This window comes from Patagioenas fasciata, unplaced genomic scaffold, assembly GCF_037038585.1.
Source record: "Patagioenas fasciata isolate bPatFas1 unplaced genomic scaffold, bPatFas1.hap1 Unplaced_5, whole genome shotgun sequence".
In the NCBI taxonomy this organism is placed as follows: domain Eukaryota; kingdom Metazoa; phylum Chordata; class Aves; order Columbiformes; family Columbidae; genus Patagioenas; species Patagioenas fasciata.
The window spans coordinates 1,376,932-1,520,346 of record NW_027288767.1 but is presented as its reverse complement, the minus strand read 5'-3'; the positions used below and the strand labels follow the sequence as shown (position 1 = coordinate 1,520,346).

The 143,415-nt window shown below is 53.0% G+C and overlaps 1 pseudogene; it reads left to right on the top strand.

Moving 5' to 3' along the window:
* Positions 1-58,004: 58,004 nt before the first annotated feature.
* LOC139826886 (dynein axonemal heavy chain 9-like) lies at positions 58,005-117,726 on the top strand (annotated as a pseudogene).
* The last annotated feature ends 25,689 nt before the right edge of the window (positions 117,727-143,415 follow it).

The following is a 143,415-nucleotide window of genomic DNA, read 5'->3' as shown; positions in this document are numbered from 1 at the left end:
ACCCAAACTCCTAACTCTAAGCCTAAACCCAACCCAGACGCCTAAGCCCAACCCAGACGCCTAAGCCCAACCCAGACGCCTAAGCCCAACCCTAACCCAAACTCCTAGCCTTAAGACTAACCCTAAATCCTAACTCAAACTCCTAACCCTAAGTCTAAGCCTAAACCAAACTCCTAAGCTTAAGACTAAGCCTAACCCAAACTCCTAAGCCTAACCCTAACCCAAACTCCAAAACCTAAGCCTAACCCTAACCCAAACTCCTAACCCTATGCCAACCTTAACCATATTCCTACCCTTTCCCCCTAAACCTGAAGTCTTACTGCTTACACAAACACTATTCCCTAACCCCTAACCTTAATCCTTACTCCTAACATTAACCCTAATACTAACCCTTATCACTAACCACATCCCTACCCATAAACCCTAAACCTAATCCTAATCAAACCCTAATAATAACCCTAACCCTACCCCTAACACCTATCCCTTCATCTAAACTTCTAATATTAGTCCAATCACTTACTGTAATCCTAAAGCAAGGCAGGAGACCTCTCACACACACAAAAGGAAACCCACACTAACGTGGGAGCATGGAGCACCAGGGCAAAAAATGATCATCCATGTTTCTCCTAAATCAGAGCCTGCTGGCTACTGCAAGGCTCAACTATTGCAAGAAAACGTTCACAAATAATAAACCAAATACTAACAAACGCAAAAGGCCAGTAACCAATGAACACTGAACACTTACCCCTGCGATTCCCCTCAGGCTCAGGAACAGGATTACACCAAGAGGCTTGATCAGCATGGACTGCAGGAACCAAACAGGGAGTCAAACACGGGTGGGAGCTTCCATGGCACGTTGTGATCTCCTGCTTCCTCAGTCACCTGCTGTGATGGGAGAGGGTGAGATAATGACACGAGACATATACAGAGGTGTGTGTTCCCACAGCTAGAAACAGAGCACGGGTGACCTTTTTGCTGAGACCTAGCAGGTTTTCAGGCAAATTGAACATTCATGACTTGTCTGTGTAATACCACCAAGGCACAAAAAGCTTTTGGAAAGCCTCTGAGAGGATCTTGGGTACAATCACACATGAATAACCTATTAAAACACGAGTGTTTATTCGCTCAAGCAGACAGACAGTGACAACTCACCTCTGGGACAGCCCAAGGCTCCTAACCAGGACCCAGCTGAGAAGCTCGATCAACTCTGCCAAGGCCATGTCCTGGAGTCAAGCACAGATCAGAGAGGTTTCCAGGCTCACCGAGCAACACTCCTGCATTCCAGGTAAAAGAGGACATAGACAAGAGAGAAAAAACAAAACACAACACAACATATTTAGGACAACAGTGCCCATATCTTGCAGAAAAATAGCCGTATTTGGGGAAAAAACTGGCAAAATGACAAAATATTCCAAATATTTGGGGGCTAAATTGGTCAATACAGGCAAAACAATCTGAGTATTTGGGCAAAAAGTGGCCCAAAGAGGCAAAAACATCCACACTTGGGTGCAAAGCTGTCGGCAAACATGAAAACATCCCATATTTGGGATCACAGTGCCCATATCAGGGGAAAAAATGGGCAAAAGCACCTGAGTATATCGGGTCAAGAGAGGCAGAAAAAACCAAAGCACCACTAGATTTGAGCAAAACTGGCCAAAAAGGGGTATAACATCCCCAGATTCAGGGTGAAACTGGACCAAAGAGTCGAAGTATGCCCAGATTTGGGGAAAAAAATGGCCAAAAATGGCCCAAACACCCCCAGATTTGGGTATAAACAAAACTGGAAAACCAAAGAACTCCCAGATATAGGCAGAAACGATCCCAAAGGGCACAAATGTGCCCAGGTTTAGCTCTAAAGTGGCCCAAAGTGCCAAAGCAATCCCAGCTTTGATTTGAAACGGGCCCAAAGGCTCAAAGCGCGCCCTGGGATGGGGCCGTGTGGCACGAGGCTGGGGGGCAGGGAGGGCCCCACAGGGACTCAGTGCTGGTTTCTGCCCTGTGCCAGCACTCCCAGCCCCTGCTTGCCCAGAACCTGCCCCTGAAGCAGCCGCAGCCCCTCTCCCCTCCCTGCGGGTGTCTGCCCCCTGCCCACACCCTGGTGCTGCCTGGCTCGCCCTGCCCGGCCCAGCCCGGCTGCTCTCCCGGCCCCAGCCCCAGCCCTGGCCCCACTGCTGCCCTGCTGAGCTGCTCGGGGCTGGGTGCTGCCCCTGCTCGCCCACCTGCTCCCTGCGCTCGGCTGGAGCAGCCTGGGCGTCCCGGGCTGGCAGGGACACCAGGAGGAGGAACAGGGTGAGGACCATGGCCCCCACGCTCGCCCCATGATGCTGCTGCTGCCAAGACACAGCACAGCACGTCACCGAGGGGCTCTGACCTCACAGTCACATTGGAATCACCACATCTGCACACTGCTGCATGGCCTTGTGCTACACCAGCATGGAAGGAACCGAGGTGGAGAAGGGGGCACCTATTTTGGGAGGCAGCTCTGCCTGTGGGAGTGCACAGGCTCTCACTTCTTGCTTCCCAGAAATCAATCAATCAATCAATACCAAAAGCTACATATTAATAGCAAATTAAAAAAAAAAAAAGCCAACTTCAAGGGTCTTTACTTGTAGCTATATTTGTCAGGCAGCTCTCTGGGAAGAAACCAGCTTTTCCTGCTAGTTTGACCACAGCTTCAATGCCTTTAAAGCCACCACTTCTGACCTCTGCTGCTCCAACACAGCCTCACAGCCCAGCAAAATCATAGTGCAGGCAGAAAGCTTCACCATACAGAGATGGAGACAGTCAGGAATACGTTCCTCTCAAAAGCAGACACTGCAAACCACGAGAAACCCTGCACAGAGTTGGAGAAGGGTGGAGGAAACGGTGAGGAAGAAGCAGAGAGGGGCAGAGACAGAAGAGATGAAGAGGAAGAAGGACACAGTAGGAAAGAAGGAGGGAGCAGGGAGGGACGGGAGCACAAAACAGGATGAAACGACCCCAAGGGCCCAGGACTCACCACAGTTCCTGCTCTCTGCACTGCCAGGCAAGCTGTGCAGTTCAGGCACTTCTGTCTGCCTGTCTTTCCCTCCCCTCCTATTCTGTAGCTCCAGCCGTTTGTCCATCCCGCACCTAAGAGAACACATGGGTCTCTGACAGCTCTCACAGCACGAGGCTCCCCAGACGCACCCCACACACACACACACTATACGGCCGGACAGTGATTTTCCCCACTTACACAGGCCCTGCGGTGCACGTTTGTGATCTGCTCTGCTGAGGCTGCTCACAGGGACTCTTCCTCACCCAGAGGGGCAGCTGTCTCTGGTGCAGCTGCAGCAGCAGCTGTGGGGATCCCCTGCACTTCACCCTCCAGCTGCTTCCCCTTCTCCTGCTCTCTCCAGCTCCAGCCCCAGCAGCTCCTCTCCAGCAAGTGCCCCCTGCCCCCTCCCCGCCCAGGAGAACAAGGCCAGAGCAGCCCACACACACCTGGGCCAGAGGCAGCAAGACATCTCCAGGGCCCCAGAGGGAGGAAAAAGGGCCCCAGGGCTGGGCCGGGCGCTGCTCGGCCTCGGGCAGCTCCACGGGCGCCATGGCAAAACTCACGCTGGCCGCCTGCAGAGCAACCGCCTGCTCAGCCTGGGCTGCGCCACCATTGGTCGGGAGGGCTGTCAGTCTCCTCCCCTGAGCTGATCCTGCAGCTCATTGGCTGCCTGGGCAGTGATTCTGTCCTGGTTTGAGGCTCACCCAGCCCTGAGGTGATACTCTCTCTGATTGGCTGCCTGAGGGGTTACTCCCTCCATAGTGTCCGCCTTCCCTGAGCCGCTGTTTTCTCTTATTGGCTGTCTGGGATTTCCCACTGGCTCCCCCCACCAAATGATTGGTCAGACCATTTGTCAATCATCCCTGTGCTGCACTCCCACCAGGTGTGATTGGTGCAGCCAGCACAGCCCGCCCCTGAGGGCTGCCCAGTTTGTTCAACCGTCGCCAACTGTCCTGCAGGTCTCAAAGCTCGATTGGCTGCTTACGTTTCAATCACATGACTTGCCCCGCCTCCTCAAATGTGATTGGCTGCATTTCATCCCCTGGCTGTCCACAGACTTCCGGGCGGTTGTTGCCAGGCAGCGGCTCCACCTGAAAATGAAGCTGTGGGCCCTGACCAAAGGCCGTGGGTGATGAAAGACGCGTTGGGACCCTAAACATGGGGATTTGGCCCCAAGAGGGAGGCTCTGGGCGCTCAGAAGGACGGGCAGATGCTACAGATGGCGCTTTGGACCCTGCACACGAGGGGACCCTCTTGGCTCCACCCGAGCTGGGTTTGGTGCCCGTGACCCCACGTTCCAGCTCTGCTGTGCTTTCTGACCTCATGGGCCCTCTTGTCCTGCCCACCTTCTGCTGCCAAACCCTGCTGTGGGAAACAATCCCCTTGCCAAGAGAACAGCCCCGGGCAGGATCTCTCAGCAAAGCGTATTTTATAAACGATTTGGCAAGACCAGGTGTTCTACCCAAAGACAGCACAGGGAATGGGACAAAAAGCCCCCGCTTACACATCCACCAACCCCAGCTGCACATTCCCTGCCCTGCTCCCCAGCGCTTGGCACTGCAGGGGTTACAGACTCCCCAGGGCTGGCCTCAGTTTACCTGTCTCATTCATCTAATTAACAACCCTCTCACCTTATTGATTTATTTGAAATATGGATTCCTGGCTCTTTGGTTGCCCTTCCCCCTCGATTATCTTTTTAAACACAGTGATCAGTTTGGACTGTGAGCACCTTGGTGCCACCCTCGGTGTGCACGTGGGGACAGGCACAGTGGGGCACAGAAGGTGCTAAGGAGCCATCGACTGCCCCGTTGGAGGCTCCGGATCATGGGGGATGTGCGACTGCCACAGTGGGCATTGTGACGTCACTGCTGATGTCACCAAGGGCCCCGCCCAGGCACCCCTATAAAAGCAGGGCCGTGGGTGCAGAGCGGCATCCTCTGGCAGCACAGGGCGGCGGCCACCCCACCATGGCCCGGTACCGGCGAAGCAGGAGCCGCAGCCGCAGCCGCCGCCACGGCCGGCGCCGCTACCGGAGCCGCTCTGGCCGCCGCTCTGGGCGGAGCCGACGCCGGCGGTACAGGAGCAGCCGCCGCCGCAGGGGGACATGGCGCCGCCGCCGCTGAGCCAACCCCAGCACTGGCGTCTGCGGAACCGGCAGAGCCTTGGCCACCGCCACCGCCACACCAGTGACCACCATGGCTCCACCAATAAACTGGAATGATGGCACGGGGCGTGCGAGTGTCTCTGGGGTCCCTGTGGCCAGCTGTGTGTCCCACGGGTGTGTGTCTGTGCTGGGGCACGTATCCCATGGCTGGCATGGCCAGGACAAGCACGTCTGCAGGATGGAGCTGCCCCAGCCTCCCTGCTCCTGTGCTGGCTCTGACTCGTGCCCATGACCCAGCCCGTCTGCACATCCCAGCAGTCTCTGTGACCCAGGCCATCCATGTCCCAGCCTATCTCTATGTCCCAGCCCACCTCCGTGTCCCAGTCCATCTCCATGTCTCAGCAGCCTCTGCGCCCCCAGCTGTCCTGGTTTTGGTAAAAAACAAGTTTCTCTTTTAGTGAATTTTGCCTGTCAGCCAAAGCCTTCATGTCAGCTGCATTTTCCTGGAGAACCAGACACATGTTTTGGCAAACCCAGCAATGGAATGGAAACTTATTGATAAGCACGGGTGGACATCTCGCGAGAGGGGCAACGAGAAACCGGTGAGCAACTGTGTATAACATTCCGTTCACGTGAATACTTCATATAAAAGCGGGAGATCACGAGAATCTCGTCCCTTTTCCTTCCCTTTTGCCTTTTTCCTTCCCTTCTGCTCATGGCCGACATCAGGAGAGGACCTTGCTGGTCGTCCCTGCGAACGGAGGCCAGTGAGAGACTGAATCCAGCTCCGGTTGGCTGCAGAGTCCAGTCCAGGACTTTGGGTGCTGGCTCTGCAGTTGCTCAGACTTACAAGATGGGTTTTGTATATTTGTATCATTTTCTCTGTTCTCATCAGTAGCATCAGTAAAACATCTTGAACTTTTCCAACTCTCTCCCCTCTGTGCTTCTTCCCCTCCCGATCGCCTGTGCTGAGTGGGAAGGGGGGAGAGGGAGGGGCAAAAGGGGGAAGTGGGGGGCAGAGGAGGTTGACAACACATCTGCCAGGGTTTGATTGTCACCCCGCAATCCTAACCCTCGACAGGGACAAAGGGGGACCCAGGATGTCACAATGGGCCCTGGGGACAACGGGGGGTCCTGGGATGTCACAATGAGCCCCAGTGACAAAGGGGTTCACCATGGTGCCACAATGGGCCCTGGGGACAAAGGGGGTCCCCATGGTACAACAATGGGCCCTGGGGACAAACGAGGTCCCAAGGATGTCACAATAGGCCCTGGGGAAAAAGAGGGGGTCCCCTGAATATCACAATGGGCTCTGGGGACAAGGGGGGTCCCCCGGATGTCACAATGGCCTCTGGGGACAAAGGGGGTCCCCAGGATGTAACAATGGGCCCTGGGCACAAACGGGATCCCCATGATGTCACAATGGGCCTTGGAGACAAGGGGTGTCCCGCCCTGTCACAATGGTGCCTGGGGACAAAGGGGTCCCCAGGATGTCACAATGGGCCCTGGGGACAAGGGGGGTCATGGGATGTCACAATGGGCTCTGGGGACAATAGGGGGTCCTGGGACGTCACAATGGGCCCTGGAGAAAAGGGGGGGTCCTGGGATGTCACAATAGGCCCTGGGGACAAAGGGGGTCTTCAGGATGTCACAATGGGCCCGGGGGACAAAGGGGGTCCCCAGGATGTCACAATAGGCCCTGGGGAAAAAGAGGGCTCCCCAGGATATCACAATGGGCCCTGGGGACAAAGAGGGGTCCACAGGATGTGCACAATGGGCCCTGGGGACAAAGGGGGCTCCCCAGGATATCACAATGGGCTCTGGTGACATAGGGGTCCCCTAGATGTCACAACGGGTCCTGGGGACAAGGGGGGTCCCAAGGATGTCACAATGGGCACTGGAGACAAAGGGGGGGTCCCCACAGTGCCACGATGGGCCCTGGGGACAAGGGGGTCCCCAGGATGTAACAATGTGCCCTTGGGACAATGGGGGCTCCTGCGATGTCACAATGGGCCCTGGGGACAAAGGGAGGCCCCAGGATGTCACAATGGACCCTGGGGACAAAAGGGGTCCCCGGGATGTCACAATGGGCCCAGGGGACAACTAGGCATCCTGGGACGCCACAATGGGCCCGGGGAAAAAGGGGGGTCCCCAGGTTGTTCACAATGGGCCCTGGGGACAATGGGGGTCCTGGGATGTCACAATGAACCCTAGGGACAAAGGGGGTCCCGAGGATGTCACAATGGGCCCTGGGGATAAAGGGGACTCCCCAGGATGTCACAATAGGCCCTGGGGACAAAGGGGGTCCCCAGGATGTCACAACGGGCCCTGGGTACAAGGGGGGTCCCACCCTGTCACAATGGTGCCTGGGGACAAAGGGGTCCCCAGGATGTCACAATGGGCCCTGGGGACAAGGGGGGTCATGGGATGTCACAATGGGTCCTGGGGACAAAGGGGTCCCCACGGTGTCACAATGGGCCCTGGGGACAAAGTGGAGTCCTGGTATGCCACAATGGGCCCCAGTGACAAAGGGGGTCCCCACGGTGTCACAATGGGCCCTTGAGACAACAGGGTCCCCAGGATGTCACAATGGGCCTGGGGACAAAGGGGGCTGCCCACGATGTCACAATGGACTCTGGGGACAAGAATGGGTCCTGGTATGTCACAATGGCCCCTGGGGACAAAGGGGGTCCCCAGGATGTCACAATGCGCCCTGAGGAAAATGGGGGGTCCTGGGATGTCACAATGGGCCCTGGGGACACAGGTGGTCCCCAGGATGTCACAATGGGCCCTGGGGACAAAGTGGGGTCCTAAGATGTCACAATGGGCACTGGGGACAAAGGGGGTCCCCATAGTGCCACAATGGGCCTTGGGGACAATGGGGTCTCCCGAGGATGTCACAATGGGCCTTGGGGACAAAGGGGTGTCCCCTGAATGTGCATAATGGGCCCTGGGGACAAAGGGTGGTCGCCGGGATGTCTCAGTGGGCCCTGGGGACAATGGGGTGTCCTGGGATGTCACAATGGGCCCCAGTGACAAATGGGGTCTCCACGGTGTCACAATGGGCCCTGGAGTAAAGGGGGGTCCCCAGGATGTCACAATAGTCCCTGGGGACAAAGAGGAGTCCCCTGAATGTCATAATGGGCCCTGAGGACAAGGAGGGTCTCCACGGTGTCACAATGGGCCCTGGGGACAATGGGGGGTCCTGGGATGTCACAATAGGCCCTGGGGACAAAGGGGGTCCCCATGATTTCACAATGGGCCCAGGGGACAATGGGGCATCCTGGGACGTCACAATGGGCCCTGGGGACAAAGGGGGTCCCCATGGTGTCACAATGGCCCTGGGGATAAAGGGGGACCCCAGGATGTGTATAATGGGGCCTGGGGACAATGGGGGGTCCTGGGATGTCACAATGGGCTCTGGGGACAATAGGGGGTCCTGGGATGTCACAATAGGCCCTGGGGACAAAGGGGGTCTTCAGGATGTCACAATGGGCCCGGGGGACAAAGGGGGTCCCCAGGATGTCAGAATAGGCCCTGGGGAAAAAGAGGGCTCCCCAGGATATCACAATGGGCCCTGGGGACAAAGAGGGGTCCACAGGATGTGCACAATGGGCCCTGGGGACAAAGGGGGCTCCCCAGGATATCACAATGGGCTCTGGTGACATAGGGGTCCCCAAGATGTCACAACGGGTCCTGGGGACAAGGGGGGTCCCAAGGATGTCACAATGGGCACTGGAGACAAAGGGGGGGTCCCCACGGTGCCACGATGGGCCCTGGGGACAAGGGGGTCCCCAGGATGTAACAATGTGCCCTTGGGACAATGGGGGCTCCTGCGATGTCACAATGGGCCCTGGGGACAAAGGGAGGCCCCAGGATGTCACAATGGACCCTGGGGACAAAAGGGGTCCCCGGGATGTCACAATGGGCCCAGGGGACAACGAAGCATCCTGGGACGCCACAATGGGCCCGGGGAAAAAGGGGGGTCCCCAGGTTGTTCACAATGGGCCCTGGGGACAATGGGGGTCCTGGGATGTCACAATGAACCCTAGGGACAAAGGGGGTCCCCAGGATGTCACAATGGGCCCTGGAGATAAAGGGGACTCCCCAGGATGTCACAATAGGCCCTGGGGACAAAGGGGGTCCCCAGGATGTCACAACGGGCCCTGGGTACAAGGGGGGTCCCACCCTGTCACAATGAGCACTGGGGACAAAGGGGGTCCCCAGGATGTCACAATGGGCACTGGAGACAAAGAGGGGGTCTCCACGGTGCCACAATGGGCCCTGGGGACAAGAGGGTCCCCACGGTTTCACAATGGGCCCTGGGGACAAGGGGGATCCCCGCCCTGTCACAATGGGCCCTGGGGCCAAAGGGATCCCCAGGATGTCACAATGGGCCCTGGGGACTGCGGGGGGTACTAGGATGTCACAATGGGTCTTGGGGACAAAGGGGGTACCCAGGATGTCACAATGGGCCCTGGGGACAATGGGGGGTCCCTTGAAGGTCACAATGGGCCCATGGGACAAAGAGGGTGCCCACGGTGTCACAGTGGGCCCTGGCGACAAAGGGGGATCCCCAGGATGTCACAATGGGCCCCGGGGACAAAGTAAAATCCTGGAATGTCACAATGGTCCCCAGTGACAAAGGCGCTCCCCATGGTGCCACAATGGGCCCTGGGGACAAAGTGGGTCCCCAGGATTTCACAATGAGCACTGGGGACAAAGGGGGGTCCCAGGATGTCACAATGGGCCCTGGGGACAAGGGGGGGTTCCCATGGAGTCACAATGGGTCCTGGGGACAACGAGGCGTCCTGGGACGTCACAATGGGACTTGGGGACAAAGGGGGTCTTCCACAGTCTCACAATGGGCCCTAGAGACAAGGGGAGATCCCCAGGATGACACAATAGGCCCTGGGGACAAAGAGGAGTCCCCCTGAATGTCACAATGGGCCCTGGGGACAAGGGGGGTCCCCATGGTATCACAATAAGCCCTGGGGACAAAGTGGGGTCCTGGGATGTCACAACTGGCCCCAGTGACAAAGGGTGTCCCCATGGTGCCACAATGGGCCCTGGGGACAAAGAGGGTCCCCAGGATGTCACAATGGGCTTTGGGGACAAGGCGGGGTCCCCAGGATGTCACAATGGGGTCTTGGGACAAAGGGGGTCCCCAGGATGTCACAATGGTCCCTGGGGACAATGGGGGGTCCTGGGACGTCACAATGGGCCCTGGGGACAAAGGCGGTCCCAGGGTGTCACAATAAGCCATGGGGACAAGGGGGGTCCCCAGGATGTCACAATGGGCACTGGGGACAAAGGGGGGTCCCCACGGTGCCATGATGGGCCCTGGCGACAAGGGGGTCCCCAGGATGTCACAATGGGCCCATGGGACAAAGGGGGTACCCATGGTGTCACAATGGGCCCTGGGGACAACTTGGGGTCCTGGGATGTCACAATGGGCCCCGGTGACAAAGGGGGTCCCCGTGGTGCCACAATGTGCCCCTGGGACAAAGGGGGTCCCCAGAATGTCATAATGGGCACTGGGGACAAGGGGGGTCCCCAGGATGTCACAAGTGGTCCTGGGGATAAAGGGGGTCCCCATGGTGCCACAATGTGCCCCTGGGACAAAGGGGTCCCCAGGATGTCACAATAAGCCCTGGGGACAAGGGGGGTCCCCAGGATGTCAGAATGGGCCCTGGGGACAACGCGGGGTCCTGGGATGTCACAATGGGCCACGGGGACAAAGGCGATCCCCATGGTGTCACAATGGGCCCTGGGGACAAGGGGGTCCCCAGGATGTCACAATGGGCTCATGGGATAAAGGGGGTACCCACGGTGTCACTATAGGCCCTGGGGACAACCGGGGGTCCCCACGGTGCCACGATGGGTCATGTGGACAAGGGGGTCCCCAGGATGTTCACAACGGGCCCTGAGGACAAAGGGGGTCCCCACGGTGTCACAATGGTCCCTGGGGACAACTTGGGGTCCTGGGATGTCACAATGGGCCCTGGGGACAAAGGCGGTCCCCAGGATGTCACAATAAGCCCTGGGGACAAGGGGGGTCCCCAGGATGTCACAATGGGCACTGGGGACAAAGGGGGTACCCAGGATGTCACAATAAGCCCTGGGGACAAGGGGGGTCCCCAGGATGTCACAATGGGCCCTGGGGACAAAGGCGGTCCCCAGGATGTCACAATAAGCCCTGGGGACAAGGGGGGTCCCCAGGATGTCACAATGGGCACTGGGGACAACGCGGGGTCCTGGGATGTCACAATGGGCTCATGGGATAAAGGGGGTACCCACGGTGTCACTATAGGCCCTGGGGACAACGGGGGGTCCCCACGGTGCCACGATGGGCCCTGGGGACAAGGGGGTCCCCAGGATGTTCACAATGGGGCCTGGAGACAATGGGGTGTCCCCAGGATGTCACAATGGGCCCTGGGGACAAAGAGGGTCCCCAGGATGTCACAATCGGTCCTGGGCACAAAGGGGGGTGCACATGGTGTCAAAATGGGCCCTGGGGACAAAGGGCGTCCCCAGGATGTCACAGTGGGCCCTGGGGACAAAGTGGTCCCCATGGTATCAGAATGGGCCCTGGGGACAAAGAGGGGTGCCCTGAATGTCACAATGGGCCCTGAGGACAAAGGGGGGTCCCCAGGATGTCGCAATGGGCCTTGGGGACAATGGGGGGTCCTAGGATGTCACAATGGGCCCGAGTGACAAATGGGGTCTCCATGGTGTCACAATGGGCCCTGAAGACAAAGGGGGTCCCCTGAATGTCACAATGGGCCCTGAGGACAATGGGGGTTCCTGGAACGTCACAATGGGCCCTGGGGAGAAAGGGAGGTCCCCAGGATGTCACAATGGGCCCTGGAGACAATTGGGGGTTTTGGGATGTCACGATGGGCTCTGACGACAAGGGGAGGTGCCCATGGTGTCACAATGGGTCCTCAGTGACAAGGGGGGTCCCTATAGTGTCACAATGGGCTCTGCAGACAATGGGGGGTCCTGGGATGTCACAATGGGCACCAGTGACAAAGGGGGTCCTCATGGTGCCACAATGGGCCCTGGGGAGTAAGTGGGGTCCTGGGATGTCACAATGGGTCCTGGGGACAAAGGGTGATCCTTTGATGTCACAAGGGGCCCTGGAGGCAAGGGGGTCCCCAGGATGTTACAATGGGCCCTGGGCACAAAGGGGGGTCCCCATAGTGTCACAATGGGTCCCCAGTGACAAGGGGGTCCCCACGGTACCACGATGGTCCCTGGGGACAAGAGGGGGTCCCCATGGTGTCACAATGGACCCTGGGGTCAAAGGGGGTTCCCAGGACATCACAATGGGCTCTGGGGACAATGGGGATCCTGGGACATCACAATGAGCCCTGGGGACAAGGGGGGTCCTGGGACGTCACAATGGGTCCTGGGGACAAAGCGGTTCCCCAGGATGTCACAATGGGCTCTGGGGACAATAGGGGGTCCTGGGACGTCACAATGGGCCCTGGAGAAAAGGGGGGGTCCTGGCATGTCACAATAGGCCCTGGGGACAAAGGGGGTCTTCAGGATGTCACAATGGGCCCGGGGGACAAAGGGGGTCCCCAGGATGTCAGAATAGGCCCTGGGGAAAAAGAGGGCTCCCCAGGATATCACAATGGGCCCTGGGGACAAAGAGGGGTCCACAGGATGTGCACAATGGGCCCTGGGGACAAAGGGGGCTCCCCAGGCTATCACAATGGGCTCTGGTGACATAGGGGTCCCCAAGATGTCACAACGGGTCCTGGGGACAAGGGGGGTCCCAAGGATGTCACAATGGGCACTGGAGACAAAGGGGGGGTCCCCACGGTGCCACGATGGGCCCTGGGGACAAGGGGGTCCCCAGGATGTAACAATGTGCCCTTGGGACAATGGGGGCTCCTGCGATGTCACAATGGGCCCTGGGGACAAAGGGAGGCCCCAGGCTGTCACAATGGACCCTGGGGACAAAAGGGGTCCCCGGGATGTCACAATGGGCCCAGGGGACAACGAAGCATCCTGGGACGCCACAATGGGCCCGGGGAAAAAGGGGGGTCCCCAGGTTGTTCACAATGGGCCCTGGGGACAATGGGGGTCCTGGGATGTCACAATGAACCCTAGGGACAAAGGGGGTCCCCAGGATGTCACAATGGGCCCTGGAGATAAAGGGGACTCCCCAGGATGTCACAATAGGCCCTGGGGACAAAGGGGGTCCCCAGGATGTCACAACGGGCCCTGGGTACAAGGGGGGTCCCACCCTGTCACAATGAGCACTGGGGACAAAGGGGGTCCCCAGGATGTCACAATGGGCACTGGAGACAAAGAGGGGGTCTCCACGGTGCCACAATGGGCCCTGGGGACAAGAGGGTCCCCACGGTTTCACAATGGGCCCTGGGGACAAGGGGGATCCCCGCCCTGTCACAATGGGCCCTGGGGCCAAAGGGATCCCCAGGATGTCACAATGGGCCCTGGGGACTGCAGGGGGTACTAGGATGTCACAATGGGTCTTGGGGACAAAGGGGGTACCCAGGATGTCACAATGGGCCCTGGGGACAATGGGGGGTCCCTTGAAGGTCACAATGGGCCCATGGGACAAAGAGGGTGCCCACGGTGTCACAGTGGGCCCTGGCGACAAAGGGGGATCCCCAGGATGTCACAATGGGCCCCGGGGACAAAGTAAAATCCTGGAATGTCACAATGGTCCCCAGTGACAAAGGCGCTTCCCATGGTGCCACAATGGGCCCTGGGGACAAAGTGGGTCCCCAGGATTTCACAATGAGCACTGGGGACAAAGGGGGGTCCCAGGATGTCACAATGGGCCCTGGGGACAAGGGGGGGTTCCCATGGAGTCACAATGGGTCCTGGGGACAACGAGGCGTCCTGGGACGTCACAATGGGACTTGGGGACAAAGGGGGTCTTCCACAGTCTCACAATGGGCCCTAGAGACAAGGGGAGATCCCCAGGATGACACAATAGGCCCTGGGGACAAAGAGGAGTCCCCCTGAATGTCACAATGGGCCCTGGGGACAAGGGGGGTCCCCATGGTATCACAATAAGCCCTGGGGACAAAGTGGGGTCCTGGGATGTCACAACTGGCCCCAGTGACAAAGGGTGTCCCCATGGTGCCACAATGGGCCCTGGGGACAAAGAGGGTCCCCAGGATGTCACAATGGGCTTTGGGGACAAGGCGGGGTCCCCAGGATGTCACAATGGGGTCTTGGGACAAAGGGGGTCCCCAGGATGTCACAATGGTCCCTGGGGACAATGGGGGGTCCTGGGACGTCACAATGGGCCCTGGGGACAAAAGCGGTCCCAGGGTGTCACAATAAGCCATGGGGACAAGGGGGGTCCCCAGGATGTCACAATGGGCACTGGGGACAAAGGGGGGTCCCCACGGTGCCATGATGGGCCCTGGCGACAAGGGGGTCCCCAGGATGTCACAATGGGCCCATGGGACAAAGGGGGTACCCATGGTGTCACAATGGGCCCTGGGGACAACTTGGGGTCCTGGGATGTCACAATGGGCCCCGGTGACAAAGGGGGTCCCCGTGGTGCCACAATGTGCCCCTGGGACAAAGGGGGTCCCCAGAATGTCATAATGGGCACTGGGGACAAGGGGGGTCCCCAGGATGTCACAAGTGGTCCTGGGGATAAAGGGGGTCCCCATGGTGCCACAATGTGCCCCTGGGACAAAGGGGTCCCCAGGATGTCACAATAAGCCCTGGGGACAAGGGGGGTCCCCAGGATGTCAGAATGGGCCCTGGGGACAACGCGGGGTCCTGGGATGTCACAATGGGCCACGGGGACAAAGGCGATCCCCATGGTGTCACAATGGGCCCTGGGGACAAGGGGGTCCCCAGGATGTCACAATGGGCTCATGGGATAAAGGGGGTACCCACGGTGTCACTATAGGCCCTGGGGACAACCGGGGGTCCCCACGGTGCCACGATGGGTCGTGTGGACAAGGGGGTCCCCAGGATGTTCACAACGGGCCCTGAGGACAAAGGGGGTCCCCACGGTGTCACAATGGTCCCTGGGGACAACTTGGGGTCCTGGGATGTCACAATGGGCCCTGGGGACAAAGGCGGTCCCCAGGATGTCACAATAAGCCCTGGGGACAAGGGGGGTCCCCAGGATGTCACAATGGGCACTGGGGACAAAGGGGGTACCCAGGATGTCACAATAAGCCCTGGGGACAAGGGGGGTCCCCAGGATGTCACAATGGGCCCTGGGGACAAAGGCGGTCCCCAGGATGTCACAATAAGCCCTGGGGACAAGGGGGGTCCCCAGGATGTCACAATGGGCACTGGGGACAACGCGGGGTCCTGGGATGTCACAATGGGCTCATGGGATAAAGGGGGTACCCACGGTGTCACTATAGGCCCTGGGGACAACGGGGGGTCCCCACGGTGCCACGATGGGCCCTGGGGACAAGGGGGTCCCCAGGATGTTCACAATGGGGCCTGGAGACAATGGGGTGTCCCCAGGATGTCACAATGGGCCCTGGGGACAAAGAGGGTCCCCAGGATGTCACAATCGGTCCTGGGCACAAAGGGGGGTGCACATGGTGTCAAAATGGGCCCTGGGGACAAAGGGCGTCCCCAGGATGTCACAGTGGGCCCTGGGGACAAAGTGGTCCCCATGGTATCAGAATGGGCCCTGGGGACAAAGAGGGGTGCCCTGAATGTCACAATGGGCCCTGAGGACAAAGGGGGGTCCCCAGGATGTCGCAATGGGCCTTGGGGACAATGGGGGGTCCTAGGATGTCACAATGGGCCCGAGTGACAAATGGGGTCTCCATGGTGTCACAATGGGCCCTGAAGACAAAGGGGGTCCCCTGAATGTCACAATGGGCCCTGAGGACAATGGGGGTTCCTGGAACGTCACAATGGGCCCTGGGGAGAAAGGGAGGTCCCCAGGATGTCACAATGGGCCCTGGAGACAATTGGGGGTTTTGGGATGTCACGATGGGCTCTGACGACAAGGGGAGGTGCCCATGGTGTCACAATGGGTCCTCAGTGACAAGGGGGGTCCCTATAGTGTCACAATGGGCTCTGCAGACAATGGGGGGTCCTGGGATGTCACAATGGGCACCAGTGACAAAGGGGGTCCTCATGGTGCCAAAATGGGCCCTGGGGAGTAAGTGGGGTCCTGGGATGTCACAATGGGTCCTGGGGACAAAGGGTGATCCTTTGATGTCACAAGGGGCCCTGGAGGCAAGGGGGTCCCCAGGATGTTACAATGGGCCCTGGGCACAAAGGGGGGTCCCCATAGTGTCACAATGGGTCCCCAGTGACAAGGGGGTCCCCACGGTACCACGATGGTCCCTGGGGACAAGAGGGGGTCCCCATGGTGTCACAATGGACCCTGGGGTCAAAGGGGGTTCCCAGGACATCACAATGGGCTCTGGGGACAATGGGGATCCTGGGACATCACAATGAGCCCTGGGGACAAGGGGGGTCCTGGGACGTCACAATGGGTCCTGGGGACAAAGCGGTTCCCCAGGATGTCACAATGGGCTCTGGGGACAATAGGGGGTCCTGGGACGTCACAATGGGCCCTGGAGAAAAGGGGGGGTCCTGGCATGTCACAATAGGCCCTGGGGACAAAGGGGGTCTTCAGGATGTCACAATGGGCCCGGGGGACAAAGGGGGTCCCCAGGATGTCAGAATAGGCCCTGGGGAAAAAGAGGGCTCCCCAGGATATCACAATGGGCCCTGGGGACAAAGAGGGGTCCACAGGATGTGCACAATAGGCCCTGGGGACAAAGGGGGCTCCCCAGGATATCACAATGGGCTCTGGTGACATAGGGGTCCCCAAGATGTCACAACGGGTCCTGGGGACAAGGGGGGTCCCAAGGATGTCACAATGGGCACTGGAGACAAAGGGGGGGTCCCCACGGTGCCACGATGGGCCCTGGGGACAAGGGGGTCCCCAGGATGTAACAATGTGCCCTTGGGACAATGGGGGCTCCTGCGATGTCACAATGGGCCCTGGGGACAAAGGGAGGCCCCAGGATGTCACAATGGACCCTGGGGACAAAAGGGGTCCCCGGGATGTCACAATGGGCCCAGGGGACAACGAAGCATCCTGGGACGCCACAATGGGCCCGGGGAAAAAGGGGGGTCCCCAGGTTGTTCACAATGGGCCCTGGGGACAATGGGGGTCCTGGGATGTCACAATGAACCCTAGGGACAAAGGGGGTCCCCAGGATGTCACAATGGGCCCTGGGGATAAAGGGGACTCCCCAGGATGTCACAATAGGCCCTGGGGACAAAGGGGGTCCCCAGGATGTCACAACGGGCCGTGGGTACAAGGGGGGTCCCACCCTGTCACAATGAGCACTGGGGACAAAGGGGGTCCGCAGGATGTCACAATGGGCACTGGAGACAAAGGGGGGGTCTCCACGGTGCCACAATGGGCCCTGGGGACAAGAGGGTCCCCACGGTTTCACAATGGGCCCTGGGGACAAGGGGGATCCCCGCCCTGTCACAATGGGCCCTGGGGCCAAAGGGATCCCCAGGATGTCACAATGGGCCCTGGGGACTGTGGGGGGTACTAGGATGTCACAATGGGTCTTGGGGACAAAGGGGGTACCCAGGATGTCACAATGGGCCCTGGGGACAATGGGGGGTCCCTTGAAGGTCACAATGGGCCCATGGGACAAAGAGGGTGCCCACGGTGTCACAGTGGGCCCTGGCGACAAAGGGGGATCCCCAGGATGTCACAATGGGCCCCGGGGACAAAGTAAAATCCTGGAATGTCACAATGGTCCCCAGTGACAAAGGCGCTTCCCATGGTGCCACAATGGGCCCTGGGGACAAAGTGGGTCCCCAGGATTTCACAATGAGCACTGGGGACAAAGGGGGGTCCCAGGATGTCACAATGGGCCCTGGGGACAAGGGGGGGTTCCCATGGAGTCACAATGGGTCCTGGGGACAACGAGGCGTCCTGGGACGTCACAATGGGACTTGGGGACAAAGGGGGTCTTCCACAGTCTCACAATGGGCCCTAGAGACAAGGGGAGATCCCCAGGATGACACAATAGGCCCTGGGGACAAAGAGGAGTCCCCCTGAATGTCACAATGGGCCCTGGGGACAAGGGGGGGTCCCCATGGTATCACAATAAGCCCTGGGGACAAAGTGGGGTCCTGGGATGTCACAACTGGCCCCAGTGACAAAGGGTGTCCCCATGGTGCCACAATGGGCCCTGGGGACAAAGAGGGTCCCCAGGATGTCACAATGGGCTTTGGGGACAAGGCGGGGTCCCCAGGATGTCACAATGGGGTCTTGGGACAAAGGGGGTCCCCAGGATGTCACAATGGTCCCTGGGGACAATGGGGGGTCCTGGGACATCACAATGGGCCCTGGGGACAAAGGCGGTCCCAGGGTGTCACAATAAGCCATGGGGACAAGGGGGGTCCCCAGGATGTCACAATGGGCACTGGGGACAAAGGGGGGTCCCCACGGTGCCATGATGGGCCCTGGCGACAAGGGGGTCCCCAGGATGTCACAATGGGCCCATGGGACAAAGGGGGTACCCATGGTGTCACAATGGGCCCTGGGGACAACTTGGGGTCCTGGGATGTCACAATGGGCCCCGGTGACAAAGGGGGTCCCCGTGGTGCCACAATGTGCCCCTGGGACAAAGGGGGTCCCCAGAATGTCATAATGGGCACTGGGAACAAGGGGGGTCCCCAGGATGTCACAAGTGGCCCTGGGGATAAAGGGGGTCCCCATGGTGCCACAATGTGCCCCTGGGACAAAAGGGGTCCCCAGGATGTCACAATAAGCCCTGGGGACAAGGGGGGTCCCCAGGATGTCAGAATGGGCCCTGGGGACAACGCGGGGTCCTGGGATGTCACAATGGGCCACGGGGACAAAGGCGATCCCCATGGTGTCACAATGGGCCCGGGGGACTGCGGGGGGTACTAGGATGTCACAATGGGTCTTGGGGACAAAGCGGGTACCCAGGATGTCACAATGGGCCCTGGGGACAACTTGGGGTCCTGGGATGTCACAATGGGCCCTGGTGACAAAGGGGGTCCTCATGGTGCCACAATGGGCCCTGGGGAGTAAGTGGGGTCCTGGGATGTCACAATGGGTCCTGGGGACAAAGGGTGATCCTTTGATGTCACAAGGGGCCCTGGAGGCAAGGCGGTCCCCAGGATGTTACAATGGGCCCTGGGCACAAAGGGGGGTCCCCATAGTGTCACAATGGGTCCCCAGTGACAAGGGGGTCCCCACGGTGCCACGATGGGCCCTGGGGACAAGAGGGGGTCCCCATGGTGTCACAATGGACCCTGGGGTCAAAGGGGGTTCCCAGGACATCACAATGGGCTCTGGGGACAATGGGGATCCTGGGACATCACAATGAGCCCTGGGGACAAGGGGGGGTCCTGGGACATCACAATGGGTCCTGGGGACAAAGCGGTTCCCCAGGATGTCACAATGGGCCCCGGGGACAAAGCAGGGTCCTGGGACGTCACAATGGGCCCTGGAGACAAAGGGATTCCCCAGGATGTCACAATGGGCCCTGGGGACAAAGGGGGTCCCCACAGTGTCACAATGGTCCCTGGGGACAAAGGAGATCCCCACAGTGTCACAATGGGCCCAGGGGACAAAAGGGGGACCCCAGGATGTCACAATGGGCCCAGGGGACAATGGGGGGTCCTGGGACGTTATAATGGGCCCTCGGGAAAAAGGGGGTCCACATGGTGCCACAATGGGCCCTGGGGACAACGGGGGTCCCAGGATGCCACAATGGACACTGGGGACAAGGGGGTCCCCAGGATGTCACAATGGGCCCTGGGGACAACGGTGGCTCCTGGGATGTCACAATGGGCCCTGGGGACACAGGTGGTCCCCAGGATGTCACAATGGGCCCTGGAGACAAAGTGGGGTCCTAAGATGTCACAATGGGCACTGGGGACAAAGGGGGTCCCCATGGTGCCACAATGGGCCTTGGGGACAATGGGGTCTCCCCAGGATGTCACAATGGGCCTTGGGGACAAAGGGGTGTCCCCAGAATATGCATAATGGGCCCTGAGGACAAGGAGGGTCTCCACGGTGTCACAATGGGCCCTGGGGACAATGGGGGGTCCTGGGATGTCACAATAGGCCCTGGGGACAAAGGGGGTCCCCATGATTTCACAATGGGCCCAGGGGACAATGGGGCATCCTGGGACGTCACAATGGGCCCTGGGGACAAAGGGGGTCCCCATGGTGTCACAATGGCCCTGGGGATAAAGGGGGACCCCAGGATGTGTATAATGGGGCCTGGGGACAATGGGGGGTCCTGGGATGTCACAATGGGCTCTGGGGACAATAGGGGGTCCTGGGACGTCACAATGGGCCCTGGAGAAAAGGGGGGGTCCTGGGATGTCACAATAGGCCCTGGGGACAAAGGGGGTCTTCAGGATGTCACAATGGGCCCGAGGGACAAAGGGGGTCCCCAGGATGTCACAATAGGCCCTGGGGAAAAAGAGGGCTCCCCAGGATATCACAATGGGCCCTGGGGACAAAGAGGGGTCCACAGGATGTGCACAATGGGCCCTGGGGACAAAGGGGGCTCCCCAGGATATCACAATGGGCTCTGGTGACATAGGGGTCCCCAAGATGTCACAACGGGTCCTGGGGACAAGGGGGGTCCCAAGAATGTCACAATGGGCACTGGAGACAAAGGGGGGGTCCCCACGGTGCCACGATGGGCCCTGGGGACAAGGGGGTCCCCAGGATGTAACAATGTGCCCTTGGGACAATGGGGGCTCCTGCGATGTCACAATGGGCCCTGGGGACAAAGGGAGGCCCCAGGATGTCACAATGAACCCTGGGGACAAAAGGGGTCCCCGGGATGTCACAATGGGCCCAGGGGACAACGAAGCATCCTGGGACGCCACAATGGGCCCGGGGAAAAAGGGGGGTCCCCAGGTTGTTCACAATGGACCCTGGGGACAATGGGGGTCCTGGGATGTCACAATGAACCCTAGGGACAAAGGGGGTCCCCAGGATGTCACAATGGGCCCTGGGGATAAAGGGGACTCCCCAGGATGTCACAATAGGCCCTGGGGACAAAGGGGGTCCCCAGGATGTCACAACGGGCCCTGGGTACAAGGGGGGTCCCACCCTGTCACAATGAGCACTGGGGACAAAGGGGGTCCCCAGGATGTCACAATGGGCACTGGAGACAAAGGGGGGGTCTCCACGGTGCCACAATGGGCCCTGGGGACAAGAGGGTCCCCACGGTTTCACAATGGGCCCTGGGGACAAGGGGGATCCCCGCCCTGTCACAATGGGCCCTGGGGCCAAAGGGATCCCCAGGATGTCATAATGGGCCCTGGGGACTGCGGGGGGTACTAGGATGTCACAATGGGTCTTGGGGACAAAGCGGGTACCCAGGATGTCACAATGGGCCCTGGGGACAATGGGGGGTCCCTTGAAGGTCACAATGGGCCCATGGGACAAAGAGGGTGCCCACGGTGTCACAGTGGGCCCTGGCGACAAAGGGGGATCCCCAGGATGTCACAATGGGCCCCGGGGACAATGGGGGAGTCCCTTGAAGGTCACAATGGGCCCATGGGACAAAGAGGGTGCCCACGGTGTCACAGTGGGCCCTGGCGACAAAGGGGGATCCCCAGGATGTCACAATGGGCCCCGGGGACAAAGTAAAATCCTGGAATGTCACAATGGTCCCCAGTGACAAAGGCGCTCCCCATGGTGCCACAATGGGCCCTGGGGACAAAGTGGGTCCTCAGGATTTCACAATGAGCACTGGGGACAAAGGGGGGTCCCAGGATGTCACAATGGGCCCTGGGGACAAGGGGGGGTTCCCATGGAGTCACAATGGGTCCTGGGGACAACGAGGCGTCCTGGGACGTCACAATGGGACTTGGGGACAAAGGGGGTCTTCCACAGTCTCACAATGGGCCCTAGAGACAAGGGGAGATCCCCAGGATGACACAATAGGCCCTGGGGACAAAGAGGAGTCCCCCTGAATGTCACAATGGGCCCTGGGGACAAGGGGGGTCCCCATGGTATCACAATAAGCCCTGGGGACAAAGTGGGGTCCTGGGATGTCACAACTGGCCCCAGTGACAAAGGGTGTCCCCATGGTGCCACAATGGGCCCTGGGGACAAAGAGGGTCCCCATAGTGTCACAATGGGCTTTGGGGACAAGGCGGGGTCCCCAGGATGTCACAAGGGGGTCTTGGGACAAAGGGGGTCCCCAGGATGTCACAATGGTCCCTGGGGACAATGGGGGGTCCTGGGACGTCACAATGGGACATGGGGACAAAGGCGGTCCCAGGGTGTCACAATAAGCCATGGGGACAATGGGGGTTCCCAGGACATCACAATGGGCTCTGGGGACAATGGGGATCCTGGGACATCACAATGAGCCCTGGGGACAAGGGGGGGTCCTGGGACGTCACAATGGGTCCTGGGGACAAAGCGGTTCCCCAGGATGTCACAATGGGCCCCGGGGACAAAGCAGGGTCCTGGGACGTCACAATGGGCCCTGGAGACAAAGGGATTCCCCAGGATGTCACAATGGGCCCTGGGGACAAAGGGGGTCCCCACAGTGTCACAATGGTCCCTGGGGACAAAGGAGATCCCCACAGTGTCACAATGGGCCCAGGGGACAAAAGGGGGACCCCAGGATGTCACAATGGGCCCAGGGGACAATGGGGGGTCCTGGGACGTTATAATGGGCCCTCGGGAAAAAGGGGGTCCACATGGTGCCACAATGGGCCCTGGGGACAACGGGGGTCCCAGGATGCCACAATGGACACTGGGGACAAGGGGGTCCCCAGGATGTCACAATGGGCCCTGGGGACAACGGTGGCTCCTGGGATGTCACAATGGGCCCTGGGGACACAGGTGGTCCCCAGGATGTCACAATGGGCCCTGGGGAACAAAGTGGGGTCCTAAGATGTCACAATGGGCACTGGGGACAAAGGGGGTCCCCATGGTGCCACAATGGGCCTTGGGGACAATGGGGTCTCCCCAGGATGTCACAATGGGCCTTGGGGACAAAGGGGTGTCCCCTGAATGTGCATAATGGGCCCTGGGGACAAAGGGTGGTCGCCGGGATGTCTCAGTGGGCCCTGGGGACAATGGGGTGTCCTGGGATGTCACAATGGGCCCCAGTGACAAATGGGGTCTCCACGGTGTCACAATGGGCCCTGGGGATAAAGGGGGGTCTCCAGGATGTCACAATGGGCCCAAGTGATGAGTCCCCACAGTGCCACTATGGGCCCTGGGGACAAGGGGGGTCCCCAGGATGTCACGATGGGGCCTGGAGACAGTGGGGGGTCCTGGGATGTCACAATGGGCCCTGGGGACAAAGGGGGTCCCTTAATTGTCATAATGGGCCCTGGGGACAAGGGGGGTCCCCACGGTGTCACAATGGGCCCTGGGGACAAAGTGGGGTCCTGGAATGTCACAATGGGCCCAGAGGACAAAGGGGGTCCCCATGGTGCCACAGTGGGCCCTGGGGACAAAGGGGGTCCTGAGATGTCACAATGGGCCCTGGGGAAAAGGCGGGGTCCCCACGGTGTCAGAATGGGCCCTGGGGACAATGGGGGGTCCTGGGATGTCACAATGGGCCCCAGTGACAAAGGGGGTCCCCATGGTGCGACAACGAGCTCTGGGGATAAAGGGGGTCTCCAGGATGTCACAATGGGCCCTGGGGACAAAGGAAGTCCCCAGAATGCCACAATGGGTCCTGGAAAGAAGTGGGGTTCCCACGGTGTCACAATGGGCCTTGGGGACAAAGGGGGGTCCCCAGGATGTCACAATGGGCCCCGGGGACAAAGGGGTCCCCAGGATGTCACAATGGGTACTGGGGACAAAGGCGGGGTCCCCATGGTGTCACAATGGACCCAAGTGACAGGACGAGTCCCCACGGTACCACTATGGGCCCTGGAGACCAGGGGGTTCCCCGGATTTCACAATGGGCCCTGGGGACAAGGGGGGTCCCCAGGATGTCACAATGGGCACTGGGGACAACAAGGGGTCCTGGGACATCACAATGAGCCCTGGGGAGAAAGGGGGGTCCCCACCCTGTCAGAAGGGACCCTGGGGACAAGGTGGGGTCCTGGGATGTCACAATGGGCCCTGGGGACAAAGGGGGTGTCCATGGTGCCACAATGGGCCCTGGGGACTAGGGGGGGGGGGGTCCCCTCAGTGCCACGATGGGCCCTGGGGACAAAGGGGGTCCCCAGGATGTCACAATGGCCCCTGGGGACATTAGGGGTCCCCACAGTTTCACGATCTTAACCCTTGACACCCCCCAACTACTGGGTCCTTAGGGTTACTTCCGGGTCCCTCCTGAACTGAATCCCCGCCCGAACTCCTGGGTCTGATAGAGGGCACGAACATTTTAAGGGTTAACAAAACATAATTGGGTGCCCACTAACGAGCCAACACTTTAGGGCTGAGCCACACGAGCCCTTAGTTCAGAGCTTTAGGTGAACTCATGGTAAGGAAACCAGAACCCAGCAGTGCCAGGATCAGGAGTTTTACGGCACCAGCTGTGAACTCGAGGGGACGAGAGAACCGAGATTTACAGCAAAAAGGGGGCGCCAGGCTGGGTTCAACCGACCTGGAGCTTGGGTCCCAGTCCATTCAACACAAGGAGCCAAACCTGAGGAAGCTGAAGGAGCCTTCATCCAAAGACCCCTCCTCCAGAGCACCAGGTGGCGCCGCGCAGGCGAACAGGGGGCGCCCAGGCGGAGACTACGGCAGTGATGAGCGGGAAAGGTTATGGATGTGCGCGGGCGCTCCGGGGTCGTTGGGACACGAGCACCTCGCTGTATTTAAACGCAGCTCCTGCCGCTCGGAGCGGCACACGAGGGGTGGAACCATCGCTCCCCTTGCGCCCGACGGCGAAACGAACGCAGCTGCTCTGGAGCCCTGCGGGGTGTGGAGGTTCATGGCTCCGGAGGCTGTAAAGTTGTTTCTGCGCCTCCGTTCCCCTCATGGCCCCCCCATTCCCTTCACACCGACCCTCAATCCACCCCCCACCCGACCCCCAGCTCCCCCCAAACCCCGACCCCCAGCTCCCCCCCACCGACCCCCAATTCCTCCCCAGACTGACCCCCAATGCCCCCTCACACCGACCCCCAAGGCCGCCCCCGCACACCAACCCCCCAGTTCCCCCCTCAAACACCGACCCCCAATCCCCCCCCGGACCCTAATTCCCCCTCGCACTGACCCCCAACGCCCCCCACACCAACCCCTAATGCCCCTCACATCGACCCCCAAATCCTCCCCAGACTGACCCCTCAAATCCTCCCCAGACCAACCCCCAACTTCCCCCCCCCACCGACCCCCAATTCCCCCTCACACCGACCCCCAATGTCCCCCCCCCCACACCAGACCCCAATTCCCCCCCCCACCGACCCCCAATTCCCCCCACACTGATCCCCAATGCCCCCCCACACACCGACCCCCAATTCCTCCCCAGACTGACCCCCAATGCCCCCTCACACCGACACCCAAGGCCCCCCCTGCACTGACCCCCCCACACCGACCCCCCAATTCCCCCCTCAAACACCGACCCCCAGTGCCCCCCCACTGGACCCTAATTCCCCCTCGCACCGACCCCCAATGCCCCCCCACACACTGACCCCCAGTTCCTGCCCCCCACACCAACCCCTAATGCCCCTCACATCGACCCCCAAATCCTCCCCACACTGACCCCTCAAATCCTCCCCAGACCAACCCCCAACTTCCCCCACACCGACCCCCAATTCCCCCTCACACCGACCCCCCAAGCCCCCCACACCGATCCTCAATTCCTCCCCACACCGACCCCCAATGTCCCGCTCACACCGACCCTCAGTTCCTCCCCCACACCGCCCCCCAATTCCCCCCTCACACCGACCCCAAATCCCCACCACCACACTGCCCCCCAAATCCCCCCCTCACACCGACCCCCAATGCCCCTCACGCCGACCCCAATTCCTCCCCCCACACCGACCCCCAATGCCCCTCACGCCGACCCCCAGGTCCCCTCACAACCTCCACCAAAACGGCGGCGCCTCCCTCTCCTCCCTCCCGCCTTTTCCCGCCACACACTCCCGGACGTGACGCCGGCGAGGGGGCGTGGCCGGCGGCGAGGGGGCGTGGCCGCGGCGCCGGCGGGCGGGAAGCACCGGGGCGGGAAACACCGGGTGAGGAGATCGCGTCCCGTCGGGTCCCTCGTGTCCCTTCATGTCCCATCGTGTCCCCTCGTGTCCCTCGGGTCCCCTCATCGTCCCCTCGTGTCCCTCGGGTCCCCTCGTGTCCCCTCATCTCCTCAGCACCCCCGCTGGAGCCCGCCCGTCCCTCCCCTCCAGGAGAGACCCCGGGGCTGGGGCAGATCCGCCATCAATCCCCCCACAGACTTTTTCTCTCTTTCCTCCCCCTTTTCCCTCTTTTCCCTCTTTCCCCCTTTATGCCTCTTTCCCCCCTTTTTCCCTTCCCCCCTTTTTCCCTCTTTTCCCTCTTTCCACCGTTTTTTCCTCTTTTCGCTCTTTCCCCCTTTATCCCTGTTTCCCCCCTTTTTCCCCCTTTCCCCCCTTTTTCCCTCTTCCCCCTCTTTTCTCCCTTTTCCCTCTTTCCCCCTTTATCCCTCTTTTCCCTCTTTCCGCCCTTTTCCCTCTTCCCCCCTTTTTCCCTCTTTTCCCTCTTTCCCCTTTATCCCTCTTTGCCCCCTTTTTCCCTCTTTTTCCTCTTCCCCCCCTCTTCCCCCTCTTTTCCCTCTTCCCCCTTTTTCCCTTTTCCCCCCTTTTCCCCCTTTTTCCTCTTTCCCCCCTTTTCTCCCCTTTTCCCTCTTCCCTCTTTTCCCTTCTTTCCCCCCTTTCCCTCTTCCCCCCTCTTTCCATCTTATCCCTCTTTTCCCCCTTTATCCCTGTTTCTTCCCTTTTCCCCCCCTTTCCCTCTTTCCTCGCTTTTTCCCTATTTTTCCCTCTTTCCCCCCTTTTTCCCTCTTTTCCCTCTTTCCTCGCTTTTTCCCTCTTTTTCCCTCTTTCCCCCCTTTTTCCCCCTTTTCCTTCTTTCCTTGCTTTTTCCCCCTTTTCCCTCTTTCCCCCCTTTTCCCCTCTTTTCCCTTTTTCCCCCTTTTCCCTCTTTCCCCCCTTTTTCCCCCTTTCCCCCCTTTTCCCTCTTCCCCGTTTCCCTCTCCCGTTTTCCCGTCCCTCCTCCCATTCCCATGCAGCCCAACCCCTTCCCCCCTTTTCCCCAGAGCAGTTTTCATACAGATCCCCCCTTTCCCCCCAGCCCCGAACCCCCGGGGGTTTCTCAGCATCAGCAGCCACTTCACTCCCCCCAATTTAACTCTTTGTGTCCCTTTTCCAGGCTCTTTGGGAGCCCGGGTGTCCTGGGGCCGCTCTGGTTTTTGCTCCGGGGTGTTTGGAGCCCGGTGACCATGGACCTGTTTCCCTTGGGCGACGAGCTGCGTGGCTTTGCCCAGAGCCCCGGGCTGCTCTGCGGGGAAGTGCTGGACCTGAGCCTGGAGCCCAACCTGAGCCTGGAGCCCAACCTGAGCCTGGAGCCCGACCTGAGCCTGGAGCCCGACCTGAGCCTGGAGCCCAGTCTGAGCCTGGAGCCCAGTCTGAGCCTGGAGCCCGACCTGGAGCCCAACCTGAGCCTGGAGCCCGACCTGAGCCTGGAGCCCGACCTGGAGCCCAACCTGAGCCTGGAGCCCGACCTGGAGCCCAACGTGAGCCTGGAGCCTGACCTGGAGCCCAACCTGAGCCTGGAGCCTGACCTGGAGCCCAACCTGAGCCTGGAGCCTGACCTGGAGCCCAACTTGAGCCTTGAGCTCAGTATTTGCTAATGATCAGTATTTACTAATGATGGTCAGTATTTATTAATGATGATCAGTATTTATTAATGGTGATCAGTAATTATTAATAACGGCTAGTATTTATTAGTGACGATCAGTATTTATTAATGATGGTCAGTATTTATTAATGATGGTCAGTATTTATTAATGATGATCAGTATTTATTAGTGGTGATCAGTAATTATTAATAACGGTCAGTATTTATTGATGACGATCAGAATTTATTAATGATGGTCAGTATTTATTAATGACAATCAGTATTTATTAATGATGGTCAGTATTTATTAAGGACAATCAGCATTTATTAATGATGGTCAGTATTTATTAATGATGATCAGCATTATTAATAAGGATCAATATTTATTAATGGTGATCAGTATTTGTTAATAACAATCAGTATTTATTAGTGATGGTCAGTATTTATTAATGGTGATCAGTATTTATTAATGATGGTCAGTATTTATTAAGGACGATCAGTATTTATTAATGGTGATCAGTAATTATTAATAACGGTCAGTATTTATTAATGACGATCAGTAGTTATTAATGATGGCCAGTATTTATTAAGGACAATCAGCATTTATTAATGATGGTCAGTATTTATTCATGACAATCAGCATTATTAATAAGGATTGATATTTATTAATGGTGATCAGCATTTATTAATAACGATCAGTATTTATTAGTGATGGTCAGTATTTATTAATGGCGATCAGTATGTATTAATGGTGGTCAGTATTTATTAGTAACGATCGGTATTTATTAATGACAATCAGTATTTATTAATGACGGTCAGTATTTATTAATAACGATTGGTATTTATTAATGATGATCAGTATTTATTAATGATGGCCAGTATTTATTAATGATGATCAGCATTATGAATAAGGATCAATATTTATTAATGGTGATGAGCATTTATTAATAAGGATCAGTATTTATTAATGATGGTCAGTATTTATTAATGGCGATCAGTATTTATTAATGATGGCCAGTATTTATTAATGGCTGGAAGGACCATTCAGCCAGCCAGCCACAGTCCAGGAGGTTCCTCCAGCGCATTGATGATAACTTCCTCATGCAGATGGTGGAGGAGCCGACCAGGAGAGGTGCACTGCTGGATCTCATCCTCACTAACAAAGAGGGTCTGGTCGAAGCAGTAAAGGTCGAGGGCTGCCTGGGTTGCAGTGACCACAAGATGGTGGAGTTCAGCATCTCGTGTGGCAGGAACAGAACAGCAAGTAGAATTGCAACCCTGGACTTTGGCAGGGCTAATTTCGGCCTTTTCAAGCAATTGCTGGGAGAAATCCCATGGGCAAGACTGCTTGAAGGAAAAGGGGCCCAAGAGAGCTGGATTGCATTCAGAGATTGCTTCTTCCATGCTCAGGATCAGAGCATCCCCACACGTAGGAAGTCGAGGAAGGGAGCCAGAAGGCCTGCGTGGTTCAATAGGGATCTGTTGGGTATGCTCAAGCAGAAGAGGAGAGTTTACAGGTCATGGAAGCAGGGACTGGCCACTTGGGAGGAATATAAGGCTGCTGTTAGAGGATGCAGGAAGGCAGCCAGGATAGCCAAGGCCTCCTTAGAATTACAGCTGGCGAGAGGGGTCAAGGACAGCAAGAAGAACTTTTCCAAATACACAGCAGATAAAACTAATACCAGAGGCAATGTAGGCCCACTGATGAATGAGGTGGGTGCCCTGGTGGCAGAAGACACAGAGAAGGCAGAATTGCTGAATGCCTTCTTTGTCTCTGTCTACTCCGCTGGAGGCTGTCCTGGGGAACCCTGTACCCCTGAGACCCCGGATGAAGCCAGGTCAATGGAGGAGTTTGCTTTAGTCGATGAGGACTGGGTTAGGGAACAATTAAATAGTCTGGACATCCATAAATCCCTGGGTCCAGATGGGATGCATCCGCGGGTGCTGAGGGAGCTGGCTGAAGTCATTGCTGGACCGCTCTCCATCATTTTTGCCAAGTCTCGGGAAACGGGAGAGGTGCCCGAGGATTGGAGGAAAGCAAATGTCACTGCAGGCTTCAAAAAGGGCAAGAAGGAGGACCCGGGTAATTATAGAGCGGTCAGCCTCACCTCTGTCCCTGGGAAAGTAATGGAACAGCTTATCCTTGGTGCCATCTGAAGGCACATCAGGGATAAGAGGGTCATTAGGGGCAGTCAGCATGGCTTTACCAAGGGGAAGTCATGCTTGACCAACCTCATAGCCTTTTATGAGAATGTAACAAGGTGGATGGATGATGGCAGAGCGGTGGATGTGGTCTACCTTGACTTCAGTAAAGCCTTTGACACAGTCCCTCACAGCATCCTCACAGCTAAATTGAGGAGGTGTGGTCTCGACAACAGAGTAGTGAGTTGGGTTGCAAACTGGCTTAAAGAGAGAAGCCAGAGAGTGGCGGTCAATGGTGCAGAGTCCAGTTGGAGGCCAGTATCTAGTGGAGTGCCTCAGGGGTCAGTACTGGGGCCAATATTATTCAATATATTCATTAATGATTTAGACGAGGGAATTGAGTGTACTATCAGCAAGTTTGCTGGTGACACCAAGCTGGGAGGAGTGGCTGACACTGGAAGCTGTGCTGCCATCCAGCGGGACCTGGACAGGCTGGAGAGTTGGGCGGGGGATAATCTGATGGAATTTAACAAGGGAAAGTGTAGAGTCCTGCATCTGGGCAGGAACAACCCCAGGGTCAGTATAGGTTGGGGAATGACCTATTAGAGAGCAGTGTAGGGGAAAGGGACCTGGGGGTCCTGGTGGACAACAGGATGACCATGAGCCAGCACTGTGCCCTTGTGGCCAGGAAGGCTAATGGCATCCTTGGGTGTATTACAAGGTGGGTGGTCAGTAGATCGAGAGAGGTCCTCCTTCCCCTCTACTCCGCCCTGGTGAGACCCCATCTGGAATATTGTGTCCAGTTCTGGGCCCCTCAGTTCAAGAAGGACAGGGAACTGCTGGAGAGAGTCCAGCGTAGGGCAACAAAGATGATTAAGGGAGTGGAGCATCTCCCTTATGAAGAAAGGCTGAGGGAGCTGGGGCTCTTTAGTTTGGAGAAGAGGAGACTGAGGGGTGACCTTATTAATGTTTATAAATATATAAAGGGTGAGTGCCATGAGGATGGAGTCAGGCTCTTCTCAGTGGCAAACAATGATAGGACAAGGGGCAATGGGATCAAGCTGGAACACAAGAGGTTCCACTTAAATTTGAGAAAGAACTTCTTCTCAGTGAGGGTAACAGAGCACTGGAACAGGCTGCCCAGGGAGGTTGTGGAGTCTCCTTCCCTGGAGACATTCAAAGCCCGCCTGGACACCTTCCTGTGCGACCTCACCTAGGCGTTCCTGCTCCAGCAGGGGGATTGGACTAGATGATCTTTTGAGGTCCCTTCCAATCCCAAACATACTGTGATACTGTGATACTGTGACTGGATGCCCTCCAAGTCCGCCCCACTACTCACATGCAGGAGAGACCCTCCACTTGCTTCCAGCAATGTTCCTGGAAATGCCTATGAAAGAAGAGAAAGGGGTTGGAGACAAATGGGGCTGTGGGTGGGGCACAGGTGTCCCCAGCCCCACCAAGGCCCCTGGATTCTCCCTCATCTGAGCGTGAAAATCCCTTCTGCTCCCCCCAACCTCATTCCTCCAAGTTTCACCTGGGATACCTGTTCATGGCGGACCAGGGCTTGGGTTGGAGAAAAGGATAACATGGGAATTTGGGGCCTCCAAGGAGGACGGTGGCTGGGGGGGACCCAGAGGCAGGGCACTGTTGTGAACTCGCAGAACCCAAGGGACCGGGCTGGGGGTGCTGGAGGGACAGGACTGCATGGGATGCAAGTGAGGGGTAAAGAATTCAAGGGGAGGGGACACGGGGAATTCAGGTGAGGTTGTTGGTGGGGGCAGGAGGAAGAGGACAGCAGAGGAACAAAACGCGGGGATCGGGAAAGTGTTTGGGAGGGGGTGTTCAAGGAGGGGTATCTGGGGGCACTACCGCAGGGGACAGGGTGAAAGGCAAAGGGCGGAGTGGAAAGATGGAAAGAAAGGCGTTGGCATCCATCAAAGGGAGAGCATTTGGGGACCCTCTATAGGACACAGAGGAGATCCTGAGGAGGAGATACCTGAGGGGTCTTAAAGGATGGAATGGGGAGGCCCAAAGAGGAGGGGTGTGGGGGCACCAAGACAAGAAACCGGTGGGGGCCCTCACTGGAGCCTCACCTGCGCATCCTCTGGGGTGCACAGCAGGATGGTGAAGAGCAGGGCCACGCTGAGCACTGCGACCTTCATCTTCCTCTGCGGTGCAGCGAGTCCTGGGTGATGCCAGAAAAGGTGAGGGCACCTTTATCCCTCCCAGGAGGACTCCCTGCCCCTCCCCACGCCTCCAGCCCCCAGGGCAAAGCTTGGCAGAGACACCCGCCCTGGCAACCCAGCCTTGGCACAGAGTCACCCCCGCCTTGAGCACTGATCCAGCTGCCTTCCCTGGCATCAGTGCCGCTTCCTGCATGGGGCAGCTGCACGGGGAAGGGCCCGGGCATCCACAGTGGTGAGGGGGAACAGCAGTGTGTCCCTGACAGCCAGACACCCTATGGTGATGACCCACTGCTCCAACTCGAAACCATCCTGCAACAACCCCAAAAGCCTGATCCCCCCACCTGCCAGTGCCCCTCACCTCCCAGCACCACCATCTCCCAGTGCCCCTCAACTCCCAGGCCAGTCTTTCCCTATGGAACCCCCCCTAGAGATGACACCAGCCTCAAATCTGGGGTCTCTAAGCACAATTATCTCTGAGCCCTTTCCAGCCCCTTAAATAAATGAGGGTCTGGGAGTCACTCCTCTTCTTGGGGCACCAGGGACCCCAGGATTAGGGAACTCTGGGAGGTGGGAGGACAGCTGGGGCAATGTGGACAGCTGGTGACTGGGATCCTCAGTCACTGGTGGCACTGCCAATGGGGAGCACTGGTGAATCCTGGGCTCTGGGAGAGGAGGGCTGGGCTTGGGGGAAGTGCTGGGGTGGTGTCAGTGCCCAGCTCCAGCCCACCCCATTTCCCCTGCACCGCCAGCCCCCAACTGGTCCAGTCTGCAGCCACAGCTGAGAACAGAGCAGAGGGAACATCCCCTGCCCTGGCTCTCACCTGTCCCTGTCCGGGGTCACTGTGCCCTCCCAGACAACCCGGGTCCTGCCCTGTAGAGCTGATCCCACATGGTGGGTCCCAGTGTCCCTGTCCCCAACAAGGCTCTGGCTCCAGCCCTGTCCCTTCCTGGGACTTGGCCACAGCTCACCTGTAGTGGCAGAGCCCCCCCCGCCCCAGGGGGATGGGGTTGTCCCCAGCCTGGCTGAGAGGTGAAGCCAGAGACAAAAGAGACTGAAGGAGCACCATTAGAAGGTAATAATGAGTGAGCAATCGCCGGACACATGCGTGCAGAGCGCGTGGACAGTACATGCAGCCTAGCATGTTATTGTATAGCACGAGTTACAACCAATCACATTGTTGTAAGGCGCGTGGACAGGGCAGCTTTGCTATAAAGCCAGCCCGGTCCGACAATAAAGCGAACTCTGTGAACATCATATTGGTGTGTCAGGTTCCGTGGCTCGCACGGATAAAGCAACACTTTGGTGACCCCGACGTGATCCTTCGTATCGAAGCAAGATCGCCGGAAGTGAAGACGCGAGGACGCCACCTGGGGGCGACACCAGCCCAGCGCTCAATCATAGCGGAAAGTAGGCCTACGAAGAAGCAGGTGGCATGGGAAACACGGCATCCGTGGAAGAAAAAATAATAGTGAAAAGTATTCTGCAGCTGGCTGCAAGAACAGGAAGAATTTTGGAAAAAGACGCGGTGGAGCGCCTTTTACTATTCGCCCAGCGTAAGGGCTGTGTTCGTTCGACGGACGAATTTTTTTCTCCCGGTACATGGGAGGACATAGGGACCGAACTATGGGAAGCGGTTACAAGGGGGAGCCGCGAGGCTTGCGATCTCGCCGGACCCTGGCGGGAGGTCAGGCAGCTGATGCAGGAAGTCTCAGAGGAGCCGGAGCTGTGTGCCGTCCCCTCGGAGCCGCCCGCCGAGAGCTGCCCGCCCTCCGAGAACTCCGAAGAATCAGCACCGCTGGTATGTCTCGTATCAGATCTGGAGTTCTGGGGCGGAGAGCAAATTCTACCCTCTGCGCCCGTTGAGCCATTGCCTGGCTCCGACAACGAATGGCAGCAACCGGCAAGTTTCAACAAGCCAGGACAAGTTAATCCAGCCGACGTGCCCTTGCCGGAGGAGCCGATGGAACACCAGGACGGAGCACCGCAGAATCGCCCTGACTGCCAGGAGGAGAGCCACGTGCAGAGCCTGAAGGACTTACTGAGACGGCAGGAGAGCCAGATGCAAGAAGTTCTAGAAGCTATGAAACGACTAGATGGCGGTAACAGTAAAACTTCGCGGTTAATAGCATATAAAAAGGCGTCAGATGCAATTAAGGACGGGCTGGAGGCAATTGGCAGGGAATGTGAAAAACGGGGAAAACAGGAAAGGGAGGGGGTGGAATTAGACCTCACTCCGGAGGAGCTCCGTATCAAAAGGGAGCGAATACAAAAATGGGCTAGACAATGTGTTGAAGATGGGATGTGGTCTGTAAGAGAAGCAGATGAATATTTGAGAGCGCGATATGGAAAAGGGCTGGAGACTGGGTTAGCAGATCGGTTTGCAAATATGCGTCGACTTACTGATCCACAGGGAAACACAAGGGAATTGTATAGCAGTGATAATAATGATAATTTGGGTGCTGCCCCTGTGCATCAGGGTAGAGATATTCCTCGAGATCATTCTTATAATGCAGGGCAACGTTGGCAAGGGGTAATCAGAGATGCAGCTATTGAAGGGATCATGTTACCTGGTAGTATTACAGCAATGCCAGTGCACATAGATAATAGAGGACAAAGGCAGTGATCGCCTTTTGATTGGAAAACGGTTAAGCAATTGCAAAGTGCAGTTATGCAATATGGTATGGATAATAAGCATGTGATGCAGCTAATCAATTCATTTTTCAAGGGGCAAGTACTAACTCAAACAGATATTAGGGCATTGATGGAGTTATTGCTTCCTCCAACGGGGTATTTGCTGTTCTTGGACAAGTGGCAGGGGAAAGTGGAATTGGCAGTATTAGAAAATGTTCGTTTACCAGCTGATGATCCGTTGCGGTTAGCGAGCATGGACCAGTTACTGGGTCGTGGGCAATATGCGGATGGTGCTACTCAGGCAGCACTTCATCCAAGGATTTTGCAGCAAACGCAAGGGCTTGCCTTGGCAGCAGTGAAAGAATTGCCAAATAGAGGTAACCCTGTGCCACCCTATTCTACAATAAAGCAGGATCCTGGGGAACCATATATGAAGTTTGTAGATCGTTTGAAAGAAGCTATAGATGCCTGTCCTAACTTGACTCCAGAGGCAAAAGCTGCTGTGGGGAAAGATTTGGCTATGATGAATGCAAACACCCAATGCCAACAGATACTAGCCGGTTTGGGAAAAAGTGCTTCTTTAGCAGAGATGGTGGAAGCTTGCACACGGGTACCAATTATGCAACAGGAGGTAGAAAAAGCAAAAATACATGCTCAAGCCCACGCTGCGGCCTTGGCTGCAGCACTTAAGCCTGCAATGAAAGGTCGAAGCCCTTCTTCTCGCGGCCTAGCATGTTTTACTTGTGGACAAACAGGACATATTAGAAGAAATTGCCCTCAGTATACTCGGAGAGGGGGACCTAGTAATGGCACTAGTCAGTCACCAGCCCCTCTCAATAATTTGCGCTTTGATGGCACGTGCAGTCGGTGTCATAAGTATGGACACCGAGTAGTGGAGTGTCGATCAAGATTTAAAAAAGATGGGACACCGCTGCCGGGAAACGGGAGGACCAGCGCCAGGGGCTGGGGCGCGATGACACCACAATACCAGCCGAGAGGGGGAACAGCCATGGTTGCTTGTCCGAGCTCAGGGCAGCAACCTCAGGAAGCGCAGGCGTCGATCTGGCCGTGGGAACAGATGTCACAATAACAGACCGGTCTGTACATGTAGTTCCATCTACAGTAACAGGGCCCCTAGGGTATGGATTGAGTGCACTTTTAATAGGTCGTTCTTCTGCTTCAAGACAGGGGTTGTTTGTTTTGCCAGGATTAATAGACTCTGATTATGTTGGACCCATAGGTATTATGTTGCAAGTCTTAACACCCCCTGTGACTATTAAACAGGGGACCCGTATAGCACAATTGGTACCTTTTAAAGCATGTGTTCCAAAGGCTTTAAATACAGAAAGAGGTCAGAAAGGTTTTGGTTCTACTGGAGCCCCTGTGGTTGCTTTCACGGAAAAACTGACTTTGGACAAACCATCTAGGGTAGTTTCCATTATTGGGCCTGGCAGTGAGATTAAGAGGAAAAGAATGCTTTTAGATTCAGGCGCAGATGTGACGATTATCCCTCGCACTGACTGGCCTTTGTGTTGGCCTTTAGAAGCAGTAAATACCATGGTAGTGGGGATAGGGGGGGCCACTCCCACCCACATCAGCACACATATGGTTAAGATAAGGGAGGAGGGCGAGGGCTTAGAGGCATGGGTACGACCTTATGTTCTAAACACAACAATTGCATTATTGGGAAGGGATGTGATGTCTCAGTGGGGAATAGTTATGCAGTCACCTTTTTAATAATGGCCATTGCAGCGAGCGACACCCGGCCATGTATGAAGCTGAGTTGGGAAACAAATGATCCTGTCTGGGTGGATCAATGGCCATTACCAAAAGAAAAGCTCGCACATTTAGAGGAGCTGGTTGAAGAGCAACTCAGTCTCGGACATTTGGTCCCTTCCACCAGCCCGTGGAATACACCTGTTTTTACTATCCAGAAGAAATCAGGGAAGTGGCGTTTGTTACAGGACCTCAGGGCAATTAATGCAGTAATGAAAGATATGGGGGCACTACAACCAGGTCTTCCTACCCCAACCATGCTTCCAAAAGATTGGGATATAACTGTCATTGATCTGAAGGATTGTTTTTTCACGATTCCTTTACACCCAGAGGATTGTGAAAAATTTGCCTTTACTGTTCCAGTGCTTAATCATCAAGCTCCCACAAAAAGATATCATTGGGTAGTGCTACCTCAGGGAATGAAAAATTCTCCTACTATTTGCCAATGGTATGTAGATTTGGCTTTAAAATCATTCAGGCAACAACACCCTCAGATGATCATCTATCATTATATGGATGATATCCTTTTGTGCAATAAAGAGAAAATTAGTAAGGACATAATAACTCAGTTGACAAAGCAATTAGGTCAATGGGGTCTGGTTGTGGCACCAGAAAAGGTACAGCAAACCGCACCATGGAAATATTTAGGATATGAACTAACTCAGGCCATGATTAGACCTCAGAAGCTTACTGTGAAAGCAAAGATAGCAACCCTTCACGATGCAATGAAGTTAGTAGGGGACTTACAGTGGATAAGAAATGTTGTGGGTATTACAAATACAGATTTGCAACCGCTGTTTAGTCTCCTCCGTGGGGGACGAGACCCCCAAGAACCACGGTGCCTCACACCAGAAGCACAGAAAGCGCTTGAGCAGATTGCAAGAAAAGTTTCACAGAATACTGCTCAGCGGGTAAGATCAGAATTGCCTGTTACTCTCTATGTCTATAATACCAATAAGGAAGTGGCAGGACTTTTGGCCCAGTGGAGCACGGAAGAAAAGGATCCATTGGTAATATTAGAATGGATATTTTTAAACAGCCAAAAACAAAAAACCATCATTCAGAGGTGGGAAGCCATTGCCCAAGTGATAGTGAAAGGACTAAGCAGATTTCTGACATTGTCTGGACTATATGTTGCTAAAATTGTGATCCCTATTTCCCTCAATTTGTTTGAACAGATCCTTCTCAAACATGACGATCTTGCCTCAGCTCTTGCCCGGATTCCGGTGCAGGTGGACAATCATTATCCACCACATCCTATATTTAAGACCAACCTCCCCTTAGAGCCTATGTCAATTGTTAGTGAGCATCCACTAGATGCTATAACCATTTTCACAGATGCGAGTAGTCGCTCATGCAAAGGAGGCTTTGTATGGTTTGAGAATGGTCAGTGGCATTCACAGATTGTCATAGCTGAAGGATCGGTTCAAATTTTAGAATTGCGAGCGGTGACAGCAGCATTGCAAAAATGGCATAACTCTCCAGTTAATCTGGTAACAGATTCTCTTTATGTTGTGGGAATTGTACAAAGAATACATAGAGCACTTTTGCAGCGAGTTTCCAATTCCTTATTGTTTGAAGCATTGTTAGATTTGTGGAACGTATTAGATTATAGGACAGCACCAGTATTTATCATGCATATAAAAAGCCATACTAACATCCCAGGTGGTCTAGTAGAGGGAAACAGCACCATAGACAAACTTGTGGCAGTAGCAGATATATCCCCTTTTGAACAAGCCAGACAAGCTCACGAATTCTTTCATCAATCCTCAGCAGCACTCCGAAAGCAGTTTACAATTACAAAGGAACAAGCTCGAGCCATTATCGCAGCTTGTCCTGATTGTGCCCGCATAGTCCCTCTCCAACAAAAGGGAGTAAATCCTCGGGGCTTGCAGCCAGGTCAGTTATGGCAAACTGATATTACTGAATTTGCACCATTTGGCAGACAAAAGTACATTCATGTCTCCATAGATACCTGTTCAGGACTGCTGTGGGCTACAGCCTTGACCTCAGCAAATGCAAAGGCAGTAAAACGTCATTTACTACAAGCTTTTGCTGTCATGGGTGTCCCTACACAAATCAAAACAGATAATGGTCCTGCATACCGCTCTGACAGACTTGCAGCCTTCCTCACCCAGTGGAAGGTACAACACCTGTTTGGAATCCCTTATAATTCTACTGGCCAAGCAATTATTGAGCGTGCACACCGTGCATTAAAAATCTCTTGTCTGTTTTGAAAAAACAAGGGGGAATTGGTGTGAGCCCAGAAGAGGTATTGATGAAGGCATTGTATGTGCTGAACTGGCTTAATCCTAAAAGTGAAACTGAAATGGAACCGGTTGTTATGCACCAAATCAAAAATGTCAAAGATTTTTCCGAAAATGTGCCTAAGGTTAGTGTGTTTAATCCGACAACACAACAATGGGAAGGTCCTATGTCACTAATAACCTGGGGAAGGGGATATGCTTGTGTTTCTACAGGTAACCACAAAAATTCATGGATCCCAGCAAAGTGGGTGAGACCTTGGCTAGCTAACAGAGAAGAAACCGGTTGCAGTGATGACAACCCTTAACCTCAGACATGTTATCGCTTTAAGCAATGAATGTAGCCAATGTTGAGAATACCACTTTGTAAAACAGAGCAGCAATTAATTTTTTGTTATTGGACATGTTCACAGTTATGAAGAGTTTGATTGTATGTGTTGTTTGAACTTAAAAGTTAAAAAGATAGAAGATTTGCAGAACAAGAAAATAACAGAAGATACTGGGTTTTTTGGGGTGAATGCCTTGTTTGGTTAAAAGGAATATTGAAAACAGGTTTGTTCTTGTTAATTGTAATTGTATCAGCCTTAATGTTCTTACCCTGTATTTCACACTGTATTTAAAGCATGATATGGCGTATTGTTAATATTAAATAAAAGAGGGGGAGATGTAGTGGCAGAGCCCCCCCCGCCCCAGGGGGATGGGGTTGTCGCCAGCCTGGCTGAGAGGTGAAGCCAGAGACAAAAGAGACTAAAGGAGCACCATTAGAAGGTAATAATGAGTGAGCAATCGCCGGACACATGCGTGCAGAGCGCGTGGACAGCACATGCAGCCTAGCATGTTATTGTATAGCACGAGTTACAACCAATCACGTTGTTGTAAGGCGCGTGGACAGGGCAGCTTTGCTATAAAGCCAGCCCGGTCCGACAATAAAGCGAACTCTGTGAACATCATATTGGTGTGTCAGGTTCCGTGGCTCGCACGGATAAAGCAACACCTGGGCAGTGCCAGGCGGTGTGAGCAGGACAGAGCTGAGCACACAGCGGGTGGGACGGGGTCTGTGACACGGACAGGGAGCAGACCCAGGGACAGAGACACAGCTGCAGGAGCACAGACATGGGCAGGAAGAGTTAACTGCTACCAGAAATGCTGGAGATGGGATTTAGGAACCTCTCTCACATCCCCTGCAGTGCAGACACATTTCCCAGTGCAACCCCTGGTCTCCTCTCCTCTCCATCAGAGCCTCTGCCCCGAAGCCATGGGGTCCAGGTCCTGAGTCTCCACCTCAGCAGCTGGACCTCCAGGGGAAGGGTTCCTGGAACGTGAAACACAAAAAAGGTGCTAAAAGTACTTGCTCTACAGTGTCATTTCATGAGTGGCAGCAGCACAGTCGGGTAAGGAGAAGGTTCCACAGCATGCCCGTCTGCCTTTCTGTCCTTGCTTTATTTCTCAGAAGCACTGCAGTGTCCTTCCCTGTTTCTTCACCTGTTCCTGGAGCTCTTGCTCTCTGGGGTTGGGGTGGGACATGCAGCTGAAATATTCCCATGGTATGCATGGTCTTAGGAGCAAAGCACCGTGACTCAGCCTAAGTAGATCTGCCGCTTATTCTTTTGTACTGCCAGCAGATTGTGGAAGTAGAGTATAAAACCCATCCTTATGGAGAGATCTGTGCATTTTAGGCTTACTCTAAGTAAGCGGGACCGGCGGGCAAGGACTGAACCGGACCGGACCGCACCGGACCAGCGGGAAAGGACTGAACTGAACCGGACTGCACCGGACTGGCGGGAAAGGCCTGAACTGAACCGAACCGAACCGAACCGGACCAGACCGCTGCGGGACAGTGTACGCGACTCTACGAGTCGAGCTTTTCGACCCTCGCGATCCGTGCACACGCTCGGCGAGTCCGTGTCTGGAGTTTCGGGGCTCGCGCGTGGCGTGGGGATGCGGGTTTCGTGGCGGTGTTTTTTTTTTTTTTGGTGGGGGTTTATTTCGGCAGGGGCGGCGGGGTCGTGGTGGTGTCGTCGTGCCCCCCACCCGCACCTGCCGCCGCCGTATAATTTCACTTCGTGTTCCGGCTCAGACTGCACGGCGAGCACAAACACCCCCCCTCCCCGCCCGCACCCCAAAGCGCGGTCTCTCCCGCCCTCGCCTTGCCCCCCGCCCCCTCCGGCCCACCCGCGGGAAGGGCCGGAGGGGGTCGGCAACTGCGCGCGCCGCGCATGCGCGCTCTCCCCGGCAACCGGCCCCCTGCCCCCCGCCAGGTGCCCAACGGTCAGTCGCTCGGAGTCAAGCCCGTCGGGCGGGCGGTCGCGGGGAGGCCAGCGCGGGAGCGTCTTGCCGATCGGCCGAGGAACCCCGCGCGCGGGTAGGCAGGGAGGCAGGCGGGCCGGGACGGGGAGACGGGGACGGGGACGCGGTGTCTCTATGCCTCCCCGGGGGGAGGCAAAGCCGCTGGCGGGGTCGGTTTCTTCTTCAGCCCGCGGCCGGGGCGGGCAGCGGGCCGAGGGACCGAGCGAGCGAGCCACCGAGGAAGAAGCGCGGGAGGCGGCAGCACGGGCAGGTGAGGGGGTTAGGCCTCCGACAGCGGGGCTGAGAAACCGCGGGACGCCCGCGTGCCCCCCCCCCCCGCCGTCCACCCCCCCCGCCGTCCACCCCCCCCGCCGTCCACCCCCCCCGCCGTCCACCCCCCCCGCCGTCCACCCCCCCCGCCGTCCACCCCCGTCCACCCCGGGCACGGAGCCGGCAGGGACGCCCCGGCTTCCCGGGGGGGAGGCGAACTCGCTGGCGAAAGGCCGGGGCGGGGGGTGGGGAGGAACTCTGGGCGGGGATGGGCGGCCGGGCTCGCTGCGGCGGACTGGGGCGGGCAGGCGGTGGTTGGGGCCGGGGAAGGCCGCCGCCTGTGCTCTCATTGCCCCTCCTGGTACAGTGTTATTTGGAGCACAGAGTTTAGGGGATGGACAGTGAGCAATGAACGGTTATAGAGTTGCAAAGAAAAATGACCCTATCTAAAGGACAGTCTCTCCCAGGATGTGAGTCTCTGCAGTGCAACCCTTTGCTAATTGCAAGGCAGAGAGCAGATGATTCAGTAAGTGGGGTTTATGGATCACAAATAGACATTAGTAGAAAAGATGCCCTGGGAAGGTTCAAAATATATGGAGGTACAAATGCCTGGGTAGAATGGATCAAATCTATGGTGCAAAGCCTAAACGAGCAATTGCTATGCCTGTGCGGCAGGAAGGCCTGTGGCCCAAGTGGTACCCTTCCCTCTGGGGTGGAGCGAAGATTGACAGGGGATGGAGTGCGTCTTAGCCTTATGCCAAGACTCTACGGCATGGAGAAATAAGTCGTGTCATACTCTCTCCCTCCTGTTTCCAGCTTTGCAGGGAAAAATATCAAAATTCCCCTGGCATTTTCAGGAATAATTGAAAATCATACTGCCTGTCTCTCACGACGCGGCAGGAATGATACCAAGTTCCTAGGAACATGAGTAGGTGTGCAGAGACACGGGAAGTTGGTCCTCATATGTCCTCAAATGCTTCTTGAGTGGATCTTTGGTGGTACTGTGGGAAGATGACACTTCATTCCATTTTATCCCCCACTGGGAAGGTACCTGTGACGTCGTACAATTGGAAATTCCTTTTACCCTGGCATTTGAACCCTGTGATCCATCAGGGCAACAGAAAAAGGAGTTGAGGGCTTTCCTCTGATGACAGGGTTTATTTCAATTAGATTGGGGTCCCCAGAGGAGTCCCCAAGGAACACAAAGCAAGAAGTCAAGTTAGCTGCGGGTTCTGAGTCCTTTTTGTTTTGGTAGGTAACTACAAACAAGAATGTAGACGGGATAAATAACATTTATTTATAAGTTATACTAGACAAGCAGTTAAATGAATCACCAAGCAATTAGATGCTACTAGTAGAATGGCATGGGAAAATAACATGGTCCCAGATACGATGTTGGCAGAAAAAGGTGATATATGTCTAACCACAGCTTCAGCAGAAGAATTGGCTGAGAATTCAGGTGTAGATAGTCCACTCATGGGATTGTTAGAATCTTGGTTTGGAATATTGAGAGAAATTACTTCTTTAATCGAAGTAACAGAAGCACTGATTTCTATAGCGTGCTACATCATTGCGTGTCTGCGAGGACTTGTTCAACACCTTATTGGACAGCTCTATCAAAGCAAGTGCCTTTAGGGCCACTGCCATGCTCAGATAAAATGATCCTGCTAAAAGAAGGGGGGTGGTGCTGGCAGTGTGGGACAACAGCCTGCGTGCTTCAGGGTGGGGGCAGCGGCTGGTTCTGTAGTTAACAAAACAAGAAAAAGGCCCCTCCCGTCATGGGGTTGAAGTTTCTTCTATCCAGGTTTTCATTAGTGTTGCCCCCATATCTACCAAAAATTCTACTTGTTTGTTCTTTTGGGTTTCTTCTTCCCAATGCGGGAAGCACCACCCAGGCTGGTCCCCCAGAAGGACCAAAAGGTGACTGTGAAAAACAGAGTTTTCCAGGTTGCGCCCGGGTTACCCTCCGTGGTGTTTCGCAGGCTTTCTTCACTCTAGAATGGCGAATCCAGGCATTCTGTTCTCTGATATTGGTAGCAGTCAGGGGGTCTTGAAATGGACCTTCCTATTATGGTTTCAAAGTTTTCTGCAAAAGACTTCACATACTCGTCAGTAAAATGTGGCCCTCAATCAGAGGATCTAACAGCTGGGCCTCCAAGCCTTGGTATTATTTTGTGTATCAGTGTTGTAGTCACCTCCTAAGCTTTTGCTGTCCTGGTAGGGAACGCTTCTGGCCAACCTGAAAAAACATCAGTTAATACCAACAAATATCGGTACCCCCCTTTTCCTGGGAGTTCTGAACAATCAGTTTGCCATTGTGGTCCAGGCCCATTCCCTTTCCCCATTTGACCCATTTCTAGCTTGGGCATATTTTTGGGATTAGTCTGGAGGCAAAGATCACACCGCTGTCACCTCTTCCACAGTGACAGACAAATCTCTAGCTCCTGTCTCCCTAATCAAATGTTTGCGTAGTGGTTCTAGTCCCCAAGGCCCCTTCTTCTGCTCTTCCCTTCCTAAAGGCCAAACCAGGTGGGAGAAAGCCCCACTGTGTTTGCTTTTTCAGGAGAAAAATAAGTGCTAAAAAGCCACTTTGGGGGTGCCCAGGTGGATCCAGTGGTATCCAGACCCCCCCCAGAGGGAGCATCCCCCAGCACCCCCAAGTCCTTCGCAGGGCTGCTCTCAGGCCCTCCATCCCCAGCTTGTGTTGATAGCCGTGGTTGCCCGGGGCAGCTGCGTCTCCCAGGCGAGCTGGGTCCCGCCCCGGCCCGCCCCCGGCTCCTCGCAGTGTCCCGCCCCGGCCCGCCCCCGGCTCCTCGCAGTGTCCCTTCCCCCGGGCAACGCGGCTCTTCCCCGCAAACACCCGCCGGTGCCGGCCGGATGGAGCAGGCGGTGGAGCCGGTGCCCGGCGCCGAGCGGCTGTGCCGGTGCGCGGCGCGGGGGCTGGGGGTGCCGGCGGAGCGCTGGGAGCGCTGGGCAGGCGGGGAGGCGGCGGGGCCGCTGCTGCGGAGCTTCCTGGCGGGGCCGGCGGGGCCGGCGCTGCTGCTCTGGCGGGGCCCGGCCGGGGAGCTGGAGCTGGGGCCGCCCCCGCCGCCCCCCGCCGCCCGCCGCAAGGGGCTGTTCTTCCTGCGGGCCCCCGGCGCCGGCCCCGGGGAGCTGCTCTGCGGGGACCTGCCCGCCGATGCCCTGCGGCACTTTGCCGCCCTCGTGGAGGAGGTGAGGATGAGGGGCCACGGGGGCAGGCTCAACATGAGGAGAAATTTGTTTGCTGGGAGATGGCAGAGCCTGGCCCAGGCTGCCCAGGGCGGGTGTGGAGTCTCCTTCTCTGAGACATTGAAACCCGCCTGGACCCACCTGTGTGATCTGCTCTGGGACCCTGCGTGAGCAGGGCTTGGACTGGGGGATCTGCAGAGATCCCTTCAACCTAACCAGGCTGGGATCCTGTGAGGCCTGGGCAGCCCCGGAGGTGCAGAGGGAGCCCTGGCACCCATGAGTACCGGGTGCCCCTCGCACATGGCAGCGGGGAAGGTGTCCCCTCCTACAGACAGGCTCCTTGGCCTCCCTCCCTTCTCTGCTGATGCACTTGTACCCTTAACTCTGCCCTTTGCAGTACCATGGTCGGCTTTAGAACTCATATAAACCACCTGAATGCTGATCCACATCAGCTCTGTCTATCAGTGGGGTCCTTGTGGGACTGATGTACCCACAGGTGCTGGAGGGGACATCTGCAGGTCACCTACTCCAAACCCCTGCTCAAGCAGGGCCATCCAGAGCCAGTTGCCCAGGGCCATGTCCAGGTAGCTCTTCATTATCTCTAAGGATGGAGACTTCACAACCTCTTTGAGCAACCTGGGCCAGTGCTCGATTACTCTCATAGTGAAAAAGTGTTTTGTGATGTTCAGGAGCCTCCTGTAGCTCAGTGTCGGGTTATCTCAGGTGGGCTGATGTTTTCTTAAAGAGATCGTCAAGAGGTTCGAGTGCTTTTGCTTTGCTGTGTTATTAGCCTGAACTAGACAATGTTGTTTCGGTTTATTCCTGATGGCTCCTCACCTGGAGAAGTCTCAGGAATGAGGCTGTAATGGGAAAGCAGAGGAGCTGCTGGATTTGAGAAGCTCTGATCATGATGTTTGGTATATTAAGATGGTGACTGATAGATTGGATTCCCAAGAGCAGGCTGCCAGACTGGTTATCCTGGTTTTGTGAGAAAACACATTATTTATACGGGGAGCTTTTGTTTTGATGAGCCCCGTGGTCTTGCGAAGTCTGCCCAAACAGTGGTTTTGCATCACGGCTGGCCAATAGCATTGCAAGCACCGTCTGCTATGGGTAGATGGTGGGGTAGGAACACTTTGGCAGATCCTGTTAAATCCTGTTTTCTGGATGCCTTTGGGAGCCGGGATTGTGCGTCCCAGCTGCGTGTTTGCAGGCTTTGCTCTCCCCTGTGCAGACATGCAGTATTTCTGCAGGGAGCAGATTGTGCCTGGTTTTCATCCTATTTTCCTCTCAAGCTTCGCTTGAAGGCAAAAGCAGCGGTGGTGCTGGGTCAGGCAGATGGGGTGGGTCTGCGTGAAGGTGAAAAAGGTCTTGAATTTCCTGGGGTTGGGGTCGTGTGTTCCTCTGCCCACACTTTGTCTTTATTCGGTGAGGGGTCACAGCTGGTGACCTTGTCCACTTGTTGCTTCACTCCTGCGGTGCCGAAGGGAACACACCTGCTCTGTGGGCTGGGGCTTCATCCTGAGTCCAGTTATCATTTTAACAGTCAGAAAGAAAATGAACGGCTATCATTTGCCTGGTTACAACATCACTGGCATTAGCAGTCCACATGCTTTAAGTAATAGAGACACATCTTGCTAATAATGCAGCTAAAACTGCTGAAGGTGAACTCGTCAGCACCTGCCCGTGTGTTCCCTGGGGTTGTGCTCCCCCTTCCCACGGCTCCCTGGGCACGAAGGTGGCTGGTCGGGTCTTCTTCGGGTCTACAGAGCCAGCCACAGTTCCAAAGAGTCTTCAGCATCCTGGGACAGCACCATGGAGGTGCTGAGCTGCTTTATTCCGTTTCAATTTTATGTCCATTTGCAGCTATTTTTATGCCTTTAGTCACCTCCCCCCCCTCCCCTACCCCCACCCTGAGTCCAGTAACACAAAGGGCTGTTGTTTGTCACTAGGGACAACCTGGCTTTGTTAGGCTGTTGCCACAGGCTGGTCCCAGTGCAGAGCCAGCCAGGATAGGTGACAGACACGGTGTTGCTGTCACAGCTCAAACAAGCCAAAAGCAGCTCAAATCTGGGCAAACCCCGACCAGCCCCACAACCCCATGCTGCCGGGTCAGTAAAAGTGCTGATAAAGGCAAAGCTCCTGTTTGGTGGGCTGCAGCTGGGACCTGGGGGACCCTCACCACCAGTGTATCCCAGGGGGTACCAGCAGACCTTCCCTTGCAGCACACTGAGCTCAGCCCAGCCCTGGCAGGCTCAAAGGGCAGCCTGACGGCTGTGCCCATGGGCAGGGACATGGGGACCAAGCACTGGGGACAGTTGTGAGGGCAAGGGACAGCAGCCCATGGGGCCATCTCCAGTTGCGGGCTTGAAAGGCTGGGAGAGCCTGGGGATGGGGCTGCTCACTTTGCCTACTGGCTTCCACCCTCCTTGGCTGCTTGGATTTGGGGAAAAGGGTGTTCTGCTGTATAAAGTGGGCCTGTAGAGATGCCCATTCATCATCAGCTGCCTCTATTTCACATGGGAACTGCTTGAGACAGCAATGAATATGGGTCTCCAGGCTTGGCCAAGCACAGACCTCAGAGCCTGGTGGCCCGTCCGTCTCCTGCTGCACTTTTTTCTCCATTGGTCTTCCGTGACTCCTGCTGTAGGTGATCGTGCCCATCCTAACGAACAAGAAGAACCATCAGGGCTGGCCACAAGTGGTGTCACAAGACATCGTGCGTCATGTCCACAACCTCAAAAGTACCATTTTCACAGTTGTTGGCCAAGTAGACGGCAAGACCTTGCTGCCTCTCCCAGCTGGCTCAGAGGGAATTGAGGACATTGATCTGGAAAATGAGAAATCGTGAGTACCACCCCAAAATAACAGGTTCTGGAAGGTCCAGAGAAGCAGATGCGTTTGTACATCAAGTTGTCATCGTGTCTGGGCTGCGTGCGTGCCCCTGTGGAACCCCAGGAGATGTGTGGGTGCAGTGGAATGAATCACTCCTCAGACAGGACGTGGTGCGGGTGGGATTTTGTGAGAAGTTACTGCTTCCAAGGCAGTGGGGTGACCTGTCCTCAGCTTCCCAGCCCACTTGGTGGTGTTTCTTGCTGAATTAAGTGAGTTAATGACTGCAGGGATGTAGAATATTTTGAGGGAGAATGGTATGGGGAGAGAGAATCTTGCTGGATGTGTGAGTCTCCAGGTCAGATCCTGAACCTGAATGGATCTGATGTGACAATGACTGGCTGTGCAGAGAGGTGGCGACTGGCTCTTCATTTCCACCATTCACTTTATGAACAGTGTTGTTGCCCACACTGCTGCAGACGTTCAGCCATTTTCTCCAGAGTGTAATTCCTATATTAAACCAGTGACAAAATCTTATGGGGTTTGATTGTTTTGTGGTTTTGAAATGTGAAACCCTGTAAAATCCAGCTGCCCACACGGCCATTGGAAGTAGATCCAACTGAGCAATGCACATCAACAAAGTTAATCACGTACTCTGTTTACTACAGCATGGAACGGATAGATAAATCTCTGGTGTATGCCATGGAGTCGGCCATCATAGACTGGAGCCACCAGATCCAGGAGGCACTGAAGAAAGAGTCTTCAGAGCCTCTCCTGCAAGGCAGCAATCCGAACCCGAAGGTGGAGCTGGAGTTCTGGAAGAACAGGTACCCAGAGCAGCCTGGCCAGTGCATGGTGCCCTGTGGTGCTGGTTTTGTGTAGAGGGAGAGTGCTGGTGGTGGAGCTGCTAATTCCATGAGTTGAGAAGAACAGGCCACTTGGGGTTCATGTAGGCTTCAACTAAGGAAAATTGCTCCCGCACAGAAAATCATCATGATCTGCAAAGTGCCTGGGAGGTCACTGGGCAGCTGGCTGTGTTTTAACTTAGCCCCACCACAGGGGCTACACCTCAAGGGACTTTTTTCAGAAATGCCCTTTACAGGATCCCAGGCTGGTTGGGCTGAAGGGACCTCTGCAGATGCCCCAGTCCAAGCCCTGCTCACGCAGGGTCACAGAGCAGATCACACAGGTGGGTCCACGCGGGTTCGAATGTCTCAGAGAAGGAGACTCCACACCCGCTCTGGGCACTCTTTCGTCACTGTTCACTAGGAGCCATCCACAGGAGTAATTGCTGATGGACACCTGCTGGGGGCTGTCTGGAAATGGTGCATCTCAGCTGGCTGCTGTTCATCTGTCAGGGCCAGAGGGGCTTTAGATGCTCAGGAGCCTGGGAGTGGTATTTCCTCCTGCCCTTTGAAAACCTTTGTGCTGTACTGGTTCAGGCTGACTCGGGGCAAAGCCCTGCTGGCTGGAGAGCTGTTGCTAATGCCTGCAGAAACACGATGGCTTTTTTTCAGCGATGTTCTGTCAGTAGCAGAGCTGCTGTCATGCTGAACTCAGCACTTTCTGTCCTGTAGGGTTTGTCTGTGCCTCATGCAGCTTTCTCCCATTTCCACAGTCCATGTGTAGCTGGAGGAAGCCCTGAATCAGGCCCAGGGGAAACAGATGATGTTGGGGGACAGCTGATGGCCCAGTGTAGGTGGGTAACATGGCCACCAGCATCCTGGTGTGCATCAAGAACAGTGTGGCCAGCAGGCCCAGGGCAATGACTGTCCCACTGTACTCAGCGCTGGGGAAGCCAAACCTCAAATCAGTTTTGGGCCCCTCAGGCCAAGAAAGACCTTGAGGTAGTGGAGTGAGTTGAGAGAAGGGAATAGAGCTGGTGAGGGGCTGGAGCACAAGTGTGATGGGAGTGGCTGAGGGACCTGGGGGGTTCAGCTGGAGAACAGGAGCTGAGGGGAGACCTTCTGATCTCTGCACTGCCTGAAAGGAGCTTGGAGCCAGGGGGGGTCGGGCTCTGCTCCCCAGGAACAAGCGCCAGGAGCAGAGGAAACGGCCTCAAGTTGCGCCAGGGGAGGCTGAGGTTGGATATTAGGAAACATTTCTTCCCAGAAGGGGTTGTGAAGCATTGGAACAGGCTGCCCAGGGCGGTGGTGGAGTCACCATTCCTGGAGGGGTTGAACAGTCACAGAGATGACATTCTCAGGGACACGGGGCAGTGCCAGGGGTTAGGTTATGGTTGGACTCGATGATCTTGAGGGTCTCTTCCAACCAACTGATTCTGTGATTCTGTGTCTCGGTTGCTGTAGGTGTGATGACCTGGAATGCATTTACAACCAGCTGACAACGAGGAAGGTCAGGAACATGATGGAGCTGCTGGAGAGAGTTGAGAGCAGCTACATCCCAGCCTTCAAAACCATGCTAATGGATGTTGAGGCAGGTGAGATGCTGGGGCAACTTTACCACAGTGCTGGCTTCTGGCCTTTCTTCATGGCCTGGTGTGACTGATTTCAAGCCAAATCTTTCTAGTTTGTGAATTGAGACTGGGCTGCTTGTGCTTGAGTCTAGGCTTTTGTTTCCAGGCTGGGACAAGCTCCATCGCTGGTCTGTTGAGCCAGACTCTTGCCAAAGTTCAGGGTGAATGGGTTTGGGAATTTATTCTGCTGTAATAAAGTGTTTGCATTACTCTAACAGGACTCACCTCAACTTCCACCAGCTCCTCTGGTGTTATTATGCAGGAATGGGAGTTCAGACTAAGAGGACAGATCTTGTACCTAAGACTGCTTTGTTAGAGCGCTGCTTCTCAGGCTTTGGCCACTGCAGCCCGAATTTCCTTGCTTTGCTTTGCTTAGGGGAGTTGAGCGCAGCCCAAGGAAATATTGCAAATCCCTGTCTGTAGTGAAAAACAGTGTAGTCCTGCTGGTCTGTCCCTGCAGGCCAACACAGCTGGACATCCATGTCCAACCCAGCTGCTCTCTGGCACAATGAAACCATCTAGACTGTGTTAGCTGTGCACGTGCTGGCAGAAAACACTGTTCTTCACCACTTCACGTGCAAACATTGAATCTCTTAAGGATCTGTGTCACACTCTGCATTGTGCAGTTTAAATGGGCTGGAGAAACACCCCTTATATAAGGAGCCAAGGGTTCATTGTTAAACTAATTAATACTTTCAGGGTTTAATCAAAATACAACAAATATTTGGTTTTAATCCGGCTACAGCGATACTAACCCTAATTGGATAATTTGGACTATAATTGTTAATTTCCATTACAGCGCAGTTCAGATTTGTGTGCACCTGCTTTTAAGTCTCTGCCCCTTTCCCTGGCATTGTACTGGTGTGGCTGCTGTTGGTGGATTTGCTGGGAGGGTGATGCTGATAGTGGGAGTCTCTTCTTCCTTGGTCTTGGGCCTTAGGGGTTATTTTTGCATGCATTCAAGCACTTCTGTCACTTCTTGTTGGTCCACAGGTTTAATTGCACAACGATCTGGTTTTATTAATGCTTGCGCTCTGGGGTAATTCTTCAGGGTAAAACCACACAGCTGTACAGAGCTAAGCTAAAGCTTTCGACGAGTCAGACATCAGTTGCTTTACTGTTGACAGGTTTTCTATTACAGTCAGGACTAGTGGGGCCGTCGTCATCTGCCCACTGGACAAGGAGTTGCTTGAGCCAAAACCGAGCTAAAAAGGGCTCAGGCCAAGGCTGTACAGCCTGTCGTGCTGTACAGCAAGGCCATGGCTCACAGCCATGGCAGCACTGTATTTTTGGTGCTGTTGGGCAAATTCCGTGTGACTTTTTAGCAGTTGTGGACTCAGGCTCTCCACGAAGCCCTGTCCCAGCTCCCTGTCCCCTGCCATCACATCAGCTTATTTCTGTTCTGGTTACTGCCGCAGGTGAGTGATGTTCACGAGTGAGTGACCTGCAGCACACAGGTGGCTGAGGGTGCTCAGTGCTTGTCAGGACAGTTTCTTTTCCCAGGCACTTTTCCATGTGGTGAGGCCAGCACCTAGCTGGGAACCCAGCACACCGCAGCTGGGTGGTTCTTACCGCTTCTCACGTCTCTCAACACAGCTTTGACTGAAGCTCAGGACGTTCACCTGCACCTGACAGCCCTCAAGCGCCGCTTGGAAGACGTAGAGAGGGTTGAGTTCAGCGAGGTGAAGCCTTTCCTGCTCCCCCTGCTCCACGTGGTGTGTTTGATCTGGGTCACCTCCAAGCACTACAGCATGCCCGTGCGGATAGTGGTGCTGCTCCAGGAGATCTGCAACCTTCTCATTGAGCAGGTCTGTGGCTGTGATGCCTGTGTTTGCAGTCCCCTGTGTCCCCTCTCCCCTTCTTCCTATTGTCCTTCCCTGGAAAAGTGATTCTTTAGGCAACATTTAACTTAATAAACAGGTTCAAATGTGTTCAACACAAGAAGTCCTTGTTTTCCATGATGGCAGAAGTGACCTCTCAGGTGTGATTTTGCTCTTCCAGGCCCTGGTGTACCTGTCTCCAGAAGACCTTCTGAAAGGGGACATGGAGGAGAGCCTGGGCAAGGTGCGAATGGTGCTCGGTATCCTGAACATGTTCAAAGAGGCATTTGAGGAGAGAAGGGAAAAACTGCACATGTATTATGAACCAGGCCAAGAAGTGAGGGAGTGGGACTTCAGCTCCACGATGGTGTTTGCGAGGCTGGACACCTTCCTGAAGAGACTGGAGATGGTGGAGGTGAGACTCTGGTCTTGAAAAACATTGCAAACCGTCAGGAGAACTCTGTAGCCAGGAGATCACTTGCTGGCATCTTTCCTTTCTATAGCTTCACCTGATACCAGGGAATGGGGCCACTCTTTTGCTGTTAGGTCTCCTGTTACAGCGAGTCTAAGACTGTGTTTTACTATGTCCTGCTCAGTGCATATGTAAGCTGGTCAGGTTGATAGGTGTGTTTTTTGCTCTCAGGAGTCCCGTTGGACTCCTTGCTCCTGTTGGGGCAAGAAAAGGAGGATTACTGGAGGTGTGGTTTGCACAGCTGTAAATAAAGCAATGTAATCTCCCAGGTCTCCTGGTGCCATCAGAGACAGATTTAGGTTATGGTTGGACTCAATGATCTTAAGGGTCTCTTCCAACTGAAATGGTTCTATGATTCTACGACACCCTAGAGCTGGGTCCTGCCTGTCTTGGAGAGGCCAGATGGCAGGATCCCCTTGGCTGTGCCACGTGGGCCTGGGGAGGAGCAGGGACACGTTCCTCACCAGGTTGTCCCTTCGCATCCTCATAGTCCATCAAACTGGGGTGCTGTGGCTCAGGGGTGTCCCTGTTTGCCAGATCTGTCACCTGAGGCAGGGACATTGGGGTGTCATCCCTGAGCTCCCAGTGTGGCCAAGGGCTCCTTGAGCCACAGGAGATGTTCTGCAGAGAGCAGGTCTGAGTGTGAATGTGGGAGCTCCCTATGCTCTCCTTACCACATGGCTGTGTCTGGAGACCACAGACATACAGACACCATATGTACCTGTTATACAGACACTGTATATACCTCTTATACAGATACTGTATGTACCTCTTGTACAGACCTTGCATGTACCTGTTATCTCTCACGTGGCTAACCACACACATTCATCTGCTCTCCACACACATCCCAAATGAATTTCTTTGTTGATTGTTGCTGCGTTCTCAGTGTGTAGGGTTGGATGGCCAGTGTACAGGTTGCTGGTGTTTGCAGTTTTACTGCTTTAAATGTGCCATATACTTTTATGTGTTCCTTAATTAACTATGTTGAAAACTGTCATGACTGGTGCCTATTTTAAAAGTATTCATAATGATGGTTTCCAGTAGGGTTTGATGTGAAATAAACCAAATTATGCTGGTCAGTGTAGAGAGGAATATAAATAGACACAGGAATAACTGCAGGTTATCATGAGGACAGTGTTGGTGACAGGTTTACTGGGACCCTGTAAAGGCTCTGGGGCACTGACTGCTGGGATTCCATGGATGCCATGGGCACACTGTGGATATGGGCTGCAGACAAAAGCCAGTGGGGAGGTTTTGAGCTGGGGCACTGTGCGTTTTGACCAGTGTCTGTTTCCTCCTTCCGTGGCTGTCCCACACTCCAGGGACAGTAGAAGCTGCAGTATCTGGAGTCAGAGGGAGAGCCTGCGGAGTGAGCTGTAAAACAATAATTAAAAGCATAGTGCACACCAGCCTGTTAATGAGGAAAACTGCTGCATCTCTCTCCGTCTCAATTTCCCCTCATCACTTCATTTCAAGCAACCTTGCAAGACAAAGCAAGGGACAACTGGTATTTCCACATTATTTTTTTGCCTTACTAGGTATTTGTTCAAGCGGATGTGCTGGTGTGTCGAAGTGAATATGAATGCATATGTGCATTTGTTTTCGAATTTTCATAAAAGCTGCAGTTACACTGGTGCATGGGTAGCCCATGAGCACGTGAAGAGGGAAGGATCCCTTTCCTTTGGTTCGTTGCACTGTTTCATATTACGTGTCTGTGGTAAAACCTGCTGCCCTGCTCGGGTGGCCCCAGGACAAGTGCAAGCAGAGAGTGGCCACCAGTACATTCCTGTGCACATTTCTCCTGGTCCTCTGAGACAATGGATGTTCAACCAGCCCTTACTTGGCCCTACCTAGGGAGACAGATGAGGTGGGATGGCAGCAGAGCTGCCCAGTGCTGCCACCACCACTGGGGGAGCGGGACATTTTCCCAAGAGGTGACACTGCCAGGCTGCAGAGGATGGGAAGGGAAGGGAAGGACCCGTGTGCCACCTCAGCAGAGAGGGCCAGCGGGGCAGGTGCTGCAACACCCACTTGGACACGTGGAGGTTTGACTGCGCAGGAGCTTTGGACAGTTTGGGTACCTGTAAACATTAGAAATCTGTCCTTGGTTAATACCTATAAAATTGGGATTCTTAGCTATGCTGGATGACATATAAGAGTCTCATATCCTGCTTTGGATCTGTCCTTTAAATACACTTAAAAGCGATTTTACAGTTGTCATGGTATTTCTAGTGGCTGCAGCAGGTCTCACTGGGCAGGGACGTGTTATGAGCAGCCACTGATGCTCAGGACAGGCAGATCAGGCTCCCCCCTTCCCATCCCTGCCACCCAGCCTGAGCACCAGCGCTGTGCTTGGGAAGGTCCCTCAGCAAGTGCAACTCTGTCGTGACAACTGTTGTCATCTTCTTTTGTCAACATCATGACCTGTGTCTCCCTCCGTTGACTTTGAAGGATCTCCTGGCAACTTCCTTGGACTTGATGAAGCTGGAGAAAATTGAATTCAGTGGGATTAAAGGGAAGACCCTGGGCCAGCAGGTCCTGGACATGTATGAGGAATTCCAGGAGGCATACAAGGTGTTTTCAGAGCGAACCTATGACTGTCTTGACCTGACCAACACGGTAGGTGGGACCAGTTTGCGGGAACATCAGGAACATGTGCATGTTTCCAAAGCAGCAGTTTCCTGCTATCTTCTTCCCAGCTCTTTCCTCCTTTCATTATGATCTGATCTGGTACTGGAGGGAACAGGGAGCCGCTGGCCTTTCCTGCAGAGATTTGGGACTTCTTGCACGTCTATATCTAACATATCTTGCTAGATCAGCACCTTAGATCAGTGCAGCTGGGAAACTGGGATTTCCATGAGTTATGCACAAGCTTTTGCTGTACATGGTGCTTGCTGAGGTATAAGAGCTATACCAACACCCACACCTCTTTGCTTTCCTGCTCTTGGTATTTACCATGTTTCCCCAAAAATAAGACCTACCCCAAAAACAAGCTATAGCATGATTTTTCAGGATGCTTGAAATATGAACCCTATTCAAAAAATTAGCCCTAGTTACAGTTCATAAAAAAGTCAATTTAAATAGGGTCCAGGCAGCTATACATGTAAAAAAGTAAGCATCTTTTGCAGCAAAAATTAATATAAGACTCTGTCTTAGTTTTGGAAAAACAAGGTAGTTTGCCTGATGAGGGCCAACTCAGATCATCTCTGGGATGTGTTCGCTCCTGCCTAGATGAACACATGGCATCTGGGGCTCTCAGAATTCAAGGATGCTCTATTTTATTATCAGTAGTGCTTTAATTAAAGGAATATTCCCAGCCCTCTGGGACCTGCCTGGTGTGGGGGTGGGTGGCTCGTGCTTTGCTTCCTGCAGCTCCCAGTACATCTCTGCAGGGGGTGGCACGTCCCCAGTGTTTCTTGCTGGAAAGCTGCTTGCTCCATAGCACCCCTCCTTCAGCAGGGCAGGCACAGAGGAGAGGTGACAGTGGCTCTGCAGGAGGTGGCTTGGGTTTGGTGACCCCATGGCCATTTGTGTGACTCTGAGTCATGTTTGTTCTTTCAGTGCTCTAGTTTTGCACCCTCTGCCACTGCTGGAGCCGTTTTTTTTAGCTAAAACATGGCATCTGGATCTGCTGGAGCTCAGCAGTAGCAATAGTAAAAGCTATTTCCTTGCACTTTGTCCTTTGGAAAAGAGACACATGACCTCATTTTTAGTGGTTTTGTCCAAGCTAGAACAGAAGGACTGTCACGGACTGTCAAGTTCAGTCTTTGATTTGGACTCTTTTACGTGTAGGAAAACAAATATAGATGTTACTCTTGAAGTTCAAAGGATTTATTACAATTGAAGCAAGAAAAGCAGTGCAAGAAGATGATGGAAATTACAGAAACCCAGTACTGTTGAGTTTGAAAAGGACCTCTGGAGATCACCCAGTCCACCTTCCCTGCTCAAAGCAGGCTCAGCTAGAGCAGGACTGTGACTGGTCAGGTGAAATATCTCCAAGATTACCTATGTCCAAGTGTGGAGACTCCACAGCCTCTCTGGGCAACCTGTGCGAGTGTTTTGAAACTGCCTCACTCACAGCCAGCTCACCATGGAACCACAGGCTTGTTTTGACTTGAAAGTAGGTTGGATTTGGGACTCAGCAGGTGCATCCGTGGGTTTTCTGGATGATGGTGTGGTCTTCAGGCCAAGTGGTGGGGGAGAGGGTGTGGAAATAGTCCATCTTGCCTGTAGGCTGAAGATAGTGCCATGTGGGCTGTGGAAAGGCCTCAGGACCAAAGGGTCCCTCCCAGAGAAAGGGCCAACATCTCAGCCATGGGACAGCACAGAAATGTTCTCAAGCTTCGTGAGGACTTTGCCACGTTGCGATGGCTGAAGATTGGCCAGAGGAGTGGCTTAGTTCACGGTGAATAAGAGAGGGCATCTCTGGATCGAGGAGTTACAGGTACCTTCCTAGTGCCGTCTTGCAGCCTCACAGCTTGTGTTTTGCCTTTGTGCAGGACTTTGAGCAGGATGCCTTTGGTTTCCAGCAGAAAGTAGAAGACATGGACCGTCGGCTGGGCACCATTTTCATCCAGGCTTTTGATGACGCCTCCAACTTGGACCACGCCTTCAAGGTTTGTTTATCGCTCCCTTGCTCTTCCCTAAAAGGGAAATCAGGGCACCCGGCTCGGTGAGAATCACGCTGAGGAGACCAGGCAGTGCTGGAGCCACAGGCACATGGGGCTGGTGTTTGCTGGTGGGACAGTGGGACTTGTAGCTTTTGGGCTGCTCTTGGTTTGGGATGCTCAGGCTGGTGGGTCCCTCACAAAGCTTTTGGATGCCAGGAGATATATTTGTGTCTCTCTCTGCAAGTTGGGGGAAATCATGCTTTTTCTAGGATTTCCTGGTGAGAATTGATATTGTTAGTATCAATTTGTTAATATTATTAATACATGGATCTGTTTCAGTTTTGGAAACAGGTTTTCTAGAAACAAAGCTGGTTTATTTATCAATTAATCTATCTTGCAGAAATAATAAATGGTATTTTTTTAAAAAAATCAATATAAGCATTTGTAGAAAAGCCTTTAGCAAGTGACAGTGTTTATCTTTGTAAGTTTTTTGAAAAAAATAGAAAATCTTGAAGCATTTGAAGAACAACAGTTGGAATGTGGTCCAACCCCAGAGAAAGTCTGAGAGGCCCCGTAACAAAGGGAGCAAATTTCCTTTTTCCAAAGTGCCCATCGGTGCGGACAGTATTGAAGCCTCTGGGCTGGGGAGGAAGGTCCCAGCTGATCTCTCTGCAGGAGTCGGGGTTGTAAATTTTTCCCCTCTTCTTTTCCTGCGTGTTCACCCCAACAGCTGCTGGACATGTTCGGGAGCCTTTTGGAGCGACCGGTAGTCGCTGCAGATGCTGCTGGCAAATACTCCGTCCTCATCAGCATGTTCAGCAGGGCCCTGGACCGCGCCAGGCTGATCTACTCCCGGCACATCCAGGCAGAGCTGAAGCTCGGTAGGTAGAACGTGCTGAGTAAAATGGGTTTTACAGGGAGTTTGATTGAGATTAATTTGGGGGGGAAATGATTTATTTTTCTAAGGAACCCAAAACTTTACAAATTGCAGATGTTTTCAGCCTCTGTAGCTCCTAGTGGCAATGGAAATGCCTGGGAAAGCTCTGTTCTTAGTATTAAAGCAAATAATTGGTTAGGAGTAAAAATACCCTTTTTCAAATGTGTATGCATGATATGTGACTGGGAATGGAGACACATGCTGAGCTTTTCTCCCAGCGAGGCTGTGACAGGAGGTTTCTCTCCACATTTGTGTGCTGCCTCCAACACCCCATGGGACCTGCAAACCCACTCATGTGCTCCTCAGAATGAATTTATTTTGTTTCCCTTACAATGCTTAAAATGCAAAGTATGCGAGTGGGACTTTGTAACCAAGGGTTTAATCAGCCTTTTCCAAGTTTATTATTCCCCGTGACTGTTGGCGCAGGGGGGAATGGGTGGATTTCTATCAGATTATGAGGATTCAAGTGTGTCATTTTGAACAATAACCTATTTACTTGCCTCAGAAAGATCATACTGGAACGAGACAAGTCCTGGACTGGAGAGAATCATGGAGAGAATCATTTGCTGTGAATTTGTGGTTATTGTTCTGTGGCTGTTAGATAAGACGGACAGAAGTAACTCCTGGTCAGAAATCCCTATGTCAGTGTTTGTGAGGGGCGGGGAATGTGTCCCAGGCAAGGGACACCTCACATCAGCTCAGGTTTGGACATAGTCTGGGCTTCTCGTTCGATCTCAGCTCCTTATTCAAGATCCAGAGGCACTCGCCTTGGTCACAGACCTACATCAGTGTGGCAGATGTTGGATTTAAGGAAGGAAGCTGGGAAATCAGAGCAGTTTTCTGCAAATGAGGTTCTGTTGTTGCATCTTTGGGGTTACAAGTGCAGTGTTCAGTCAAACGCTGTTCCAATGTGCCCTCCCCAGGATCCCCCCTGTGCACAAGAACATGCCGCCGGTGGCTGGAGCGCTGCGCTGGGCGCAGGAGCTGCGAGCGCGAATCCAGGTGCCGTTTGATCACTTCAGGCACATCCCACATCTGTGCGTGTCTGTTCCAGCTAAGTTGCTTTATGACCACCTTGCTATCTTCTCTGTAATCAATCTGATTTTCTTTCTGTGGTGAACATTATCCCATGGTTATAGCTGAAATAATTCTTAGTCAAAGAGGTGTGAAGTGGTTGCACTGGTGCTTTTCAGCTTCCTTGTGATCATTATTTTTTTTAAGAAACTCATTAACTGGATTTGTTTTGAAGCGATTAAGAGGCACAGTGGGCTATTCAGCTTTCAGACATAGTTCCCGGGTTGCAATTGAAAGAGGTATCAGAACCTTTCCTGCTGCAATCCCACTCAGCATGTTCTCCAGGACCTCCTCAGCTGCAAGTCCTGGTTCTGGCATCATCCAAACTGTGAATAGCAGAGAAGTGCTGGGCTGGACTCAGCTGAGATGGGTCGATGGAGCTGGGTTTGCATGTTGGGGAGCAGACGAGCATTTTGTTGGGCAGAAGAAAACTTTCTCAGCGTTAAACAAAGGAGCCATCTCCCAAGATCAAGGAAAGAAACCAATGCTGGTATATTTATCACCCAAATGCTTGTTATAACGGATGGTGTCAGGGAAGTATGGCCTCATACTCACAGCTGGCACCACATGAGACAACATTTAAGAGCTCTGTAAGCAAGGCAGTGTTGGACTTATGACAACTGAGGATGTTCTAGGGACTGCACCTGGTAGCTCACAGGAATGGCTTCACGTGTGCTGGTCAGGATTCTGTGTAAATGGATCCACTTTTTTAATGTACTTGACCAAAATAACTTGACCGTCACTGTACCATGTTTGTAACCTTCTCTCACTGTATCTTGCCATTAAGTGTCTTTAAGTGCACAGTTATTCTGCAGCAGCAAAGACATTGGTGCAATGAAACAAACTCTTGGGCTGTTCCCAGCACAGAGCCCAAGTTATCATGTCTGATTTGAACCTAAATGGCAAATTTTTGTCCACCATGAAGGACCCAGATCTGCATTTCACACTGATTTTCTGTCCTCTGTTTAGAGTAGTTAATAACATGCTCTGCAACGGTGGTGACATGATGCTGTTGAAAGGGAAAAAGGATTAAAAAGGAGAAACGAAAGTGGTTTTGCTGGGATTTACTTGGATTTGCTCAGAGGACTTGTTTACTTCCAGCAGGTTTCTCAGCACTTGCCCAGCGGTGACTGCTCAGGCGCTCCTTTTTTCCAGCTTTTGGTTAAGTTAATTCAAGTTTTGTCAATATGTCCTCCAAAATCAACAACCATCTTGAGGAAAACTTGGATATTGTAGATGAAACAGTGGGGAAAAGACAGCATGATAAGAATTCCTCTGGCCTGCTGTTCCCTGGGCTGTACAGCCCTGGCAGCGTGGCCAGGGCTCTGCCTCCCGCACTCTGGGACACCTTTGCTCTTCGGTTTGAGGGGCATGAATTGGGCACCGCCAAGAGCTTCATCTGCCGGGAGCCACACTCTGCTTCTTTCTGTGCCTCTTTGACCTCAGAAAGTGGTGGCTGGTGAGCAGAGGTTGCCCTGCTCTGTGCAAACACCGGAGCATTGAGTATGTTACGGAGACCAGTGTTCCTCCAGCAGCTCTGGGCCCTTGTTCTTCCCCCAGGACGTGGTTCTCATTTGCCAGTTGCCATGCAAACACCCGCAAAAGGGCGCACTGGGGCTTGGAGAGCTTTTGTGCAGTGAAATGGTTTTGGGCGATATGGTGGGGTTGGAATGTAAGATCCCCAGCCAGGCTCTGCCTGCAAGGTGGTGGGTGGTTTTGGGAAGGGGTAAATAGAGACTGCAGCCTCACAGGGCTAAATGTAACGCTGAGCTTGTCTGTTGTGCCACCAGCTGCTTGGACTCTGCTGAAGGAAGAAGGGTGATAGAGAAGTATGAAGAAATGATCCAGCTGCTCGACAGGTAAGTGGTGGCTCAGGCATGACTGTAACTATATGAAAAAAAGCCAAACCTTATAGAATCATAGAATTGTTTTGGTTGGAAGAGACCCTCATGTCCATCCATTAACACAACCCTGGCACTGCCCCGTGTCCCTGAGAACCTCGTCTCCACGTCTGTCCACCCCTCCAGGGATGATGACTCCACCACTGCCCTCGCAGCCTGTTCCAATGCCCGACAGCCCTTTGGGGAAGAAATGTTTCCTAATATCCAGTCTGAACCTCCCCTGGTGCAACTTGAGGCCATTTCCTTCTCCTTCTCTAAACCACCTTTCAGCACATTTGCAAGCCCAGGGCCTGAGAATGTCTCTTTCTAAGCCAGAAGGAATTTTGTGATGAGAGAGGAGGAGGAATCCTTTGCTACACACCACAGTCTTTCTGTGATATCTTGAAATGAGAAGTTTGCATGGGAGGGACAGGGGCTGTGCAGCCCAGCAGAAATGTTGGAACGAGATTCTTTTGGATGTAGGAGATGCTGTGGTAGAAAACCTGAGCTGACCAGAAGTCTCAATCCACTTGTGCCCATTCACAGTGTACTTACCGTGGCTGTAATGTGTGTATTCCACAAGTGGGAGTGGGATTCGTTGCACCTCACTTAATATCTTAATGTTTGATGCTAAAACTGAACTGATTGCTCTGAGCTTTTGAATGTTTGTCCCCAAATTTGAATCCTCTGCTAAGAATGGTACTTGGGGGATCTTTGTTTTCCTGACTTGATGCTGTCACTGGTTTTCAGGTGTTTGTCTTTGAAGCCAAGATCTTTATGGAGGTGGTGTGGGTGGGTTTTAAATATTCCTTGATGTTCTTCAGCCCTCAGAAGTGGACTTGGCTTTTATTTGGTTCTATGTCTTGGTGTGCGGGCTTGGCAGCTACGTGGTGGATGTTTTAATTTGTTTGTTTGTTTTTCGGCAGGTATCAGGAGAAGCTCTATGCAGACTGGTCCCAGACAGTCTCTGAAAAATCACAGTACAACCTTACTCAACCGCTTATCCGGCGAGATCCAGAAACCAAACTGATCACAGTTAATTTTGATCCCCAGGTAAGAACTAGCTTTCCTGTCTGCTGGAGGGCACGTCTCCAAGCTGTGCCCCACCGTGCATGGCAAGTCTGGTGGGATCGCTACTAGATCTGTTCTGCTGAGGTCCCTGGAGCATCTGTTATGGGTGACATGAATTAACCATCCCCTTTGTGGGCTCTGTCTCCTGGTAAAATATCAGGATTACAGTTTAAGCAGCGCAGATTGTAATTAAAGCCAGAAAGTCTGTGAGTAGCCAGATGTTAACTGGTGTCAACATCTCCAGAGCAGGTTGGTTTGACGCTGGTGTGGGGAGCGTAGGAGCATCATCCTACAGACGTGGGTTCGTGTTATGTTTACCTGAAATCTGAGCTTCCTGAAAGGGTATAAAAATCCCAGGAAAGGTTTGTTTTGTTACTTCAGTGTTGTGGCTGTTGGATTTCCTTAATTGTGGTGCAGGAGGCTTCCAGTAGGTCTCTGTTCCCTAGGGCTGCCCTCTCCAGCACAGGGAGGCCTGACCATCCCCCTGCCCAAAGCAGAGGCAGGGTCCAAGCCAGCAGAGTGCAGAGGTGGATTCAAAGGTGCTGGGGCCTGATGAGAGCTGGGGCCTCTCAAATGTGAAATGCCATTTGCTGCGGAGGTGCTGAATCTCAGGGGCCTGGGAAAACATCAAACACTTCCCCCTTTCCCTGGGACTTGCTGCTGTTAGAGAAAAGTGTTGAGGTTCCAGAGCTCATTCCAGCTTGGCTCTCAGACAAAGGATTTGTCCAGCTCCTTGGAATCTCCTTGCTAAGGTGGGAAGCAAATGGCCCCAGGGGATGTTTTCCACCCTTCACCCTGGTGCCAGGGTTTGGAGCCTGTGACGTGCTGAGCATGTTCTCAGCTCCAGTCTCTGAGTGCTTCTGCGCTGCTCTCAGCTTTCCGTACTGAGGACTGCCTCATGTCCTCAGGTGCCTGCTTAGCAGCCCCTTCATGCCCTTCAGAGCAGATAGGAGCACCTCATTTTGCCTAAAGGGAGGATGTGTTTGCAACCCTTCAACATTAAAGAATCTTCCAGAGCTCACCTTCCATGGAGGAGAGGGAAAGAGGGTAAGACATCCTTGACACCATGGTGGGGATGTCTCAGACATTCCAGTGCATAAAAGGGAGGGGAGTTTGGTTCTATCTCACTTGGCCTCCTGCTCCCTCAATCCCCTGCTTTTCCCTTCCTCCCATCCCATCCTCTTCCATCCACCTCCTCAAACTGCTCCCTTCACCCTTCTGCGCTCCGTCTTTCTTTCCTCTTCTTGTCATTGTGGACATAGTCACTTTAGTATTGTAGATACTCCTCACCCCTGCCATTGCCCATACAATATACTGAATTTCTGTCACCCAGCCAAAATGTGCAGTTTCAGGAGCATTTTCCCTCTCACAAGCCACTAAACTGAGCAAAGATTTTTTTTTTTTGTCTTAGAAGTGATATATTGCGTTGGAAGACCTTGCTGCTCCGTTTGTTGCAGGGACTCACTTCTACTTGGGTTTATAGTTTAATAACCCACTCAATCCCGTTCCATCACAACTCAAAGATGCTTTTGGTTGTGCCTCCTCCTGCAGGCACAGTATTGCTGAAAGACTGTATTGATGAGGATAGCTGAGAAGACCAGAGATCATCATGGCTTTTAGAGGCTGCACAGGGTTTGCTGGCTGGGTAGTTAACAGAGCTATATGTCTTTGATTGGGAAGCAAATCAGAGGCAAAGATCAATGGGAGGGAGATGGTCTGGACTAGGAGGTGTCCAGGCCCTTCTCAGAGCGTACTGCTTTGTGAATAAAACAGCAGGAACCCCCTAAGATCCCCAGAATTGATGGGAGGGTGTCTACCAGGTGAATGGGGAGGATTGTCTCACATTCAGCTCTCTGCCTTGTTTCTGCAGCTGGTGTCGGTGCTGAGGGAGCTGAGCTACCTGTCTGGCAGCCGGCTGGGAGCCATCCCACCCACGGCAGCAGAAATCTATTCCTCCAAGGAGTCATACCGGCAGCTGGCGGCCAACTTGGAGCTGATGGTGAACAGATACAACAAGGTCCTGAAGACAGTCCTGGAGGTCGAATACCCTCTCATACAGGAGCAGCTGTGGGATATTAACTTGAAGCTGAAGAAGGCAGAAGAAACACTCAACTGGAAGATGGAGGGTGAGCTAGCTCTGTGTTAGGGCAAAAGAGGCCGTACAGGATTTCACAGAATCCCAGCCTGGTGAGGGCTGAAGAGACCTCTGGAGATCTCCCAGTCCAACCCCCCTGCTCACGCAGGGTCACAGAGCAGATCACACAGGTGGGTCCAGGCGGGTTTCAATGTCTCAGAGAAGGAGACTCCACACCCGTTCTGGGCAGCCTGGGCCAGGCTCTGGCACCTCCCAGCAAACGAGTTTCTGCTCATGTTCAGATGGAGCCTCCTGTGTTTCAGTCTGTGCCCGCTGCCCCTCACCCTGGTGCTGGGCACCACTGAACAGAGTCTGGTCCATCCTCTGACAGCCACCCTGAGATATTGATCCCATTGATCAGATCCCTCTCAGCTTCTCTTCTCCAGCTCGACAGCCCCAGCTCTCTCAGCCTTTCCTCAGAAGAAAAATGCTCTAGACCCCTCAGCATCTTGGTAGCCACCGCTGGGCTCTCCCCAGTAATTCCTTGTCCTTCTTAAACTGGGGTGCCCAGAACTGGACACACCACTCAGATGGGGCCTCACGAGTGCAGAGCAGAGGGGGAGGATTCACCTCCCTCGACCTGCTGGCCACACTCCTACTCACGCAGCCCAGGTACCATCAACCTTCTTGGCCACAGGGCACATTGCTCATGGTTAACCTGCTCACTTGGGTCTCATCAGATTCCTCCCATGTCCCCAGCCTCCATCACCTGGTTCCCAGTGACAGTTCACAGCAGGGCAGGGGACTCTCCAGCAGAGCCAGCACTGGGGAGACAAAGGGCAGCCCCCAGCCTGCCTGCTCCTTCCCATCTTACCTTGATCTGCTTGGGCTGGGGACAGGATCCTGATCCCTTCAGCTTCCCTCTGGGCTTTTGGGGAAGAGAGGCTGCCCTGTAAGCAGTGATGCTGAGGAAACGGCAAGATTGGGGTTTGTGAGAGCTGGCAAGGCTGGGGTTGAAGAGTCTGCTCCCTGCCCGTGCCCGCCCAAGTGACCCACTGTGTGGTCATGTCCCTGTGTCCCCAAGGCACTGCTTTCTCCCTGAGTTGTGCAGGGACTGGGACCCCTTGGCCCAGCCATCTGGCTTGGGACAGACTTCTCCCGGTGGGGGCCAGGGCCACCTCGTTATCCTTTCCAGCCAGATGAAATACTGTGGTTAGTGGTGAGGTTTGTGCACCGTGACTTTGGGATGATTTAACCAGTGTTCTTGCTTGATCAGTTTTAACTGCAAAGCAGAATGGAGGAAGACAATTTGTTTCCTCTTGGTGAAAGCAAACTGCTCGCTGTTGGAATATATATTTCTGTCATCAGGCTTGTGGTATGAACAGGAACAAGTGTCCTCCCTTGGGAACTTGCAAAGCAGAATTCCTCATGCTGAAAAACTCTTTCTCCATTGCACAACAAAGATGAAGGGACTTTCCTGCAGATGAAGTTCCCTGAATCTAAATGCAGCCCTCGCTGGTACCTTGGGCTGTCACAGCCTGTGTTTGTGGGGCTGTGGGTCCCTGCTCTAGTGACAGTGGCAGGAACACTCAGCCTGTTGTCCTTGTTCTCTCTCTGGTAGCAGATTAAATCTGGGTACGGGAAAGGGGGAAGTGTCAGACGTCCCCACGGTGCTGGTGCTCCTGGCAGAAAACAGAGGCTGCAGCTGTACCATGGATTGTTGGGGTAGGAGGGAGCTAGAAGTGACTCTTTTGGTTGAGGTGGTAAGTCTCTTGTGTTAATGATGGGTGAGAAATACATGAAACCGTGGGGGAAAAGTCTTATGGAGAGTGCACAAGAGCTTGGCCATGCAGCTCTGAAAAAAAGTAGTCAATCATCTCATTTTTTACCAGGTGTCTGGGATCACATCTCCATGGTGATGGATGATGTCCATGACCTCGAGCAGAGGATACAGAAAGCCAAAAACAATGTTGAGGAGATCCAGACCATCGTGGGATCGTGGGCGTCGCCCATATTTGTGAGAAGAGATTGTAAAAGAGAATCGCTGCTGAGCCTGGAGGACTGTCAGGACCGCCTGGAACGGCGTTACAGCCTTGTCCGAGAGTCAGGGCAGAGGATTCATCTGCTGGTGAAGGTGAGGGGGGACCTTCTCCAGGGGTTTGTTGACTCTTCATAGGCTCTGGGTGTCTCTCCGCTCTGGTGAAAATGTCCAGAGCTGCTTCACCTTAAAATTAACTCCCTTAACTCGTTTGAAAAACTTACCTGTTGTTGATTAAGGAATACTTTGATGGGTGAGCTGGTACAGCTGAGTGTGCGGGGCTGCTGACCAGGCACCGAGTTTGGAGCAGGAGTGGGAGCCGATGCAGCCCAGTCTGGCTCCCAGTCCTGGTTCTTGTGAAGCCACTAGAGGGGAGTCGTGCATCAGGCTTTGGGATCCTGCTCAGAGGAAAAACTCCTCCGAAATATTCACCTTAAAATGGAGAGGCAGCTGGCTGTGGCTGACCTTTCTGCTTTAGGCTTGTTGTTCCTCTGTGGGAGCAGGAGGTGACGCTGTCAGTCCAGGGAGAAGCTGAGTAACAAGAAAAAAGCTGCTGTCTGAACCCTGGGTTTTTTCAGTGGCTTTGCCAGAGCTGAGAGTCCTCTTTGCAGAGCAGGAGAAAGCCCAAATCTCTGCGCCTCACCTGCCCAGAGGTTTTAGCGTGTCAGGGACAGCACCTTGGCTGGAAGGCAGATGGATTTTAGGTCCAGCCCACTCCTGAGGGTCACCATCTGGCCTTGGACTCTGGAGAGACTGGGCTGACCCTCTCTGGGACACTGAGCCCTTGTTGCTCACCTTACTTCACTGTCTGCACTCAGCCTTGGGCTTCTGACCCACTTCTGTACCCTCTGAACCCACGGCGAGGATTTTACTATGCCCACGTTGTCCTGCTGCTACAGCTGTGACAGGCTCAACCACCTCCAGCTACACCCAAAAGATGGGAACACTTCCTAAATTGACCGGAGAGAACATGGGGCTGTGGCCAAGGCAGAAGGGCTGGCACCGCTGCTCTGGTGGCTCACAGGGCAGGACCAACTGCAAAGCAGCATGAAGGTCCTGGGGAGGGAAAGGCACCGTGGCCCAAAATAGGATGTCCCCATGCCTCTGTCCTGCTGTGCTGGTCAAACCTGGAGGAACAGCAGCAAAGGGGCCAAGAGCTGGTCTGCTGTGTTTCCCTTGGGTGTTCAGGTCTTCTTTTGAGCAGGTGAGTCTTGAGGCTGCTGAGAGAAGAGCACAGAGAGTTTGGGTACGTGCACCCACAAGCACAGGCAGGACAGTGAGATGCTGGCTTGCATTGCCCTTTTGCACCAGGATGAGGCCTCTGGAGTAAAGGTTCAGTAGAACACCAGTGACAAGGGGGCATTGTCAAATACAAGGGCATGGGACGGTGAAGAGGGGGTGGTGCTTTCAAATGGGCATTCCCATAGTGTTCAGTCCTGTGAAGTTCCCCTTTCTCTTGTGTCAGCAAAATGTGGAGGTGAGTCTGCAAGGCACCAGAGCCCTGGCTTGCTCTGTTAACAGTTTAATCACTCAGCGTTGATGTGTAAAGTTGGGGAGCAGCAACTCTGGGTTGACTCAAGCCCAATTGGCAATGCCACTCTATCTTGAGGAGGCTGAGGCCAGACCTTCTTGCTCTCTGCAACTGTCTGAAAGGAGGTTGGAGCATGGAGGGGGTTGGTCTCTTCTCCCAAGTAGTAAGAGATAGGATGAGAGGAAGTGGCCTCAAGTTGCACCAAGGAAAGTTCAGATTGGATATTAGGAAAAAATAATTCACAGAGAGGATTGTGAAGCTTTGGAATAGGCTGCCCAGAGCAGTGGTGGAGTCACATCCCTGGAGGTGTTAACAAATGTACAGATGGGGTTCTTAGGGACATGGGTTAGTGGTGGAGTTAGGTTATGGTTGGATTCGATGATCTTGAGGGTCTCTTCCAACCAGAATGATTCTATGATCTCATGTGTGCCAAGCTGCCATGCCACTGGGAATGGCACCCTCTCCTGTGTCCCCAGAGATGAAATACAGCCAGCTTTGAACCCCTGGCAGCAGACTGCAAGCTGGACCTTACGTTTTTTTTGAGCCCGTGCCTGTGTTGAGAGCCCCTGGCAGGCTTAGGAGAAAGAGCCCTCAGAGGGCATAGCAAGGCCGGAACAGGATCACGGCAGAGCCTGGGAGGTGCAGGGGACGGATACCCAGGCTGGTCTTGTGGGTGTGGAAGAGGAGACGCAAGAAGGATGGGGCCATTCTGTGGCCTAGAAAACCGTGAATTTCCTGACTGTGAACTTGCCTGGAGGTAAGGAACGCAATAAGCTGAGAAGGGAGGCTGTAAGCCAACCCTTTGTCTTCTGATCCCAATCTTTAACTATTTTCACTTGGTTTATTTAAAAACCCTTTTCTGAATTTTAAAGTTCTCTTGTTTTGAGATGACCATTTGTAGGGCAGAGGTGTAAGCAGTCCACTTGGAAGGACTCATCCACCCGAGGTAACATTATACAGGCCACAAGGACTGAGGCTTCATGCATTGGGATGAGCCTTTGGCCCAGGTCTGCAAAGCACCCTTGAGCCCTTTGGCCTCAGAGAAGAGGGAGGAGAAGGTTGCAGGGCTGCTAAGTCTCTCACGCACTCCATTTTTACCTTGTGATTATTTTGAGTTGCTTCAGATGACAAAGCAGCCCTTGACAGAAGGAGAAAATTGTGGCCATGCTACCAGCAGCAACATCCGTCTGTCTGGTTTCTCACCCCCCGCAGGGCTGGTACCTGTGTGCTCATTGCCATGAGTCCTCAGCTGTGGGCAGCTCTTGTAGGACAGACTCAGCCCCGCTGTATTTCAAAGTGTCGTCTTTTTCTTCCAGGAAAACCAGAGCCTCTTACTTGCAGACCCAGCATCTGACATCTGGAAGGCCTATGTGGATGACGTGGATGAGATAGTTCTGGATGGATTCTTCACTGCCATTGAGTGCTCACTCAAGTACCTCCTCGAAAACACAGGTAACTGCTGGTTCCTCAGCTCTGGCCGTGATACCATCTTCAGTCTCACCAAAAGGAAGTTTCTGTTTTGTGCTTTGACTTGTGGTGGTCTTTCTACTCTGCCTCTTGCATTGTCTACAGCAAGTGCTGGAGGAGCCTCCAGACTCAGAGGGTAACTCTGTCCCCTGGTCACTGGAGCAAAGCCTGGCTCAAGGGAAGGGACAGAGATGACTGTGCACCATTTGCTGGGATTTGTGAACAGACAAAATTGAGGCATCATTCCAAGTCTGTTCTTGGGCATCAGCCATCTCCTGACCTCCCATGCACAAAGCATCAAGGTGACACAACCTTTCGTTTGTGGAGAGTCTCAAGAGTTGGTTCTGTGGATGAAAGACATGAAAGAAAAACCTCCATCACTGAGGAGTGAGGAGAGGGGTCACCAAAGCAGAGCTCCTGCCTAAGGCTGCCACGGAGGGTCACTCTGCTGAGAGCAGCTGTGTCCAGCTAAAGCACATCTTCAGAACGCTTCCCTCCTGGATGTGGAGGCACACTGAGCTGGAGAATTGCATCCAGTTCCTCACCATCTTGTTAAAAACAAGCACAGAATTTCACATTTGTGAAACCAGTTGGTGTTTTATTTTTTCATGCCTTTCTCCACTAAATTAAAGAGCCTCTTGGTTCCTGTTGTTTTTCTCCTCTTTAAGTACTTATGCGCTGTAATTGTTCAGCTCTCAGACTCCCTTTTGATTAGCTGAAGAGCCTGGTCTCTTTAAGGCTTCCCTCCACAGCATTTTTCCGGTCCTTAAATCACTTGTGTCTCATCTGTTCTCCAGTATCTCCTGTGGGTACCAGAACACCAGCTGGTTTGGCAGCCTCCCCTCTGCGTTGTATGCAGACACAATGTCACTGGACCCAGCGAGTGGGTGTCCCACCTGCCTGGTGTCCCTGTGGGGCATGTGTGTGTCTTGTGGTGGGATGTTAGTGGTGGCTCTAGATCACTTTTCTCCCCTTCAAAAATAACCTGGCACCTCTGTTCTTCCCTACCAGATCCCAAGGCAGGGCTTCCTCCCCTGTTTGAGGTGCAGCTGGATTTGGTGATCCCAGATTTGATATTTCAACCCTCCTTGGACCCTGGCACAAACGACGGCTTCTACGACGTGGTGGAAGGTCTTCTCAACGACATCTACCGGATCTCATCGCTGGTGCCCAGGCTGGCTGAGCACAGCGGCTTCCTCCACTACCAGGTCCGTGGCTGTGGAGCTCCCTCACGCTGTGTGGCAGTGAGGAGGTGCCACGCTGCCCCCGCATCGCTGCGAGCTCCTCTCCTCTTCTCTCCAGGCTGACATGGAGGACATGGCTGACCTGGCCGACATGCGCCATGAGCTGATGGGGCGTGTGCAGGCCGTGATGGCGGCCTGCTGTGATTACCGCAGTGCCTTCGACCACTACTCCTACCTGTACGGGGAGGACAGAAAGGAGTTCTTCCGCCAGTTCCTCCTCTACGGGCACATTCTCACTGCGGCAGAAATCGAGGCCCATGCAGAGAACGGGGTCCCTGAGTCACCTCCCACGCTGCAGCGGTTCCGAGAGCAGATTGACTCCTACGAGAAGATCTATGAGGAGGTGAATCGCATCGAGCCCATCAGCATTTTCCAGAGTTGGATGAAAGTTGATGCTCGGCCTTTCAAAGCGTCTCTGCTGAATGTGATTAAACGGTGGAGCTTGGTGTTCAAGCAGCATCTCATGGACCACGTCATGCACAGGTAGGAACCGTTCTACCTCTTCTTCCCAGAACCAAAGTGGGTTTCTCTTGTGTTGGCTGGGCTTTATCATTTCACACTGATAAGCAAAAGGCTAATACAGGAGCAAGAGGAGGGGGCACACACCCCCTGCCAGCTCCATCGCATCTCTGCTAACTTTCATCCCCTCGTCTCTGCTGGGAGCAGCTGGTCCAGCTGAGTGTGTAAAGTGCAAACAGTTCCACGAACTCGGTACCATCGACATCCTGCGAGCTGATGCTCCTACGACCTACTGTGTGGTGTTGGACAGGGTGTCTGTTTGTCTGTTCATCCTGGTCCAACTAATCTAATCTCTTCTAGGGCTCTATGCTTATTTTGTTGAATTTGCCATCAGTAAAGCTGCATTAATGCCATGAGATACTTGCTCCGTTTCTAAATGCAGTGCTCTTTTGAGTGCACTCTTTGTAAAAAAAGTAATTTGGGTTGCCTGGCATGAGCAGTCATGGGGAGGCAGTTTCAAGGTTACAAAAAGGAGGAGCTTTGGATGTAAGTTTTGAATTAACGTGTGTTCCCTGCTCTGAATAGCTGCTCAGCCGCCTGGTCTCTGCAGGATGATGTGTTAGGTGATTTATTTGAGTAGTAGCAGCTGAAGGATGCCACAGGGCTTGGATGCTTACGAAGAAATATTTACAGACATATGTACTAGTGAAGGCTGCTGCGTGTGGTGGCTGCTGTGATCTCTTGTGTTCTTTTCAGCACGATAATTCCTGTGCAAAGAGGTTTTTGCATAGGTTAGAACAGGCATTTAGGAGTTCTTATTAAGAGCTCCTGACTCAGCAGTTTAGTCTTTAATAGGTGAAGTGTTTAGGGCTATGTTTTGGTCCAGCAGCATCCACAGAATTTAAGCGGGCACTTCAAAAGTAAGCGTTTTGAGAAGGGAAGAATGGAAAGGACCAAAGATCCAGGAGCCCATCAAGCTCTGCTAACAGTGTCCAGCAGCTGGTGAGATCAAGAAGCAGGTAGGGAAACTTCCCCCAAATAGTCTCCTTGTCTCTAACCATTCATACCTGAGGACTTTGAGAGTCATGGGTTGTACCTTTGTATCTAAAGACCTGGATGGATTTTTTTTTCTCCCACAAATGTTCGGTTGCTTTTCTGAACCGCTGTGAATTTTTAACATCTGCATCCTTCTGCAGCAGAGACTTACCCTCTGAAATAAGGCAGCGTGCGAAGAAGAATCCCTGTTTGTTGTAGCGTTACAACCTGCCAGGTTCATTTGTTGAATTCTTGTATTGGAAGAGATGACATGAAAACTGTCCTTTCAAATTCACTCTCTTCAGACCACAGACCCGAGCTCACAGGTCTCCCTTATAGAATCATAGGATAGAGTCATAGAATCTGTTTGGTTGGAAGAGACCATCAAGATCACAGAGTCCAACCATAACCTAACTCTGGCACTACCCCATGTCCCTGAGAACCTCATCTATATGTCTATCCAACCCCTCCAGGGATGGTGACTCCACCACTGCCCAGGGCAGCCTGTTCCAAGGCCTGACAGCCATTTCTGTGAATAACTTTTTTCCTAATACCCAATCTGAACCTCCCCTGGAGAAATTTGAGGCCATTTTATCTTATCACTTGCTACCTGAGAGAAGAGACCAACCCCCTCCATGCTCCAGCCTCCTTTCAGACAGTTGCAGAGATCAGGTCTCCCCTCATCTCCTGTTCTCCAGGCTGAACAGCCCCAGCTCCCTCAGCTGCTCCTCGTAAGACTTGTGCTCCTCAAATGCCTTTTCTCCAACCTGTGAAGTCCCAACCCATTTATCCGTTCCTCACAGGAAGCTGTACCACATCTATGGATCCCTGTGAGCATGAACTGTGGTTCTGATGCCCTCAGCATGTTGCCATGTGATGGGCAGAGTTAGCCAGGCCTTTCCCTCTCCGTGCCAGTCCAGCTGCCTGGATGATTCCGGTAGGAACTGCTCTCATTTGGTGCTTTCCTGTTTTGTGTTCTACAGCTTGTCTGACCTGGACGAGTTCATAAAAACTGCTGACAAAGGTTTGAGCCAAAAGGTTGAAAAAGGCGATTATGATGGTTTGGTGGAGATCATGGGGCATCTCCTGGCCGTTAAGGAAAGGCACAGTGTCACCGATGCCATGTTCGAGCCCCTGAAGCAAACCGTCGAACTGCTGAAGACGTATGAGCAAGAGCTGCCGGAGGAAGTCTATAAGCAACTGGAGGTGGGTGAAAAGCTGCGGTGGACACGGCGGTTTGCCAAGTAGCCAGCGTCAAAGAGTATGAGCTTAAGAGCATTGCAGGAATATTTAAAGCCCCACTCCCTGTCATTAGAGGGCCTCAGTGGATAGTATTTTACTATTGTGGGATGTGCCTTAATAGCTCTAAATTTTGGAGTTATATTGAGATTTTTCTTTTAAAGCAGAGATTAAGCCTTTTGTTATGTATGAAAAACATAGAATTGCCTGCTCCAACTCTCAGCGATTACTCTTGAAAAAAATTAATGCATTTTCAAATACATCTGTTAATTAGTTTGAATTATAATTATTTTTAAATAAGCCAGTTCTTGGCAACTGTGGAGATGGGAAGGATAATGTTGGCAGAGGAGTCGCCTTCTCATAGGACTTCAATCCTCCACTAGGTCTATAACACCCAATCTGCTTGACCCAAAGGACATCACTGGGAGCACGTTATGAAAGTATTTCAGCACCTTTCCACATCTGGCCCTGATGAATCAATTTTTCTTTGGGGAATTCTTCTCATTTCTGGACAGGGGACCATGAGGTGAAGGTTGGAAAAGCCTGTGGGATGCCCAGCCAGCCTTGGGGAACTGGCAGCAGTCACCATGTTACGGTGGAGGAGCGTGTGGCTGCGTACTGATGGATACCCCTTAGTCACGGGGCGTTGTGTGCAGAGGGCTCTGTGTAGGACACCAGGTTTAAGGCAGAGCTTTTTGGGGAGAAGTTCCTCCCTCTGCTGCAGGCTTGGATGGGACCTGAGCGGGGTTTAGCAATCCCCCAGTTTTCTGCTGGTGCAGCCGTGATCCACGGATGGTTGTATCACCAAATCTGACACGGGTAAGGGTCCTAAAGATAACTGGATTCCTACAGACACCCTGAAAAACAGAAGAGCTGCATTAAATGGATGTTTTGGCTGCTACAGCAGCTTCAGTTCAGCATAAAAAATGGTGCTATGGGGAAGCCAGCTCTGCTGATTCCTCTGCCCAAGAGCCGCTTGCTTGGTGCCTGTTTGTGCGTGTAGATTTGAACAACTGATTTATTTTTCTGACAGAAGAAATGAGGTATGCAGGGCAGCCATTCAGATGTAGGAGATAACAAAACAGTTTCGTTCTTTCTGGCAAGTGACAGCAACACATAGTTGAATAATTCATTCACTGCTGTACACAGTAGGAAAACCAAAGTAAGTTCCTCCAGGTACCGCTCCCTCCATGGCCATGAAGATGGATGGGCTGGAGCTGATAGTTTGTATGAGAAGGACAAGGAAGCAGCTCCATGTGTGCCCTGCTATGGTCATGGATAGTGATTTCTACAGAGACTGGAACATGAAGTGCCAGAAAGAGACCCCTCAGGAGGGACTGGCCCTGCTCTGGCCGCCTCTGCTGCCTCCAGGTTATTTCGCTTCTTTGCATAGTGTTGGTGCATCTCCATTAGTCTTCTCAACTATGTGCACTGGGATGAAAAGAAGCCCAAAGTCTTTCCTGTAGGCTGGCACAGTACCTGGGGAAGTGGGAGAGCAAAGCTGTGGGACTTGAGGACAGCAGAGCCCTGGCTGGTGTCACTGTCTGGGGTGAGGATTTGGCTCGAGAAGTCTAGTGAGAAGAGAAGAAATCAAATCTCTTTCTAAATAAAATCCCAGGTGCAAAGGGTGGATTGTTAGCAGTGCTGTGCACCAGCAGCTTGGATGCAGTCCTGAGAAAGAAACTGTCTTATTTAGTACTAATATTATACAGGCAGGCTGGAGGGATTTGCCCCAGAAAGCTCTGTAGAAGTCCTTCTGGCATAATATCTTCTGCTCTAAGAGCTGGCTGGAAATTTCCCAGGCTCTGTTTCTTAATTAGCTCTGGGAAGCCGGACGATCTGATGAACTTGCATCCTCAGCCCACCCTCCTGCCTCCAGCCAGCTCTGGGTCCCGCTGGGCTCGGTGTCAGGAGAACTGTGCTCTCTCAACCACTGAGCCATCCTGGGAGCCCAGGATCTGGTCTGGGACCCTTCTTCTGAAGTTATTTAACATGTTTTTGCAATCAGAGCAGTCAGTTTTAAAGTCTCAGTCTTCATTCGTCTTCAAAATTGTGGATAACTGATAAGTTTTATCCCAAATTGTGTTTAGCTTTTGCATCACAACAAAACTTCCTTGCAGTTTTAGGCATGGAATCTGTTGCTTTTCCTGTTCTGTGATTGTCCATAAACAGATCAGTCACATCTTATATCAAATAGCAAATACTGCCTACCGTCATTTAAATTTTGCTTGCAGGAGCTGCCAGAAAAATGGAACAATATAAAGAAGCTGGCGATAGCTGTGAAGCAGCATGTGGCTCCTCTGCAGGCGGACGAAATGACAGTTGTGCGCAAGAGCTGTGCGGCGTTTGATGTTGAGCAACACAGATTCAGAGAGCGATTTCGGAAAGAAGCACCATTCAGGTACAGTGAAATTATAACATCAGAGAAGCCCTGAGGAAGAAAAGCTTCATGGGATCATCTCGGAGTGTCCTGAGGATGTGTTCTTGAACCCTTGCATACATTTCCTACCTGCTCACGGTGTTGTATCTGTTATGCCCTGGGTGTTTTGTCCCTGCAAACACTGTAAGGTGTTAGCAAGAGATTCAATCTGGATGCTGAGTGCACAATATTGCTTAAAGGGGTTGTCAGCAGTGCCATGTGGCTGCACCATCAATGGGTACTATAGATGTATCATGTCTGCTTTGTGTCTCAGAGGCACCATTTGTTTTATGTTTTCTTTAGAAGTTGTTACAATATCACTTATGAAGAATAAACGTTTCTTTCTAGGTTTGACACCAAAAAGCCTTATCAACTGCTGGATACAAAGCACATTGAGATTAAACAAATGGAGTCAGCCATGACCTCGATTTATGAATCAGCTGGTCTGTTTGAAGTCATAGTGCCAGACTATAAACAACTGAAGCAGTGCCGAAAGGAGCTGTGTCTTCTCAAAGAGCTCTGGGATATGATCTCCCTTGTGGGCACTTGCCTTGATGACTGGCAGACCACCAAATGGGCGGATATTAACGTGGAAAACATGGATCTGGAGTGTAAAAAGTTTGCAAGAGAGATTCGGAATTTGGATAAGGAGGTGAGGGCGTGGGATGCTTTCACTGGGCTGGACAGCAAGGTGAAGAACATGCTGACGGCCCTGAAAGCTGTGGCAGAACTTCAAAATCCCGCCATTAGGGAAAGGCACTGGAATCAGCTGATGCAGGTGACGGGTGTGAGGTTTGTGATGGACTCGGACACCACGCTGGCTGACCTCCTGAAGCTCAACCTCCATAACTTTGAGGATGAGGTTCGTGGCATTGTGGACAAAGCGGTACGAGAAATGAGTATGGAGAAAGTCCTGAAGGAGCTAAAAATGACTTGGAGCACCATGGAGTTTCAGTATGAGCCTCACCCCCGGACGAACATCCCGTTGCTGAAGTCAGACGAGGAACTCATAGAAACTTTAGAAGACAACCAGGTGCAGCTGCAGAATTTAATGACATCCAAATGTATTGCTTTCTTCTTGGAGGAAGTGTCCGTATGGCAGAGGAAGCTGTCCACAACAGATTCCGTCATTTCTCTCTGGTTCGAAGTGCAGCGTACGTGGTCTCACTTGGAGAGCATATTCATAGGCTCAGAAGATATACGGGCACAGCTTCCTAAGGTATGAAATCCCAAATCCTATTTTTCCTGTGTGGAAAGCGTTGAAGAAGAGCCTCCATTACACAGAAGAAGGTTGTCTCTATTGCCGTGTTCCCCCAAGCAGGACTGTTCTCTTGCTGCATTGCTTTCTTGGAGGCTCCCTTAATGCTACAGCAGTTTCCCCAGTGTTGCCCCAGGATGTTTTTGTACTGTTGGTTGTGCCTGAACCCTGCTGAGAAACTGTTTTTCCTCCCCTCCACCATTGCACAGCAGATGCAGAGTTCCTGGAGGCTGAGCAGGAGGCTGCTGGCTTCCTTCAGTGGTACAGGCATGTTCCCTCTTTCCTTGGAGGGGAGAAGACGGAGATAATTACTCAGATGGTGCAAATTGTCAAATCAGAGCTGGACCAGGCAGCTTTGCAGTATCCGCTTCCCTGCCTCCAGTGCTGGTGCAGCAGGAGAGCAGCTCTTCTCCCACTTCAGCTTCAGAAAATTGAGCAGAGTTGTCACTGATGCCCTCCTCAGGGTTGTGACCTCCTCAGGGCTGTCTTTGAGTCCAGCTTCCAGTCTTATTCCCTATTCTCTTGATTATTTAGAAAATCTTCCAAGCTTGTTCCTGGCCCCGCTGGACCACTCGCAGCCCTGTGGAGGAACCTGCCTTTCACTCACGAGTGACCCACAGTTGGCTGTGTGACCCCCGTCCCTGTTCACGAGCAGCATCGCTGACAGCACCACTGTGGGACGAACACCCACGAGGGGATGTGCGCAGCCCATTGACCCCTGGACAACACACTGTTCTGTCTCCAACCCTGCACTCTGCTCTGCTTGGACTGTTCCTCCATCTGCTTCAGAGAGCACGCTGTGCTGAGTGTCCTGGGGGCAGTTTTTGGCCCCTCACACCAAGAAAGCCCTTGTGGTGCTGGAGCAAGTTGAGAGAAGGGAATGGAGCTGGTGAGGGGCTGGAGCACAAGTGTGATGGGAGCGGCTGAGGGACCTGGGGGATTCAGCTGGAGAACAGGAGGTGAGGGGAGACCTTCTGATCTCTGAACTGCCTGAAAGGAGCTTGGAGCCAGGGGGGGTCGGGCTCTGCTCCCCAGGAACAAGCGCCAGGAGCAGAGGAAACGGCCTCAAGTTGCGCCAGGGGAGGCTGAGGTTGGATCTGGGGAACAATTTCTTCCCCAAAGGGCTGTGGGGCATTGGAACAGGCTGCCCAGGGCAGTGCTGGAGTCACCAGCCCTGGAAGATGTATAGATGAGGAACATGGTTTAGTACTAGATTTAGGTTATGGTTGGACTCAGTGATCTCAATGGTCTCCTCCAGCTAAATGATTCTATGATTCTGGGCACACCTCGCTCACTGGGCAATATATACAGGTGCTGATAACCAGTGCCCTGAGGCTGTACCATGTGCCAGCAAGCTCTTAATATCCAGGAGCTATCTAATGTCATGTATGAAATTGCATCATGATTTACATTTGCATCCTGCTGGGCAGCTGTCTGCATCTCAGTAGCTGTCTGGCAGTGGTATGAACCATAGAACCATAGGATGTCCTGACTTGGAAGGACCCATCAGGATTGTCAAGTCCAACTCCTGTCCCTGCACAGGACACCCCACAATTCACCCCGTGTGTCTGAGGACGTTGTCCAGTCTCTCCTTGAACACTGTCAGGTTGGGGCTGTGACCCCTCCCTGGGAGCCTGTTCAGTGTCCAGCACCTCTGGGTGAAGAACCTTTTCCTCATGTCCCACTGCCCTCCCTGGCACATCTTCTGCCATTCCCTGGGTTCTGTCACTGTCACAGAGCAGAGCTCAGCCCTGCCCCTCCTGCTCCTGCTGAGGAACCTGCAGCCCCATGAGCTCTGCCCTCAGTCTCCTCTGCTCCAGCTGAGCAAACCCAGGGACTTCAGCCGCTCCTCATACGGTTTCCCCTCCGAACCCTTCACCAAGTTCATGTCCCTCCTCTGGACACCCTCCAGTAGCTTTATCTCCTTTTCTCCTGTGTCCCCAGCCCTGCACACAGTGAATGCTCCAGGTGAGGCCGCCCCAGCACAGAGCAGAGCGGGACAATCCCCTCCCTGCCCGGCTGGCCGTGCTGTGCTGGATGCACCAGGACACGGGGCCCTCTTGGCTCCAGGGACACAGGTGGCTCAGTCAGCAGCTTCTCTTCCGTAAAAGAAAGACTGAAGCTCAAAGTCTCTGTAGCTGAGCACCCTCAGGATGCATCCAGGGCTGGGGGGATGTGCTGACAGGCTGTGGGATGCTCACCTGGAGCTGGATCTGTGGCGTGAGTGTAGGGAGGGCTCAACCTTCCAGATGGAGCCTTGCTCCTGGGGCTGAACACAGGGTAGCGTGGAAGTGTTACCTGGACTGCTTGGAACACTTGTTCAGTGTCCCGCCTCACTTAGGAGGCCTGACCTGGGAAGAAGGGAGGAGCAGAGATGTTTTGAACATAGCTTGCTTTATTCTTCAGTGTTTAGCTCCAGAAATTCAGAGTCCCTGTTAGATATGGAGCATAATCGTTGATGTGGGCCTCCGGTGCTGACGTGGGGTTTCCATACCCTCATTGAAGGCAAGGAAGGGCTCTCCTCTACAAGAGTCATCATACCCGTTTTGTGGATGGGTGTTGGGATTCCTGTGCTGTAGCAGGAGGGGAGGAGTGCACTCACATGAGGCTGGTAGCCTTTCCACGGTGTGGGAGCATCTCCTGCTGCTGCAGCCAGGGAAACTTGGTACTTCACCTGGACATGGGAGAGAGAGATTTATGAGGTTTTCCAAGGGGAATTAAATCCCATGAAAATGGTTGGTCCTAGACATTGCCTCCTGCATGGAGCACTTTATCCACAACCCCTTTGGGATACAGTGACAAGAAGGCAAGTGCCTGTTTGCAGACTAGTTTCAGGCAAGTCAGTGGAAGAGCCATTCTGGAATGGTGGAGGGGTCCCTGTCTGCACTGGACAGAAGGTTTTCCCCTCAACCCAAAGACAGCACCCAGAGGATGGAGACCTTTAGCACAAAATCCATGTTTTACCATGAACATGTTTGTGTTGCTTTTTAGGACTCCAAACGCTTTGAAGGGATTGATGCGGACTTTAAAGAACTGGCCTATGAAACTCAGAAAACCCCAAATGTGGTTGAGGCCACCAATAAACCAGGTCTGTCCCAACAACTGGAGGACATTCAGAGTAGGTAGGTACAACTTCAGTCCCAGGATTTTGTCAGAGACTGGGATCAGCTCTAATAAGTTGGTTTAACCTGTGCTCCAAGGCTTTCCTTCTGGACTGTGCGTTCTTTGCATTCACACATTGAGTCTTTTTATTCACGATCCATCACCCTGAAGCCCCCAAGGTGGATTCTGGCTTTGCGTATGTGCAAACTCTTATCTTGAATATTGATTTGCACACATACAAAGCTAGGCACTCAGTTGGTTTTAATAACATGTGGCCTCACTGCCACCCCAAATTTGGTGTCTTAAATATCTATTTAGCAGTCCAAGCAGGGATATCTGCAGCAGAGCTGATCCCATGTGCTTTAATTAACAAAATTATCTTTGTGTGTGTACCCTTCACAGATGGTATAACTAAACTCCCTGAGAAAGACCTTAATGTCCAGAGATGGATACAGTTCTCACCTAACATATGAGCTACTCTACCTGGAACACACCTAACAAGTTAACGTGATAGCTGTTGTGTCAGTAATAACTATCCATTTAAAATAGAGATCTAATTTTACTTCCTAAACAGATAGGGCCCGTGTTCCCCACAGAGGACTAACTGCATGTTATTTATGAACTTTGAAAGCTCAGCAGCAGTTTAACATGTAAACACTGAGAGATTCATTTTAGAACGGAGCAAACAAGTTTCTTTTCAGGCTTCACAAGCACAAAAAGCTGAGTAGGTTTGAATCAGACTTTAAAATGTGCTCATTAGAATAAAAGCAGTTTTGGAAACTTTCATCCTAGTGTGAAATCACCTGTGGCAGTTGAGAGCTTGTCTAAAACAGTAAGTCAGACTGCAAAGCCTTTCTAGCCTCTTCTTCCACCTGTGTTTCTGCTTTTTGGTGAGGATTCTCTGACTCTTTGTCTGTTTGACCCTTGGGAGTGGAGAGAGATCTATGAGTTACTATGTGCTTTGTTATCTATTTGGAAAATGCTGTAAAGGACCAGCCTGCAGGCTCAGCTCATGTCTGGCATTTCCCCATGGGAGGGGAGAATCTGCTCGATAACCCAAACTGTAGCACGACACATTAAAGGATATTCACCCGCCTGTCCTGGGCTCTATGTTTCTGCTCTTCTCCCCAGGTTGTCCGTGTGTGAGAAGGCTTTGGCTGAATATTTGGACATGAAAAGATTGGCCTTTCCCAGATTTTACTTTGTTTCTTCAGCAGATGTATTGGATATTCTTTCCAATGGCACCAACCCACAGCTGGTAAGCCTTGCACTATGTCACCTTCACATTTTCCAGCTGTCAGTAATGTCAGGGTGGAAGATGCTGTCTAGGGACTCAGCTGTAGCTTATCCTTTCTTGAGTGCCTTTTCTCCCACCCTCACTTGGATTAACAATAACTCTTTCACTGCTGGCCTTCATCTGTCGTCTCTGAAAGGCAATGCGCACACTGTATGTTGTCCCATCTGTCCCTGGTGATGCTTGCAGATGGTTCTGAAAGCACTGCACAGAGCAGAGCTATGTTCTTGATACCATAAAAACAGTGGGTTTGTTTCTGCTGGGATACAGTGAGGTTGGGGGAAACCATTTCTTGAGGATCTCAGCCAAAACTTGTTGCTGAGCTTGGTTCCCCAAGCTGGGATGCCAGCAAACAGCATCTGTTGTTGAAAGAGCCACAGACCGATCATTCAAATGTGACAGTGTTGACAACCGAGGGCTTGGAGACGTCTCTGTTTTTAGGCAGAGGAGACATCTGCTAGTCAGCCACTTCTTCCTTCCCCCATGCAAAGGTCTTTGGGATGGCCTGTTTACAGGGGAAGAGCAGAACACAGCCTGGAAGAGGTAAGACAGCTGGTGGTCAGACAGTGGCTGTGGCCAAGGCAGGACTTCCTTGGGTTGCCACCCACCCCTGCACAGCTCTGCTTGGCCTTGTTTGGGACGCATCTTTTATTCAGAGGTTGGTGCATAAAACCAGTCAAAACGTTCACAGCAAAAGGCGAGTGTTGGATGATGAACAAAGTCCTAATTCTGTCTTTTGGTAGCGAGTATTTTCACTTTCTTCAGGCTTTCCACCATTTTCAGTATTGATGTGAGCACAGGAATGGAGCAGGTTTGCATGTGTATTTGGAAATGCTGTTGTTTACCTCTAACCTTTAACGCTGCTTCTATCTGTGTCTGCTGCTGGGTGATTTCAGCCCACAGAGTATCATAAATACATAGTTGATTGATATTTAAAATGAAGAGGAAAAAAAAACCACAGGAAGCAAAGATACTGTGTTGAAATGCTCTGTTGAGTAAGAAGAAATTCCTGGTGTTTTCTGTTATTCAAAAGTATTTGCAGTAAAATCAAAGTAAATGTCAAGCAGTATCATACATAGATACACTCTCAGCCTTCCCAATGTAGTTTCAAAGTCTGATGATTCCTAAAGGAGGATTAAATACACAATGACATTATCCTCGTGAACTGGGTGCTGAACTTGTGCAGATTCAGGTGCGCTCGGGCTCTGGCAGCAGGATCGCAGCAAGTGCTGGGGTTGTGTCCGAACCCTCCAGACTGGACAGGGTCTGGGAAGGGGCAGCTGGGGATTTGTGACCAGAAGCTTCTACATGTAAGAAAAAGTTTCTACGGTTTACTTACGGTTTGAAAAGAGATAAGCTTATGGCCTCAAGATACGCTTAATGGCCTCAAGTTGTGCCAGGGGAGGTTCAGATTGGATATTGTAAAAAAATTCTTCCCAGAAAGGGCTGTGGGGCATGGGAACAGGCTGCCCAGGGCAGTGCTGGAGTCACCATCCCTGGAGGGGTTTAAAAGACATTTAGACGAGGTTCTTAGGGACATGGATTAGTGCCAGAGCTAGGGTATGGCTGGACTTGATCCTGAGGGTTTCTTCCACCCAAAATGATTCTGTGATCTGGGGGGATGCTGAGTGCCCTGTGCTTCTCAGAGTCACTTAGCACCTCCCAGGGTTTGGCCCTGCTTGTATGTGTGTGAGAAGCTGCGTCCACTTGCAGCACAGCTCATGAGAGGGAGGGTTGTAGTTCTTTGTGAGTCAGTGAGTCAGAATTAGATGGACAAATCCACCTCCACCCTTCCTTCTCTGAAAGCATCAGAGCATTGGGCATCTCACGCAGAATCCCAGAATGTCAGAGGTTGAAGGGACCTGGAAAGCTCATCCAGTGCAATCCCCCCATGGAGCAGGAACACCCAGCTGAGGTTCCACAGGAAGGGGTCCAGGGGGTTTGAATGTCTGCAGAGAAGGAGACTCCACAACCTCCCTGGGCAGCCTGGGCCAGGCTCTGACACCCTCACTGAGAAGAAGTTTCTTCTCCAATTTAAGTGAAACCTCCTGTGTTCCAGTTTGAACCCATTCCCCCTTGTCCTATCACTGATTGTCACTGAGAAGAGCCTGGCTCCATTCTCCTGACACTCCCCCTTTATATATCTGTAAACATGAATGAGTCCCCCCTCTGTCTCCTCTTCTCCAGCTCCAGAGCCCCAGCTCCCTCAGCCTTTCCTCACACGGGAGATGCTCCACTCCCTTCAGCATCTTGGTGGCTGCGCTGGACTCTCTCCAGCAGTTCCCTGTCCTTCTGGAACTGAGGGGCCACAACTGGACACAAGATTCCAGGTGTGGTCTCCCCAGGGCAGAGCAGAGGGGCAGGAGAACCTCTCTGACCTACTGACCACCCCCTTCTAACCCACCCCAGGTACCATTGGCTTCCTGGCCACAAGGGCCCAGTGCTGGCTCATGGTCACCCTGCTGTCCCCAGGACCCCCAGGTCCCTTTCCCTCATTTCTCATCTCCCCTGTGGGAGTTTTTCTACCTCTCTGCTGTAATTGAGAGAGGCAGCTCCTGTCTGGGACTGCTTTGGGAGCTTCCCCTTTCTGTGGGGACGTCAATCCTAGGAGAATCTCACCTTCATTGGCGTGGGGCGCGCAGTGATGCAGTTGTGTGTTACGCAGTGGTCTGGAAGAAGTGCTGGTGACCTGCTCAGCTCCCAGCAGGCAGATGCTGATGTTGAGAGCCCACAGCATCTCCCTGTTGGCTTTGCAGACTCAGATGGAGGTGAACAGGAAAGAACTGAATTATTCTTTTCCTTCTGGAAGAGTGCTTTTGGTGAACATGGTTGTTCTATAGGAGGTCTGGGCTGTTTATCATAGGTCTTAGGCAGAAATAAAGATCTTTCTTCTCCATGAAAGAGAATTTAGGATATTTCACTAGCACAAAATCAGTTTCTAGTAGTGGAAAAACAGGAAAGTTCATAGTGAAGAAAACTCCACGTTGTGCTGAGAATAGGATGAGGTGGAGAAATGGCTACAGACTTCTCATCACTACATGTAGGGAAATTTGGGGTAGGAGTCATGAGGTGTTTCAATGTTTTCTATGCTTTTGCTCTGTATGGAAGATTTCCCAATGGAGAAACATGATTTATTAAGGCATGTCTGTTTTCTAAATTACGTAGAAATAGGTGGAAGTATTACAAGAGACAGCAAGAGGCTTTTGTTGGCAGTATGTTGGCCACATTTGAGAAGATGTGGTGCTACCTAAATATCCAAGATATTTTGTTAACATGATTTTGCTTGTGACATGTATAGTGATCTTCATTCCGCTCGTCCTATCTCGGTTGCTTTATTTATACAACCCGTTTTGCAGGTGCAACGTCATCTTTCCAAACTCTTTGACAGCTTGGCCAGGATGAAATTCCAGCTGGACTCTGAGCAAAAGCCAACCAAGGTTGGCCTGGGAATGTACAGTAGAGAGGAGGAGTACGTCAGCTTCAGCGAGCCCTGTGACTGCAGTGGGCAGGTGAGAGGGAAGTCCTTGTCTATCAAAACTGTCCGGTGGAGTCTGCTCCCCTGCCCCTCGTGTGAGATCCCTTGCCAAGACGTCACAGAGCTTCACTGCTCTCCCCTGGTGCATGAGAAAAGCTGGAAGAGGTGGTGATTTAGTACCTCCTTACACCACAACCTTTCGTGTCACTCTGGATAGGTCCTCACTAAGGGGGGACGTGGATGTCGCAGTCCACTGTGAGAGAAAGAGCTGTGCCATTTTTCTGACTAGGTTTTTAATTTGATTTTTTCTAAGACCTTTTGAAGGTTAGTCTTAAAGCTTGCTACAAATATCCTCGGTGAGGGAGGGGATGCAGACTGAAAAGAGACTAAGCTATTCCATAGTACCTCTGCACGGGTGTGTTTGGCAGGAGAAGGCCTTTTACCTGTTTCTCAAGTCTTCATTATTTCATACCACGAGTGAAAGTATGAAATGTAAGAATCAAGCTACTGCTCAGCTTATCTATCCTGGTAGTTTCACCTTTCTGCATGGTCTATTACAGGAAGCTAAAGTACGTAATACCGGCTACTGAGCTCCCCAGCAATGGAGCTTGCTGCGTTCAGTCTGTCTTCTTGTTGAGGGCTTTGCCTGTGAAATATGAAATTCAGCAGGAATTGTGTTCCCAAGTTTGGCAGCATCTTTCTTCTGCTGCTGGCAGACTGCCCACATCCCACCAGGGATTCTGTCATGGCCTGGAGGTGGAACACACCTGACCAAATTATTCATTGACGGAGTTCATTTTGGTTCCTCCTGTAGCTAGAGTTCAAGAAAAAAATCTGTCTTCTGTTCTTGGTGTCTGGAAGTAGATGCTAATCCTACAGTACCAGAATTAGCCAAATCTACCCAGTCTGAAGGAGGCTGTGAGGTTTGGTTAACTCATAGAATGTCCTGAGCTGGAAGGGACCCACCAGGATCATGGAGTCCAAGTCCTGTCCCTGCAGTGACAACCCCACAGGTCACCCCATGTGTCTGAGGACGTTGTCCAGTCTCTCCTTGAACACTGTCAGGCTGGGGCTGTGACACCTCCCTGGGAGCCTGTTCAGTGTCCAGCACCTCTGGGTGAAGAACCTTTCCCTCATGTCCAGTCTAAAGAGAACTGAGATGCTTGCCTCATTTCCTATCTTCACTAATTACCAAAGGCACTTAAGAAGAGCAAATGTGTTACTGGGATTTAATCTCTTTTCCAGGTTGAAGTCTGGCTCAGTCATGTACTAGACAGCATGAGGGCTACTGTGAGAGATGAGATGACAGAAGCCGTCATGGCTTATGAGGAAAAACCAAGGGAACAATGGCTCTTTGACTATCCTGCCCAGGTATCTGCCACTGCTTCTTATCACCACTCAGGCTGGCTCGTGGAAAGGTAGCTCTTGGGTTCCCCATCAGTCCTGCCCTTCCCTTCTTTCAGCAGCTGTGGACAGGCATGTTTCTGGCCTCCACCTTGCTATCCAGGAGAGAGGGAGGATGAGTTGTCCTTTATCCTGGCGGTCTCCTGATGGAGTTTTCAGGCTGAGCTCCATGCTCTGGTTGGGGCTCTTGGTTGGGTGACAGAGCCCAGGGGCTTGGGCAGTGCAGTCTGTACAGCCAGAGCAGTGAGAGGTGCAGCAGGAAGGCAAAGTGGTGAGGCCTGATAAGAGTGAAGAGCCCCTCAGATGCACCTCTGACAACCTCGTGGTCTCCAACTCTTCCTCCTCTGCTGTGTCAGGCATGTGAAAGGTGCTGATTTACTTAGAACTAGCTGCTAAATGTGTCTATCACTGATATGGTGTTTTAAATGAATGTCATGGAGCAGATCCTTGTTGTACTGTCTGCTGTGACTACTGTATGAAAAAATACTTAATTTCATGTCACGGATGTTTCATCCTTGATCTCCCTGTGGATCCGACACTCTTGAACATAAGGAAGCTTTGGTATTTTCCCTGATACTGAACCAGCCTATTTCCCTAGGTGGCGCTTTGCTGCACCCAGATCTGGTGGACAACCGAGGTTGGGATTGCCTTTGCCAGGGTGGAGGAAGGCTACGAGAATGCGATGAAGGAATAGCACAAGAAGCAAGTGACCCAGCTGAACACCCTCGTTACCATGCTGATCGGGCAGCTCTCCAAGGGCGACAGACAGAAAATCATGACCATTTGCACCATCGACGTGCATGCTCGGGATGTGGTGGCAAAGATGATAGCACAGAAGGTTGGTGTTGGCAGTTCAGCACAGTTCTGTGGGTGCTGGAGAGGGGGCTTCAGGGGGCCCAACCACTGGCCATTCAGATCACTGCCGGTCTCAGTGGGAGACGTATGACTAAATTTATTTCTACAATGTTTGTAGTAAGTGTGCAGAAAGCCCCTGTAAGCCTGCAGAGCTGTGCTGTGTCATGGCCCTGCAACACCAACTTGTAGTTGCTGCAGATTCACACCAGGAGTGAGAGCGCGGCACTGCGTCCTGGTGCCAAGACATGTGCTGGTGGATGATGGTGGTGTGTTGGGAGGCTGCTGGACTCAGTCTCAGTTTTGACTTTAGAAAGTAAGAAAAAGCATTCAAGCTTTGTTCTTTGTAGCGTCCTTTGTCTGGTGTGGGGCCACAGGGACTTATGTGGGACTCCCTTCTCCTGCAACACCTCTCCCACACTACTCCCCTGTCCCTGACACCATGCCAAGTGTTTAGCCTTGCAGGTGGGTGGGAAGATGCCCTGAATGTATTGGGTTGTGGCTCTTCCCTCATCTGTGTCATCTCAGAGGCAGCCAGGCTGCTCACAGGGTTTCTGTCTTCAAGGCTCAGCTGGGCTCAGTGGTGCCTCGGTCCAGCCTGGGGTGAAGTGATGCATCTGGACCTGCCTGCTGGTTGTGCAGAGAGCGCTGGCCATGCCTGTCTTTGTCCACCTGTCCCCAGTCTGTTTCCTTGGTGCTGTCTGCAACCTCTTCCTTGTCTAGATGGCCTCTGCTCCTTCTCTCACTCTGGTTGCGTTATGAGACCTTCTTCATGACTTGCTGCTTCTTAAATCTATTCAGGAGTCTTTTTGTAAGGCTCTTTCTCTTGGCCATTAATTTTTTCCTCTCCCACCAATGTGGTCACTAATTTGGTTCCTCCCCTTTACTGGTGGGAGATGGGGAGGTGACATTTCTCACCGCATTGCAAGGAGGCGGCCTTCCTCACCACACCTGCCTTGCAGTGAGGACCAGTCATCCCCCATGAAAATTTTATAGCAGTCGCTATTTTGGCCCCCGAGCTGCATGTGTCTGGCATCCCCGGCCTTCCTGTGATGGTGTTTGTGGGTGTGTTGCAGGTGGACAATGCCCAGGCCTTCATTTGGCTGTCACAGCTCCGGCACAGATGGTCAGATGAGGAACGGCACTGCTTTGCCAACATCTGTGACGCCCAGTTCCTGTACTCCTGTGAATACCTTGGCAATACCCCTCGGCTTGTGATCACTCCGCTGACCGACAGGTAAGTCCCTGGGACACAATGTCATAGCTGGGCTTTGCCACACAGGTAGAGAGAGAGATGCCAACCAAAGATGGATTTAGTTCAGACACCTGTATCCCTCTTGTTCTGTCTCCATGTCCCAGCACTCCAGTGGTCGAGCTCTAACTCTTATCTGGTTTTTGGTGGTACCCTCTGGGGAATTTGTACATCAGATCCCTGGGTGGGATTCAGCTCACACATTAAAACACTTGTGGGTGTCTTCCTGTGCACAAGATGTCCACAGTCCATAAAGCTGGTGAGTCTAGAGAGCTTTCATCCCATCTTGAAGCAGACATCTACCTGGTTGCCTCAGTGGGGACACCTAGGGTTACTTGAGATACTCTGTGTTGTCCCACCTGGCTTCCAGCTGCCAATCCAGAAGTGTAAAAGTCTCCTATGGACCCCTTGTCATATCTCTCCACCCTATGTGACATTTCAGCAACCAAGAGCATCTCAGGTGGCTCTAGTCACCTGTGTTAGTCAGCTGCGTCAAGCCCCCAGGTATCATCAGGTTTTGTTGGCTATATTGACTACACCTCTGTGGCTTATACAGGTAGTATAGATACTCACATGTGGACACCACCCCAGTGTCCATCATCAACATGATGGAGAAACTTTGGGACTTGCTGCAGCTTTGAGTTGGGTTCACTCATAGGCCACCTGAGCAGGTTTCTGTCAGTGACAGGTCTTCCAGAAAAGCTGTCCTTTTCTCATACTGCCTGAGATGTGCCCAATATCCATGAGTTGTATGAGGATCCAGAGAGAACACAAGCTGGACATGAAGAGGTTTGGGCAGACCTTGGTGGAAGATGAGTATCTCTTGGAGAAAACAGAGCTGAGCAGAGGTGGTAATTAATGCCAAGAAGGCTTTCAGCTCAGACATGACCCCTGCTCACGTACAGCTTTTCAGAGGAGAGGCTCTGCTGAGTGCAATGCTCTAGTGCTATTGCCCTGCAGCCCACAGTTGACCTATTGGACATATTTCCTTTTTTCATTCATCATTCACTGTGACAGATGTTACATCACCCTGACCCAGTCACTGCACCTGACCATGAGCGGAGCACCTGCAGGCCCTGCGGGCACTGGCAAGACGGAGACTACGAAAGATTTGGGGCGAGCCCTGGGCATCATGGTGTACGTGTTTAACTGCTCCGAGCAGATGGACTACAAGGTATGGCTCCCACCTCGGCTGCAGTGCGGTCACATGGGGCTGGGGATGCTCAGGGCCCGAGCAAACCTGAAGGATGAGAGTAATCCAATGGTACCTGGGGTGCATTAGGAGAGGTATGACCAGCAGGTCAAGGGAGGTTGTTCCTTCCGCTCTGCTCTGCCCTGGTGATGCCACATCTGGAGTTGTGTCCAGTTCTGGGCTCCCCAGTTTAAGAAGGAATAACTGCACAGAGTCCAGCAGTGGGCTACAAAGATGCTGAGGGGTCTGGAGCTTCTTTCTTGTGAGGAGAGACTGAGAGAGCTGGAGCTGTTGAGCTGGAGAAGAGAAGCTGAGAGGGATCTGATCAATGGATCAATATCTCAGGGTGGGTGTCAGAGGATGGACCAGACTCTGTTCAGTGGTGCCCAACGCCAGGGTGAGGGACAACGGGCACAGACTGAAACACAGGAGGCTCCATCTGAACATGAGCAGAAACTTGTTTGCTGGGAGGTGCCAGAGCCTGGCCCAGGCTGCCCAGAGCGGGTGTGGAGTCTCCTTCTGTGAGACATTGAAACCCGCCTGGACCCACCTGTGTGATCTGCTCTGTGACCCTGCGTGAGCAGGGCTTGGACTGGGGGATCTGCAGAGGTCCCTTCAGCCCCACCAGGCTGGGATTCTGTGATCACCTCTCTCCAAATCCCTGCTACACTCCTTTAAGCTGAATGCCTTTTCCTTCTCCTCCCGTTCCTTCTCTAAGATTTGCACAAGGTTCTTCAGGAGGCAGAGACCCGAACTATCTTCTCTGCCTCATTATGCATTTCCCTTCCTTTCTGGAGTTAGATTTCATGTGTAATTCTTCAAAAATGTTGGTCTGTTCAGTTGAGACCAAGGCTGTGCTGATAGTTGGACCCTGGTCGTTTCTTCTCGGCGTGCTCGCGACCTGGCAGCCCCTGGCACGGGGAGGGACCTGTCCTGGTTTTCTCAGGATCCTCTCCCAGAATAAACCCAAAACATAGTGAACCTTCAGCCGCTACAGAGCACTGAATCATTAGGCTGAGTCTTGCTCTCTGCCAGTCTGGCACGGTACAGTGATTTTGGTAGCCTCGGATCATATTTCATTTAGCTTATGGGCTCTCCCAGGAAACGGGACCATCAGTAATTCAGCACAAGTGACCTTTAAATGAAACTGGTGCACAGATATATCGAGAAAGTGCAATTAGCAGATAAAGTGGCAAGCTGCGCAGAGCTATAAATATTATAATTGAGTTGTGCCTGCTGTTTCCATGCACTTTTCTAAATACCCACAATAGACTGTAAATTGCTATAAATAAACAGGCTGGGAAATAAAATCAATTTTTTGCTGGAGTTGATTCCATTTATGATTTCACTCTTGTAATCTTTGTTTTTGTTTTGTTTTTCCAGTCTTGTGGGAATATTTACAAAGGCCTTTCCCAGACGGGAGCCTGGGGCTGTTTTGATGAATTTAACAGGATCTCAGTTGAGGTCCTTTCTGTGGTTGCTGTACAGGTGAGTGGAGAAACACTCATAAATAAATACAAACAGAGCAGAGCCATTCTGCAGTCTTTGGAGCAAGGGTAAAAATGGCAATTGCATATTGCCGGTTTCAGTTCTGTGTATAGGCAGGTGTGGGATTAGATCTCAAGATTAATCACATGAATATCACAGCACTGCCAAGATGTCGCAGTTACGTGCTGCAAAGATATTTGTCACTTTTCTTGCCCCAGTTACAGCATTTGTGCCAAGACAATTCTTTGTAGCATCTTTTCCCAGACCACTACGCACCATGGCTCTGTACCTGTTCCTCCTCAGGAAAGCACTCGTGTCATTAATCTGCTGTGAGATAATTGCAGCACATCGTTTCAAGACAGAGAAGCTGCCTTGACTTGCGGCTGCTCAGTCTGCAATGTAGGGAATAATTTTCACGGAGGGGAAGAGGGGTGTTTGGGGCAGATCCGCTGGACTTCTGGGGGTTCCTTATCACCCCTGGTCAGGCACAGGTTGTGTGTCATACTCAGGAAATGGGAATACATTCAGGATTAATTTTCTTAACCTGTCTCCAAAACTATATGGCTGTGGATTTAGTTCTGGTGTCTGTAACGACAGCTCTGCCAAGTGGCTTTGGAAGGTATTCCTGGCCAACTGGCACCATTCCTTGGAGGAATGTGTGCAGCCCCGTGGTGCTCCCAAAAGCCAGTGTCAGCTGGTGACACTCGGGAGCTGGAATCTGGGGCAGATCTGCGGCCCTTGCTGACGCGCTTGCCCAGGGTACCCTGACACCGTGGGATTAAACCTGGGACAGAGCTATTGGAGCGGTGCCCAGCTGGGCATGGGTGTTTCCCCTGGCGAATGGTTTCTCATCTCCTCTGTAGTTTAGCTGCTCAGTGCATTGTGTTGGTGAGTCTCGTGTGAAGCGCAGCAGCATCCCTGGAGAAGGGCTGGAAGGGAGACTGGCCTCCCCATCGTGCCAGAAAGTCCTGTGCTCTCGTGCTTATATATATAATCTGTCACTTCGCGTCCTCCTTCCCCTCCTCTTACCAGCCCATGAGGAAACCTGGCATTATTTTATACAGGGGAAGCCTTGGGGGGCTTCAGTGCAGAAAACTGAGGTGCCAAAGTGCCCAAGTTCTTCAGGATCCAACTGTCAGCTGAGTGCGTGTTTTAGGATCCTAATACCTGATTGAGGTGCTGAATTGTTCCTGGACTCCCTTTTGGGCTCAGTGTTATAGAAAGATATAAAGCTCAGAAGTTTCTACACTTCTGTAAATGTTTCGGTCAAAGACATTGTTCTTAACCCCTCCATGAACTCCTCGTTCTTCTCATCTGTTTCACTCATAATTGGTACCTTATGTGGCATCCCAGAGAAGCCCCAGGCAGGTACAAGAGTTTATGTATCATTCCCTCTCAATTTCTCTTCCGTCAGGTCCTAGTTTAAAGTTGTCATTGAAAAAAAGTCTTTGAGGATCTTGAAATAAAAAGGGAAGCTGAACAAAAGAAGCCCAGGAATGACTCAACTGCTGATGGTTCCCTCGCTCCTGGCTGGAGCGTGGCAGCTGAAGAAAGCGGCACGGCCGTCATTCCATCATGGTGTCTCCTGGCTGCTATTAGGAGTGTTACCATGGCGATGTTTAATTGGCTGTCTTACTCATGCAGCTGATGTCGATATGGTTCCTTACAGGGAAAAATTCGATTAATTGCTTTACTTTGAGATGGCAAACAGTAGTGAGGTTAGAGCGGTGAATAGAGAGAGATTTGCCCCTCGCTGAGGTGCTGTTTGCAGAGAGGTGAACTCTTCGGAAGGAGAGGAATGAGCAGAACAAAGCTGCAATCAGGCAAATATAAAAAACAATATAATATTAGTGAGTGAAGGTGTTAGGAGAGGTTTTACAGCTTCTGCCTTCTGGTTTTGGTTTTAAATCAAACATCTGATGTCCCAAAATCTTTAAAAGTGATATCAAGTGGTCAGTTTACAACTGAGCTGAGGCCAAGCTTATTGGGAGGTGTTACCCCTTCTCTGGGCCTGGTCAGGGAACGGAGCAGGCACAGGAGGGTTTTGGGATGTCCTGAAGAGCAACGCTGTGTGGGGAGAGGTGAGATGGGTAAAGGGAATAATGGGCCCATATTGTGATAGACTTTGGGGAGTGCGTTTGGGTGTTGGCTGTGTTGTGGATACCTGTACTGCCCTGTGTCTCTCTCACACATCAGACCTCTGCTGGGCTGGCTGGTTCAGAGATGGTGGAGCCTCTGGTGGTGTTTTTGCTGTGAGATGTGCTGAGCAGTGTCCCACAGGTGATGTCAAAAGCCAAGGTGAATGCAGGCAGTGCTGGGGACATTTCCCGCTCCTGAGTTGCTCTTCCTGACCCACGTTCATCATTGTCTCATGGAGCAAAGGTGTGAAGTCTTGCAACTCCTTTGCATTTTGACTTTCCACTCTCTTCAGCTCTTTTTTCTGCTTTGCCAGAGTTTGACTGAGATGGGAAATTGATATTGCCATGCTGATGTACTCCAAACAGTGTATAAAGCTTTATGCTGCCGGTAAAAAATAAAACAGTGATTAGCCCCATTTGTCACGAGGCCAAGAGTAACGAAGGAAGCACCGTTGTCTGATGTGTTTTTCATAAGTGAACGCTGATACTATAGTACTGTCTTGATTTCTAGGTGAAGAGCGTGCAGGATGCAATACGGGAGAAGAAGAAATCCTTCCATTTTCTTGGAGAAGACATCAACTTAGTACCATCAGTAGGCATTTTCATCACCATGAACCCTGGTTACGCAGGGCGAACAGAGCTACCTGAGAATTTAAAAGCTCTCTCCAGGTGAGTCCAGGTCAGGGTTTGTGACCTGGCAGAAACTGTCTTTTGGAACATCCAGGCTCGACCTCATGTCCTTGGGGAATTCACTTGCACAGGGCATTCGCAGGTAGTTTAAGCCTTGCACAACAGGCCTGGGTCTGGGCACGCACAGGCAGGGCAAAGGAGCTCTGTCCCTTGTCGTGGGGAAGGCAGAGGGTGACCTGGCTCGTAAAAGAAGGCCTAGAAGATGAAGCTGCAAATGCGCTGCCTGTAAGACCTGTAGTCAAGAAATACTTGTTCTGCAATGCCTCCTCACCTGTCATTTTAGGCCGTGTGCGATGGTTGTGCCAGACTTTGAGCTGACCTGTGAAATTATGTTGGTGGCTGAGGGATTCATCGAGGCCCGGGTGTTAGCCAGGAAGTTCATTACTCTCTACCAACTCTGCAAAGAGCTCCTGTCCAAGCAGGTGAGCCTGATTCTGTGGCTGAGTGGTATGATGAATCTCCAAAATCAGCAGAAACATGGCACTGTGCTGCTCAGCTCCATGGCTAACGTTTCACAGCTTTTATTTAATGGCTGCATTTGCACTGGCTGCTGGGGGAGGAGAGGGTTGGTGATCATCGGAGCAATAAAATTTTCAGACTGCTTTACTGGAGCATCTGCAGGGACAAAAGCATTTGACCAGCTGCATTAATGGGAGACCTTTCAGTGAGTTTAAATGACACCATGTTTGGGGTAGTATTCAGTGACCTTTTGCTTTCCAGTCTCTTCCTGTTGATTCTCCTGCCTGCAAAGGGTTTATGGTGTCCCTCTCTGAGTTCAGCCTTAGGCTGGTTCCAGGTCTTGTTAGAGTTACTGTCAGTGCAAAGCAAATCAGATTTTTCCTTGTCATTATTTGTGTAGATCGAAGCTGGGTCCAGAGGAGACCTGAATCAGGATTCCTGATGATACAAACCTGATCTTGGCTGTGCCAGCATGAGGCTGGGTGGGATATGCTCTGTCGCAGAAACTTGGTGCTGTGCCTTGAGGGGCCTGGTGGAAGCCATGGCCTCCCACACAGAGCAGTCAGCTGTCGAGCTGTGCTCTGGAGGGTGTTAACAGGACAGAAATATGAACAGTTGTTTGTTGGCTTGAGAGTTCTTCTCATGCCGTTTTGTGGTACTTTTTCAGCAATGTCTTTACTGGCCCCTTATTCCTGGACCTCCTCTGAGACCAAACAGGCTTGTCATCTTGTGATGGGCAGGGTGGAGAAACTTGGGTCTTTGGGGCCTCATAATGGACTCACAAGCCTTTCACCTTGGTGGCTCCTGCAGATGCAGGGGGCTGGCTGGCCTTGCTATAGGTGCTTTATGATTTAGGTGAAACAAATTGCTTTGGTCTCTGGAGTGCAAATCCTGCTGCTGTCTTACTGCCAACTGTGAGCCCATGTGATGGTCTGAACAGCTGAATTATTTGACTCTTTAATACTGTCCCTGACGGGAATCTCACCTACTGAGATGGAAACCAGGTCACTCAGGCTGGAGAAGGTCTCTGGCCACAATGCAAATAACAGATTTAGATGTATTTTCATTGCTTACTAGTCTGGCAGTTTGGGAATGGTGGTTCTTCACCCTACATGGTACTGTCTAAGCATAAACTCATGCCTCTTTTTTTTTCTTCCTCTGGTGTAGGATCACTACGACTGGGGCTTGCGTGCCATTAAGTCAGTGCTAGTTGTTGCTGGCTCCCTCAAGCGAGATGACCCAGAGCGACCCGAAGACCAGGTTCTGATGCGCTCTCTTCGTGACTTCAACATCCCCAAGATTGTGACGGATGATGTGCCGGTGTTTATGGGGCTGATTGGGATCTATTCCCTGCACTGGATGTGCCTCGGAAGCGTGACCTGAATTTTGAGTCGTTTGTGAGGCAGGCTGTGCTGGACCTCCGGCTGCAGGCTGAGGACAACTTTGTGCTCAAAGTAAGACCAAGAGATCTTCTGCTACACCCACATCGCCATCAAATCATTTGGGTTTTCTCAAACAGCTTTGCTTCTACAAAGAGAGCTCTGCACAGCATTGTCCTTGCAGGCAGATCTCGCTGGAGGGCAGTCAGCTGTGCTGGGTCTGAGGCAGTTGCACCTGCTCCTGAAGTCAGCACTGGATCAGTCTCTGGGCTTCCAAAGGGGCCAACTTTTGTAGGCTCATGAAAGTGTAGCCCCTGGAGAGCAGGGCCTCATCAGGTGGTGGTTGTCAAGTATAAACAGCGCTGAAAGTTTATCTGCAGGCTGAGGATTTCACCCATTGTGATTAGAGTGGCTGGACCAAACTCAATTGTCAAATCTGCTTGTGTCTCAGGGTCACGTCTTTCTAAAGAGGTGGCCCAGTGGGACCTATTTTATAGACCTGAACTTCAGTTTGGCATCTTTGTCTAAAATTTGGGAGTGTTTTTCTCAGGTGGTGCAGCTGGAGGAGTTGCTGACGGTCCGGCACTCTGTCTTCGTGGTGGGTAACGCGGGCACGGGCAAGTCTCAGGTGATGAGATCCCTGAACAGGACTTACCAGATAATGAAGCGACGTCCTGTCTGGACAGACCTCAACCCCAAGGCAGTCACCAATGATGAGCTCTTTGGCATCATTAACCCAGCAACAAGAGAATGGAAAGACGGTAAAGGTCATTTCATGTCTGAAATATGTAGATAAAGACGGGTATTTTTAATGAATTTCCCGAGCAGCAGCAGGGTGACTGGTTCTTCATGTGCAGGTCTGAGAGCCCAGGTGCTTGTCTGCTGCCTACAGCCACATGACAGTTTGTTGTTGAAAGGATACACAGGATGTTTTAGCTCTTTGATCTTCAAATGGGAAATATAGCATAAGCCTACTTGATCCTATTGCCCTAAGAATAATTTTAATGCCCATTAATACCAACACTTACCAGTTCCTAAGTGGGGCAGGCAGTTTTTGGGAGTTGGCTGGACCAGTGATGGAAGAGATGTCCCTCCTGCACTGTGGTGTGCACTGGGACCCCAAAAAATGTCCCATCCCCAGGTTTTCATTGCTGATAGCACGCACAGCAGCCTTAACGTCAGTTTTTCCACTCAGTATGGCTGCCCGATCTCTGTAGCACACCAGCGTTTGCCAAGCTGTTGATCCTGCTTACTCCTGAGGAACATTTCAGACTTGCTGGAAGATTACAGAAAATCTGGAGTGGAAATGTTGGGTTGTGACTGATACATAAAGGCAGCTTCGATTTACGTGTGCGGCGGGTTTGGGAGGTGTGGGGGAGGTGAGGGAAGACATTACCATGGATCATCCACAGCAGCAGATGAGCTGCCACCCACCTCCCCTGGCCCCGCCATGGACCCTTCCCGACCCCCTGCTTTGCTCCAATGCCAGGTTAATTTCTTTCTAATTGTAATTAGGGAGCCTAAATCAAAGTGGCAGAGGGACGTGCAGGGTACAGCCTGAACTGTGCAGACTGGCTGCAGCAGTGGCTGCAGATCGAGGGCAGCGGTGACACCGAACAGCAGGAGGGACATTTTACAGGTGACTGTCCAGTGGTTTCTGGCCTGCGATGGTTTAAATGAAATAGTGGCACTCCTCCCTGAGCTTTCAAGGCAGATATTTTCTGCAGTAACCATTCCTGAAAATGTTGTTTCATGTTGTCAAAGACCAGCAAGGCAATCTCCACCACAGCCTAGCAAGAGGTGACCTGTTCCCTTACAGATCAGCCCCTGCTTTTCCGCTCCCCAGTTTTATCCTGTCACATTATCAGAAGTTGAAAAGGTCCTACATGTTAGGTGGTAAAAGGTCCCATATGGGAATCCCAAAAGTGTTCTTTGCAGAACAAAACTCTTCTTTTAAACCCCAAGAGAGCCGTGTGCTGTGGATGCACAAGGTCAGGACAGAGGCGCTTTCCTCTCCCCGCTGCCGCGGTGTATCCGAGGGAAGCCCTGATGCCCTGAGACAGCAACTGTTTCTGATGCTAATAATGTCGGAGTGGTTCCCCAGGCGTGTGTCCAACACGTAAGGAACTGGCTGGAGGCAGAGGCGCTGAAGCGTTATTTTTGTTGACCCAGTCTCGGGATCACACACCTGTTCCAGGTGAGCCGTTCTGCATTTGCTGAGCACAAGCTTTGTCTTCAGTCAGATGGTGCCACTAGCTGTTCCTGATCTGGATCACAAAGAAATAGCTTGTCCTGGAGAAAAAAAGAAAAAAAAAAAGAGTTCTTGTCACAATTCACTGGAAGAGAGGCTTTTTTTTAATGTTTGCCTGATGTTTTCTCATGAAGACCAGCATCTCCCGAGGTATTTTCACACGTAGAGGAGAGCAGTAGTTTTGTGGAGTTTTCATTTGCTCTGCAGTGCTGCTGCTCTATTCCCAGCCTTCGTGGTCTTCTTAACATTCATTATTTACTCCCCTTGAGACTCTGTATCCTCTCTCTCCTTGATTTTACCAACATTTTGTTCTGTCATTCAATGTCATTCTGTGCTTGTTCTCCCCTCAGTCTCACTGAAGCCATGACCCAGCGTTTAATGCATCTTGATTGCCCTGATATACTTTGAGCCACAAAAAAATATTTATAAGGATTTCCTAGGCATATTCAGGTGGTTTTCTCTGCATTGTATAACTCATGCCGCCTTTTGCCTTTGAGTAGCTACTCTACATTTTTCTTATCCCTTATGATTCTCGGTGGGAATGAAGCTCGTGCGTAGGTCTGCAATCGTTTTCAGTAGTGATAACTGATAACCCTTTTTTCACTTTAAAGCAAACTAGAACCGTATTGTGATATAGTAATATTTACGTATAGGCACATAGAGTTTTGCATGTTTGAGAGGAAAGCATTAATTAGAGTAATTTTTACTGTGTTGCTGGAGAAAACCGTTAGAGCAGGTGTCAAGTTCAGTGTTCATCACCATCTTCCTGTCACCCTCCCAGGCCTGTTTTCATCAATCATGCGAGAGCTGGCCAACATCACGCATGACGGTCCCAAGTGGATGGTACTAGATGGAGATATTGATCCAATGTGGATTGAGTCTCTTAATACTGTGATGGATGATAATAAGGTAATGAATATAAGTTAAAGAAGGAGATATTCTTTGACTGCGTGGCATGGTTCAGCCTAAAAATGCAGATGCTGAAATAACACCTCCTAGAATAATGCGGTTGTGTTTCTTCAGATACACCAAACAATATCACATATAGAAAATGGTGCATGAGGGGAAATAGCTCAAATCATGGTTTCATTGTAATTTCCCTTCCTGGAACTGGGCTCATGGATAATCACAGATGTCCTGATTGTAACTCCAGGCCCTTCAAAAATAGGGTGGGGTCATAATTCCACACCTTTTTCCGCCGCTCGAAGGGAGCGCTGTTCCTTTGAGTCATGGAAGACAGTTCTACTACCTGCCGGAAATCAGCTGCATTCCCTCAAGGAACTGTGCTGGCAGCAACCAAGCTTTTTAGTGCAAAGTGCTGAATGCTTTTCATTCCTGTTCCTGGGGAAGATGTCATTCTGTCTGTCTGTCTGTCTGCCCAGTGCAGGTGCTGACCCTGGCGAGCAATGAGAGAATCCCTCTGAACCCAACGATGCGGTTGGTGTTTGAGATCAGCCACCTGCGCACAGCCACCCCAGCAACCGTGTCCCGAGCGGGTGAGTCCTGGCCTGAGCTCCGCACTGGGATTTGCCGTGAACCCAGGAGGATCTAGTGCCATTAACCAGTCTTCTGTTGGCCAACTTGACTCCTGTTGCAAGTACCCAACCTGAGATCACAGCGGCCGTGGGTGGACAGGGCAGGTTTCTGACAGACAAACTGAGGATCCTGACCCCAAATGCACATGTGGAGCTGTCATCATCCTGGAGATTTACCCAGAGCACTCTGACTGTTGGTGGGTGATCATGGCTTCAGCGTTGCTGAGTGCTCCTGTTGTGCAAAGCCCTTTGGATGGACTTTATGAGGAGAAGGACAGTATCTGTCTCAAAGAGTTCTTGATCTTCTGAAGAAGTGCATGAAGTATGGGAGAAGGGAATGGAGGTGTCCCCTAGTTTTACACATGGGGAAATGGGGCCCAGAGCAATGAAACTGCTCAGACAAGACAATGTTCTGAATTTAGGGCAAGGTCATGAAAAGCGCCGTGGTTTCAAGGGTGAAGTTTCTTCACTGTTCATGTTTCTACTCTGCAGTGGGGCAGGAAAAGGGGGCAGGTAATGGGACGTCCCGTCATATTTGATAGGGTTTTAGTTGTGTGAAAGTACCTGGTAAACTCTGCTGGAAGAAAGGAACAGTTTCTGCTATGTCTTTACTATATGTTCTCTCTTACCCTGGGCCTAAAGGGATCCTGTACATCAACCCGTCGGATCTGGGCTGGAATCCTCCAGTGAGCAGCTGGATCGACAGGTGAGAGATCCAGTCCGAAAGAGCCAACCTGACCATTTTGTTTGATAAGTACCTGCCCATTTGCCTGGACACCCTCAGAACAAGGTACCATCTGATGAGTGATTGTGTCACCCGTGGTGAGGGCATGGGGATACCTGCCACTGTCCAGCCCAGCTGTGCTGCGCTGGGTTGTGCTGCACATGATCCTCCTTGCCCCTGGAAGCCCTGAGCATCATTGGCTTAAGCTCAGAGAACCAGCAGGGCGAGGTGGGCAAAGTGACGCTCCTGCCTGTATCGTGTTGGTCAGATCTGGTTTTCATCTGATTTTGATTTGATTTTTATTGTATTTCCTGTATCAACTCTCTATCTCTTGGAAAATAATTCCGGCAGATCCCAAAGAGAAAGCTTTTCAGCCTCCTGATGTGTCAGGCTAGACCTGAGCCCACTCCACAAGTTATTTTTCATTAAGAACTTGGGTATTTGGAAGGGTCCTAGTGCTTCTTGGCTTGATTTGGCTTTAAAGCAGTGTCCACAGGGAAGTCATGTGGTTCTTGCTTATCATCATGTGAAACCATTCTCTTTCTCATACTGTGGTGAGGACTGGCCAAAGCAGAGTCCCAGAAAACTTAAGGGAGCATCTCCCATCCTCTACTTGCTTCCTATAGTTGCACTTTCCTTTAAAAACAAAAGAAAAATCAGTGAGCATGGGAGATGTCAGCCAAAAGGGGGATGTGTCAGAAGGGTCTGGAATCAGGACTTAAACATTGTGCTAGGGAACTTCTCTCTGTGGGACCAAGTTGGTTTTGACTGTTGGTAGCAAAGTCAATCGGACGTTTCCCATTCTGTTTGCTGAACATTGTCTCAGAGCGTGAAATCCACGGGATTAGCTGCAGGCAACCCTGAGCTGAGTGTTTTGGTAGCTTGCTTAATTCAGAAATCGTAGAACCAACCTTTCAAATAGCTATAATTACTTTATGGAGGACTTCAGTGCAGCTACAATATTAGTTTGGAATTCTGTAAGTGTAGCTTAAATGAATGTAAAATGGCAAGATGAAAGGGTTTATTTTATTACTCCTCTATTTGACCGCTTTTGAACTCATCGTGCTCGCAGGAAATCATTGCCTTTAGCAAGTCTTCCATTCTGCTTCTTTCAAGAAGATCAAAGTTTTAAAATGCTTGAAACTTCTGATTATTGTTATTACTTGTGTATGTGCCGGTGCCAGCGGGTCTGAGTGTGAGAATGGGTGTTCTCTTTATTGTACCTGGGAATAGGACACGTACCGCTGACAAGCAGAATGCCAGTGTTCTGAAAGAGCATTTCTAGTCTTCCTGGGTTGTGATGGACGTATTGCTTTCTAATTTCCATCCCTTAGATTTAAGAAGATTATTCCCATTCCTGAACAGAGTATGGTTCAGATGTTGTGCTACCTCCTTGAATGTCTCCTGGCAGAGGAGAACACACCTCCTGACTGTCCCAAGGAGCTTTATGAACTTTACTTTGTCTTTGCTGCCGTCTGGGCCTTTGGTGGATCAATGTTTCGAGATCAGGTAAGACGGAAGATGCCTCTTCAGCATCTTTCACACAGTTTGTTTGTGTGGTTTTGTGTTGTTTTGATTTCTTCATACTTTCTGAAACATAGTGCTATGCCAGTAATGCTGTTTTCCTGGGGCTCTCATATAGGTGATAATAAACTAGAAACACAACAATTCCTTTTACGAAAGGCCTCGTTATCCAGGGTGTAACACCACCGGAGAACAGCTGAGGGGTCAGTGGTAAAGGTGGAGGGATGTTTGCTTATGCAGATGCATTTCACTGGGGAGAAACATAAGGTTAACTTATAGAAGCCTGTGGATGTGCATAATGTGATCAAATTAAGACTGATTTATCAGATGGATGTATCAGTGGAGCAGTCTTTCAGCCTTCTGACTGCACAGGTAGACGTGCTACATAACACAAACCAGCCGGTGTTTTGTCACCAGGGCAGAGCAGAGCCGGAGGAACAACCTCCCTTGACCTGCTGGTCATACTTTTCCTAACGCACCCCAGGTGCCATTGACTTTCGTGGCCACAGGGGCACACCTGCTCTTGGGTGGTTGCATCCCCTAGTCAGAGGACGCCTTATCCTCAGATCTAAAGTGTGTAGTCCTGATGTCTGGGTCTGCCCACACTGCACTGCTGTCAAGGGCTTGGAGATCCACGTCTGATCTCCGCTGGGCTTGTGTCAAACTCTGTGTTGTCTGGACTATGCGGGAGGTCTCTCCACGAATGTAACACCAGACACCCCTCCCCAGCTCGGGTGGAGGCACTGCCGTTCTTGATGGCTGCTCAAGTGCTCCCAGGGGTCTCTTTGTGTGTTTTCATGTACCTTAACGCCAGACCTAGAGTGTCTGCTGGTCTCTTCAGATTTGCTCCATGCCAAGGATCAGATGCTTCAGGAAGTGCTGAACAACACAGCTCAAGCTCAGCTGGGTGCTCACTTGGTGCCATCACACCTTGTGACCATTGAATGACCTGTGCGAGACCAGCTTCCTTGGTCCTTGTGGAGCCTCCATTTCCCATGTGCCAGCTGGGAAATACTCAGCCTTAGTGTTGCCAGTCTAGGATGACTTAAAGAAACAAAACAAAACACAATAAAGCCTGGGAAGCACTACTTGTCTTTGCTTCAGCAGTACAAGCGCAAGTATGCTGGTGTGCGGTGCTGTGGCAGCTGGCCGCTGTGTTCCCCATGCCGCACAGTCAGTCTCGGGTGCATCGGGCCGGGCTCCTGCCTGCGGTAGTGGCTCTGGGTGGGCTGCAGGAGCAGCTGCAGGCACAGCGACCCTCCGGGAGGCTCCGCCGGGAGCCTGGCTGTGCGTTACTGCCCGCGATGCTCTGTAAATGTCAGAGCTGAGAGTGCGAGGATACAGCAGTCCGAGCAATGGGGAGCCTGATGAAAAATGATCCAATATAAAATCTGTTTATTGCTTTCCACCGAAGGTGCCCTTCGCGCTGACCTTTCGCGGCCGAAATGTCAGGAGAAACAGTCTGGGAGGCTTCCCACTACTCGGTGCTTGTTGGTGGGTAGCGGGGCCCCTGTATAAAAACAGATGATAGATTTGCCATTTCCTGGCTCTGAAATTAGCGGTAATCCATATGGGGTTTTTATTAAGGAAGTGGTTTGAATTCCACACCGTTCTGGCAATAGAGCTGGGGCTGGAGTGGCTCCATTTAACCGCGGGGTCAGGGAGGGCGGGCAGCGCGGCACAGCGCGCTTGCAGGCGGTCTGGCTGTGCGGGGTAAGGGCACCCTTGTGGGAAAGCTTTTAGCAGCCACGCACGTCCCGCTCCACTGCGGGCGACTCTGCTGCCGCTGCTGAGGAGTTATAACAACAGGAGAATGGAGAATTACAGGGATTCTGCCTCTCTGAATAGCATGAGTCTGCAAAATCGTGGATACTGTTAATGTGTTTTTCAAATCCACTGGTCTTTTGAGGGACTGTGGCTCAGGAGGCTTTATGGAGGACACTTGGTTCAGTTCAGCAACAAACCCAGGTTTCCTTATGGAGGCCGAGCAGCCTATGGACAATGTGTTGGTGACCCCACATTGTATGGCTATGGGGAGGAGAGACCCGCAGACACCCCAGGAACAAACTGTGCTGTTAAAACGGGCTAAATGATGCGTCCGGTATTTCACAAACATCTTTCTCACAGCAGTTTTCCTCTCCTCCTCCCCTCCACCTCTCTCCAGTTCCCATTGTCCACATGGGAAGGTGTTTGGGCAGAATGGCTGGCCCAATGTCATACAGGAGACCTAGGGCAGAGGAGGGGACTAAGCACATTTTGTGAGTCCTGACCCAGCATCTAAAGCAAAACTGTCACCCCAGTTGAAAAAATTCAGATGCTCCAAAATCTCCATGTGTAGAAAGATACAATGGGGAAAAGCAAGGAAACGGGTGCTTTGAGGGGAATGTGGCAGCGCAGAATCACGGCGGGGTCAAAGGGGCAGACCCTCGCTGCTGCTTTGGTACGCTGGTGTCTGCAGTCCTGCTTGTCTGAAACGTTGTGGCTTGAAAAGAAGCCAGAAGACAGCAACTCACTCTGAATAGAGTGGTGTGATTGATGAGGAAAGGCTTTGGTATGCATGCTGTGACTGACCATGAGCACAGATGTAGACGGATGTTGTGTCCTTGTCTGTTGGAAGAAGTAGGCACCAAGAATCAATCAAGTGGTCTGTTTAGTCATAGGCACGTATTTCTCTTTTTCAAATTGATCCATCTATCTAGTCTCAGACATACCAAGAGTGATCAACACAGAGGATGAATTATTTAGATGAATAAATAGGACTGATGAGCAGAAATGAAGAAAATGAAAAATTAGGCTTAATAGCAGGAAAAATGATAAGAACTTTATGCTGTGGAATATATTTTAAGGACTAATCCCGCTCTGGTGGACTGGGATAGATAACATTCTCCATTACTAATTAATTGATCCAGATTAGTGTATTTTCTCCACTTTTTGTCTTATAGCTTGTGGACTACAGAGTGGAGTTCAGCAAGTGGTGGGTGGCAGAATTCAAGACTATCAAGTTTCCCTCTCAGGGCACAGTCTTTGACTTCTACATTGATCCAGAAACGAAGAAGTTTGAACCTTGGTCTAAACTTATTCCTCAGTTTGAATTTGATCCAGAAATGCCCTTACAGGTATGTGAACCTTGCACGTGTTTTGTCTGGGAAGAGCACATGCATTTTAGTGACTGTATGCAGGCATTTCAATTGAAGTCTCATTCGAGGTCAAGCACTTCATAATAAGAATGGCATTCCGTCCTGGTTTTGTTAAAAACAAGTTTCTCTTTTAGTGAATTTGCCTGTCAGGTAAAACCTTCATATCAGCTGCGTTTTCCTGGAGAACCAGATCCATGTTTTGGTAAACATAGCAATGGAATGTGAGGTTATTGATAAGGACAGATTCGCATCTCGCGAGAGGGGCAATGAGAAACAGGTGACCAAGAAACTGACAAACAGAGTATAACATCCCATTCAGGTGAATACTTCATATAAAAGTGGGAGATCGCGAGGATCTCGTCCATTTTGCTTATGGCCGAGATTAGGAGAGGACCTTGCTGGTCGTCCCTGCGAACTGAGGCCTCATGACAGACTGAATCCAGCTCCGGTTGGCTGCAGAGTCCAGTCCAGGACTTCAGGTGCCAGCTCTGCAGTTGCTGGGGCTTTCAAGATTGGTTTTGTATATTTTGTATTATTTTCTCTATTCTTATTAGTAGCATTAGTAAAACATTTTTAATTTTTCCAATTCTCTTCTATCTATCCTTCTTTCCCTCCCAATCACCTGTCCTGAGTGGGAATGGGGGAGAGAGAGGGGCTGAAGGTGGGGGAGAGGGGGCTAACAACACATCTGCCATGGTTGTATTGTCACCCCACAATCAAAACCCTTGACACATTCTTTATGAAGTACAACTCAATTACCCATCTTTCTTTACTGTACTTTGACTGTGAAGACTCATCCTCGATCCATCTTCCAGAGCTGAGTGATGTACATGAGGCGCAGGCTCAGAGACACCTATGAGCCAGGGCTGGTGTGCCCAGGGTGCGGGATGGAGGTGCGTTTGGCCTGCAGAGAGAAGCAGGATGTGGGACAACGTAGTGACAAAGTCCCTGAGACACCATCTCGTCATTCTGCGTGGCTGAAAATAGGGTTGTTTATATGATTTGGACGAAAAATGAGAGTTGCTGCAGGTAGTGAATTGCGTTTGCCAGCTATGCCTTTCTTTCCTTTTAGAGGTGCCACAGTGAGCAGATGACTTGTAAAAGTTGTTACCATTTTAGCAAAATGTGTGTTTGCGGGGAGATCCAGATGTTGCTCTCAGCATCCCGCTGTCATTGTTTCGTCTGTACAGATAGTTTGACTTGAATGGTTGGTAGCAGTGTATTGTTCCCTTCCTAGCGCCATCTAGAAACTCAGGTCACCGCACTCATTCCTGGCTCTCCCAGTTTGATGTCTCCTCAGAACATGGCAGTGGGGTGGTGCCACAGATGGGTACACTTACCTGCTCGTTTTGCCCCTCTCAGGCTTGCCTGGTGCCCACCACCGAGACGGTCCGTGTGCGGTACTTCATGGACAGGCTCCTGGAGCGCCGGCGCCCCGTGATGCTGGTGGGCAACGCCGGCACGGGGAAGTCTGTGCTGGTGGGGGACAAGCTCTGCTCACTGGATACAGACGCCTATGTGGTGAAGAAGGTCCCGTTTAACTACTACACCACCTCTGCCATGCTGCAAGGTAAGACAATGGCTGAGATGTGGGACTTCTGCCTGGCAGGTCACCAAATTCCTGGGGTGTCCGTCGGGGTTTGGAGCTGGGTGTGCACTGTGGGCACTGCACTGGCACCCACTGACTCTTAAATCCCACTGTGAAACTCACTGGTCCGCAGACTCCTGGTTTTATGGAAAATGGCATTTCCCAACATGAGGGATTGAATTCTGAACACCACGACTCTGGTTCAGGGCTGTGCAAAGCACACACTTAAATCTGCTGCTGTTCTCTACAGCACACAGCTCGTACTTGACTTGAGGTGTGTCTTTAATACGCTTGAATTTAAGCCCGTGCTGAATAGAATGGGTTGCTTGGCTGGGATCTAAGCTGTCCTCAGAGTGCAATGATGGGAATTGCATCCCAGTTGTCAGTGAGGACAGTGCTAATGGGGATGTGCAGGTGCTGCTGGTTCCTGGGCTGTCCCCCGCATCCTGATGCAGCCCCGTGTGCTCCCACGGAGCGGGTGCCACATCCCACCGCCCCAGGGGACACGGCTGCTGACCCTGGGAGGCTCTGACCTGGGGAAGCCCATGAGAATATCTTTGATGAGGATTTTGGCACATCAGTGAAAGATGAAGTTTGAGACCAGGATAAGGTCAGTTCTGCTGTGTAGTCTTTTCACAGATGAAGAGAAAGAGGGAATTGTTGAAAAGTGACTCATTTTGGAATGGTATTTTCACTTTCAGTTGACCTAAAGAGAGAGGATAATTTTCTACATGTATTTATTAATCAGGAATGAAACAACCTTGCTTGTTTTGAGTTGAACAACAGCTGTGGGTCACTGTAAACCAAAATAACTTCCTTTATGGAGTTTGGTCTGACCCAAGTGTCCTGAAATCCCTTTACTCCCTCTACAGGACCAGCACCAGTGAGACCAAGGTTTTAACCTTCACCATGTGGGTTTTTCCTGGCCAGGTGGCCCTGGGGCGAACACGCTCACGGCCATGAGCATCACAGCCCCTGTCTGTGCTCTGCTGGGCTCCCGACACTGCAGATGTTTTAAGGAAGGTGTCAGAGTTTAAAGTTGCCCTGTGGGACTGATCCACTCGCAGAGGTGACAGCACAGGCTCAGCCCACGCTGTGTCACCTGGGGCTGTGTCGTGGAGTCACGGCAGCTTTCTGGGGCAGGTCTGAAGGGTTTTGGGTCTTGCTAGTGTGTGATGGCTGCAGTCTCCCTCCTCCCTCCCAGGTGCCCCTTTGCTTTTTTCCCTGTGTTGGGGTCTCTGCAAAATGCCCTTGAGCTGCTAAATGGGCTGAGCTGTCTGTCTGTCTGTCTGTCTGTCTGTCTGTCTCTCTGTCCAGCTGCCTGGGTGGGGGACAAAGATGCTGAGGGACCTAGAGATTCTTTCTTATGGGGAGAGACTGAGAGCTCTGGGGCTGTTGAGCTGGAGAAGAGAAGCTGAGAGGGATCTGATCAATGGGATCAATATGTCAGGGTGGCTGTCAGAGGATGGACCAGAGTCTGTTCAGTGGTGCCCAACGCCAGGGTGAGGGGCAGCGGGCACAGACTGAAACACAGGAGGCTCCATCTGAACATGAGCAGAAACTTGTTTGCTGGGAGGTGCCAGAGCCTGGCCCAGGCTGCCCAGAGCGGGTGTGGAGTCTCCTTCTCTGAGACATTGAAACCCGCCTGGACCCACCTGTGTGATCTGCTCTGTGACCCTGCGTGAGCAGGGCTTGGACTGGGGGATCTGCAGAGGTCCCTTCAGCCCAACCAGCCTGGGATCCTGTGATTCTGTGAATGTGCAGCCGTTTGTCTCCAGCTGGATGGGCGAGTGTGTGCAGGTGTTATTTGTACAGGCAGACCTGGCACCGTGTCCCTGGTCATGAGCTGTGGGCTGAGTCAGTGATTTTCTTCCCCTGCACAGAGGAGCAAGTTGTCTTGTGTGTGGATGAAGATGTGGTGGTGAGATTTGCATTGAGAAGCATGATTTATACTGCTTGGCCTGGATCCCTGCTGCTCATTTTTTAGAGTTAATTTGTCCCTTTTTGTGTAGTTTGTCACTTGGCTGCTTTATTCTTTTCCCCAGCAGGCACATCTTTAAATTTGTAAAACATGGGCACAAAGTAATTTTGGATTTTTTCTTACTTAAAAAAGATCCTAACCTGAGTTCCAGTAGTTCCTTAGACAAGGTGCCTGTTGCTGCAGAGATGTATAAGATGCAGCCCTTAGGGGAAGCAGAGTTGTTGTTCAACCCATCCCTGCATCCTGTGGCTTCCAGAAGCGCCATGTGCACAGGGGTTAAAAGGAGCCCAACACTCTCTCTGCCTGAACCTGGGGCCAGTTTGGGGATTTTCTGTAGTTTATTGTGACTAAATACCACATTCTGTGGCATTTGCCCTGGGCCTCGCTCTGCTTCGTGCCCTCTTGGGCCTCTGCCCCTCCATCAGATGTAGCCCTGACTTCTGTCATTCAGAGAAATTGCAATAAATCTTGTGGTTTTTTTTGTTTGGGTTCTTTTTTTCCCTCTCCCTTGCTCCCCAACCAGAAGGTACGAGGTGTCCAGACTGTTTCTTTGAGGTGCTGGTTTGAGTATGTGTCAGGATCTCACACAGACACACCGCCCCTTATTATTATTGTGAGATACGGCTTTGAATTAAAATACCACTTCCACGAACATGTCACTTGATCCCCAGTAATTGCATTTCAGTGTGATGAATCTCTTGCATACTTGTTTAACCTCAAAAAGGGCTGATTTTATATGTTAATTAGGGACTAATTAAATTTAAATTAAATGCTTATTTGAAACACTTAATTTAACTTGCTACCAGAAATTTCAAATATTGTGGTTTTATTGAACGGGGAGAGAGGCTCCGCTGAGGAAAGATTCATCATTTTTCGTAGCACAATCCATTCCTTTGTGCAGCAACTGTCTGTGACAAGAAATCAGCTGCGTTTTGAGTGGTGAGCAAGGCGAGCTGTCTGCAGTGCACCCAAGCAGGAAAAACCCAGCGTTTTGAAAGGTCTGTGATCTGAAACAAACCAACGGAATATAAATCTTCCTTAACAACTTTTGCACGTGATAATAAATGGCTTAAAAAAGCTCCCAGTCCCGTTTACATTTGCCAGTCTTCCCTAATTACAAAGAATTGCTACTTACCGTGTGCTGCTTTATAGCACCTTATAGGTCTGTTGCCAACCCAAAACTGCTAATGAAACAAATTCTTCGAGTAAGCACAGGGCAGAAAACCCACCCGGGGTCTGGGCAGAGGAGCGTTGCTTCCGTTTGCTTTTCCACTTACTGAGACAGTAAAGGTTGCCTGGGCTGCAATCAGAGGAATCAATAACCTATAGAACATGATGTGCAGCGACGTGGGGTGATTTTTATTAAATATCAGCCCAGGATTATAAATATTCCCCACGTTTTATGAGCTAGAGCAACATATGACCCCAGCCTTCTGCTAAAACAAATTAAAGTCTTCCAAGGCTTTGAAATGCGAAACTGTTCTCTCCGTGCTTTCCTTTGCGTGTGCGTGACCCTACTTGAAACTAGGTGGTAATTTGACAGCTCGTGTTGGAATTAAGTCTTGTCACATTATCTGGAGGGTTGGGTAACGCTGGTGAGAAGATCAGGGAACTTATGATTATTTGATGCATTTAAATAAAAGTGTCATGTTGGTTGTTCTGAAGATGTCCAGGAATTTGGCCCTGAGATCGCCTATTTTTGTCTAACAGGGTAAAAGATGCATATATTCACAAAACCAGCAGCTTTGCTCGTGGGCTTCTGTGCCCACAGCATCCATCTCCCTTTCTCCATCGCAGCGCCCAGTGCCTGCTGCCCTGGCCACGCTGCAGTTGCCGCATCGCCGGGGCAGGCAGCAGGGGATGCTCACTGCTCTGGCACAGCCACCTCTGCAAGCAAGATTTCGTTTAAAAAATTATGCAGAAGAGATTCAAAAGGCTTTATCTTGCATGAAAAGCTCTTGTTTGCTCTGAGGTAGACATGTTTTGTAGCAGACGAAGTTTGTTGTATTTTTGTTTGGAAGGAAGAGTTGAGAGCTTTCTGATTTAAGTCAAACCAAAGTGCTGACCAAGGGTCCCTGCAGGGCTCCCAGCTGCACTGTAGAATCATAGAATCAGTTTGGTTGGAAGAGACCTTCAGGATCATCGAGTCCAACCGTAACCCAGCTCTAGCACTCTAGTCCCTGAGAACCTCATCTCCACGTCTGTCCAACCCTCCAGGGCTGGTGACTCCAGCACTGCCCTGGGCAGCCTGTTCCAATGCCCCACAGCCCTTTGGGGAAGAAATTGTTCCCCAGATCCAGCCTCAGCCTCCCCTGGTGCAACTTGAGACCATTTCCTCTGCTCCTGGCGCTTGTTCCTGGGGAGCAGAGCCCGACCCCCCTGGCTCCAAGCTCCTTTCAGGCAGTTCAGAGATCAGAAGGTCTCCCCTCAGCTCCTGTTCTCCAGCTGAACCCCCAGGCCCCTCAGCTGCTCCTCATACAGCTGCAGCTGGGGGACATCTCAGCTCCTTGAGGGGCCGCTGTAGCTACACACAGCACAGCATTGAGCTGGGCTGAGAAATCATTTTTATTTTGCAGCAGTTGCTCTCCCAGTAGATGAGCTTTGCACCTCTGCCTCCCTACAGGTATGCTTGAGAAACCTCTGGAGAAAAAGGCTGGTAGGAATTATGGCCCTCCAGGTACCAAGAAGCTCGTGTACTTCATTGATGATCTCAACATGCCCGAGGTGGACGCTTACGGGACAGTGCAGCCCCATACGCTGATCCGGCAGCACCTGGACTACGGCCACTGGTAGGAGCCTGCTTGGGCTTGGTTGTCGGAGACCTTTTTGTTCAGCTCCAGTGCTGGGGAGTGGGTTTGAGAGAATCTCAAAGCGTGGGTCCCTCTTCCCATTGCATACTGCTGGGCTAGAGCTGGTTGGGAGGCTCTGGGTGAACTGAGAGTTGAGCACCCTCAGGGCTTCCCCTGTCCCCAGCAAACAAATTCACTTAGAATCACAAAACGTCCTGAGCTGGAAGGGACCCGCAAGGATCATCGAGTCCAGCTCCTGTCCCTGCACAGGACAACCCCACAGTTCACACCGTGTGTCCGAGGACGTTGTCCATCGCTTCTTTAATACCGCTTGATTGCTTACTCATAGCTGGGTTGAGAGGAGCTTTGCTCTGCTCTTGCTGTGGCTTGTGACTGTGGTCCCAGTGCAAAGCCTGCGAGGGGAGCGCGATGCTCGGCCTTGCTGCCCCGCGACGCTGAGAGCAGAGGCGGCTGTGGATTTGGCCTCAGCTGGGGTGAACCCCCCTGCTGTGAGCACCTAACATTGTCTTCTGTCAGGCAGCAGCAAACAACCATTATCTAGGCAGAGGTGATTTGAAGGAAAAGCAGTGACTGTTTTGGAAGGAGATTGGTGTGTTTTACACTTTAGCCAGCAGCTCTGTGTGGGACATGAATATTTGCATCTCTCCACAGGGAATACAGGGCAGGGACGCATTGCAATTTCCACTCTCCTCAGCTGTGTGCATGCCTGAGCTCTGCCAAAAGCTTCCGAGGAACAGAGACAGTGGAGCGGAGGCAGAAATCTTGGGCTGTGGGTGTCAGGGAAGTCAGGCAGATAGAGGGTGAGGGAGCTGCGAGGGAGCGTTGGAGGCACAAGGGGCTGCAGCGAGGAGTAGGGGGATGCAGTGAGGCGCAGAGGGATGCAACGAGGTGTGGGGGATGGAGTGAGGCATAGGGGGATGCAGCGAGGTGCGGTGGGATGCAGCAACGTACAGGGGATGCAGCGAGGTGCGGGGGGATGCAGCAACGTACAGGGGATGCAGCGAGGTGCGGGGGGATGCAGCAACGTACAGGGAAACACCCCCTGGGACTAACTGGGGGGACGGGGTGAGGGGGTAACCAGGGGGCTGTGCAAGAAGCCGGGCTGACTGTCGGCAGCCGGAGGAGGGGAGCGCTTTGCTCTGGGTCGGGGGACCCAGAACTGGGGGGACGCAGCAGCTCCGCGCCCCGCCCCGGGGGGCCCACAGCCCCATGTCGCAGCACTTTGCAGCCGCAGGAAAGCGCCCGGCACTTCCGGTTGATGGGCGCTCTGGTCACGCCCACAGCCCTCGGCTGACAGACGTTTAGTGAAACGCCTGGGAGCGGAGAAGCTTCTGGAGCACTGACCGTATACGGGCCGAGCTCGGATTCCCTTGGGCTTGACAAGGAGGCTGTGGGACCTTCCGGCGGTTTCGGTGCGGGGCTGCGGGCGGAGCGTTGTCCTCAGACTGCGGACCCTGCGGGAGCTGCCCGGGCAGAGCCCCCCCCGCCCCGCCGGCCGGTGGTTGTGTCTGCTGGGGACCCTGCGGAGCCGCCAGCTTTCGTGAGTGGGGATGTGCCTTTGGAATTGTCATTCAAAGGGTAGATGAGCACAGCTCGGCTTCAGCCGGGACGCCTCTGTGCCTTTAGTTTTTGTTTTTCCCTCACCTTCCCTTTCGCGCGGAGCGGCCCGGCCCGGGACGGGGGGGTGTGGGTGTGTGTGCTGAGGGAACACCTCGTACCCAGCAGCCTGCTCCGTGCCGCTGCTCCTTGTCCCTGCATTTATATACGATACACAAATGTAAAGCAAACGGGGGAGGTGCGTGGGAGCAGGAGCGGCTGGGGGCTCCCGGGCCGAGCCTGACGCCTGCAGCGCCTCACGCTTTCCCGCTCCCGTCGCGCCGCCATCTTCGGCGCGGGCAGTGAAGCCGCCGCACTGAGGCCGTGCCCCGTGCCGCCGGGGAGGAGGGGAGCTGGTCGCTCTGGGAGCCGCTCTTGGGAAGCGGGCGGCGCACCCCGCCGAGGAGGGGGAGTTAACGTCCTTCGAGTCCCCTCCTCGGGTACCGGCGCCGTTCGGGCGGTGGCTGATGAGGTGTCTGTGGCGGGGCGGGGAGAGCGCGGCCGCTGTGCCCTCACTAGAGATGGCGGCGGGGCGGTCTCTGGCGCGGACAGGACGGCGGCCGCGGGGAGCGGCGCTCCAGCCCTATCTGTGATAATAAGAATTAAAAGTGTATGGGGAAGGAATATATTAGTGGAAGATTCCCCAGCTTATTTATTAGAGACAAACGTTTTACAGGCTCTGGGTGTGGAAGCACAGTTACTGCCTGGGGGGGTGATAAGGAGAAAATTTGAGAGCTATTCTATTACCTGGAAGTTTGTGTTGGTTTTGGCCAGGGTGGAGTTAATGTTCTTTGTGGTACCTAGTATGGGACTATGTTTTTTGATTCGTGCTAAAACCAGTGTTGATAATACAGAGATGTTTTTGGTACTGTTGAGCAATGCTTGCCCAGGGTGGCCTGTTCTGCCTCCCACACTGCTCCACCAGCAAGTGGGCTGGGGGGAAGCGACAGCCAGTGGCACACTTATCTAAGCTCTTAGAGCCAGTGTCTTGAGTGTGTGCAAACTGCAGCAGTCACCGCTCTTCTGGTGAAAGAAAGCAGGAAATTAAACCCTGCTGCTTTCCTGAGGAGAGATGACAATGGGCTGCACCTCCTCATAGATGGGACTTCAGGGATAATTCAGGGGAAAAGACACAATGGGTGTGCCATCGTTGAAGGTGTGAGTGGTGAAATAAGAAACGGGCAGGTTACCTAATAACTGGTCAGCTCAAACATGCCAGCTATACGCTGTCAATCAGGCACTGCAAATGTTAGATGGAAAAGAAGGTACCATCTGTAACGGTTCTAGATGTGCATTTGGAGTAGTGCACACCTTTGGGAAAATCTGGGAAGAATGGGGTCTAATGAATAGTAAAGGGAAAGAATTGGTTTGTGAAGAACTAGTTAGACAAGTGTTACATAATCTGATGTCACCAATAGAAGTGGCTGTAGTACATGATGTCCATTGGGACATCAGAGGGGAAACTCCTTTTGTGTCAGGGGAGATTGGTTATCAGATGAAATGGCCTGAGAAGCAGCCTTAAAACCTGAAGTGATAACTGTAAGTTATCTCACGCTTGAGGTCCTGGCCTCACAGGAAATTCCAGTTTTTGATGAAAAATAAGAAGAAGTCCTCCAAGAATTAGGAACCAGGGAACAGAGTGGGAAATGGGTACTCCCAGATGGTAGAGAAATGTTAAATAAGCAAATCATGAGGGAGGTATTAGCGATTCTACATCAGGAGAGTTATTGGGGAACACAAGCAATGTGTGACGTAATACGGGAATTTATACTATAGCCAAGCAAATTTGTGAAAGATGGGTGGTTTGTAAAAGAAGAAATAAAAAGGCACTTAAAAAGCAGCCTGCAGGAGGGCAGGGTCCAAGTTTACAACTATCTCAAAATATTCAAGGTGATTTGCCTGTAGCTGGTCGAATTAAATACATACTAGTGTTGGTTGATCACCTTGCCAGATGGGGAGAAGCTTTCCTCCTGAGCACTGCCGCAGCAGCAGTGGTAGCAAAAGTTTAATAACAGGTGGACCTCCACAGTTTGAAACTAAGGATTTATTTCTCAAAAACTGTATACTCGGGTTGTCTTGCCTATCTTCTCTCAGGCACAAGGCCGTCTGGCACAAACTCTGCCTTTAGAGTTTGCAGCTCACAAGTTTCAGCCTGAAAACTGGGTCCTGGTCAAATCCTGGAAAAAAACGGAAGCTTCAGCCAGATTGGGAAGGAGCATTTCAAGTTCTGCTGCTCACCGAGACAGTGGTACGACCAGCTGAGAAAGGGTGGACTCATTAGACAAGGATTAAAGAGCCAATGGAACCTCCAAAGGACAATGACGAGTGGCAAGTATTGACAACTGATGACCCCCTTCGACTAAAGATACAGAGATGAAAATGAAATGAAACCTTTGGGGATTGTTAATCCTGTGTATGTAGAATTTACAAATGGGTTACTTAACAAACGTCACTGAAACTGAAGGTTCCCTAACAATTTGAGTAGATGATTGCCACATCCTTAACTGTGGGGATGTACAGAGCTAAAGAGAATGGAGTTATGAAAAGAAACGTGTCCAAGGGGCCTGAGTCTAAGGATGATTTAAAGAAGTGCACAGTTTTTGTTACTGTCTCTCATTGCCCCTCCTGGTACAGTGTTATTTGGAGCACAGAGTTTAGGGGATGGACAGTGAGCAATGAACGGTTATAGAGTTGCAAAGAAAAATGACCCTATCTAAAGGACAGTCTCTCCCAGGATGTGAGTCTCTGCAGTGCAACCCTTTGCTAATTGCAAGACAGAGAGCAGATGATTCAGTAAGTGGGGTTTATGGATCACAAATAGACATTAGTAGAAAAGATGCCCTGGGAAGGTTCAAAATATATGGAGGTACAAATGCCTGGGTAGAATGGATCAAATATATGGTGCAAAGCCTAAACGAGCAATTGCTATGCCTGTGCAGCAGGAAGGCCTGTGGCCCAAGTGGTACCCTTCCCTCTGGGGTGGAGCGAAGATTGACAGGGGATGGAGTGCGTCTTAGCCTTATGCCAAGACTCTACGGCATGGAGAAATAAGTCGTGTCATACTCTCTCCCTACTGTTTCCAGCTTTGCAGGGAAAAATATCAAAATCCCCCTGGCATTTTCAGGAATAATTGAAAATCATACTGCCTGTCTCTCACGACGCGGCAGGAATGATACCAAGTTCCTAGGAACACGAGTAGGTGTGCAGAGACACGGGAAGTTGGTCCTCATATGTCCTCAAATGCTTCTTGAGTGGATCTTTGGTGGTAGTGTGGGAAGATGACACTTCATTCCATTTTATCCCCCACTGGGAAGGTACCTGTGACGTCGTACAATTGGAAATTCCTTTTACCCTGGCATTTGAACCCTGTGATCCATCAGGGCAACAGAAAAAGGAGTTGAGGGCTTTCCTCTGATGACAGGGTTTATTTCAATTAGATTGGGGTCCCCAGAGGAGTCCCCAAGGAACACAAAGCAAGAAGTCAAGTTAGCTGCGGGTTCTGAGTCCTTTTTGTTTTGGTAGGTAACTACAAACAAGAATGTAGACGGGATAAATAACATTTATTTATAAGTTATACTAGACAAGCAGTTAAATGAATCACCAAACAATTAGATGCTACTAGTAGAATGGCATGGGAAAATAACATGGTCCCAGATACGATGTTGGCAGAAAAAGGTGATATATGTCTAACCACAGCTTCAGCAGAAGAATTGGCTGAGAATTCAGGTGTAGATAGTCCACTCATGGGATTGTTAGAATCTTGGTTTGGAATATTGAGAGAAATTACTTCTTTAATCGAAGTAACAGAAGCACTGATTTCTATAGCATGCTACATCATTGCCTGTCTGCGAGGACTTGTTCAACACCTTATTGGACAGCTCTATCAAAGCAAGTGCCTTTAGGGCCACTGCCATGCTCAGATAAAATGATCCTGCTAAAAGAACAAGAAGAAAGAAAGAACAGCAAATGCATAACTCCAGAAGAAAAACGTGAAATCGTGTTGTCTAGGCTTGAAGCCACCTATACAACTGTATCATAAGAAAATGCAAAACCTCCTCCATTTCAGTCCTGCAGCTCAGCACTAGTTTTTCCTCTTCCTTCCCTTTGTCCTGCTCCCTTTGCTTTCTCCCTTTGTTCCATATCCTTCTGCACAAAACCACCGTGACTCAGCCTAAGTAGATCTGCCGCTTATTCTTTTGTACTGCCAGCAGATTGTGGAAGTAGAGTATAAAACCCATCCTTATGGAGAGATCTTTGCATTTTAGGCTTAGTCTAAGTGTCTCAAGTAGCCGGGGTTTTTGACTGGGCCTAATCCATCAGGTCTGATGGCTTCCCTGCTCGTCTCCAGATGAATGTGGTAGAAAATATAAAGCAAGGAAACGTCCTTTGGCCCAGCCTTGCCTTATTTCTTTCTCATCCTGTTCTCTGTCCCAGCCTCTCTCACTAAGCCCTCGTCTGGCTGCATGGGGTGCTCGACTGCCACACCCAGCTCTCCTTTTCTCACTCTGCAGGTGACAGGGACACAGCCGGACTTGGTGTCAGCTCAGCAATTTCTCAGTTCCCCAAAGAAGCTGAATTCTGCAAATTGCTGCTGTTGCTCTTGAAATGATGTCATCAGGTGGGTGTTTTGGTGTAATACACTGAAAACCAGAGCAGAAATGCTGAAATATTCCCATGGTATGCATGGTCTTAGGAGCAAAGCACCGTGACTCAGCCTAAGGAGATCTGCCGCTTATTCTTTTGTACTGCCAGCAGATTGTGGAAGTAGAGTATAAAACCCATCCTTATGGAGAGATCTTTGCATTTTAGGCTTAGTCTAAGTGTCTCAAGTAGCCGGGGTTTTTGATTGGGCCTAATCCATCAGGTCAGATGGCTTTCCTCCTCGTCTCCAGATGAATCTGGTACAAAATATGTAACCAAGGAAATGTCCTTTGGCCTAGCCTTGCCTTGCCTTGCCTTATTTCCTTCTCATCCTTTTCTCTGTCCCAGCCTGTCGAGGGTTAGGATTGCGGGGTGACAATCAAACCCTGGCAGATGTGTTGTCAACCTCCTCTCCCCCCCACTTCCCCCTTTTGCCCCTCCCTCTCCCCCCTTCCCACTCAGGGCAGGCGATCGGGAGGGGAAGAAGGACAGAGAGAAGAGAGTTGGAAAAGTTAAAGATGTTTTACTAATGCTAGTAATAAGAATAGAGAAAATAATACAAAATATACAAAACCAATCTTCTAAGTCTCAGCAACTGCAGAGCCAGCACCCAAAGTCCTGGATTAGACTCTGTAGCCAACCGGAGCTGGATTCAGTCTCTCACTGGCCTCAGTTCGCAGGGACGACCAGCAAGGTCCTCTCCTAATGTCGGCCATGAGGAAAAAAAGGGAAAAGGGGCGAGGTCCTCGTGATCTCCCACTTTTATATGAAGTATTCACGTGAACGGAATGTTATTCACCGTTGGTCAGTCTCTCAGTCATCAGTTTTCTCATTGCCCCCCTCGCGAGATGTCCACCCGTGCTTATCAATAAGTTTGCATTCCCTTGCTGGGTTTAACCAAAACATGTGTTGGGTTCTCCAGGAAAATGCAGCTGACATGAAGGCTTTAGCTGACAGGCAAATTCACTAAAAGAGAAACTTGTTTTTAACAAAACCAGGACATTCCACCCCTTATCATATGACATTCACTGAATACTTAAACCTTATCAATACAATCTATCAATACAATCTAATTAATCACTACTACTATATATATATATATACATATGTACATATATACACAGGAGTAATTAATCAGTGGACCATCCTTTGAAAAGTTCATTAAGTTCATTTTGTCACAACAGTCTCCCAGGGCAGGGAAAATGGTCCAAGTGCATCTCATGACCCCTGTTGGTGGGTTAAGGACACCAACTTCCAAGAAGGTGTCGGGCGCCACTCGAAGAAGCCAGCGCTGGTTTCATCACCATTGTCTTGATCTGAAAGACACTTATTAAACATTGTTAGTGCGGCAATGCACATCATACAGTTCAGCATTGCATATTTTCACCTAAAATCAAATCCCCTTGAGGTACACACCGAACTTCTCCATCCTTAAGCATCACCCACCAGGTGCTGCCAGGTCCCTGGGCAAAAACAATCCCACGAATAGGTTTGCCTTTGCCTGAGGCAGGAGGAACCCAGACTGCCTTTCCTAACATATTTTTCATGTGTACTACAGGGACTTTATCTCCTTCTACAGTCCATAGAATTTCTGATTGGGCAGGCCCGGCTCGATTGGTTGATCCCCTGGTGTTGACCAACCAAGTGGCTTTTGCTAAATGTGAATCCCAGTTTTTAAAGGCCCCACCACCAAGTGCCTTTAGTGTAGTTTTTAACAAACCATTGTACCTTTCAGTTTTCCCAGAGGCTGGTGCATGATATGGAATATGATATACCCACTCAATACCATGTTCTTTGGCCCAATTGTCTATAATACTGTTTTTGAAATGAGTACCATTGTCTGATTCAATTCTTTCTGGCGTACCCGGCCACCAAAGGACTTGCTTCTCAAGGCCCAAGATGGTATTTCGGGCTGTAGCATGAGGTACGGCAGATGTTTCCAACCATCCAGTGGTTGCTTCCACCATTGTAAGTACATAACGCTTACCTTGACGTGTTTGTGGAAGTGTAATATAATCAATCTGCCAAGCTTCTCCATACTTATACTTTAACTATCGCCCCCCATACCATACAGGTTTTAACTGTTTTGCTTGTTTGATTTCGGCGCAAGTTTCACATTCATGAATAACCTGTGAAACAGTGTCCATAGTTAAATCCACCCCTCGATCACGAGCCCATTTGTATGTTGCATCTCTACCTTGATGCCCTGAAGCACCATGGGCCCACCGAGCTAGGAAAAGTTCACCTTTATGTTGCCAGCCCAAGTCCACCTCAGCTACTTTAATCTTAGCAGCTTGATCTGCTTGTTGGTTGTTTCGATGTTCCTCGGTGGCTCGACTTTTAGGCACATGAGCATCTACATGACCAACTTCCCCAGGCAGGCTCTCCAGCCGAGCAGCAATGTCTTCCCACAGCGTGGTTCCCAATGGTTTCACCTCTGCGCTGCCAGTTGCTTTTCTTCCATTGCCGTAGCCACCCCCACAAGGCATTTGCTCCCATCCATGAGTCAGTATAGAGACAAAGCATTGGCCACTTCTCTCGTTCGGCAATGTCCAAAGCCAGCTGGATGGCTTTCACTGCTGCAAACTGACTGGATTCACCTTGTCCTTCAGTGGCTTCTGTAACTTGTCGTGTGGGACTCCACACAGCAGCTTTCACCTTCGATGTTTTCCTACAGACGACAGGATCCATCTGTGAACAGTGCACACTGCTTATCAGTCTCTGAAAGCGGATTATATGGTGGTGCTTCTTCAGCACGTTTTACTTCCTCCTCATCTGCAGACATCCCAAAGTCTTTGCTTTCTGGCCAGTCTGTAATCACTTCTAATATCCCTGGACGGTTGGGACTTCCAATCCGAGCTCATTGCATGATCAGTGCAATCCATTTACTCCATGTAACTTCGGCTGCATGATGTGGAGAGGGAACCGTCCCTTTGCACACCCAGCTCAGCACCGGCAGTCGAGGTGCAGGAGGAGCTGTGCTTCAGTGCCCATCACTTCTGAAGCAGCTCCAACTCCTTCATATGCTGCCAGTATCTCCTTTTCAGTTGCAGTACAGTTGGCCTCATATCCTTTGTATCCTCGACTCCAAAAACCTAAGGGTCGACCTTGGGTTTCTCCTGGTGCTTTCTGCCAGAGGCTCCAGGTAAGTCCATTATCTCCGGCTGCGGTGTAGAGCACATTTTTAACATCTAGTCCAGTTCGGACTGGTCCAAGGGCCACCGCATGAGTTATCTCACGCTTCATTTGTTCAAAGGCTTGGCGTTCAGGGCCCCACTCAAATTGGTTCTTTTTACGAGTCACTCGATAGAGAGGCTCACAATGTGGCTGTGGTCAGGAATGTGCATTCTCCAAAAACCTGCAACGCCCAAGAAAGTCTGTGTCTCCTTTTTATTAGTAGGTGGAGACATTGCTGCAGTTTTGTTGATCACCTCCATTGGGATCTGACGACGGCCATCTTGCCATTTTACTCCTAAAAACTGGATCTCTCGTGCAGGTCCCTTGACCTTGCTCCGTTTTATGGCAAAACCAGCATCCAAAAGAATATGAATTATTCTCTCACCTTTTTTGAAGACTTCTTTCGCTGTGTCGCCCCATACGATGATGTCATCAATATATTGCAAGTGTTCTGGAGCTTCACCTTGCTCCAGCGTGGTCTGGATCAGCCCATGGCAGATGGTAGGACTGTGTTTCCACCCCTGGGGCAAGCGATTCCATGTATACTGGATGCCCCTCCAGGTGAAAGCAAACTGCGGCCTGCACTCTGCTGCTACAGGAATAGAGAAAAATGCATGAGCAATGTCAATTGTAGCATCGCACTTCACTGCCTTTGACTCCAGTTCAAATTGCAGTTCTAGCATGTCAGGCACAGCAGCATTCAGTGTGCTGTAACTTCATTCAGGCCACGATAGCCTACAGTTGGTCTCCACTCGTCACCAGACTAACGCACTGGCCAGATTGGGCTGTTAAAAGGTGAGCGGGTCTTACTGATCACACCCTGGCTTTCCAATTGACGGATCGGCTTCTGGATAGGAATCAAAGAGTCTCGACTGGTGCGATATTGCCGGCGATGCACCGTCGTGGTAGCAATTGGCACCTGCTGATCGTCAACCATCAGCAGTCCTACAACAGAGGGGTCATCTGAAAGACCCGGTAAATGAGACAGTTGTTCAATTTTCTCAGTGTCCACAGCTGCTATACCAAATGCCCACCTATACCCTTTTGGGTCCTTAAAATACCCTCTCCTGAGGTAGTCTATACCAAGGATGCACGGAGCATCTGGACCAGTCACAATGGGATGCTTTTGCCAGTTCTTTCCAGTTAGGCTCATTTCAGCCTCTACAACAGTCAGCTCCTGGGATCCCCCAGTCACTCCAACAATATTGATGGATTGCGTTCCTTTATAATCAGAAGGAATTATTGTGCACTGAGCACCAGTGTCCACTAAAGCTTTGTACTCCTGGGGTTGTGTTGTACCAGGCCATAGTATTTGTACAGTCCAATAAACTCTGTTATCCCTTTCCTCCACCTGGTTGGAGGCAGGGCACCTCTAATTCCTGTTTTGCACAGTCTCTGGGTGTGAATTAGAGGTTCCTTCAAGAGCATCAGAATCTCTTCTGCTCCTTTTGTAAACTGGAGCAGCCACCTTCCTAGGAGTTTTTCCTTTTATCTCACGTACTCGTTCCTGAAGTTCTGAGGTCGGCCTTCCATGCCACTTATTCATGTTTTCTCCCTGCTCATGTAGGAAGAACCACAGTGAACCTCTTTTTGTGGGCTGTCTCTGCCCTCTCTCTCGAGATTGGAAACGCCTTCTCCTAACAGCTGAAACATAGGTTTGTGCAGGTCGTGAACGGTACGAGTCTGCTCTGAGCTCTTGGATTTCTTGCAACAGCTTTTCAAACCGGTCATCAGATTTTTCACACAGTTTCTCCACAGCGGAGACACAAGCCCGTAGAGAACCAGCAAGGCTGTCCTCAAAGTACCGGAGCTGCTCAATCACTTCATTAATTTCTTGTGCACCTCTAGCTGACCAGACCATTCCTGCCAATGACTTAGCATATGCAGGTGGTGCACTTTGTACAAATCTGCGCCACATAGATTTTGTACAATTGATTCTATCTGGGTCTGTCCCCTCTTGGCTGTTTGGTCCTAGATAGATGATCTCTCGCACAGCTAATTCTCTCAGGAACTGGATACCTCTCTCCATAGTATTCCATTTCCCTAACTTGGATACACAATCTTCCTTGTAGGGAAATCTGACTTTCATAGCTGCAGGAGTCGGGTCCAGAGAGTAGCGGCATTAGACTCTCTTGAAATTACCCTATCAATGGTGGAATCTTTTGACAGAGATCCCAGCTGCCTGGCTTCACCACCTTCTAATTCAATTGTTTCTGCCCCATTGTCCCAGCATCGCAGCAGCCAGGTTAAAATATTCTCACCTTCACGACGACTGAAGTCTTTTCGCAGATCTCTCAGCTCACCTGGAGAAAAGGACCGAGTGGTGGTCACTTCATCTCCACCCTGTCCTGGTGATGATGCCCCTTGGGTTGATGTTGGCCCTGTGCCATCACCTGCTGCACGGGTGGTCTTTCTAGTGACTTTCTTACAACCAGCAACTGATGCTGATATGGGTTCACCATCATTTGATTCATTTCCAGAGTCTGAATGACTGTCACAGTGATTGCTGTGGTTACAGCAGCAACAGTGCCCAGTGTGTGAAGACGGGGGGGCTGCCTTGTCAGCCTTTGAGGCTGGAGAAGTAACGTTATCTGCAGCGCCCTTGGCAGAGGAGCAATGCGGAGGAGCTGGAGCTTCAGCCTGCGAAGCCGCGGTTGGGGGGCAGTGGCTGCAGCAGCAGCTTTGGCTGTTTTGCCTTTTCTCGAGCGGCCAGGAGTGCTTTTTGCTAAAGCTTCCGAAGGCGCACCGCAAATCTCAGGACTAAAAAGAGACGCAAACCTCCTATTGAACCTCATTTCTCTTAACAGTAACACAAACTGACACACATTCAGCAAACCAGATAACACCATCACAGTTCTATCAAAGCTCCAAGGGTATTCAAAGTTCTCTAAAACATTTGCAAACTGTCCCAGCGAAATCACAAAAGTATTGTTAGTCAGCCTTTCTAAAGATTCGCTTGACCAATTAGCAAATATAGAGCCATTCTGCTCTTTAATCTCTCCTGGACGTTTTTCAAGGTAAAGCAGAAGCGAGTAGAAATTCATTAGCGGCTGCAGTATAATGAAATAAACCAGTGCCAAACCACACAGGATCATCATCACGACTAAATAATATCCGAATCAAACAGACGCGCGAGTATCACAACTCTATGAGCTAGCACCGTGCCAAGAAAATTGAAAGGTACGTCAGAGCAGTAGAAAAGCCAAAAATCTCCCAATTTACCCCGTTCTCTGGCCCCACGTTGGGTGCCAATTATCTGTCGAGGGTTAGGATTGCGGGGTGACAATCAAACCCTGGCAGATGTGTTGTCAACCTCCTCTCCCCCCCACTTCCCCCTTTTGCCCCTCCCTCTCCCCCCTTCCCACTCAGGACAGGCGATCGGGAGGGGAAGAAGCACAGAGGGGAGAGAGTTGGAAAAGTTCAAGATGTTTTACTAATGCTACTGATAAGAACAGAGAAAATAATACAAAATATACAAAACCAATCTTGTAAGTCTCAGCAACTGCAGAGCCAGCACCCAAAGTCCTGGATCAGACGCTGTAGCCAACCGGAGCTGGATTCAGTCTGTCAGTGGCCTCCGTTCGCAGGGACGACCAGCAAGGTCCTCTCCTGATGTCAGCCATGAGGAAAAAAGGGAAAAGGCAAAGGGGACGAGATCCTCGTGATCTCCCACTTTTCTATGAAGTATTCACGTGAACGGAATGTTATTCACCGTTGGTCAGTCTCTCAGTCATCAGTTTTCTCATTGCCCCCCTCGCGAGATGTCCATCCGTGCTTATCAATAAGTTTGCATTCCCTTGCTGGGTTTGCCAAAACATGTGTTGGGTTCTCCAGGAAAATGCAGCTGACATGAAGGCTTTAGCTGACAGGCAAATTCACTAAAAAAGAAACTTGTTTTTAACAAAACCAGAACACACACCCACACACTGCACCCCAAATCCTGCACCCCCAAATCCTCCAGCCCCATGTCCCAAACCCCCAAACCCTGCACCCTCAAGTCTTGCACCCTAATTCTGCCTCCCCAAGACCTGCACCCCCAAACCCTGCACCACTAAACCCTGCACCCCCAAACCCTGTACCCCAAATCCTGACCCCCACAAGTTGCACCCTAAAAACCTGCACCCCAAATCCTGTCCTACCCAACCCTTCACCCCAAACCCCTTCACCCCAAGATCCTGCTGCCCTAAACCCTGCACCCCAAAATCATCCCTCCCAACCCTGCCCCCCAAACCCTGTCCCCGTAAAGCCTGACCCCGAAACCCTGCTCCCCAAAACCCTGCTACCCCCAATCTTGCACCCCCAGATCCTGCTGCTCCAAACCCTGCACCCCAAATCCTCCAGCCCCACGTACCGATCTCCCAAACCCTGCACCCCACAACCCTGCACCCCACAACCCCTTCACCCCCAAATCCTGCACCCCCAGCCCTACCGCTTAAACTTTCCACCCCCAAATCCTGCCCTACCAAGCCCTCCACCCCAAACCCCTGCACCCCAAGATCCTGCTCTCCTATACCCTGCACCCCCATATCCTCCTTCCCCAAACCCTGCACCCCAAAACACTGCACTCCAAACCACTGCACCCCTAAATCCTGCAACCCCAAATCCTGGCCCCCAAACCCGGCACCCCAAACTCCTGCACCCAAATATCCTACTGCCCTAAACCCTGAACCCCCAAATCCTGCACCCCTGGAACCTGCAACCCCAGACTCTGCAGCCACAAATCAGGCCCCGCAAAATCCTTGCACCCCCAAATCCTGCACCACCTAATCCTCCAACCCCCTAACACAACCCCCTAACCCCTTGTCCCCAGGGTCCATTGTGACACCCTGGGGATCCCCCTTGTCCCCAGGGCCCATTGTGACACCATGGGGGACCCCCTTCTGACTGAGGACCCATTGTGACACCATGGGGACCTCCCCTTGTCCTCAGGGCCCATTGTGACATCCTGGGGACTCCCCTTTGTCCCCAGGGCCCATTGTGGCACCATGGGGACCCCCTTTGTCCCCAGGGCCAATTGTGACATCCCAGGACCCCCCTTTGTCCCCAGGGCCCATTGTGACAGGGTGGAGATCCCCCTTGTCCCCAGGCCTGTTGTGATGTCCCAGGACTCCCCATTGTCCCCAGGGCCCATTGTGACACCTTGGGGACCCCACTTGTCCTAAGGGCCCATTGTGACATCCTGGGGACCCCCTTGTCCCCAGGGCCCATAGTGAAGTCCCAGGACCCCCTTTGTCTCCAGGGCCCATTGTGACATCCTGGGGACCACCCTTGTCACTGGGGACCCATTGTAACACTATGGGGACCCCCCCTTGTCCCCAGAGCCCATTGTGACATCCTGGGGACCCCCCCTTGTCCCCAGAGCCCATTGTGACATCCTGGGGACCCCCTTTTTCCCCAGGACCCATTGTGGCACCATTGGGACCCCCTTTGTCACTGGGGCCCATTGTGACGTCCTGGGGACCCCCTTTGTCCCCAGGGCCCATTGTGACGTCCCCGGATCCCCCATTGTCCCCAGAGCCCATTGTGACATCCTGGGGACCCCCATTGTCCACAGGGCCCATTGTGACATTCAGGGGACAGCCTTTGTCCCTAGGGCCCATTGTGACACCGTCGGGACCCCCGTTGTCCCCAGGGCCCATTGTGACATCCCAGGACCCCCCATTGTCTCCAGGGCCCATTGTGACATACTGGGGACTCCCCTTTGTCCCCAGAGCCCATTGTGACACCGTGGGGACCCCCTTTGTCCACAGGGCCCATTGTGGTATCTAAGGACCCACCAATTGTGCCCAGGGTTCATTGTAACATATCAGGACGTCCTATTGTCCCCAGGGCCCATTGTGACGTCCCAGGACCCCCCGTCATCCCCAGGGCCCATTGTGTCATCCTGGGGACCTCCTTTGTCCCCAGAGCCCATTGTGACATCCTGGGGAACCCTTTGTCCCCAGGGCCCATTGTGACGTCCCAGGACCCCCCTTTGTCCCCAGGGTCCATTGTGAAATCCTGGGGACTCCTCTTTGTCCCCACGGCCCAATGTGACATCCTGAGGACCCCCTTGTCCCCAGGGCCCATTGTGACACCGTGGGGACCCCCTTTGTCCCCAGGGCCCATTGTGACAACCTGGGGACCCCCTTTGTCCTCAGGGCCCATTGTGACACCGTGGGGACCCCCTTTGTCCCCAGGGCCCATTGTGACAACCTGGGGACCCCCTTTGTCCCCAGGGCCCATTGTGACATCCCAGGACCCCCTTTGTCCCCAGCCCCATTGTGACATCCAAGGGACCCCCCTTTGTCCCTAGGGACCATTGTGACATTCCAGGACCCCCCATTGTCCCCAGAGCCCATTGTGATATCCAGGGCACCATCCTTGATCCCCAGGGCCCATTGTGACGTCCCCGGACCCCCCATTGTCCCCAGGGTCCATTGTGACATCCTGGGGACCCCCATTGTCCCCAGGGCCCATTGTGACATTCAGGGGACAGCCTTTGTCCCAAGGGCCCATTGTGACACCGTCGGGACCCCTGTTGTCCCCAGAGCCCATTGTGACATCCTGGAAACCCCCTTTGTCCCCAGGGCCCATTCTGACCTCCCAGGACCCCACTTTGTCCCCAGGGCCCATTGTGACATCCTCGGGACGCCCCTGGTCCCCAGAGCCCGTTGTGACATCCTGGGGACTCCCCTCTGTCCCCTGGGCCCATTGTGACACCGTGGGGACCCCCTTTGTCCCCAGGGCCCATTGTGACATTTAGGGACCTCCCAGTTGTGCCCAGGGCTCATTGTGACATCCCAAGACCCCCCATTGTCCCCAGGGCCCATTGTGACGTCCCAGGACCCCCCGTCATCCCCAGGGCCCATTGTGAAATCCTGGGCACCCCCTTTGTCCCCAGGGCCCATTGTGACATTCCAGGACACCCCTTGTCCCCATGGCCCATTGTGAAATCCTGGGGACCTCCTTTGTCCCCAGGGCCCATTGTGACGTCCCAGGACCCCCCTTTGTCCCCAGGGCCCATTGTGACAGGGTGGGGACTCCCTTTGTCCCCAGGGGCCATTGTGATGTCCCAGGATCCCCCTTTGTCCCCAGGGCCCATTGTGACATCTCAGGACACCCCAATTGTTTCCAGGGCCCATTGTGACATCCTGGGGACCGCCCAGTTGTCCCCAGGGCCCATTGTGGCATCCTGGGTACTCCTTTTATCCCCGGGACCCATTGTGACATCCTGGGGACCCCTTTGTCCCCAGAGCCCATTGTGACATCCTGGTGAGCCCCCTTTGTCCCCAGGGCCCATTGTGACATCCCCGGACCCCCCTTTGTCACCAGGGCCCATTGTGACGTCCCAGGACCCCTCTTTGTCCCCAGGGCCCATTGTGACATCCCCGGACCCCCCATTGTCCCCAGAGCCCATTGTGACATCCTGGTGACTCCCTTTGTCCCCAGGGCCCATTGTGGCACCATGGGGACCCTCTTTGTCACTGGGGCCCATTGTGACATCCCAGGACCCCACTTTGTCTTAGAAGGTCACTGATCGGACTACTGGTACATCCTGACTCTGCTTTCTCAATAAACATTGAAGAACACCTGGGGTTTGTTTGCTCCAAGGGAAAACTTCCCTGCCACGGTTCCTGGTTCCTGGTCCTGTTTCCCGGTCCGGTTTGGCTTCGCTATCAGAACAGCTGCTGCCTCCACAGCCGCGCTCAAAGTCCCCGTTGTGACACCGGGATGGCGGGAGAAGGGGGGTGGCGGGGGCGGCAGCGGCGGCGATTGGGGGGGGGCAGTCGGGGCTGGGCGGACAAGCGGCGGCTGCTGCGGCTCCTCAGGCAGCGACAGCAGCAGCGATCGGGGGGACGTGGGGGGCGGACAAGCGGCGGCTCCTGCGGCTCCTCAGGCAGCGACAGCAGCAGCGATCGGGGGGACGTGGGGGGCGGACAAGCGGCGGCTCCTCCGGCCGCGGCCAGGACGTGGCTTCGCCGGCACCGGGGCCCGAGACCGCGCGCTGTGGGGCTGCGGGGCGGGTGTGGGGCCGGGGGGCTCCGGGGGTCCCGCAGCGGCCGCTGTGGGGCGGGATGGGGCGGCTGTGGAATTACCTGTGGGGCACTCATGGGGCTGCTGTAGGGGTCTTAAGAGGCATGTCTGGAGCACTTATGGGGCGACTATTGGGCAGGTGCTGGGCTGCTACAGCGGGACCTGTGGGGCAGCCATAGGGCTGCTATGGGGTTGCTTATGGGTCACAGATGGGAGGGGGCAGCTGGGTGTGGCCCCGCCTACATGGGGTGGGGTCAGTGCCGAAGGACGGGTACTGAGAGGGCACGCCCACGGGGAGCCCCTCGCGGGGGCGGAGCCTCTGTGTCACGCCCCATGGGAGGTGGTCTGGGGGCGGGCATTCTCTGGGGTACGCCCCCATGGGAGGAGCCTCTTGGGGTAGGGAGAGGGTGCGGTCAACATGGCACGGCCCCAAGGGGGCGTGGCTTAGCTCGGGAAGAGGTGGAGCCGAGAAGGGGCTGCCCGACCCGGCTCTCCAGGCGGCTCTGAGACGGAGCGGAGCGGGCCGGGCGGGGCCGGGCCGGGCACTCCCCGGGGCCTCGCAGAAACAGCGGCGCAGCGAGTCCGCTCCGGGCTCCAACGGTTCGCGCACGTGGCCGCCGAGAGCGCCCCGTGCACCTCGCAGCGCCCATTTCTGCGCATGCGCATTGGGAAGCCCTCGAGACAACCCTTCCCCCGCGGCCCGCCCCTTCTCTTCCCTCTCCGCAATCTGATTGGCCAGCTAAGCACGTCAATTTCCATTCTCTCCGCCTATCATCACCCGTCCCCGTTTGCCCTGCGCTGCGCTCTGATCCAGTGTCTATTTACACTTAAATACATTTAAACTTCCATTTTAACACTCAGGTATCTTTTCAAATTTACAGATTTTGACATATTTACAATTATATATATTTAGACTGGGATATCGATTTACATTTATTAATAAATTAAAGGTATGTATACGGGTGTGAGTGGATATATATAGATGATATTTATTACCTATTTAGACTATGTAACATGTAGTAATTATACATAGCTCTGCCTGCTCACACTTTTTTCTATTTTAAGTTCCTATCTAGATATTTTTTTCTTTTTCAAGTCCTTCACTTTTTAATCTACAAATAGATAAGATGTTTGTATTCTTAAAACCATCAACAGAAATTTTTTACATTCTAAAATCCTTTATATAACAGAGTAGAAAAGGGGTTTTATTTTAAAATCATTTTATATCTACATGAATACCATTCTGCAATATATAAATACAAACGACAGACTTCTCTCTGTTTGAAATTCTCACGCTCATATTTACAGGGTTTAATAAGTTTTATCCTCCCCCAGGAATTTTCAGGCATTTTTGGACTGTGACCCCCTCTTTTCAGGGGGACTCCCTTTTGAGCCCCACATTGTGGGGGATTTGAGGGATTTTCTTGCAGTCAGTGAACATTGTATGGAACTGAACTGAACTGAACAGGGCTCTGAGGCCTCTGTGTCCTGCAAGAGAGCAGGAGAGCAGGAGTGGAGCAGCCCCCGTGTCTACGTGACTGTACAGCCTTCTTCAGTGTTGGAACCGAGTTGCTTCGCCTTCTGTTTGTCCACGTGCACACACACCATTCCTCACTGGAAAACAGGCAGAAACCTTTCCACACGCACCCAGGTCTGTGCACCCAGGCCTTGTCTATTCCTGTCGGGTTTGCTGGGCTCTGTCAGGCTCCTCTGGCTCTGTCGTGCTGTGACAGCCTCTGTCAGGCCCTGCCAGACTCCACTGTTCGCTGTCAGGCGCTGTCGGGATTTGTCGGCCCCTGTTGAGTTCTATCAGGCTCTGTCAAGCCCTGTTGGGCTCTGTCGCGCTTTGTCAGGCTCTGCCTGGCTTTATCATGTTCCATAAGTGCTCCAAAAACTGGATGCTCTTGCGATGCTTGTATTCACACAATTATCGCATATTCATTACAATTTGGGGGAATTTTTAGCATCAAACGCATCTATAGTAAGAAAAAATGTCATAAACCTAGGGTTAGACTGAGGTTAATAATTTCATGGTCTTTGCTGCCATCTAGCGTCCCTTAAGAGAATGCACAGAACACACATTCGGAGGTGCCTGCAGGTATGTGCCTGTTCTTGGACGAACCTGTGCGCGAAAGCCTTAGTGCCTATAAACGTTGGTCTGTCCACATGTGAGTGCCTTGATGTCAGCTCCATTTATGCTAAAGCTGGAGCATCATCGTTCAGACGTGTGCGTGTGTGCAGTGTGCCAAACATCCACGCACGTGTTTACCCTCAAGCATGTCAGTACATTTCACGTACGTCTTTCTGTCAATAGATGGGACTGGGCACGCTTGTGGAAGTGTGCGTGTGTGTGGCCACGTGTTTGCTTACACATCAGTGTGTAGCTGCGTGTGCGTGCACGCGGTGCTGGGTGCACATACCTGGGTGCCCCACAGGTCCCGCTGTAGCAGCCCAGCACCTGCCCCATAGTCGCCCCATAAGTGCTCCAGACATGCCTCTTAAGACCCCTACAGCAGCCCCATGAGTGCCCCACAGGTAATTCCACAGCCGCCCCATCCCGCCCCACAGCGGCCGCTGCGGGACCCCCGGAGCCCCCCGGCCCCACACCCGCCCCGCAGCCCCACAGCGCGCGGTCTCGGGCCCCGGTGCCGGCGAAGCCACGTCCTGGCCGCGGCCGGAGGAGCCGCCGCTTGTCCGCCCCCCACGTCCCCCCGATCGCTGCTGCTGTCGCTGCGTGAGGAGCCGCAGGAGCCGCCGCTTGTCCGCCCCCCACGTCCCCCCGATCGCTGCTGCTGTCGCTGCCTGAGGAGCCGCAGCAGCCGCCGCTTGTCCGCCCCCCACGTCCCCCCGATCGCTGCTGCTGTCGCTGCCTGAGGAGCCGCAGCAGCCGCCGCTTGTCCGCCCCCCCACGTCCCCCCGATCGCTGCTGCTGTCGCTGCCTGAGGAGCCGCAGCAGCCGCCGCTTGTCCGCCCCCCCACGTCCCCCCGATCGCTGCTGCTGTCGCTGCCTGAGGAGCCGCAGCAGCCGCCGCTTGTCCGCCCAGCCCCGACTGCCCCCCCCCAATCGCCGCCGCTGCCGCCCCCGCCACCCCCCTTCTCCCGCCATCCCGGTGTCACAACGGGGACTTTGAGCGCGGCTGTGGAGGCAGCAGCTGTTCTGATAGCGAAGCCAAACCGGACCGGGAAACAGGACCGGGAACCAGGAACCGTGGCAGGGAAGTTTTCCCTTGGAGCAAACAAACCCCAGGTGTTCTTCAATGTTTATTGAGAAAGCAGAGTCAGGATGTACCAGTAGTCCGATCAGTGACCTTCTAAGACAAAGTGGGGTCCTGGGATGTCACAATGGGCCCCAGTGACAAAGAGGGTCCCCATGGTGCCACAATGGGCCCTGGGGACAAAGGGAGTCACCAGGATGTCACAATGGGCCCTGGGGACAAGGGGGGTCCCACCCTGTAACAATGGGCCCTGGGGACAAAGTGGGGCCCTGGGATGTCACAATGGGCCCTGGGGACAAACGGGGTCCTGGGACGTCACAATGGGTCCTGGGGATAAAGGGGGTCCCCAGGATGTCACAATGGGCACTTGAGACAAAGGTGGGGTCCCCATTGTGTCACAATGCGTCCCCAGTGACAAGAGGGTTCCCCATGGTGTCACAATGGGCCCTGGGGACAAGGGGGGTCCCACCCTGTAACAATGGGCCCTGGGGACAAAGTGGGGCCCTGGGATGTCACAATGGGCCCTGGGGACAAACGGGGTCCTGGGACGTCACAATGGGCCCTGGGGACAAAGAGGGGTCCCCAGGATGTCACAATGGGCACTTGAGACAAAGGTGGGGTCCCCATTGTGTCACAATGCGTCCCCAGTGACAAGAGGGTTCCCCATGGTGTCACAATGGGCCCTGGGGACAATTGGGGGTCCTGGGATGTCACAATGGGCCGTGAGGACAACAGGGGGTCCCCACGGTGTCAAAATGGGCCCTGGTGACATACGGGGCAGCCCAGGATGTCACAATGGGCCCTGGGGACAAAGAGGGGTCCCCAGGATGTTCACAATGGGCCCTGGAGACAGTGGGGGGTCCAGAAATGTCACAATGGGCCCTGGGGACAAAGGGGGCTCCCCAGGATGTCACAATGGGCTCTGGGGACAAAGGGGGTCCCCACGGTGTCACAATGCACCCTGGGGACAATGGGGGGTCCTGGGACGTCACAATGGGCCCTGGGGACACAGGGGTCCCAAGGATGTGATAATGGGCTCTGGGGACAAGTGGGGTCCCCAGGATGTCACAATGGGCACTGGGGAGAAAGGGGTGGTCCCCATGGTGTCACAATGGGCCCTAGTGACAAGGAGGGTCCCCACGGTTCCACGATGGGCCCTGGGGACAAGGGGGTCCACCAGATGTCACAATGGGCCCTGGGGAAAACAGGGGGTCCCCACGGTGTCACAATGGGCCCTGGGGACAAAGGGAGGTCCTAGGACGTCACAGTGGGCCCTGGGGACAAAGTGGGGTCCCCTGAATGTCACATTGGGACCTGCAGACAAAGGGGGGTCCTGGGATGTCACAATGGGCCCCAGTGACAAAGGGGGTCCCCAGGATGTCACAACAGGCCCTGGGGACAAAGAGGGCTCTCCTGAATGTCAAAATGGGCCCTGGGGACAAGGGGGGACCCCAGGATGCAACAACGGGCCCTGGGGACAAAGAGGGGTCCCCTGAATGTCACAAAGGGCCCTGGAGACAAGGGGTGTCCTGGGATGTCACAATGGGCCCCAGTGACAAAGGGCGTCCCTGTGGTGCCAAAATGGGCCCTGGGGACAAAGGGGGTCCCCAGGATGTCACAATGGGTCCTGGGGACAAAGGGAATCCCCATGGTGCCACAATGGACCCTAGTGACAAACGAGGTCCCCAGGATGTCACAACGGGCCCTGGGGACAAAGGGGGGTCCTGGGATGTCACAATGGGCCCTGGGGACAAAGAGGGGTCCCCAGGATGTCACAATGGGCACTTGAGACAAAGGTGGGGTCCCCATTGTGTCACAATGCGTCCCCAGTGACAAGAGGGTTCCCCATGGTGTCACAATGGGCCCTGGGGACAATTGGGGGTCCTGGGATGTCACAATGGGCCGTGAGGACAACAGGGGGTCCCCACGGTGTCAAAATGGGCCCTGGTGACATACGGGGCAGCCCAGGATGTCACAATGGGCCCTGGGGACAAAGAGGGGTCCCCAGGATGTTCACAATGGGCCCTGGAGACAGTGGGGGGTCCAGAAATGTCACAATGGGCCCTGGGGACAAAGGGGGCTCCCCAGGATGTCACAATGGGCTCTGGGGACAAAGGGGGTCCCCACGGTGTCACAATGCACCCTGGGGACAATGGGGGGTCCTGGGACGTCACAATGGGCCCTGGGGACACAGGGGTCCCAAGGATGTGATAATGGGCTCTGGGGACAAGTGGGGTCCCCAGGATGTCACAATGGGCACTGGGGAGAAAGGGGTGGTCCCCATGGTGTCACAATGGGCCCTAGTGACAAGGAGGGTCCCCACGGTTCCACGATGGGCCCTGGGGACAAGTGGGTCCACCAGATGTCACAATGGGGCCTGGGGAAAACAGGGGGTCCCCACGGTGTCACAATGGGCCCCAGTGACAAAGGGGGTCCCCAGGATGTCACAACAGGCCCTGGGGACAAAGAGGGCTCTCCTGAATGTCAAAATGGGCCCTGGGGACAAGGGGGGACCCCAGGATGCAACAACGGGCCCTGGGGACAAAGAGGGGTCCCCTGAATGTCACAAAGGGCCCTGGAGACAAGGGGTGTCCTGGGATGTCACAATGGGCCCCAGTGACAAAGGGCGTCCCTGTGGTGCCAAAATGGGCCCTGGGGACAAAGGGGGTCCCCAGGATGTCACAATGGGTCCTGGGGACAAAGGGAATCCCCATGGTGCCACAATGAACCCTAGTGACAAACGAGGTCCCCAGGATGTCACAACGGGCCCTGGGGACAAAGGGGGGTCCTGGGATGTCACAATGGGCCCTGGGGACAAAGATGAGTCCCCTAAATGTCACAATGGGCCCTGGAGACAGAGGGGCTCCCCATGGTGCCACAATGGGCCCTGAGGAAAGAGCGGGGTCGCCAGGATGTCACAATGGGCTCTTGGAAAAATGGAGGGTCCAGGGACGTCACAATGGGCCCTGGGGACAAAGGAGGTCCCCAGTATGTCACAATGACCCCTTGGGACAACGGGGCCATTGTGGACATCACAATGGGTCCTGGGAACAAAGTGGGGTCCCCAGGATGTCACAATAGGCCCTGGGGACAAAGGGGGTCCCCAGAATTTCACAATGGACCCTGGGGACAAAGGGAGTCCCCACACTGTCACAATAGGCCCTGGGGACAAAGGGTGTGCCCAGGATGTCACAATGGGTCCTGGGGACAAAGGGGGTCCCCAGGATTTCACAATGGGCCCTGGGGACAAAGGGGGTCCCCATGGTGCCACAATGGACCCTGGGGACAAACGAGGTCCCCAGGATGTCACAATGGGCCCTAGGGACAAAGGGAGTCCCCACCCTGTCACAATAGGCCCTGGGGACAAAGGGGGTGCCCAGGATGTCACAATGGGTCCTGGGGACAAAGGGCATCCCCATGGTGCCACAATGGACCCTAGATACAAACGAGGTCCCCAGGATGTCACAACGGGCCCTAGGGACAAAGGGGGGTCCCCAGGATGTCAAAATAGGCCCTGGGGACAAAGGGGGGGCCTGGGACATCACAATGGGCCCTGGGGACAATGGGGGGTCCTGGGATGTCACAATGAGCCCTGGGCACAATTGGGGGGTCCTTAGATGTCACAACGGGCTCTGGGGACAAAGGGCGTCTCCAGGATGTCACAATGGGCCCTGGGCACAAAGGGGGTTCCCAGGATGTCACAATGGCCTCTGAGGACAACGGGGATTCCAACGGTGTCACAATGGGCCCTTGGGACAAAGGCTGTCCCCTGAATGTCACAATGGGCCCTGGGGACAAAGGGGGTCCCCAAGATGTCACAATGGGCTCTGGGGACAAGGGGGGGTCCTGGGACATCACAGTGGGCCATGGGGAACAAGGGGGTCCCCAGGATGTCACAATGGGCTCTGGGGACAAGGGGGGTCCCCACGGTGTCACAATGGGCCTTGGGTACAAAGTGGGGTCCTGGGATGTCACATTGGACCACAGTGACAAAAGGGGTCCCCATGGTGTCACAATGGGCCCTGGGGACAAAGGAGGTCCCCACGGTGCCACAACGGGCCAGAGGGACAAGGCGGTCCCCATGATGTCACAATGGGCCCTGGGGACAATGGGAGGTCCTGGGATGTCACAATGAGCCCTGGGGACAAACGGGGGTCCCCATGGTGTCACAATGGGTCACCAGTGACAAGGGGGGTCCCCAGGATGTCACAATGGGCCCTGGGGACAATGGGGGTCCCCATGGTGTATACAATGGGTCCCCACTGACAAGGGGGGTCCCCAGGATGTCACAATGGGCCCTGGGGACAAAGGGGGTCCTGGGACTTCACAATGGGCCCTGCGGACAAGGGCGGGTCCCCAGGATGTCACAATGGGCCCTGGGGACAATTGGGAGGTCCTGGGATGTGACAATGGGCCCTGGAGTCAAAGGGGTGTCCCCCTGGTGTCACAATGGGCCCTGGGGACATAGGGGGGTCCTGGGATGTTACAATGGGCACTGGGAATAAAGAGGGGGTCCCCAGGGTGCAACTATGGGCCCTGGGGACAAGAGGGTCCCCAGGATGTCACAATGGGCCCTGAGGACAAGGGCAGGTCCCCATGGTGTCACAATGGGTCCGCAGTGACGAGGAGGGTCCCCATGGTGTCACAATTGGCCCTGGGGACAACGGGGGTCCCGATGGTGTCACAATGGGCCCTTGGGAAAAAGGCTGTCCCCTGAATGTCACAATGGGCCCTGGGGACAATGGGGGTCCCAAGGATGTCACAATGGGCTCTGGGGACAATGGGGGGTCCGGGGATGTCACAATGGGCCCTGGGGACAAAGAGGGGTCCTGGGACGTCACAATGGGCCCTGGTGACAAAGGGGGGTCCGGGGATGTCACAATGGGCCCTGGGGACAAAGGGGGCTCACCAGGATGTCACAATGGGCTCTGGGGACAAAGGGGTCCCCAGGATGTCACAATGGGCACTGGGGAGAAAGGGGTGGTCCCCATGGTGTCACAATGGGTCCCCAGTGACAAGGGGAGTCCCCAGGATGTCACAATGGGCCCCGGGGATAAAAGGGGTACCCAGGATGCCACAATGGGCCCTGGAGACAACTGGGCGGTCCCCAGGATGTCACAATGGGCCCTGGAAACAATTGGGGTGTCCTGAGATGTCACAATGGGCCCTGGGGACAAAGGGGGATCCTGGGACATCACAATGGCCCCTGGGGACAAAGGGAGTCCCCACCCTGTCACAATGGGCCCTGGGGACAAAGAGGGTCCCCAGGATGTCACAATGGACCCTGGGGACAAAGGGGGGTCCTGGGACGTCACAATGGGCCCTGGGGACAAAGGGGGTGCCCAGGATTTCACAATAGGCACTGGGGACAAGGGGGTCCCCAGGATGTCACAATGGGCCCTGGGGACAAAGAGCGTCCCCAGCATGTCACAATGGGCCCTGGGGACAAAGAGGGGTCCCCTGAATGTCACAATGGGCCCTGGGGACAAGGGGGTGCAGTGGATGTCACAATGGGCCCTGGGGACAATGGGGGGTGTCCAGGATGTGAGAATGAGTCCTGAGGACCAGACTGGGTCCCCATGGTGTCACAATGGGTCCCAAGTGACAAGGAGGTGTCCCCATAGTGTCACAATAGGCCCTGGGGACAAAGTGGGGTCCAAGAATGTCACAATGGGCCCTGGGGACAAAAGGGCTTGCCATGGTGCCACAATGGGCCCTGGGGTCAAAGGGGGTGTCCCCATGGTGCCACAACGGGCCCTGGGAGCAAGGGGGTGGCCAGGATGTCACAATGGGTCCTGGGGAAAATGGGGGGTGCCCAGGATGTCACAATGGACCCTGAGGACAATGAGGGTCCCCAGGATGTCACAATGGGCCCTGGGGACAATGGCGGGTGCCCAGGATGTGAGAATGAGTCCTGAGGACAAGGAGGGGTCCCCGTGGTGTCACAATAGGCCCTGGGGACAAAGTGGGGTCCTAGAATGTCACAATGGGCCCTGGGGACAAAAGTGGTCCCCATGGTGCTACAATGGCTCCTGGGGACAAAGGGGGGTCCTGGGATGTCACAATGGGCACCGGGGACAAGGGGGTGTCCCCATGGTGCCACAATGGGCCCTGGGAGCAAGGGGGTGGCCAGGATGTCACAATAGGTCCTGGGGACAATGGGGGGTCCTGGGACGTCACAATAGGCCCTGGGGTCAAGGAGGGATCCCCAGGATGTCACAATGGGCCCTGGGGACAAAGAGGGGTCCCCTGAATGTCACAATGGGCCCTGGTGACAAGGGGGTGCCGAGGATGTCACAATGGGCCCTGGGGACAATGGGGGGTCCTGGGATGTCACAATGGGCCCTGGGGACAAGGGTGGGTCCCCAGGATGTCACAATGGGCCTTGGGAACAAGGGGTTCCCCCAGATAACACAATGGGCCCTGGGGACAATGTAAGGTCCTGGGCTGTCACAATGGACCCTGAGGACAAGGGGGGTCCCCAGGATGTCACAATGAAGTCCTGGGACAAAGGGGGTCCCCAGGATGTCACAATGGGGCCTGGGGACCAGGGGGGGTCCTGGGATGTCACAATGGGCCCCAGTGACAAAGGGGGTCCCTATGGTGCCACAATGGGCCCTGGGGACAAAGGGGGTCCCCAGGATGTCACAATGGGCCCTGGGGACAAAGAGGGGTCCCCTGAATGTCACAATGGGCCCTGGGGACAAGGGGGTGCCGAGGATGTCACAATGGGCCCTGGGGACAATGGGGGGTCCTGGGATGTCACAATGGGCCCTGGGGACAAGGGTGGGTCCCCAGGATGTCACAATGGGCCTTGGGAACAAGGGGTTCCCCCAGATAACACAATGGGCCCTGGGGACAATGTAAGGTCCTGGGCTGTCACAATGGACCCTGAGGACAAGGGGGGTCCCCAGGATGTCACAATGAAGTCCTGGGACAAAGGGGGTCCCCAGGATGTCACAATGGGGCCTGGGGACCAGGGGGGGTCCTGGGATGTCACAATGGGCCCCAGTGACAAAGGGAGTCCCTATGGTGCCACAATGGGCCCTGGGGACAAAGGGGGTCCCCAGGATGTCACAATGGGCCCTGCGGACAAAGAGCGTCCCCAGCATGTCACAATGGGCTCTGGGGACAAAGGGGGTCCCCTGAATGTCACAATGGGCCCTGGGGACAATGGGGGGTCCTGGGATGTCACAATGAGCCCTGCAGACAAGGGTGGTACCCACGGTGTCACTATGGGCCCTGGGCACAAGGGGGGGTCCCCATAGTGTCACAATGGACCCTGGGGACAAGTGGGGACCCCACGATGTCACAATGGGCCCTGGGGACAATGCGGGGTACCCAGGATGTGAGAATGAGTCCTGAGGACAAGGAGGGGTCCCCATGGTGTCACAATATGCCCTGGGGACAAAGTTGGGTCCTAGAATGTCACAATGGGCCCTGGGGACAAGGGGGTATCCCCATGGTGCCACAATGGGCCCTGGGAGCAAGGGGGTGCCCAGTATGTCCCAATGGACCCTGAGGACAAGCACGGGTCTCCATGGTGTCACAATGGGCCCCCAGTGACAAGGGGGAGTCCCCATGGTGCCACAATACGCCGTGGGGAGAAACGGGTCCCCAGGATGTCACAATGGGCCCTAGGGACAAAGGGGGGTCCGCCGGATGTCACAATGGGCCCTGGGGACCAGGGGGGGTCCTGGGATGTCACAATGGGCCCCAGTGACAAAGTGGGTCCCTATGGTGCCACAATGGGCCCTGGGGACAAAGGGGGTCCCCTGGATGTCACAATGGGCTCTGGAGACACGGAGGATCCCCAGGATGTCACAATGGGCCCTGGGGACAAACGGGGTCCCCACGGTATCAGAATGGGCCCTGGCGACAAAGGGGGGTCCCCTGAATGTCACAATGGGCCCTGGGGACAATGGGGGGTCCTGGGATGTCACAATGAGCCCTGCAGACAAGGGTGGTACCCACGGTGTCACTATGGGCCCTGGGCACAAGGAGGGGTCCCCATAGTGTCACAATGGACCCTGGGGACAAGTGGGGTCCCCACGATGTCACAATGGTCCCTGGGGACAATGGGGGGTACCCAGGATGTGAGAATGAGTCCTGAGGACAAGGAGGGGTCCCCATGGTGTCACAATAGGCCCTGGGGACAAGTGGGGTCCCCAGGATGTCACAATGGGCCCTGGGGACCAGGGGGGGTCCTGGGATGTCACAATGGGCCCCAGAGACAAAGGGGGTCCCCCTGAATGTCACAATGGGCCCTGGGGATAAGGGGGGGTCCCCAGGATGTCACAGTGTGCCCTGGGTACAAAGAGGCGTCCCTGGAATGTCACAATGGGCCCTGGGGACAAGGGGGTGCCCTGAATGTCACAATGGGCCCTGGGGACAATGGGGGGTCCTGGGACATCACAATGGGCCCGAGTGACAAGGGGGGGTCCCCAGGATGTCACAATGGGCCCTGGGGACAAAGAGGGGTCCCCTGAATGTCAGAATGGGCCCTGGGGACAAGGGGGTGCCCTGAATGTCACAATGGGCCCTGGGGACAATGGGGGGTCCTGGGACGTCACAATGGGCCCGAGTGACAAGGGGGGGTCCTGGGATGTCACAATGGGCCCCAGTGACAAAGGGGGTCCCCATGGTGCCACAATGGGCCCTGGGGACAAGGGGGTTCCCCTGGATGTCACAATGGGCTCTGGGGACAAGGAGGGTCCCCAGGATGTCACAATGGGCCCTGGAGACAAAGGCGGTCCCCACCATATCAGAATGGGCCCTGGGGACAATGGGGGGTCCCGTGAATGTCACAATGGGCCCTAGGGACAAGGGGGTGCCGAGGAGGTCACAATGGGCCCTGGGGACAATAAGGGGTCCTGGGACGTCACAATGGGCCCTGGGGACAAGAGGGGATCCCTAGGATGTCACAATGGGCCCTGGGGACTAATGAGGTCCCCACGGTCTCACAATATGTCCTGGAGACAAAGGGGGGTCCCCTGAATGTCACAATGGGCCCTGGTGACAAGGGGGGATCCCCAGGATGTCACAATGGGCCCTGGGGACAATGGGGGGTCCTGGGACGTCACAATGGGCCCTGGGGACAAGAGGGGGTCCCCAGGATGTCACAATGGGCCCTGGGGACAAAGAGGGGTCCCCTGAATGTCACAATGGGCCCTGGGGACAAGGGGGTGCCGAGGATGTCACAATGGGCCCTGGGGACAATGGGGGTCCTGGGACATCACAATGGGCCTTGGGGACACAGAGGGGCCCTAGGACGTCACAATCAGCCCTGGGGACAAGGGGGGATCCCCTGAAATTCACAATGAGCCCTGGGAACAGAGGGGGGTCCTGGGACGTCACAATGGGCCCTAGGGACAAGGGGGAGTCTCCAGGATGTCACAATGGGCCCTGGGGACAAAGAGGGGTCCCTAAAGTGTCACAATGGGCCCTGGGGACACAGAGGGGCCCTGGGACGTCACAATCAGCCCTGGGGACAAAGTGGGGTCCCGGGATGTCACAATGGGCCCCAGTGACAAAGGGGGTCCCCATGGTGCCACAATGGGCCGTGGGGACAAAAGGGGTGCCCAGGATGTCATAATGGGCCCTGGGGACCAGGTTGGGTCCTGCGATGTCACAATGGGCCCTGGGGACAAAGGGGGTCCCCTGTATGTCACAATGGGCTCTGGGGACAAAGGGGGGTCCTGCGATGTCACAATGAGCCCTGCGGTCAAGGGTGGTACCCACGGTGTCACAATGGGCCCTGGGAACAAGGGGGGGTCCCCATAGGGTCACAATGGGTCCTGGGGAAAATGGGGTCCCCAGGATGTCACAATGGGCCCTGGGGACAATGGGCGGTCCTGGGATGTCACAATGGGCCCCAGTGACAAAGGGGTTCCCTGAATGTTACAATGGGTCCGGAGGACAATGGGGGGTCCTGGGACGTCACAATAGGCCCTGGGGACAAGGAGGGATCCCCAGGATGTCACAATGGGCCCTGGGGACAAGGGGGGGTCCCCAGGATGTCACAATGTGCCCTGGGTACAAAGAGGCGTCCCCTGAATGTCGCAATGGGCCCTGGGGACAATGGGGGGTCCTAAGACGTCACAATGGGCCCTGGGGACAAGGAGGGATCCCCAGGATGTCACAATGGGCCCTGGGGACAATGGGGGGTCCTGGGACGTCACAATGGGCCCCTGTGACAACGGGGGTCCCCAGGATGTCACAATGGGCCCTGGGGACAAAGAGGGGTCCCCTGAATGTCACAATGGTCCCTGGGGACAAGGGGGTGCAGTGGATGTCACAATGGGCCCTGGGGACAATGGGGGGTCCTGGAATGTCACAATGGGCCTTGGGGACAATGGGGGTCCCCAGGATGTCACAATGGGCCCTGGGGACAATGGGGTTGCCCAGGATGTCACAATGGGCCCTGGGGACAATGGGAGTCCCCAAGGTGTCAGAACGAGCCCTGGGGACAAAGTGAAATCCTGGAATGTCACAATGGCCCCCAGTGACAAAGGGGTTCCCCACGGTGTCACAATGGGCCCTGGGGACAAAAGGGGTCCCCAGGATTTCACAATAGCACTGGGGACAAAGGGGGGTCATGGGATGTCACAATGGGCCCTGGGGACAAGGGAGATCCCCATGGTGTCACAATAAGCCCTGGGGACAAAGTGGGGTCCTGGGATGTCACAATGGGCTCTGGGGACAAGGAGGGTCCCCAGGATGTCACAATAGGCCCTGGGGACAAAGGGGGGTCCTGGGATGTCACAATGGGCCCCAGTGACAAAGAGGGTCCTCATGGTGCCACAATGGGCCCTGGGGACAAAGGGGGTCCCCTGGATGTCACAATGGGCTCTGGGGACAAGGAGGGTCCCCAGGATGTCACAATGGGCCCTGTGGACAAAGAGCGTCCCCTGAATGTCACAATGGGCCCTGGGGACAAAGGGGGTCCCCACGGTATCAGAATGGGCCCTGGGGACAAAGGGGGTCCCCTGAATGTCACAATGGGCCCTGGGGACAGTGGGGGGTCCTGGGACGTCTCAATGGGCCCTGGGGACAAGGGGGGGTCCCCAGGATGTCACAATGGGCCCTGGGGACAAAGAGGGGTCCCCTGAATGTCACAATGGGCCCTGGGGACAAGGGGGTGCAGTGGATGTCACAATGGGCCCTGGGGACAATGGGGGGTGTCCAGGATGTGAGAATGAGTCCTGAGGACCAGACTGGGTCCCCATGGTGTCACAATGGGTCCCCAGTGACAAGGAGGGGTCCCCATGGTGTCACAATAGGCCCTGGGGACAAAGTGGGGTCCAAGAATGTCACAATGGGCCCTGGGGACAAAAGGGGTTGCCATGGTGCCACAATGGGCCCTGGGGTCAAAGGGGGTCCCCATGGTGCTACAATGGCCCTGGGGACAAAGGGGGGTCCTGGGATGTCACAATGGGTCCTGGGGACAAAGGGGGTGTCCCCATGGTGCCACAACGGGTCCTGGGAGCAAGGGGGTGGCCAGGATGTCACAATGGGTCCTGCGGAAAATGGGGGGTGCCCAGGATGTCACAATGGACCCTGAGGACAAGCGGGGGTCTCCATGGTGTCACAATGGGCCCCAGTGACAAAGGGGCTCCCCTGAATGTCACAATAGGTCCTGGGGACAATGGGGGGTCCTGGGACGTCACAATGGGCCCTGGGGACAAGGAGGGATCCCCAGGATGTCACAATGGGCCCTGGGGACAAAGAGGGGTCCCCTGAATGTCACAATGGGCCCTGGGGACAATGGGGGGTCCCCTGAATTTCAAAATGGGCCCTGGGGACAAGGAGGGATTCCCAGGATGTCACAATGGGCCCTGGAGACAAGGGGGTGTCCC